The sequence below is a fragment of the Macrobrachium rosenbergii genome, chromosome 9 (assembly GCF_040412425.1).
Source record: "Macrobrachium rosenbergii isolate ZJJX-2024 chromosome 9, ASM4041242v1, whole genome shotgun sequence".
Taxonomy (NCBI): Eukaryota; Metazoa; Arthropoda; class Malacostraca; order Decapoda; family Palaemonidae; genus Macrobrachium; species Macrobrachium rosenbergii.
In genome coordinates, this window is record NC_089749.1 from 41029015 (window position 1) to 41173193 (window position 144179).

At 42.2% G+C, this 144179-nt stretch overlaps 1 long non-coding RNA gene and 1 pseudogene across 1 annotated transcript; one reads left to right on the forward strand and one right to left on the reverse strand.

Moving 5' to 3' along the window:
* Positions 1–31174: 31174 nt before the first annotated feature.
* On the forward strand, positions 31175–38058 carry LOC136841716 (uncharacterized). The gene is made up of 2 exons (XR_010854071.1): positions 31175–31631; positions 37611–38058. It is a non-coding gene; the product is annotated as an uncharacterized lncRNA (long non-coding RNA).
* Positions 35834–118889, reverse strand: LOC136841715 (zinc finger protein 420-like; annotated as a pseudogene).
* Between the last annotated feature and the right edge of the window lie 25290 nt (positions 118890–144179).

Sequence of the window (144179 nt, forward strand, 5' to 3'; positions counted from 1 at the left end):
GACATGATCTGTGAGAGACCAGAAAAGGCAGTGTTTGTTGGATTGTCTAGTGAGTGAAGTTCATGCATAATTTACATAATATGGAAACTGAATGCGAATATGAATATTGAAAATGTAACAGATTGTCTAACTGAAGGCTTGGCTTGTAAAGCAAGTGGTTGCTTAAATATTTAGGTACTTATTTAGATAAGGATGGTTCTCTGAGCACAGAATTTATGGAAAGATTAAAAAAGGCTCATCAGGCAATGGGAATGCTTAAAAATATTTGGAATAATAGAAAATTTTCTGTGCATACAAAAATCAAAATTTATAAGGTAATGGTTAGGAGTATTTTGATTTATGGGCATGAGCTGTATACAAAGCAGTGACTGGATACAAATTCTGGTATGAAATAATGTCTCTGAAGAATACGCTTAGAAATTAAATTGGAGTGGATAGGATATCAATGAACAGGATTAGATAAGGACGGTGTAGCCGGTCAATGAGTATGTTAGGCTCACAAAGCATGAGCCATGTGTATAGAAGATGTGGAATGCACGAGATACACTGTGGCTACCTGGTAGAAGAGAGGCAGAGGTAGGCCAAAGGAGACGTTAAGGACAATATAGTGGTGAAGGTGAGACAAGGCTGGGAGATCTTGAGAGTTAGCCCAGACAACGTGGTGGCACAGCTCACGCAGGCCCTGTGCATCCTTGTGTTACAAACACAGATTGATTGCATACATATATAACTATTGACATATATGTACCGTATGTGTGTACATGTTACATAGGTATATGATAATTTAATTGCACCCCGCCCCCAAAGATTTATAGATCCGCCACTGCTCACTTGGACCTGAAGTTGAGATAATGATAGGAAATGACATGTTGACAATGATGGAATTTGGAGGTACTAATAGTGGTAAAGAATGGATCTATATACATACTATACTGGATGGTAGTTATGTGGGCTACCTAGATAAAAACTTGTTTGTCATCAGAGTGAATAAGCAGAACCTATACAACTTATGAAATCGACTGACATGCATAATAGAGACTTGTTCCACTTGATATACAAACCGCCAGTCCATTAGGAATTACCAGCGTAAGTTGCTGGTAATACTATTGAACTTTCAAACAAGGTGGTTAGCAGTTAACTACTGTCTGGGAGGCGGAGTCCTGCCTGCAATGACAAACATCAATTGTTTCAGCTGTCATCAGTTGTGGACGATTCGCTGTCTGCCCTGACTTCGTCAAGCTGATTTTCTTCTCGGTGATCTTTTTCTGTTGTTTATCACTTGAATCCTTCTGATAAACCCTCATAGTCTCCTCTTCCTCCAGTGTAAAACGGGATGTTAAGAAGTGTAATAGCTTTCGATCTAATGCGTTGACATAGACTTTGCTCCTGTTGCAGGGGTGGTTCATGTAATTCACCTTGTTTGGAGTAGTTGTTCTGGTCTGCTGAGTGGTCAGTAGTTTGAGGAGGAGGCAGCACCAAAAGAAGCCTGCTAAGTCATCATCTGAGGGTCATACACCCCCTGATGACTCCTTGGTGGGCTGACCCGTCGTGGACGCGCCTCCTCCCGCAAACTTCCCTTCTTTGTTGCCTCTCCTTCGGGTGAGGACTCTTCTGCCACTCACTGCTTTCATCAGGTGGAAGGCCATTGGGAGAGAGGACATCAGACAGCCTCTCAGGGCCTCCCTGCTCCAGTGTAACTTTCCCCAGAGCGAGTAGACTCCTTCCTTGACCTGACTTGTCCTTCAGGCTTCATGGTAGAGACTTCTCGTGGGCAGGTTCCAGACTTTACTCACTCTGGCATCACTGGTTCACCTCTGGCATCCCATCAGCAAGAGGGGCCTGCTTTCCCATCTCTTCTGGCACTCCTGTGATCACCCATGCCACAGCTATCACACCACGTCTACAGTCACCAGACTTGTCACAAATTGTCGGTGACTGTCACTCACGCCAGCACCAGGTAACGGCTGCACTGGTTCTCATCATGTTGTGCCATGCCACCTGGCTTCCCGGTCTCCGACATTCCCTGCAGGCCCTTGGTGACCTCATCTGTGCCTTACACTCACGTTCCTGCCCACTGTTCCTGCTGTTACAACTCCACGCTCACTTCCCTGCCCAGTCCCGGCCCTGGCATACCTGGCTCGGCCCGGCCTGTTCCTGCTCCACCTGCGCTGACCACCCATGTCTCAACTCCTGGCTCCCGCCGCCCGCCCGCCCCGGCCGCCGCTGGAACCAATTGTTGACGCTCATGCCGCCCAGGTTGCCCTCTGCCTGGCTGCTCCCGTATCTTCAGCCGCTCCTCCCGGATGGGTACCTGACTGCCATCCTGAAGAAGTCGCCGAAGAGGTCCCGGTTGTCGCCTGCCTCATTGTCTCCGTCATTGTCGTCATGGCTGTTCGTTACCTCTTCTCCTTCTCCGAGGCTCACCGCTGAGTGAAGCGTTAGCGGCTGTCTCTCCCTAGGAGAAGTCCCACCCTGAATTCCTATGGACCGCCTCCTTCCACAGGAAGGCAGGGATCTCTCGGCAGCTCTTCCCATCAGGCATTAGGAACGGATTCGGCTCCCGTTAGTCATCCGAGCCAAGGGCGCAGACCTCAGTTTGCACCGCTGCCGCGCCAAAGAAGTCCGCTTGCGCTGGCACGGTGTCGACACTCGCTTGAGAGCTGTGCCGAGTACTCGGTCTCATGAGACTCGGGCACCCTGGACGGTACCGGAGACCTCTCCCGTACCTCGACATGGGCACGTGATGAGAAAGAACTCCAGACATGCTGGCGTCTCGAATCTTCCTCTTCTGGCACTTCTACGATGCTGCGTTCCTGGAAGGAACTCTCGCCTCTAGAGTCCAAACACCTGGCAAGACGGGAAGAGGCCCTGGGCCTAGTCTTCTGCGGGAGGTTTCTGGGCCCCTGAAGAAGACTTGGGGCCTGGGTCTGACAGTGCAAGTTCACCCAGCCAGCCATGCCGCTCGACTCAATTCCAGTCCCCAGCCATGCTTCTGCATGGTCAGCCCGCCTTCATGGAGCTGGTATCTCGGCCAGACTCTGCAGAACTGCCTCAGGCTGTCCTCAGGACAATGCTTCACCAAGGCAAAAGCAGCCTCTCAACCTGCTGCCACCGCCTCGGCCAAGGCTGCTCTTGGCCCGCTGCCCCGCTGGTCCTGCCAGCCAGACCCAGTGGAAACATCCTCCTCGCCTGTCCTCAACCCCGGGCTTCCAAACCTAGGAGTAAGTTGGACAGGAGCAACTCTGGTGAGTCATCTCCCTGGAGTTCGACTACAAAGGCTTATGCTCCTGGCTCGGCTCTCGGGTCGACCAGATCGTACGCCCGTAGTGCAGGAAGGAACCCAGGGGTCTGCCGAGGTTCTACCTCCTGCGGTGAGAGTAGATTGGGAGGACTGCGCCCTGGAAGAACTCAAGGGTCCTCTTCCCCAGGACGCTGACACCAGATACAGGAGAACTCTTTGCAGAGGTTATTGGCGCTGATCTGGTCGCACAACAACAGCCCGTGATCAATCCCATGCCTCAAATCCTCTCTGGGGTCCAAATAAGGAACCCAATGTTTATGAGCTGCCGTGGGACCCACGCTGTTGCTGGGCTCTTCAACTGGGCGTATAGTCTTGTGTCTGGACAAGAGGCCTGCTTGTTCGAACTGCCTGGTACAAGCTGCTTCCCCTCTGCCTCGACAGGCGAATCCATGGCGCCCGAAGGGCATTGCTGCCTGAAGCAGACTGACCCAAACCTGGCTCGTTTAGGCCCGGGTCTCTAAGGTGTTAAATCTCCCCATGAGGCATCCCTCTGTTGCTGTGCGCGGTTAAACCCTGGAAGCCACTGCCACGGGTGGCCTCCAGGCAGTTCCGGTTGGACCTACCATTCAGGTATCCAAAGTGGCTGCCTCCTCGGCATCATCGTGTGACGCAGGTAGAATTCCACTTTGAGACTGAAAGCGTCTTGGTGTAGAGCTTATCTCCTACCTTGCCCACCAGACGGCAAACCTGTGGGCACCTGGCCTAAGTGAAGAGATTTCGCTGTTCTTTCTGCTTCACCAGTCCGTGGGACCACAGGTACGACCCCAAGTGAACGATCCGTTATTTCGCCTCTCTCTTCCCTAGAGCTGGTGGAGAGCTGTAGCGGATAAGCATCGGGTCGATGACAGCGCATCGCCTTGTCCAGGTGTGTTTGCAGATCTCGGTCTTTACGTCACCGCAGTCCGCTCAGCTCCCTAATAGTGCAGCAGATTGCTGCAAAAATCGTTCAGATAGTGAAACAAGCAGCGAATTGGCAATAAAGATTCTAAGACTACGCCTCTTAGAAAAGGGCGCTGGCCACCTGAGATCCAAGAGATATGGCTATTTTTCAAAATGGCCGCCATCTATGTTGAGATTCACTGGCTTGGTTATCTATTGATGGAATATGCCAGTTTTTTTTTAAACCTCGACTTTTAGGTTATAAAAATGTTCATACCACATTTTATTGAAAACCCTTACTAAATGAATTGTAACCAAGATGGCGTACAAATGGTTGCCATAAAAGTTTTTTCATCCACAGCGCTTAGCAGACATAGAGACCAACTGTTTTATTTACGGTATATTCATGATCAGACAGTTTAACCCAATATGCCATTTTCAACTGAAATAGTAATATATGGTCACATAATAAAACATTTCTCTGTGTTGTCTAAGACTGTAACTATAAAAATATGTTAGCAGAAACATGACTAAACGCACCAATCTATGTGATATCCTCAACCCAAGCACCTTGAAAAATTCGAGGATAAGAAGGTAGGCATAGCATGACACGTTGATACTTGGGATTATCTACTGAAGAGAGGTGTTATTTATCTAGATTCTCACATTTGTATGCACAGAGCTGTGCAGGGAAGACTCCAGCTTGTGCACTTGCACCTTTCCCGACAGCCCGCTTTGCAATTCACATTTGGTAAGCTGTTGGCAACTCTGGCTAAGGGCGGTTGGTTGGTCCAGAGGACTCCACATGCTTCACCAGACTTTGCCATCCACTCAGCAGGGTTCTGGCTGTGGCTGACACTGGGTGGCCTGCCCCACACACAACTATAGCCTGGTACGCACGCTTGGTGTGTTGGAGAGAGCTCTCTATTGTGGAATGGGCCCCATATGCCTTTGCTTTCTGGCAGCATATCAAGTCTAGCCTCATCCATACAGTGCCAGCAGTGCTGGATCTTTTCATACATAAGTATGACAAACCTCTCCAGGACCTTCAGGTCACTCTCTTCCACTCTGAGAGGGTAGTGACTCAGTTTGAGAACACAGTGGAGGCCTTCTGGAAGATGTTCCATGTCTGCCAGGGCGGTCTTGCCCTTGCCCGAAGGCTGACACTGTATCACAGCCTGTGAATGCATGGAAGAAGAGCATGCCATTCACCTTCTCCTGGCCCAGAGAGTTGCACAGGTCATGCACAGCAATCCAGCGCAGGCTCTGGCCTTGGCCAAATGCCACCCATAGCTTCTCTAGCCCTAGATTGTGAGAGGAGAAAGTACTGGATTGCAACGACAAGAACATCTGTGTCATTTGCTTTAACCGTGATGGTCTTGGCCTCCATGTTCTGGTGGCATATTTGCATGGAGAAAGATGTGGGTGTCAGCTTCTCATGAGACACTTTCAGGTCCCTAAAGATCAGACTTCATGGGAGTGTTGAGGACAGCAGACCCTTTCGTGGCAATGATGCAATATTTATAAAGATGGATCGCAACTAGTTCAAGCAACCTGGAAATAACTCTATTCCAATGTCTAGGTCAAACAGTTGGAGCTTTTACTGTGTTCTTGCCTGTCACCTTTGCGCTTCTTCCTCCTGACCACGCTGGAGCCTGGTCTCAGCTGAGGCTGATGTATTCTCTCACATCAAATACAAGATGTGATGATGTGTACTCATAAGATAGGATTGTATCACAGGCAGAGTTAAAAAGTGCACAGCCCTCAAAAGGTCTTTCCTTTCTTTGGTGGCATGGACTAAAGCTAACCATCTAAGGCAATGAGGCATACTATCTTTAATTTTGTCTCTAGTGTAACATGACTCTCCAGGGACTGAGGTCAGCTGAGACTTCTGAGCATGTGTAACAGCCTACCACCCTACCTAAGGGGCTGGAATGTTTTACTCAAAAGCTGGAAGAATTCCTGCAGATCACATTCACGGTCTGACAGGATATAAATAGCTTTGAGAAAAGCTGGCAATCCTCCTTCTAGAAGTTTCGCTTTGACTGTTCTACAGGAGCAGCTTGCCTGAAGAAGTCAGTTCTGTTCTTCATCGGCTCATAGAAGGAGATCTAATGTCGCACAAGAGTCTGAAACTGAAATGAAAAGGCTCTGCCTAAGGTGCGTCTGTAGAAGTTCGCTTGGTTGAGCTAAAAGTAACGTCTTCAATGGAACATAGATCCGCTCTCTCTCTTCCTGAAAAAGGACTTCCCGGCAATAAAGCTAAATGGACAGCTGGTTGACTCCCTTCCAAGAACAAATTCTCTATGCATGAGGTGTCTTGTTCATGGTGTGTTTCTGTCCGTCATGACTTACTTGAACCTCTGTTTCGTATGCAGACACTGCCGGTGATCTCTGGGCCAGCCAACATCCATCTTCTGGAGTGCTGACGGATCTTCAGTCAGCCCAATGGCTCCGCCATCAGCCTTTATAAAGGCACTGGTCTGCTCGCGAGCTTGGTCGGCGAGCCAGCTGCTGAGAACTGGCGACCGTCTTAGCACAACAAAGTTGCCAGCCTGAACTCCTTGTGCAACTCTGTGTGAACCTTCTAGGTGGGCATGTCCCTGAGGTGAAGATAGCATCACCACAGTCGCGCCACTGTTAGCAGCATCACGCCCATGCACGTCGGCATGATACAAAACAGTCCCGCCAGCTGAATCTGGATCATGAGGGATTATCACAAGTTCATAGACAAATACCATGTGCCAGAAGCGGGAACTGTGGACTCTGCTGTCTTCGGTCACACCACTCTCAAACTCTACGCCTGCTCATTGTTGTTGCTTTCCGCGCCAGCAGTCGCGTGATGCTGTCCTTCAGGAGTTTGTACAACCAGAGGTTGTATCCTGGCATCTGCCGTGTCCTGGTTACACTTGCAGCTGACAGAAGATTTTGCTCCAGATGAAGCAACTCCTACCTTCCACCAGCCCGTGTCCAACCACTGCCATAAAGTTAAGAGCATCAGATTGGCTGCCGCCATCTCAATGCAGACCACCAAACATTACCAGATACTTGTTCGCCATACTGATCAGGCCACTGCCACTGCACCTGCTTTGCTACGGCATAGATTGGCTGATCAGCTTTAGGATTATGGGATTCGGCCAGGGTTCAGAAAATCAGTGACATCCTGCACTTTCTGCATCACGTGTTTGATCGTAGCAACAGAATGAGCTCTGATCACTGAGAGAGGAAGCAATGAAGTTATGGTTATCACTCCCGCTTCTCTTCATTGAAGCGTGATGAGCTGACCACGTCAGATTCACTGCATCTATTTCAGATCATATAGACCGTTCAGCTACCGATACTCCAGTGCAGCTGTGGGCCCCATGATATCTGTGGGTGGCTTTGTATTAGAAAAAGGTGCAGGTTCTCGTTAAGCGAGCTTTGGTGAGATGTTTGTGAATGTGTCTGGCAAATTCAGGCACCACCTCATTTTCTTGTGTAAACTTGAAGGCCATCTTTCCCTGTCCAGGTTCTTGTGGTGTTGAAAGAGGAGATGCTAGTTCCATGGAAGGAGGTAGTGGCAGTAGTTGCAGATGGGTTGTGGTCGATGTTGTCCATCACTGCAGTGGTGAACAACAACCCTTTTCGCAGTACTGTGAGGACTTACACCCTCCCCACATATTATTTCCAACTGTGGCATTCCTAACTGTGCAGAGACCTCCAGTACTCGTGTCATAAGAGATACTGAGGCCATACTGATGTAGCATCAAAACTGTACTTCTCTCTCCTGGTTTTGCATAGACTGAGAGTCCCATGTAGACTGGGAATGGTGTTTCTGTCTGGAGTGTTCAGAGTTGTTGCTCCTCTTTGTATCGGGAGAGGAATGAACCAGCGAGCTGTGCAATGGCCTGGTCTGACTTGATGTCTAAATCGTAACTGTGACTTGATGTCAGCCCCACCAACCATCCCTACAAACTGGAGCAGGAGAGGAGGCACAGAATTTCGCATTACAGCCCTAGAAAATGTACGTTATCAAACCGTGACTGATGATCACATAGACTTTCTGAGAATATTTGCTGCTTTAGCAATGATAATCGCCTCTGAAAGATCAGATTGATTGAGTGCAGTTTTTCCATCCTCTTGGTGCAAGCACACATCTCTGCCAGATTTATGAGCCTCAAGTTCTGGAATTTCTGCTGAAGTTTGTCTTGAGTCTCGTGGAATTACACTCTGGCACTCACACCTAATTGTTCCAGACGTTGTTGGTAGAGGTGGCGCAAATATCTGCCAGCCAAATGCACTGATTCACTTGAATGGCATGTTGAGCCAACAATGTATGTCATCAGTTCTGACAGAACTAGTGGATACACATCTGATTCTGACTCAGTGCACTTTGTCTTTCTCGCCCTGAAATCTTTTCTGTTGTAGAGGGCACAAAGACAGGCATGGTGATACTTAAACTCCTGCACTGACATCCCACCAGTCAACTTAGGAATAGAGCTTCACACGGCATCTCTGCACATTCACGCAATGTCAAGGCCCTTAGGCCAGCCTGTCTGAGATCAGATGCAGGTGCCACTTTCTCTTGCAGAAATGCAAATCTCATTGTCATGACTGGTCTGGCGCAGTTTTGCATGAGACTAGTCTCAGTGTTGCTGGTCTGGTCATTGGATTGTCGCTTGCACGGTCCAGTTTAGTGTTGTTAAACAAATGTGTTTAGCAGTTCACATGGTATTTGCCGCATTTTTCCTGGAGAGTGGCCTCATGCCATCACCTTCATCCAGCCTGCTGGATCCATTAATAGTGCACTGTATTAATTTCTACTGAACATGGAATGTTCCTTGCCAGCATTGTGTACCCATCAGCGCCTAGACATGATGACTTGAGGTGATGTCATGCTCACCCTTTTGTCCTTCTGACAAAGACAACACAAAACTCCAGTTTGTTTTTTCACTGTCAATATTGGATTGGCATCACATTCTGCCAAGTGATTTCTACTTTTTGATTAAGGTCGAGGGGTTATCCTTTTACCACTCCAAACAAAGCACACATTCCTGTATGGGGATTCAACTAGGTTCGGTCTCCTACACCTAGCCCATCATTCATCCAGTGCCATTTGTCCTGCAGATCTGTACAGCACCATCCGGGTAAGTACATGATCCATCATGTACAGCCCCATACCCTTGGCCTCGGCCCCAAGACTGGCACATCCTGTCTATTCAGGTGCGGCTATCTAACTATAGCTGGTCTGGGGCTGTTAGAGCATTTGGGACACTAAACTAAACTATACTACAACTACTAGTCTAAGACTACAGGATTAGTAGTTGATTAGCTGGCACTGAACCCCATGCTGAGTTACACAGCAGTGATGTCACCAGTGTGCCCTGGGTTGTGTGCAGACATACACTCTTTACATTTAGTTAATTTTCCTTCACTGATGAGTTATCCGAAAGAGATGGCCTCATTAGGATCTAAAACCACAGAAACCAAGATCCATGCTTAAAACGATAATTGTTGAACGGGCATTATTTCTCATTATAATTATTGTTTCTACCTTTTCTTGGCAGCCATATAGCCCCCATATTTAAAGGTAAACTGTACTGGGAAGCTACAGAAACATAATATTCACAAGAAATAGTATGGAAGAGCTTTACCATATTGCTAGAAGCAAATACATGCCATTCTAGTGAAAAATTAGCCAAAATTCGTCGATACTGGCCGCCATCTTGAATTTGGCCGCTATTTTAAATTTTGCGTGGCCAGCGCCCTTTTCTGATAGAGGGAACTTAAAGAGCACTTGTGCAAAATTTCATGCTTGTTTCACTATCTGAACGATTCTTATGGAAAATATGCAATTATCTGCTGCACTATAAGGAGTCCCAGACTTTGAAGGATCCTGCAGGAACACTCCAGCCTCTTCTTCCTCTGGAAAGGGTAAGCAGGTCACACCCTTTCAGCCCACTCTCCAGTCTGGTAAAGGGGGCAAGGGGAAGAAGGGGAAATGCTGGGGGCGGTGTTCTCCCCAAAACTGCAGCTGAAGGTGGGGTTCCTGTGAAGCCATTGGGCAACAGCAGCGATAGGGAGCTGAGACCTGGATAGTGGATGGCCTTTGGGAGGGATGTATGTAAGGTACTCTGCCAGAGTATCCTCATCTTACGTTCGATTAAGTGAACTGAGTTTAAACGCAGTCAGAGAAATTGTTTTTGCATCTTCAAGACTTCTCCATGGTTGTGCAATGAGTTTATCATCTTGGGAATAGTAAAGTTCTTCTGGTAGGATTTAGACAAACTCCATAATGGGATTCTGTGTACATTCTGGAGATATTTGTACAACAGGGTAACAATGAGTCTATACAGTATGATTTCCCATTTTGATCTATTTTAAAACTTCCATGCAACATCATAGCAAGACTTATCACTTACACACACACGAACATACCATGACCTCGTTCCCAAGGATTCCTCACTGAGTACATGACAGCCCTCAGCTCCGAACAAAAGAGGACGCTGACTTATGCTGACATACTGTCTATAAAGCAACACATTGCTGACATGTTCTGCTGACATGTGCGATTTGATGGCCTAGATCTGTAACGCGCGCATTACACCTCTGTCGTGCTCACACAGATATAAATACTTTTTTCCAAGTCCATTTAATATATAACATGAATGGAACTATGATTCCATTTTTCTGTATGTCATAACATGACATATATACTACCCTTCGAGTCTTGCCCACCCCTCACCGTCACAACTGTCCATCTCCGTGTTTACGTTCTTGGATCTCTGAAGGACATCACACTAATGCAAGAGGTGCAGGCCATGCTGAGCAAAGGTGCTGTAGAAATCGTGTTGGATCAGTCCCCAGGCTTTTACAGCCGGATCTTTCTCTTAGAGAAAGCCAGGGGGGTGTTGGAGATGGTCATAGACCTCTCTGCCCTGAACTGGTTTGTTTGCCAGATTTGGTTGCTGATGGAGACAGTGATTCATGCTCGCCTCCATCAGGGAAAACAACTTCATGCTTACGGTGGACTTGAAGGATGCGTATTTTCAAATACCCATTCATCCGTCCTCTCGCAAGTACCTTTGCTTTGTCCTCGGGGAGACGGTCTTCCAATTCAGGGCACTTTGTTTTGAGCTCTCAGCTGCTCCCCAGGTGTTCACAAGAGTGTTGACTCTGATGTCAGCTTGGGCCCATTTGCATGGGATACGTCTGTTGAGGTATCAACGATTGGCTGGTCCTGGCGAGCTCCCGCTCACAGTTGCTACAGGACAGGGATCGGCTCCTCGAGTTTTGTCGTGATCTTGGGATGGTAGTAAATCTCAAAGTCGGATCTTAACCCCAAGCAGAAGATAAAGTACCTGGGCATACTGATAGATAAAGTGGCAGCAAAAGTCTTTCCCTCGGACTCTCGTATCAGCAGGTTCAGGAATGTGGCACAGATGTTTCTGTCTCGGCAGGAACAGCCAGCTCGGCAATCAGTCATCAGTCACCTGTCATCAGTCACCTGTTGCTGTTGCAGAGGCTGGTCCCTCATGGGCGTCTTCACCTTCGGTCTCTGCAGCGGAGACTGAAGGAGTTTTGGTCCCAGTCTCGAGACCCCAGTCCTTCCTCATTCCTCTTTCGGAGGAGGTGAGAGAAGACCTAGACTAGTGGATGGACAATAAGAACCTCTTAATAGAAGTATGTCTGCATACTCCCCCTGCAGACATGCTTCTGTTCTCAGATGCATCAACAGGGATGGGGTGCTCACATGGAGGAGTTGCTGACTTCAGGGGTGGGGCACCAAGGCAACAAGCACCTTCACTTCAACATCCTGGAGCTCAAGGCAGCCTTCCTGGCTCTCCAAGAATTCCAGGATCAAGTGATGGGACACTCTGTGGTACTGATGAGCGACAATACCACGGTAGTGGCATACGTCAACAAGCAAGGGGGGTCTAGTGTCCCTCCCACTTCACCAGTTGATAATGCAGGTGCACGAGTGGGCACTGGCTCACTTGGTAGAGCTGTCAGCCAGGTACATTCCAGGCAAGAGGAATGTAGTGGCAGACAAGCTCATCCGCCAGAATCAGGTGATCAGGACGGAGTGGTCCCTTCACCCAGAAGTCACGGAAAGGTTGTTAGACCTCTGGGGCATCCAGTCATCGATCTGTTCACCACCCGGCACAACAGGAAACTTCAGGTCTTCTGCTCAGTTGTGCTGAACCCATGGGCTGCTGCAGAGGGTACATTCCAACATCTGTGGGATAATCTCAATGTCTACACTTTCCTCCATTCTGTCTGATTCACTGGGTGATCAGCCGAGTGATGATCACCCAGAATCTCAGGATGATTCTGGTGGCTTCCAAATGGCCTCAGGCCATTTGGTATCCCGACCTGCTAGCTGTCCTTTCCGAGGCGCCGAGAGAGATCCCCAACTGGCCCAACCTGCTTTGTCAACCAACGTCGAGTGGTATCACCTGGCAGTGCAGTCACTGTGTCTTCACAGCTGGCGGTTATCAACCATCTCGTGCGAGCGAGAGGCTTTTCACATCACGCTGCAACAGAGGTGGCTGGATACCTAAGACGATCCTCCGCAGCGGTATACCAGGGAAAGTGGTCCGTCTTCTGTGGTTGGTGTCGTGGACAGGGTATCTCTCTGGTCGGAGCTGCTGTTCAGCAGGTCGCTGACTTCCTCATTTTTCTTCGCCAAGAGAAGCTTCTCTCCGTTTCAGCAGTAAAAGGCTATCGTACTGCACTCAGCCTAGTGTTGCGGCTGAAAGGGGTAGATATCTCCTCATCCTCCAAGATATCTCTACTGATGAGAAGCTTCGAGAGGTCTTGCCCACCCAGGGACCTCGGGCCCCTTGTGTGGGATATGACTCTCATTCTAAGGAGCCTGACTCATGCACCATACGAGCCTTTACGAGAGTCGTCAGACAGGCATCTGACCCTCAAGACCATCTTCTTGCTTGCCCTGGCATCAGTGAAGAGAGTTGGCAAACTTCACGGACTTTCCTTTGATGTTAAACACTCGAGGGGATGAGGATTGGTTCAGGCTTGATTTTGTCCCAGACTTCATAGCGAAGACTTAGAACCAATCGGTCCCTGACGCTCGGTTTGAGTCCTTCACGATCCCCTCCCTAGAGAACTTTGTTGGTAATGACCCAGACGAAATGCTACTGTGTCCTGTTAGAGTGCTATGGCGCTACCTGAAGAGGACTTGCCATCTCCAGCCTGAGTGTCGATGACTCTTCTTTAGCTCTTCGACCAAAAAAGAAGTGTCCAAGAACACGATTTCTTTCTGGCTTCATGAGATGATAAGGAGAGCGTACTCTGCCGCTGGAGAAGACAACACCGGTACGGTTTGCCCATTAGCTCACGAAGTCCACAGCATTGGTCCATCCTTCACATTCTGGAAGAACCTGTCGGTTCCACAGGTTTTGAAGGCGGGGTTGTGGTCCCAACAGACCACCTTCACTTCCTTCTACCTTTGGGATATTGCCCACAAGTTCTTGGACACTTTTTCCTTGGGTCCTGTGGTGGCTGCTCAAATTGTGTAGCTTACCCGACTCCTCTAACAGGACAGGTTGCATCTCTCCTAAGACGTATGGTTGTGGATGGAAGAATGAATGTGGAGTGACCGGCCTCTCTTCCTTCTCTTCATCTCGGCTCTCTTCCTACAGGCAGGGAGCAGACGTGCCGTTACTTGCTGGATCTGGAGGTCAGTGCAGGTAGCACACAACTCAGGCTTCCGTTCTTTTCCCTTTCAAGATCACAGAAGCAAACTTGCTCCTTCCTCTAGCAAGGGGAGGAAGGAGATCATGACAATAAGACAAACGTAATGCTTGTATTTGCCTTAATGTCACCGACTATCAAGGTTCATCCTAGCCTACTTTGCTTGAACTGACATTTCCTCATTCATGCAAAGGGACCCAGAAGTCTGGCAATTGATCTTGCATTTCTTACAACCCAAGCATTTTGTCAGAGGCAGTTTTCCCTTCCTCGCTCTATCGACCAGGAAGGGAACGCAAGGTGTAGCGAACTCAAGTCAGTTCATAGAAATTCACTCAGATTCCTCCCTCCAACCAGTGAGTCTTCCTAATGTAAAGGACTGACGGTTTGTATATCGTGTTGGAACAAATCACAGTTTTTTAAAAGAAAATTGTACTTTTCCTAACTATACAAACCTAAGGTCCTTTACATTGCATTTCATGCCCACCTCATGCCACCCCTCAATCTGGACACCTGGGTCGAAAGGCAAATTGGAATGTTTACATCCAGGCAGGCTGGACTCCTGCCTCCTGGATGGTAGTTAACTGCTTACCACCTTGTTCGAAAGTTCAACAGCCATTTCCAGCTTCGCTGAAAGTAATTCCTAATGTAAAGGAAATTCCTAATGTAAAGGACCTCAGGTTTGTATAGTTAGGAAAAATATAATTTACTTTAAAAAATTGTGATTTCAAAGACTTGAACTGCACAAGAGGTGGTTACTCAGCTGAGGACAGGACATGGTTAGATAAAGTTAATTATAGTTCAAGCTCCTCCCAAATGGACAAGAAGTTTCACTTCCTTTTAGAGATGACCAAATAAACTTCCCTGGCAGTGAAATATTGGCTCACAGGAGGCTTATGTTGAAAAACAAATTAGATAAAAACTAACAGTTTAAGCAGGAATATATTAAGTTTATTTAGATATGTTTAATTTATGATATACAGAAAAGGCTTCAAACCCAGTAGACAATAAGAACTATTGGTACATACCCCACTTTGGAGTCTTTCATCCCAAAAAACAAAAGATGTGTGTGCAGCAAAAATTCATGGTACTTCACTTTATGACCAATTGATTTCTGGACCTGATATGACAAGTAATATATTGGTAGTTTTACTTAGGTTCTCGTTGGGAAAATTTCCATAAGTGGCTGATATTGCACAAATATTTTATCAGGTGTATGTTCCTGTTTAGGACAGAGACTACCTTCGATTTCTTTGGCGGGAAGACAGGAATACATTTAGCCAACCCATTACTTGGTCGGGCTCTGTCCGCAGACTGTGCCCTTACCAGACAAGTCTGCAGACTCTGCCCGAGATGTTGTCGAAATGGCAGGACTGCAGGACAGGTGGGTTACGGGGTACAGTATTAGGTACTGTAGTCAGTCAGCAGTGAGCTGTCGGGGCAGTGTAGTACGATAACGATGGTGGGCACCTTGACTAAAAAGAAGATACTGTAGTGCTCTATACCATAATTGGTGCATGTATAAAGAAGAAACTAATAAATCTTCAGAAAAATAAATGGAGTACAGAGTGGCTGAAAGACGTAACATATTTGGAAGTTCCATGACACTGTTGCATGAATTACAAGATGAAAGTGTCTGGCAGCGTCGTCGTTCCATATCCCAAGTCAAAACACTGAGCATAGTTTGTGCCGTTTTTAACTGCCAACACTGCAACACAGGCAGTTCGTGGTTTTGTCCGCAAATATGTCCGTTTACAGGCAAAGCCTTGTGTCTGCAGGCATTGCTCGACCATGTGGACACGGCATTATAGAATGACTGTTCACTTATTCGGAGCTACATTATCTCCTAGTGTTGCTAGTTGTGCATTGAGACGAACTGCAGTTGACAGTGAAGATGGAGATGATCAGAAAGTAATTGATGGGATCCTTGACCATTTTTATGTTGATGATTGCTTAAAGTCATCAAATGGTGAGGGAAGTTAGGCACAAGGAGCAAGAGAGACTGAAGACTTATATGTCAAGGGTGGATCAATCTTGAAAATTTTGTCAGCAAAAGCAAAATTTTACTTGATAGCCTACCATGTAATTCAGATGATAATGATATCCTTTATGCAGCAAATAATGGATCTACTCTCCCTTCTCATAAATCAGGATTAGAATGGGATCTTAATTGTGACAAGTTTAAGTTGTGGTTTGCTCTTGGCAGTATTCCCCAGACTAAAAAGGCACACTACTGACGTTCATTGCTTCTTTGTATGATCCTTTAGGAATGGCTGCCCTATTTGTTCTTTGGGGAAAATTAATTTTACAGGATGCATGTCGCCAAAGGTTATCCTGGGATGATAGATTACCTGTTGATTCAATGGCTATCATTGTGGTTTGGTAAAACAAATGGTTAACATTATTTAATGTGATACTTGACGTGAATATGTAAGAGGTGCAAAAAAACGAGCAGGTAAAAGAGAACTGCTACTTTATTCAAGATCCAGGCAATTTATATAGCGGCAGACTGGCGCCGTGCCGCGAAAGACAATGAGATCATGAGTGACCTGAGGTCGATAATAATTAACAATAATATACAGCGAGCGAGTACACTTTGCAATATAAAAACAGACAGAACTCAAATATGGATATAATCTTGATGCCTGTGAACGAAGAAATACAAGGTACACAATTGACAACAGGTGAACAAATATATACATAGTTTAAATGATTGAGTTCGTGTGACCTGGCACGTTAGGCGTGACCAATTTTATAGGCAAAAAAATGGGACGCCACCACAGAAAACTTGCTCAGTGGAGACTTAGCGAATGACGCGTTCAGTGGAGACTTTGCAGACGGCTCTGTAGGTGACTTTACAGGGCCTTCTTCAGGAGGTGGTATGTGAGAGGGCATGCGGCGGACACCCGCGGGATGGGTTTCCTATAGATTTCCTCCGGCAGGGCGTTAAGGACTGTGTCAGCCTGCAGCACCTCGTTGGTAAGGTACGCTATCCTGAACTGGCTCTCGACCCTATACAGCCACGTCGTTGGGTTTCCCTGCATGAACGGCGGCAGCTTTATGGACAGGGCGGCCCGTGACTGTGCTGCCGGGCCGGGGAGTGTGCGGGGCGCGGGCATGGGTGTGGAGGAGCGTGAGAGCCTCGGTGCGGGGGTGGGCGCGGGTGAGATGGGAGGAAGGTAGACATCTGAATCCGCGAGGTTTGCGGTTAATTGCACGAGGGAGGGGATGTCCGATTCCATGCTCGCTCTTTGCCCTCTTAATTGGAGTGGGGTACTCGCATCAAAACGCACTCGGAAGCGCGCCGTGTGAGTCCGTTAATGATGCTGGTGATTTTGCCGACGAGAGTCAGCACGCCCAAACGCTGGTTACAGCGCCGTCGTTAGTCCGCTAAGGGCGTGAGTAAGTCCCTGGAGCCAAGACTGAATCGCCGTATGGGTCCGATAATGGCTCCAGGACTACTCCGGGGGTCACCACTGTAAGAGGTGCAAAAAACGAGCGGGTAAAAGAGAACTGCTACTTTATTCAAGATCCAGGCAGTTTATATAGCGGCAGACTGGCGCCGTGCCGCGAAAGACAATGAGATCGTGAGTGACCTGAGGTCGATAATAATTAACAATAATATACAGCGAGCGAGTACACTTTGCAATATAAAAACAGACAGAATTCAAATATGGATATAATCTTGATGCCTGTGAACAAAGAAATACAAGGTACACAATTGACAACAGGTGAACAAATATATACATAGTTTAAATGATTGAATTCGTGTGACCTGGCACGTTAGGCGTGACCAATTGTATAGGCGAAGAAAATGGGACGCCACCACAGAAAACTTGCTCAGTGGAGACTTAGCGAATGACGCGTTCAGTGGAGACTTTGCAGACGGCTCTGTAGGTGACTTTACAAATATCCTTGATTCTGTTGATAATATAGGTGAAGCTGAGCCTCACTTATTTAGTGATGCAAGTTTACAAGGATATGGTGTAGTTGCTTACCTTCATGTTAACACTGGTGAGGTAGTTTCTTGTCATTTTCTATATGGAAAAGCACAAGTTGGCCCCCCTTAAGGCAGGTTCTATTCCCAGATTAGAATTAACTGCTGCTTGCTTGGCTGTTAAAGTGCACATTGCACTGATTGACTCCTTTAAAACTACTTGTTTAGTAGACTTTTGGACAGACAGTACAACTGTATTACGGTACATTAACAATGACAGAGAAAATTACAACACATTTGTGGCAAGCAGGATATCCTTGATGCAGGATTACTCCCACCCCAATCAGTGGAGATATGTTCTCTCAAAGCTTCCCTGCAGATAAGGCCTCTATAGTGCAGCAGTCATCCAGGTGGTTGCAAGGACCAGAGTTCCTGAGGCAGAGTGAATGCTGCTGGCCACTTAATCCAGATGGCTTGCAGATCATTACTGATGAAATGGAAATTAAGGCCACTAAGGTTAAATCAGCAGCATTGACTTATTACTATTGATGGTAACCGAACTGTGAAGTTGATTCTTTATTTTTCAGATTAGTATAAATTTAAGAAGATTGTGGTACATATTATAAAACTCCAAAACCGTGTGATGTACAAACAATGGACCACAATAACTGCAAGTGACTTGAAGAAGGCTAAGTATCTCTAATACAGAATGTCCAAAACAGTACTTACTTTAGTGAAATTAAGGACTTGCTTGACAACGGTAGAGTAAAGGACAATAGTACTTTGTGTAAACTAAAACCGATCACTGGGGTCGATGGTGTACTGCGTGTTGGAGGTAGACTGCAAAATTCTAGTCAAGATTATGACACAAGGCATCCTATAATATTACCAAAGGATCATCACATACTGTTGATAATCAAAGGCCACCGTGAGAAAATGGGACACTTGGGTAGAAATGCAGTTTTGTCAAGTATCAGACTGAAGTATTTGGTAATAAGAGGCAACAGAGCAGTAAAACATGTCTTGAAGGACTGTATAACATGTCGTAAGGTTCAAGGTCAAAAGCTTAACCAATGCATGGGTGATTTACTGAAGGAGAATATTGCTTGGTTATGACCCTCCATTTAGCAATACTGGCCTGGATTGTTTTGGTCCCTGTTTTGGGAAGCTTGGTGGTTCTCAAGTGAAAAAGATATGAGCTACTTTTGATCTGTTTTGCAACTAGAACTGTGCATAGATGACTTTACTTCAACATTTATTAATTTTCTAGCAAGGAGAGGTGCAGTTCAGGTAATTAAGCCCGATAGAGGCACCAATTTTACAGAGCAGCAAGGTAACTTCAAAATTTCCTGAAGTCTCCCCATCACAAAGCCTTTGGCAATGCTCTACCAGTTCGGCAGGTTGACTTGGTCTATAATCCTCCTCATGCCTCCTATTTCGGTGGTGCTTGGGAGCGGCAAATAAGAACTGTAAGGAAGGGTATTGGCTTCAGTTTTAAATCAACAGGTCCTTACAGATGATTGCCTACACATTTTTTTGTGAAATTAAGGCTGCCAGTAATAGCGGACCCTTGACTACGTTTTTCAGTGATGTCACTGACCCATTGACTTTGTCTCCAAATTTATCGCTCACACTGAAAGGAGGGCCATCAGAAATTGGTTCTTTTTCCAGCAATGATTGTTATGTAAGATCGAGATGAGACATGTGCAGTATCCTGCTAATTTGTTTTGGTCTCGTGGGACTCGAGAGTATTTGACTAATTTACATAATAAATACAAATGGACAAAAATGACATTAAACAGAAATTTGTATTTTTCCTAACATACAAACCCACAACATCATGTGATCTGGATATCCTTAGGTGCCCATGCGCAGACGGCTATAAACAGACTCGCCTTGAAACATAGCACCAGCTGTCCAATATTTTGAATACAGTGCCAATTTGGACATCTCCCGTCTCTAAGCGAGATTGTCGGAGATTTCTTAAGTTGAATTTCTTAACATATAGTGTATGTATCGCTTAACTGATTTTGATAAGTAGTGTGGTTGTGTTAAGTAATTCCCAATTTATTCATGTGCTTTGGATATTTTTATTGCATCGAAACTAAGTAACTTTCAGATCGGCGCCATCATTTGCGTTGGCGCCAAGATCCTGCGTGTTTGCGCTAAAATCATGCGTGTTCACGCCAATTTCATGTGCCACTTGCCTGCCAAACCACGATTAATTCATGCTTACCCATTGATCCTAGATCTTGGCTTTGCATATGTGCACTTGTAAGAAAGCTCCGTCCTTCATTTGTGTAAAGTCAAAGGTCAATCCTCACTTGATATTTGCTATTTCCACGTTGCCACTATCGTACCTTGCGGGTATAAAAGCAGGTGGAATCACCACCTCCCTCTCTTCTCTCCTTGGACCATCAGATAACTTGCTTGTTTTATTACGTACTAATATTTCATTGTCGACGGGATAGGGCCATGTTATCTTACTTTTACTAAAACTAGTGATTAATGGCAGGCACGTGCTGATTTGAATTTACGTATCCTTTTTGTTTTTTGTGAATAATTGCACTGTTATTTAATGTTTTGTAATAAATGAAAAATCGTAACAGTCTTTCATAATTGCCTTCAATTAAGCCTTTTGAATTACTGTGTTCTCATAACTATACAACTAAGACGGTATTTTGAACCAGTTTTCCTTTAATACTAAGCAATTACGATATACATATCTATATCAACTCTTCAATAGAGTTCCTCATGGGAACAATCATACATGTGCTAACGTACGTTATCTATTATTGTGAGGCTCGTTAACCTATAGGAGTTCGAGAAATCTCCACACTAGCTACTTAAGGCGTTCCCAGGCCCTTGCACCCTCAATTGTGAATTAGCCGTAGTGGCACTGTGCCATATGTTCGCCAAAGGACAGGAGAGAGATCAGGCAAAGAGGGGTGGAACGAGGAGGGTAATTAAAATCACATGACGTTGTGGGTTCGTAAGTTAGGAAAAATACAAATGTGTTTTTGTTATTTGTTCTCATTTGTTCCCATACGGAAACACATTCACATCATCATGTGATCAGGAGACTCATAGAGAGGCAGGGTACAATCTCTCCAAAAAAATTAGCAAGAAATAATACAAGTAAAAATTTTAAAGAAGAGTACTCACTCTTGCTTATGGACTTCATAGACTTTCATGGACTTCTAAGGGGTGTGACAGAGCTACTGGGCCAGCTCTACATTTCCAGTGGAGCTAGAGGGCCTCACTCTGTTTACACCACATGCTGAAACTAAGCAGTGTGATGAAGCATAGGCCCAACTCTGTCTACCAACGGAGCTAAGAGTCCATATCCGTTACTCCACTTGCTGAGCAGCCACCACCGGACCCAAGGTGGAGGTGAAGGATCTGTGTGTTACATCTTTTAAATACAAAGATGTAAAGGTAGTTTGTCTCTTCCGAACTCCGGCACACAGAATCTGTGCTACGACATAGTTTTTCTTAAAGGCAACTGTAGGACCAATACTTCTGATGTCATGTGCCTTGAAATTTGTCAGGACAGGAGACACATTTCTATCCGAACTGTAGGCTTTGTATATCACCTCTCTCAACCAGAAGGAGATCGTGTTCTTAGACATCATCTTAGTCCGTCCTGTACTAATGAACAGTCTACGTTTGGCTGGTCTGGGGGAGGCTGTATGTTTCAGGTAGGTTTTCACAGCTCGGACTGGACATAGCAACATTTCTACCTGTTCGTTGCCCATAAATTCCTTGAGAGGGAATGGAGAAGCCATCAAACCTTGGATTATGTGACGATGGGTCTTCTGTTTATGCAATGAAGTCCGGAAGAAATTTAAAAGCCAATTCCATCCAACCACGGGTATGAATGACATCATATGAAAGTTCATGAATTTCTCCTACTCTCTTCACTTATGCCAAAGCTAAAAGGAACACTGTTTTTAAAGTAAAGTCCCGATCTGAAACAGTCTTGATAAGTTCGTAAGGGGACTTAGTGGTTCACATCTGAAATTTCCCAAGACGCTGACAGTTCTATGCCTCTTGCTTTAAACACTGCCGATACGGAGAGGTTTTTCTTATGTCTCAGAAAAAAAAAGGAAATCAGCTACATCCTTTATAGTTGTTTTGAGGGGATGTAAATATCTTTTACTGCACCAATCCAGGAATATTTTCCACTTTCCTTGGTAGAGTTTGAGGGAGGATTGTTTAACAGAGCTGGCACTGACTTCTGCAACTTTTCTTGAAAAATCTTTCATTTGAGAGGTTGCTTGATAGTCTCCAGCTGTGAAGTTCAAGGGCGGCTTCTGATCGATGTACTGTACTCGGCTGCTGTGCTCGTTTCAGCAGATTTGGCTCTACGGGCAGACGCCTTGGATTGTCTACAAGTACGTATAGAAGGTCCACGTACCACTCCTCTTGGGGCCACTTTGGAGCTACTAACGTCATCCTCAGGCCTTGGGAAATGAAGCATCCGTTGATTATTCTTCGGATCTGGCTGAATGGAGGGAACATGTACACATCCAGGTTGCCCCACTGATGTTGGAATGCGTCTTGCATTATGGCTTTCTTGTCTGGGACTGAAGAGCAGTACAGAGGTAGCTTGTAATTCTTTGATGTTGCAAACAGATCTGGTAGGGGCCTACCCATAACTTGAACAGTCTGTCCATTACTGATTGTTCCAAGGACCATTCTGTTCCAACGATCTGGTCCAACCTGCTCAGTGTATCTGCCACCATGTTTCTCTCCCCTGGAATGTATCTGGTGGTTAACGACAGTCCCTTGACTTCTTAATATTCGTGCATCTGAACCGCTAGATGATTCAGGACACGAGAAAGCGCTCTGTGCCCCCCGCCCCCGGTTGTTGAAGTATGCAACAACTGAGATGATGTCACTCATAATGACTCTTACCATGCCTTGAAAGTACTCTTGGAAGTGCTGCAGAGCCAACCAAGCTGCGTTCATTTCCAGGACATTGAGGTGTTCCTGACATTCCTTTTTGCTCTATTTCCCCGAAACACGCTTTTCGTTTAGGTGGGCACCCTGTAAAGCCACCTACAGAGCCGTCAGCGAAGTCTCCATCGAACGTGTCATTCGCTAAGTCTCCGCTGAGCAAGTTTTCTATGGTGGCATCCCATTTTCTTCGCCTATACAATTGGCCACGCCTAACGTGCCAGGTCACGCAATTTCAATCATTTAAACTATGTATGTATTTGTTCACCTGTTGTCAATTGTGTATCTTGTATTTCTTCGTTCGCAGGCATCAAGATTATATCCATATTGGAATTCCGTCTGTTTTTATATTGTAAATTGTACTTGCTCGCTGTATATTATTGTTAATTATTATCGACCTCAGGTCACACACCATCTCATTGTCTTTTGCGGCACGGCGCCAGTCTGCCGCTATATAAACTGCCTGGATCTCGAATAAAGCAGCAGTTCTCTTTTACCTGCTGGTTTTTTTGCACCTCTTACAGTGGTGACCCCAGAGTCCTGGAGCCATTAGCGGACCCATACGGCGACTCAGTCTTGGCTCCAGGAACTCACTCACGCCCTTAGCGGACTAACGACAGGGCTGTAACCAGCGTTTGGGCGTGCTGACTCTCGTCGGCAAAATCACCAGCGTCATTTACGGACTCACACGGCGCACTTCCAAGTGCGTTTTGACGAGAGTACCCCACTCCAGTAAGAGGGCAAAGAGCGAGCATGGACGCAGACATCCCCTCCTTCGTGCAATTAACCACGAACCTCACGGATTCAGATGTCTACCTTCCTCCCATCTCACCTGCGCCCACCCCTGCGCCGAGGCTCTCACGCTCCTCCACACCCATGCCCGCGCCCCACCCACTCCCCGGCCCGGCAACACAGTCACAGGCCGCCCTATCCGTAAAGCTGCCGCCATTCACACAGGGGAACCCAACGACGTGGCTGTACAGAGTTGAGAGCCAATTCAGGATAGCGGACCTTACCGACGAAGTGCCGCATGCTGACAGTGTCCTGAACGCCCTGCCAAAGGAAGTATATAGGAAACTTGTCCCGCGAGTGTCCACTGCACGCCCCCTCACATACCACATCCTGAAGAAGGCCCTCCTCGAGACGTGCTCCCTACCAATCGCCGAGTGGGCCGCCCGCACCATCGACCTTGCCGTCAACCCGCGGCAGGATCTGAACACGGTGGAGTCATGGGGCATGATCGAGGACCTGCTCTCACTCCCAGACTTCGACAGCAGGAAATAAGCCTGTCGCGGGAGATCTACCTTCGCCAGCTCCTCCCGGAGGTCCGCACCCAGATTCCTCACCCGTACACCATGCCCCTCGACGTCCTCATCCAAACGGCGCAGCACCTGACGGACTGCGTGAAGGCAATGAAGCGGTTAACAGCGCCCACACCACCAGTGAACTCCATCCAGCAGGAAGAAGGCGCGGAGCAGGAAGTCAACGTCGTCACCAGGAGGCGCCACCGCCCCACAACAAGTGGAGTTCCCCGGGCCTGTGCCACTACCACAAGCGGTTTGGCAAAGATGCCCAGAACTGCCTGCTGCCCTGTTCATTTGCCCGTTCAAAAAAACGGGGGAGGCGGCGGCCAGCAGGACAGACCACCATGGCAGCCAAAAAACCCATGGGCCCAGAATCACTAGGCTTCTACGTCCGTGACACCGTCTCCGGCAGGATGATGCTGGTCGACACGGGGGCCATTAGATCGATCTTCCCAGCATCCAAGGAGGATCTCAAGCAGGAACCGGATCCGGCTGCCTTCCTGACGGCCGCCAACAGATCCCCATCCTCTCCTATGGCGCCAGGCCCCTGTCGATCTCCATCCTTGGCCGGAGTTATTCCTGGGACTTCGTCGTCGCAGACGTAGGGTGCTGACTTCCTTGCGCACTTCGGGCTGGCAGTTGACGTCAGGCGGAAGCGCCTCCTCAACACCGACTCCTGCCGGTCCCTCCCGTTGGCAACGGGACCCAAGGCACCCACCATCTGCTCCGTCGCCCCCCACCATCTGCTCCGCCGCCCCCCACCAGTATGCACAGCTGCTGACGGAGTTTCCGGACATGTTCAGGCCCGAGCTCTGCCAAGTCCCCGGGGCCCCAGCCAAACATGGCATATACCATCATATAATAACTAAGGGGCCCCTACACATGCGAAGTTCCGGAGGCTTCCCCCACGGCGCCTTCAAGAGGCCAAAAATGCATTCACAGAAATGGAGCGAATGGGAATCTGCAAAAAGGCCTCCAGTCCATGGGCCTCCTCCCTCCACATGGTGCAGAAACCGGACGGCTCCTGGAGACCCTGCAGCAACTACAGCATCTTAACATCGCAACGGAGCCCGACCACTAGCCCCTGCCGTACATGCAGGACCTCACGGCCTCCTTTCACGGGGCCAAAATATTCACTAAATTAGACCTTCTAAAATCATATTTTCAGGTACCTGTCGCACCAGAGGATATACCAAAGACCGCCATCATCACGCCTTTCGGGTCCTACGTGTTCGCCTTCTCCACCTTTGGCCTGAGGAATGCTGGGGCGACCTTCCAGCGGCTCATGGACAGCATCCTCGGGGACCTGAAGTTCTACATCTGCTACGTAGATGATATCCTCATATTTTCCAGGTCCCACAGTGAGCACCAGAAACACATCCGGGCAGTCCTGCAGCGCCTGCAGGAGAACGGCCTCGTCATGCGTTTCGACAAGTGCACCTTTGGCGTCCAGAAAGTTGACTTCCTAGGCAACGAGATATTCCCGGCAGGTGTCCGCCCGCTCACATCCAAGGTTGCAGCTGTCACCAGATTCCCTACCCCCACCCCCACAAGGCCGTCCAGGAGTTCCTCGGAATGGTGAACTACTACAGGCGGTTCATCCCCGGGATCGCACACACCACGGCCCCCCTAACGGAAGTTCTCAAAGGCCAACCAAAGTCCCTGTCGTGGGGACCCAGCCAGCAGCAGGCCTTCTCCCTGACGAAGGCTGCCCTCGCCGAGGCAACTGCCTTGGCACACCAGGATCCCAGCGCCCCCCTCCAGCTGACGACGGATGCCAGCAACGTCGCCTGTGGTGCTGTCCTGGAGCAGGTCATCAACGGCGTTCCCCAGCCCATCGCCTTCTTCAGCAAGAAGTTCAACCCCGCAGAGGCCCACTACAGCACCTTCGACAGGGAACTCTGCGCAGTGTACCATGCAGTCCGGCACTTCAGGTTCCTCCTGGAGGGGACACCCTTCACAATCTTCACGGACCACCAGCCGTTGGTTCACGCCTTCACTAAGCAGGGGGACGCATGGTCTTCCAGGCAGCAGCGAAACCTCTCAGCCATCACCGAATTCACCTGCTCTGTCAGGTACCTCCCCGGCAAGAAAAATCCTGTGGCAGATGCCCTCTCCAGAGTCGAGATGAACGCGATGCAGCTCGTGGTAAACTACGAAGACCTCACCAGGGAACAGATCGCGGACCCAGAAACCCCAGCCTACTGCACCGCCGTCACTTAAGTGGAGGGACTTGCCCCTCACCCCCGGGCGCCCAAGTCTCCTCTACGACATCAGTACTGGCCAGCCCTGCCCCTTGGTTCCAGCCTCCCGCCGCCGCCAGGTATTCAACATCATTCACAGCCTCTCACATCCCTCTGGCTGGACAACGGCCAAACTGCTATCAAAGAAGTTCGTCTGGCACAGAGTGCAGAAAGATGCCAAGTCCTGGGAGAAAGAGTGCTTGCAGTGCCAAACCAGCAAGGTGGGACATCACACACAGTCTGGGGTAGGCGAGTTCCCGCAGCCAGAGCGGCGCTTCGGCCACATCCACATCGACGTCGTCGGGCCCCTTCCCCATCAGGCGGGTCCAGATATCTCCTGACGGTGGTAGATCGCTCAACGAGGTGGCCTGAAGCCACACCGATGCCAGAAGCCACCGCCAGCGCCTGTGCCGAGGCCCTGCTTTCCAGTTGGGTCAGCCGCTTCGGTGTCCCGGACCACATCACAACCAAGAGGGGCCCCGCTTTCCTGTCCGAGTTATGGTCCGCCCTGGCTCGGCTGCTGGGGACAACGCATCACACCACCACGGCTTACAACCTGGCGGCCAATGGCCTGGTCGAGCGGTTTCACAGGTCCCTGAAGGCGTCTCTCATGGCCCGCTGCACCGCCGAGGATTGGAAATATCAGCTGCCGTGGGTCCTCCTCGGTTTGAAAACCGCCCCCAGGGCCGACGGTGCCCCGTCCGCAGCTGAGAAAACCTATGGCGAGTCCCTCGTGGTCCCGGGCGAACTTGTGACAGAAGATCGCCACAACCTGTCAGTGCAGAGGCTCCGCGATGTGGTCGGCAAGTTTGCCCCCTGCAAGCGTACATACACCGACAGGTCGGCCACTTTCACACTGCCGGGGCTGACATCCACCACTCACGTCTTCGTCAGGGATGATGCCGTCCACCCGCCACTGACCAGGCCCTACAGGGGCACCTTCTGCGTGCTGGAGCGGAACAACAAGGCGTTCCTGCTTGCACTTTCCGGGAGGAACGATTGGGTTTTGATAGACCGGGTAAAGCCCGCCCTCCTGGAGGAAGACACAGACGTCACCGCAGCGCACCCCCTGCCCGGCCACCCTTCGCCGCAACTGGGTCCCCGCAAGCAGCAGGCATGCAGCCGCCCCAGAAAAAGGCCGCCCTCACCCACAGTCAGGCAACCTCACGCACAGATTGCTCCCCCATTGTCCTCACGCAGCCGTGGCACCCTTCAGCGCCCCAGCAGATACACAGACTGATCAGACGTGTCCCACGTCTTGGGGGGGTGGAGGGGGAGTATTTGTAAAGCCACCTACAGAGCCATCAGCGGAGTCTCCATCAAACGTGTCATTCGCTAAGTCTCCGCTGAGCAAGTTTTCTATGGTGGTGTCCCATTTTCTTCGCCTATACAATTGGTCACGCCTAACGTGCCAGGTCACGCGATTTCAATCATTTAAACTAGGTATGTATTTGTTCACCTGCTGTCAATTGTGTATCTTGTATTTCTTCGTTCTCAGGCATCAAGATTACATCCATATTGGAATTCCGTCTGTTTTTATATTGTAAATTGTACTTGCTCACTGTATATTATTGTTAATTATTATCGACCTCAGGTCACACACCATCTCATTTCTTTCGCGGCACGGCGCCAGTCTGCCGTTATATAAACTGCTTGGATCTCGAATAAAGCAGCAGTTCTCTTTTACCTGCTCGTTTTTTTGCACCTCTTACAACCCCATCCTTTTCAGGATGTCTGAGAATACTAGCATCTCTGGAGCTAACTGGCTTAACTGCATTCCCTGCAAATTATTTTGTGGCTCTCTCCACCACTGCAAATCCTGTCTGTTTCTCTTTGTAACAGCAATCAGGTCTCTTGAACTTCTCAGATTTTTCTCCTTTTCCTATAGATTCCATTGCAAGGAACATTTGAGAGCTCTGCCCCTCAGCACCAGCTTCTCCAAAGAGACTAGATGTCCTATTAGGATTTACCACTTCTTTATTGGTTGGAGTGGATTGGAGAGGAAAATGTTAAAAATTCAGGAACTCGTCTATTCTCTCCCGTAAAGGAAAGGCCTTCAACTTCTGAGTGTTTATCATCATAACCAAGTACCCGATGTTCTGAGTTGGAATTAAGTCTGATTTCTTGTAGGTGATAAGAATTCCCAGAGTCTTGTACATTTCCAAGATTAAGTCCCTGTCTCTCCTGGACTGTTCTGCCGTCAGTGCCAGAATGAGCCAATCGTCCAAGTATCTTTGTAGATGAATTTCTCTCTTATGGGCCCATTCTGAAATCAGTTGAAAGACTCCGATGAAAACTTGCTGAAGAGGTGTTATTAGACATCCGCAACAGAGTTCCGTTAACCATCCTGGGAAGTGAAGCTGGTTTGTCTGGAATATAAAATTTTGCCTGTCTAAGTAAAGGAGGAGGCAACAGTTTTTGAGACCTCGAAGAAGCCAAGGAACCTTCTTTGCTATTAAAACATCCACTTCTTTTATTGCCAACTTCATCATTTTAGTTAATGGGAGCAAATTGGAATGCTTGATTTCTGGAGCAGAATTGGCAACCTGTTCCATCAAAGAGGAGTCGGCAAAATCTTCAGTTTCTTCTCTCTTAGGCTCTGAGTATCTCAATGTCTTTCTTATATGGATAATATGGGTGAATTTTACCCCTTCATCCAGAAAATCCGGTGCCAGTTGACCAAAACCAGATTCTAAGTCTGAAGGAGTCAGACGTCGAACTTGTGGTTCATTCTTGATCTTTCCTACAGACTGGTGACTCAGAGTGTTGGTTCCCACATCTCAGATGGAGAGATGCAGGGGAAACCCAATATCTTCTCTTATTGACTGAAACTCTCGTAGAACGATAAGAGAGGGAGCGAGGCTGAGATTCTGTACATCAAACTTATTTCTAGAAGAAAACAGTGACCTAGACCTCTTCCATGAAACGTGTCTGGTAATCCAGAGGGGCCCAACTCTGAGTTCATCTTCTGTATTCCAACTACCTGAATGATCGTGAAGGGGAATGTCAGACTGAATGGTAGGTGGGGTGCCAACCCAATGCCTGGATCTTTGTGGTACCGGATGATTATCTTCATATCACCCATTCCTGGGGGGGTCACCGTGCCGCGTTACGCTTTCTGAGTGAGAACGGGAGGTGACCAAAGACCTTGTGTGATGGGGAGTGTCCGCTCAGTGCCTGGATCTGCGAGGCACAGGCTGACTTATCTCTCTGTGTTGCTTCTTACCAAGAGAGGTACTGTGCCAAATCACACTTCTAGAACATGACCAGGGGGTGTCTCTAGAAGTGACAGAACAGCGTCTGTGACGGGAGGTAAGGAAGTAATGTGTCGAGTCATGCTTTTGGAACATGATGGGAGATGCTCTTGGACAAAGATGATAACTGGTAATCCTTCCACACAGGAGAAGAATTAGGAAGGCGACGTTTCGAAATTCTTGGTGAAAGATTGGAGGAGGAGTGTGAGTCGGAAGAGGCCGCCCTCCCTTTACTCTGCCGGTATCCACTGGGACCCCGTTTGGGGCTAGACAGGAAACCGCTACATTCCTTGCTCCCGCTCCTGCTATTCTCCATTTTCTTTGCCCCACTAGTCATCTCACTACCCTTCTCTATTCCTTTATTGAAAAATTTAGACAGAGCTAATATCACCTCTTGCTGAATAAATGTCTTCTGACCAGGGGAAGAAATAGACAGATTTCTACCTGGAGTAACAGGCAATGGAGAGGAAGCAAAGATGGCAGGAGATGAGATGCAGGTAATGGAGGGGGTGGGTTTTTCTATGGAAGATGATGTAGGTTTCTTCCTACCCCTTTTTTCAAAAATTTTCCATTGCGAAGTTGTCCATGATTGGCACTCTTGACAAGTTAGTGTTCAAGAACAATCTTGTCCTTTGCACTTGGAACACACAGAATGCAGGTTAACATCGAGCAGGGACAAAAACTTTCCACAAGCCTTCCCTTCTCCTGTAGTTCCCATACATCTATGAGACACTGGTTTAACTGTGACTTTCATGACTGGGAGAAAAACACACTAGAGACACTCGAAAAAACACTATTACTTCCTTCAGTGAGGAATTACAGGGAAAAACAACACTGTTCACCAACACTTTGGAAAATGGGAAAGAGAAGTAAAAAATCGAAAGTTTACAAAGCGAGTAGCAAATGCGTAGAGCATATAAAAGCATGTCTTTAAGCTGTGACAGCTAAGAACAAATTGAGGGTGCGAGGTCCTGGGTATGCCTCAAGTAGCTAGTGCTACACTTCATAGCGAGTTTGTTCATAGCCATCTGCACATGCTCGCCTAAGGATATCCTGATCACATGATGTGGGTTTGTTTCTTTATGGGAACAAACTAGAAAAAATTTAGCAGTTGGTGACATGGTTCTACTGAAGGATGAGATGCAGCCACAAAATAGGTGGCCACTTGTTTTAGTCGTAAATATTCATTCTTCAAATGATGGTCTCATTCAAAGTGCCACATTGAGGTGTGAGGATTGTGAAGTAGTTTCCCCTTTCCCTAAATATGTTAGAGTGTGATGACCACTGAGAAGTTTGAAAAGTTCACAGCTTGATGTATTGTAGCATAAATTATGTACTGTACTTTGTAATAGTGTAATTTATGACTTGTAATTTCATTAGTGTAATATTGTTCAACTTTTGTTTAAAAAACTTCAGTTGTATGTTTGTGAGTGTTCAAACTTTATGTAAGAATGCTCAGTTTACTTTGCCAAAGATATGCATATTGTATAGACTATTAGAACAAATGCCAAGTGAATATTTAATTACTTTATTGTACATTGGAGGTAGGTTTAGGACTGACCCAGAAAATAGTTTGTATTTCTTCTCAATGTATTTGAATCTTCACCCTTAAAGTGAAAATATGTTTTTGCTGTAATTCGGGTAGGTATTTGACTGGTGGTGGTCGTTGCCAGAGGCAGCAAGGGGGAGGGTGTAAATGCTGTATGCATTTTATATTTTATTCATAATTTTGGAGCTTCTTGGCTCAACCGTTACAGCGCAATCTCTCAGGACTAGCTTGTTAGGTAATTGCCAGATCCAAGAAGCTGTAGTTTGATGTGATGACTGTTTATTTGAGGAAAGCCGTCCTCCTTAAAGTTAGTTATTGTGTGGCCTTGGAGCAGTTCACAAGACCTATTGGTCAGACCTCAGCTACAATGGACTTTTGCATTTATTGGGCACGTGGACTAGACAAGAGTTAGTGTGCATCGACTTGGACTGTATAGCTGCGACTTATCTGCGGCCTGGACAATTATTTCTCCCATGCTGTTAAATATTTAGGTGGACCCATACACATTGGTTAGTATCACTGGCTTCATTTGTGTAGCATTATGTGTGATTTAATTAGAGACCCTTGGTAATGCTTGTTTTTAATTTTCGACAAATTTTTTATTTGTTGTTATAGATTAAATGTATTTAGGTGATTGGCAATTGATATTTTGCTGTCATTTAAATGAATGTAACCTTTTAGAGACCTCATTCTTGGAACTCGTGAAAATAAAGTTAAGAAGCCTAACGAGCGTTCTCACTCACACCCATGTGCATGAAGTAGCAGTAACATAATTATTGACTCATGAGTGATCTTAGGGTTGAGATCTCTTGCTTGAAGCATTCACCAATTAACTACTAACCTGTGATCAGTGATTCTGCTGTGCTTTTGCATGATCCTGTTGACTCAGCTGAATGGGGCCCCTCATGGTTGTAGTTTAATAAACTTGTCCCTAAACTAATCTTTTCTGATCATCCTAATACTATTTTTTAATGCATACATCTATCATTAAACCATAACTGTCCTTATTAGTTAGTTTTAATTACTGTGTGACATCTTCAAATTTATCTTGTTTCTCTGACATCTTCATTTCCATTTCCAAAGACAGCTAATCAAACTTCTAATGTTCTACATGGCTGTTAACTGACATATTAGAGCTTGAGTAAAATACCATTCACATTTGTGAGGAATATATTAATGTTGCTACTGTGCAAGTTAAAGTTATGACAGTACTTCAGATGGTTTCATCTGCCCACATGGCATATAATGTTCCGATCAACAGATACTGATCTTTCATGACCACTCACCATTTGTCACATCATCGCCACCTCCAGTGCCATAGTTCACAATGGGCCTCTGTGAACCTCCGCTACTCATGTCTTTCCAAAGCTTCACTTAATTACACACATTATTTACCTAACACCACAATAATTTACTGAACTTACTGTGAAAAATTTGGTATATTTATTGTTGTATGTATTTTTTGTAGGTATACAAACCAACCCCGTAAGTGGATAATATCTTTCATGCATAGCAGAACAGTTGAATGAATGTAGTTACAATGTTAACCATATGGTGATAGTAGTGAGACAGCAGGGGTTCCAACAAATGTCCAGCATGTAAGACACACTTGATCTTTCGACTGTGAATAAACATAGCTGAATTTACATTCCTTTGTTTCTTTATGTTGGCATTTTGTATTATTTTGTTGTCTCTGCTTCTCTGTTTTTCTCTCTCATGGGGAACAAACAAGAGCAACACAGGTGTGAGGGTTTGAGGCATCCTTGTGGCTGTTTTGTGTCTCCTCCATTTGTAGACCTGCATAAGTTTTTTTCTCATTGTCAAAGTAAAATCTGTGTCCATCCTTCTCCATGTAAAGAACGTGCTGATTGGGCTTCTCCTCAGTGGGAAAGGTTTAGCAAGAGGAAAAAAAAAAAGTTTGACTTCTTCACTAAAGAGTTTTACTCCAGAGGAAGTCAGCCGATTCTGTGGAATGAAATCAAATATAAAATTTAGGCCAAAGGACAAGTGCTGGGACCTATGAGATCACTCAGCACTGAAAGGAAAATTGGGAGTAAAAAAGTTTTATAGGTGTAACAATAGCAAAACATTAAAGGTACAATATGAACAATTGTTAGGAGAATGAAAGGGGTTGCAGCTAATGGCCAAAGGGAAGCTGCAAAGGACCTTTAGCAATGCCTACAGTGCACTGACAGCATTAGCCCCCTGTGAGGGCAGATTCTGCAGGATCCTTTCTTATACCATCATCTTTTCCCTCACAATTACCCAAGAGTGCTTCTCACAAGCCAAGAGTTGGATCTTCCCCTCCAAGAAATTAGGGCATTCTTTGTCTGACAGTTTAGCTCAAGAAATTATGCCATTCTTTGTCTGACAGTTTAGCTTCTTCAATTATCTTCTTACAGATTACCTTTAGAAATTTAGCCTAAACTCAATGTCTCGGGTAGCCCATCCTTCTCCACTTATCTTGTTAGTTCTGTGGAGAGGAAGAACAAAGAATTCCCATCCAGCAAATCATCTGTTGCGGTAGTTCCTGTTTATGGTAACACTCCTCCCAAGTCCATGGCTCATCCTGCTACTACAGTTACTTTACTAGAAAGCATGGACAATTGCTTGAAGTTGTCCTTCCTACTGATCTTCCTCTGAACATGCCAACCTCCATAGTGCTTTCCTATATGAGTTTTAATCATTGGAAGGTAAAAGTACTTTGTGATAACAAGGAGACAGTCTTCCTCATCTCCTTCATCACCGTCTTCCTTTCTGCAACATTCTGGCAGACAGAGGAGGAGGAAGAGCAAATCTAAAAGTTCTTTCAGCAAGTCTAAATGGTTATCTCGTTCTAGGGAGTGTAGCCATGATAGAAGATCATCAAGACATCAATTATCATGTAGACATTGCTTTCACACTCACTCCACTGGACATAGAAGAACTCAATCCTCATCTCATGAACACTGCGCTTGGTTTCACGACAGTTCAGGGGAGCATCATCACTGCCCTCCACCTCACTCCTCAAGGAAGTTGCATGGGAGTGAGGGTAGGTACCACAACTACCCAGTGTATGAGAGGTTCCAGTCAAGAGGATATGCAGACTCCCTCAAACCCCTCCATGGGTGAGACAGATAATCAGTCTTATTTGTTGTGTGCTTTCCTACGGCTTTCTCTTGAGAGATCCTGATTCCTTCTACCTCTTGTGCTCGAGTTTCTCCTTGTCCTTAAGTGGGCAGTCAACATTCGATCCCATTCAGCTCCAGTCTTTTTGAATACCAGTTTCAATTGAGATAACAGCTCAAGGAATATCTCCAATTCCACATCTCTTAATTCTCATCCTGCAGAAAGTTTGTCTGGCTCTCCCAGAGAGTACTGAATCCTCAAGAATCCATTTCTTTGTATTCCTTAGGCCCTATGCCTCTGGAAGTTCCTTTCTCTCCAAACTGCTGCTCAGTTAAAAGAACATTTTCAGGTTACTGCATTCATTCATGAACATAGGAAGGGTGATCCCAGCTGCTTGCTCGCCTGTGGTCTATGGAGTTGACTATTGGGCGACCCACCAGCAGTGCATCTATCAGTAAAGCTACCTTGGTCATAGTTGATGCCTGGTGTTTTGGAAACCAACTTGGTTTGTGGACGTGGCAGTTCTCTTGCCTCCCCAGACAGAAGATATACTACGTAATGGAGGATGCAGCATCTATTCCCTTAAATTGGATTCATCAGTTTTCGAATGACTAAAGACCTACCCTCCAAGAAGGATAGCTTTCAATTCATTCCTCAAAAACAAATGTCTCAAATTGCATGGCTATGTCCACCCTCGGACAGCTTCTTGATTGGATTTTTGGCTCAACCTCACTGACAAATTTCTCAGTGACAGTGCAGAAGAAAAGGTTATGTTTAGGAGGCTATTAGTGTCTGGAGGACAGATCTCACTTTTCCAGCTCATCTGTGTTTGAACCAGAGGATCATTATTCTCTGTAGAAGAGACAAGGTTTTTTTTGTTCTTTCTCGGGACATCTCTATTTCTAAGGAGGATGATGAGGCTTCCCAGTCATTTCATCCTTTCTAGCCATTTCAGCCCCATCTAGAAGGGATAAAATGAAGAAGAGAAGCAACTTCTGCTGAAACTGGCAATCCTCCTCCTCCACTGCCATAAGTAGGAGATTCCCTTTCTTGTGCCTGGGCCAAGTGACAGAAACTGTGGGCTCAGCGCTGGGTGGTGTCTGTATTACCAGAGATCTTCCTTCACTTTCAAGTTCAATAAGTGGGGCAATGCAGATGAGTTGACCAAAAAATGTTTTAGTTTCCACTGGAGAGATCAAAGATAACATCAACCTTGAGGTATAAGCCTTCTATAGAGACAAGACATGACCGAGCATACTCTGCCAAAACTGAGCCAGTCACTCCTATTAAGAAAGGATTGGTACTCATTCAACTTGATTATGCAGGAGTCACTAAAAATGCCTTCACCCTGACTGGTCCAGAAACACCCAGATACCTTTTTCTGTTACTTGCATTCTGACTTACATCCACTGGAAATGAAGTGATCAATCAGCTGAGAGATGCTAAACATTTGAATAATGATAAACACCATTTACATTGCCGTGCCATAGAACCTTTAATCATTTAGTGGTGCTAAGTTGAGTCAACTCATTGCATAAGACATTACAAAAGAAAACCTTACAAATGAAATGGTAGGTAGAGTTATCAAGATTGAAAATCATAGTTCTGCCTTAGTTTTATATTTCATCTGGTGTACATTATCAAAAACTATACTGTACTTTATTTACACTTATATACGGTATACTGTAATGTATATTTATGTACAAAGGTCTACTGCCAGCAGAAAATGTTATGGTTATGTTGATTATTACTATTGCAGTACCTGATCAAATTAATCATCTAGCTCTAATCTTAATTAAGACTACGTGATATACAATTTATAATTACCACCTCACTTTGCACAAAGATATGCATGGCACTCACCAAGATAATTGCAAATAATGTACACATCAGTTCTAGAGGTCCTTCATGACTGCAACATTTCTGCATTAAAAATAGAATAAATTAATATTCCTTATGGTGGACAATCATTCTTTCTTAAGGAAATGCAAACAGGATCTTCTCATTATACATAATACAAAACTTTACTGATATGTATCCAAAAGATAAGAAAACCCAACTGTAATAAACAAGAAACCTAACTGACATCTTATTTTCTTTCTTTTCTTATTTTGGCACTGAATTCTTGAAGAAATCACAGAAACTGTCACATTCTACTACGTCCTTAGATGGAATATAGCAATCACTGTCTTTCACAAAGTAATCATGATATATTCAATGTCGACATCATCATTACTAATGATACAAAAAAAATCACTTCCTTTTTAGTACAAGATTTTGTTTGCTTTAAAAGTTCTGGAAACTGAATTTTTGGTGAAATGGACTGACCTACTCAAATATGTATGTATATTATATATCCCCTCATATAGCATATGCCTTGAAAAAATGTAATACTGAACTCTCTCTCCTAAAGGAAGCAAATTAAGAGGAAAGGACCTTTGATAAAAGCCTCTCACAAAAGGAAACGTGTCATACAAAAATACTTTTAAAAATTAAACTGAAAAGTTATTTAACTTTGAATGTTTCAATCCAAAATAAGATGTGATTATTTCATTTCAGTATTAGAGCACAGTAAAGTTTAAGGAACTCTTGAATGAAAATGTAATTCAGGTAACATGAACATAAAATAAAAAAAAATGTGCATCTATGAAAAGTGGGTCCAAAACTATTTTTGACACATAGCCTTAATTACAAAGCATAAGCATTTCCCAAAGGACAAAAAAAAAAAAATCAAAACTTTAAGTTCAAAGCTACTAATGGATAGTATCATACAGACCAACTCATTTACCTCAGACTGCCCAACTCTTCTATGTACACTTTCCTGCTTGCCATTGTTTATACATGGATACATCAGACACTATGAAAATATTAGGAAAAAATCAATTCTCTTAATTTCTACTTGCTGTCATGCTTTGGCCCTAATACACCTTTGCTTATAGTACCATGTTGCAATACTATTAGTTAATTTTTATTAATCTTAAGATTTCATTAAGGATTCTCTATTTTTCATGAAATACTGTAGTATACTTTTCCCTTTTTATAGATATTTTGCATATACAGTTCTATAGTTCTACAAATTAACCCTTGCCCCTATCAATCACCCTTTCAAAAATATTTATAAAGAGCCAGAATTCACAATTAGCACCAGCTCTCATGAACTGCTTACAATATCTGTAATCCTAACTATAGCTGACCCATCACTCAAAATTAAAATGTTTATTTGCCATGCACTCTGTCTAGTTTGTAAATGTAACAATCAATTCTGATATGGGATTAGTCTTTCAACATAATGGCTCTTGCCTTAGTCAGTAAAATGTGAGCAGACCTCTCCTTTGCATTTCTATTGCCCTCTCTAATTAATGATATTTGTGTACTTCCAGGTGGTCTGAAGCCAGTGCTAAAAAATGACTGAGTTTGAAGATGGTATCAACCAGCACTTGGGACTTCTTTTGGTATCAACCAGCACCTGGGACTTCTTTTCCAAAGTGATTAACAGTCAAGTCATGCATGAAGGCGCAATCTTTTCCCATATTTTCCTTGAGAAAAAGAGGTCACAGCACACTTAACTCTCACATTCTCTCTTGCTTAAAATGAACTAATACTGCTGCACTATCAAGGGGATAATGATATCCCTAGAAAATGAGAAAAGTAGTAGATATGGAAGTAGCAAGTAGCAGAATGAACAACATGGCAAAAGGCATAGATGAAGGCATAGACCACATGGAAATTCAGGGAAAAAGTGCACTTTGATAATACACCATGTCCCAGGGCTTAGTAAGAGGGGCACTCAGTAGTAAAGAGGTGCAGACCCCTCTGAAGGGGAAATAATCCCAGGATAACACACTCTCCCAATGCACGGCCAGTTAAAGTCTCTTTGCTTCTAAATGACACTAGGGATTAAAGTAACATCTTTTTCACTCTGCACATGGTGAAAGCCAACAAATGGCCGGGAGCATAGGACTCGCAGACCTAATGTCATGATCAAATTTTAATGAAGTCACACAAAACTCAAGAGAAAATTTTAAAGCAGGAACCAAAGTGACAAACACATGGTAGTTTGCCAAAATAACAAACACATGATAGAAGCCAAAATCAAGGGAATGTTAGATTTAATTTTTGTATATAGTCACAAATAAACTGTAAAATTTCTGGTTATGGTATTTGTTTCACATCTTGAATATTGATATGTTGCAATATTCCAAATTTTTTTCAGAAGTGTCACCAGCTGTCCCAAAAATGTTTTACTCTACATACTATTTTGTACAGCATTTCAGATGGCATGACATGGAAACTTCTGCCACACAACTTCAAAAATATCAACTCCCTCCAGGTACAGTCAGCTACACGGGAGTTGAGACGAATTACCACCGAGGGAGAAATATGGTAACTCTCTGAAGTACTAGCAGTTCCTGGATATGCAGTTTATGAATCCTTGCGCATAGACGTTTTGTAAGGAAGCCGCTGATTGGTAAACTCTTCTCTGATTTCTACATATAGTTATAGCATATTAGTTTTGCTGATTTTATGAGAATAGCTACCAAAATACGTAATTAACATGATTACTGAACATATTCTCTCATTCTGCATGTAAAATGAAAAATCACAGCTCGGTGAATAACATCCTGAAATTTGTTGTAATGAATTTGTAAAGTAATTGTGTGTGTGAAGGGATAAAAGTTCTCATTTCAGTCGTTATAGCATATTCTAAACGTATAAATGACAGGATTTTGGCTGCCATTCCCGTCCTTCGGGCAAAATCAGCTACACGTTTGTGAGTTGGATAGACAGTCTTTGCGAAGGGTTTGCCCGCTATCATGGTGCGGTTATTAGAGGTTGTTATCTAGAAACATAAACGTAACAAGCCAAACTCTAGTGTATCTGATACTACTACTACTACTACTACTACTACTACTACTACTACTACTAGCCGACTTCAAATTGTCATTGGGAAGCATTTCACCAGAGAATACAATTTGTCTGTTTGTTACAAATAAAAAAATTAAAATATATTTTTGAATGAATGCCTAGGAAAAATCATGTCAACCAAAATACTAAAAGGTGATATTTCAAAATATGATGAGTAAGATATTCGAGTGTATGATTATAACCAATGGTAACTGTGTCTGTGATGTTTGTTTCTTCCTTTCTAGAGGAGGGGATATTGTTTAACTAGGGAATTGAGGAGCGGTCTTGTTACTGGGTGTTATGATGTTCAGGTTATTTAGGTGGTATATGATAATGTTATAATTTCAGATAAGTTTTATGTTACTTAGATAACAAATAACTTATCGATGAAATATATGACTTCTGATTAGATAGTTCAATCTCATAGGGAGTGAACTTGTTTTATAACGGAGATGAGCTGGTAAGCACGAGCCAAAGCTGAACCATTTGAATCTAGATCACGGAATGGAAAGACGCAATGAAAACATCGCTTTGCAGGGGATGATCGTTGGAATGAGCGAAAGTGGTGTCCCCCCGACGGAAATTGCAGCAGAGGTTGGATTTTCCAGAGCCACTGTTAATCGCTGGCTCAAGAGGTGGCAGGAGACAAATCAAATAAAAATTTTATTTTGGAAAATTATTTTAGTGATATTCTGATTCAAACTTCATTTGCATATGCGAAAACATTTCATGGGTGTTTTCCATCTTGTGCACTAAAATATTAAAAGTGATATTTCTTGATGGGCTAATATTTCCAGATGTTAGCATCATCCTCAGCATAAATCAGACATTTCCGTATCTAACATGAAATCCTAATGCACAGTAATCACATGACTGTTATTAAAAAAAAGGGGGGGCTTAACGAGAGGAATTTAGGAATTAGTAAGGGATCTTGGTAAAGATCTTGTAATCCAAAATACATACTGTAGAAAGAAAGTTGTAAGCATGTGAAAACGATGTAATATATCAAAACGTTTATCAGCAATAAAAGACAAGAAAAAAGAGAGGGTGCATGAATAAAGGTAACAACTTCATGTGAGAGAACATAACTGTCCCTTTAAGTCTTGATTAAAGAAATAAGATCTAGCACGATTGGAGAGAAGATATAATTTTATTATCAAATCACTCTCTTCTATAAAGAAATACATTTTACTTTTACATCAGATCTCTGCAACCATAATGAAAAGAATGTGATAGTTTACAAAGCAATGGCGAGATAGGTGATTCTACCTTACGTTCTTCCCTCAACGGACACATTTACAGTGTTTTATAATTATGCACTCGAATATTTCATGCTCTATAATCTAAAATAGTTATGATTAGCAGTAACGATTCACCACGAAATAAGTGTCTTGTTAGAAACAAATCAATTTCTCTCGGTAAGCAAAAGCGTTTAATAATCGTTGGAGTCCGTTAGTGGATGATAATCCTCATATTTGTATTATAATGGTAGATCAACTATACTCGGGGTGGTGTTATTACAGTTACGATTTCTATGTAACAACAGATCCTCATCCTGTGACTGGCTTTACTGAAAATGCAATGAAAATCTAATCTTATCATGGAATGGTGTGCAGTAACCGTTTGCAAAGAAGGCCAAGCCAACTCGCAAAAGCATAGTCAACAGGGTCATAAGGATGTGAATGGCAGTCAAAATGCTAATTTATACATTTAGAATATGCTATAACGAGCAAAATGAGAATTTTTATCCCTTCATACACACACACACACACACACACACAAATTACTTTATAAATTCATTACAACGAATTTCAGGATGTTATTCACTGAGCTGTGATTTTTCATTTTACATGCAGAATGAGAGAATACATTCAGTAATCATGTTAATTACGTATTTTGGTAGTTAAATTATATCTCATAAAATCAGTGAAACTAATATGCTATAACTATATGTAGAAATCAGAGAAGACTTTACCAATCAGCGGCTTCCTTACAAAACGTCTATGCGCAAGGATTCATAAGCTGCATATCCAGGAACTGCTAGTACTTCAGAGAGTTACCATATTTCTCCATCAGTGGTAATTTGTCTCAACTCCCGTGAAGCTGACTGTACAATGCAACCCTAAACTGTTTAGAGCACTTTGTTCTTTCTCTAAATTGAATAAAGAACTGAAGTTTAAGAACCCTATTTCATACAGCATCCAATACAGGTATTACTGTTAAGTAGTAATTTTACCATTACTACAATAGTACCTTATAATGGACACTTAGTGCATTCATGATGTCTTACTCATGAATGTATTTTTTTTCAACATGCAAATCATAATGTGATAAAACATCATTAAAACAAATAAGTTTAAACTACTGGCATTTTAACAAGAAAAAACTCAAGCATATTTTTACATGTTTGCATATTTTTTGTAGTCAATACCTCAGCATGGGGTACCACTTACAGTGTATTTTGTGTGGCACACTGCAAGTTGTAATAAAGGCTCTTTGCAGCAGTGCCCCTAGGCCCCAGCTGCATTGCTTCCTACCATTTATTTCTAATCTGTTATGCTTTGTTTTTTAAATTTATCTGTCCAACTTCCTTAATTTTTCTCGTTACACTAATATATGATTAAAAATAATTATAATACTGCAGTACTAAAAAACAGTACATTGAATTATTTCACTGTTATAAAAATTCAATACCAGTTCAGAGACTTCCATTGCAATCTCTCCATCTTAGATAGAGAGAATCAACTGAAATTTGTCAGATGTCATGTCAATAATCAGGTAATTTTTTTTTTTTTTTTTGCACACTTCCCAGTGCTATTTTCCTAATACGCAATGCATCATCCTTATCCTGAGCCTTTCAAACTGGAAATTACTGCTTCAAAATAGTTTTAAAATCTCTTGACTATTACACCCTCAATATTTAAAAAAATATTAAATGCATATTTAAAAACTAAAAAAATATAATAATGCACACTCCAGTATAAAAGAAAATTACATCATGCATACTCAAGTATGCAAAAAATATAACACATCATGCACAGATAATTTACACCACAAAACCCAATTACAACAAAGACCTATCATATCCAGAGGAATGTGAATGAAAATATAAGTCAAGACTAATCAGATGGCAAACAAAAATTAAGTAAATGTAATGTCAGAGTCTAACAAAGAAAACTTTCTCAAAAGTATAATTTTCAAAAAAGGGAATGCATATAAAAGTCAAGTTGTCAAAGGATTACATAAATTATACAAGGGTTGCCTACATACCAAGAGTCCTACAGAAAATCCTTTGGCCTCTTTCTCACCTTGCTGTCCAAAAAAATTTTTTACCACTTAAGAGTAAATAATTCCACTCAGCATAATTCAATCTGAAATTCTCCTATAAAATAGGCTGTAACAATAAAAAAAAAAAACATACAAAAAACATGATTTCCAAAGATTTTTCAAATGCATAGCAAAGTAACCTATGAATGATAAAACTAGACATTCTAAACCCAACAGTGAACATACACAAATAAAAAAAAATTAACAGCAACAGATACAGCTGAAAATTAACAACTAAAACCCAAGAAAAATGTGCATTAATCAACAACTTCAGACAATGACATAAATATTATTACCATTCAATAATAACCCATTGGAAATAAAATAATACATCGGTTCCGATATACAAATGTTCTTTCAGAAATACATCGCCACCATACATGTACACTGCCAAGATAGCTAACTTAAAGAACACTGTTATACTCTATACTTCAAACAAACCCATTTTTTCTTTAAAGTTCTCTTATCATCCACATGATCATTAACTGCATAATAATTTGAAAAATACTTTGTCATGTTGATATCATGAATGGAAAACTATGACATTTAAAGTTCAGTCTTATTTACTCCAGCTACCTGACACCCACTGGGTGTGACTAGTGGTAGCCTGCGTATCCCCAAAAGGAAATTGCAACTGGATATGGGTTGGAACAACAGGAGCCTTCACAGACATTGTAAATGGGGCTACTTGCTGTTGCTGTTGTTGTTGCTGTGGCTGTGATTGTTGCTGCTGCTGCTGCTGTTGTGGCTGAGGCTGTGGTTGCTGCTGTGCAGATTGCTGGTGATGCTGCTGCTGTTGCTGTGGAACTTGCTGTATTTGCTGATGCACTGATGCAACAGGAAGTGTCACTGGTGCAGTAGTAGTCACCATGACCTGTTGTGGTACTTCAGCAAGAGCAGGAGTCTCACAGAAACACCATGACTGCCACTGGCTATTGCCCCCAAAAGTGAGGACATGAGCAGTGTGATTTTGACAGTTGTTAGCGGGTCTTGCAGCTCGTGGTGGTTGACCTGGGCCACTTGACAGCATCAGAGTAGGAACCTGGGCCATTTGTGGGGTTGCTTGTTGCTGAGGGGGCTGCTGCGTGTATTGTGCAATGTGTGTAGCATCTTGTGTGATGAGTGTCCCTGAGGATATAGTTGCAATTTGTTGGTGATGCTGTTGCTGATGTAGTTGTTGCTGCTGCTGCTGCTGCTGTTGTTGTTGTTGCTGCTGCTGTTGTTGTTGTTGTTGTTGTTGTTGTTGTTGTTGCTGTTGCTGATGGTTTTGTACCTGGCTTACATATGACTGCTGTTTCTCATCAAGCTCCTCTCCATGGACTTGAACACTATGACGTTTGAGACTACGAAAGTCTCGAAAAGTAGTATCACACCTCTTACATGAATATGGTTTAACACCCACATGCTTATACATGTGTCTTTTCAAAGAGCTTTTGTCAACAAAGGTTGCATAGCACATTTCACATACAAATGGTTTTTCGCCAGTGTGAGTCATCATATGTCTCTTAAGCATGCTCGGCTGATGGTACTGTTGGTGACAAATTTCACACACATGAGGAGTGGCACCACCATGACTTAGCTTGTGCTTCTTCAAGTCACGAGGACGAACATATTCTGCTAAGCATTCATCACACTTGAATGGGGTTTCTCCTGTATGAGTATACTTGTGCCACTTAAGATTATTTTTACGACTAAAGGAAGCCCCACATATATCACATTCATAAGGTTTAACTCCTGTATGTGCAATCTTATGTCTCTTCAAATCTATAGCCTGACCAAAAGATGCATTGCACAAATCACATTTGTAAGGCTGTTCTCCAGTGTGAGTGATCATGTGACGTGTAAGGTTGTTTTTGACACAAAATGCAGCCTGGCAAATGTTACAGACATATGGTTTTTCTCCAGTGTGAATTCTACAGTGTCGATTCAAACTACTCTTCTGTATGAAAGCAGCTCCACACATAGCACAAACATACGGTTTCATCTGAGTATGAATACGTTCATGGGTTCGAAGATGTGAAATCTGTTTAAAAGCCTGTTTGCAAACATCACACTGATAAGGCTTCTCACCAGTATGAGATCTTTTATGAATACTTAGATGACTACTCTGAACAAACCTCACACCACACTCATTGCACTCATAAGGCTTCTCCCCATTGTGAAGTCTCATGTGTAACCGGTAGCTATTGACGTGTGTGAACTGAGAATTGCATAGTTTACAAGAGAGAGCCTCCTGATGAGCTTTTTGCCTGTGTTTCATTAACTTGTTCATACGAGAAAACACAACGTGGCATTGGTCACATTCAAATTTCTGAAAATTAATAAAAAAAAACACTTTAACCAAACTATAACATGAAGTATAAAATCTACAGGATTGTATATTGAAAATTCATAATTATATATATCAATAAACTGTATTACTTGTAAAAGTTAAAAAAAAAAAAAAAAGACTTTCGAACACCTGTATGGTGTCTTAGTGTTTACGCTAAAATACATAAACACTGAGGAGGAACACCATTCAGGTGTTCGAAAGCCTTTGTTATTAATTTTATAAGTACAGCTGTAACACAATATTATTAATAAAACAGTGTATTTTTAAATATACAACAATTTAATCACAACATAGTTAATTTTTGTTAGCGTAGTCGCTTGTTTCATTCTCAAGGAGTTACCCCCTATGGAGTGCCAGCACTCCATGGTGCCTAGACTAGTATGCCTAGACTAGTATCAAATAAATATCTTTTAGCCTGGTCTTGTAGCCAGGTATTGTTGTGGTAGGCTAAGTTTGGGTTTGTATGATGAAAGATGGTTTGTGTGAATTGATCGTTTTGTTTTTGTTGTGGTGATGTTTTTTTACTCTGTTTGTTTTGTGTTTTTGTTATGAATGTCTGATGTATGTTTTCATATTATTTTTTTCTTTTCTATTTGCAGTTTGCTTAAGTGTGATAGGATAGAGTAATTGGCTTCCCTTCACCTGAACCGAAAGAGGCTTCACCTGGAATAGGGAATTGACATTGGCAACTACCATAGCAGTCTAAACAGTTGGTGTGACTGAACCATTTTCAAGTTCCACAGTGTGAAGTTATCATATGTCAGTTACTTAAGACAGTGACTGTCCTAAATGGGATCGGGGTTAGAGAAAGTGCTTTAATATCTGTAGGCTGATTTTGTTGGAATGAGGTCTCAGATTCTCGTTTGGAAGGAGAGAAGGGCTTTTGTGTAGAAAAAGACTGCATGAGGAAATTCCAAAGTAATTTCTGCCCTCATCTTGGATGTCATAGCTAAAATAAACTCCGTAGTGATCTCCAAATTGTGTGTTGACTTTCGTGATTATCTTGGATTATTCTTGATTATCTTGGATTATTCTGAGATGAAGTGCTGAGAAAGATAGGGAACTATTTTGGGACATACGCCAGAGTTGGAGATTTGTTGATAATATTTTGACTACTGGTAGTATTAAGTTAGGCTAAGTTAACTATAGGAAGATTGTTTTGATAAACTTTAGTGACTGTAAGCAGGAGATAAGTTAGGTTAAGTATTGAAAGATGATAACTGATAAACTGTGGCAAATGTAAATAAAATTAGGATAAGGTTCTGTTTGAAGGTCTTCAGGCCACTGTAATATTAAGGCTAATAAATTAGGATAGGTGAAAAGAGTTTTCTTTAACCTCTGAATCTGTTCCCATCATCCTGCACCAATTGTGTCAAATAAAAAGCCCCTACATAATAATTTGGTGCCCAACGTGGGGCTCTTTGATATTAAAGAGTGGGGTGCATAATTGGAGATGGTAGAGGGAGCAGGTTTAGAAGGGTTGGGTCAGGTGAAGGGGAGCAGGGCTGGACGCGGAGGTTGGATAGGCTGATGTGCATGATGGTCAGCATGCAGGATAAGTTGGAGGAAGCCCAGATAAGGAAAAGTAATTTGGTTGCTAGAATGGAGGCAACAGATAAAAGGTGTGTGAGATGGCGAAGAAAGTGGCTGGGGTGGCTAGGACTGAGCCTGGTGTTGGGAAGGGAAGTGAAAATGCTAAGGCAAAAGGTGCAAAGGAGAAAATCCCTAAGAAAGGGAAGGAGTTGTTAAGTAAGAGTAAGGGAGGACTTGCCTTTGATGAGGGCAGTGTGAATGAGGCATATGAAAGTGATAGGGAAGACAGTAGTCAGAAAAAAAGAGGGAATGAAGAAGAAAACAGAAAAGGGTAGAGGTGTGAGGAACGAGGAATTAAGTTCCCAGATTTTGAGGTATAGTTTGGACTCAGGAGTTGAGGAACAGAAGATTGAAAGTGGTAGTAGTAGCAGTAGCAGTAGTAGTAGTAGTAGTGAAGGTTTGAGTGAGGCAGAAGAGAAAGAGGCCAAAACAATGTTCCTGAGGGAGGTTCCCTGGATTGAGAAATTTAACATCAGGAAGGGAAGAGACGTACAGTCATACCCCAAACTTACAGGAGGTTAGGCTTCAGAACCCCTCACGCAAGGCAAATTTTTGTGTAAATTTGGCACGGTCTCTAAAAATGCTAATAAATGCTTATTTCTAAAGTTTAAACACTGAATATGACCCTAATCATGCTCCCAAATTATTACACTAACTTTTAAGTAAAATTAAAGTTATTGTAATTTCATTTAAAAGTTAGCTTAATACATTACCTTAAAAAAAAGAAATAAATGGTTGACATAAAAATAGAGTTAGAAGAGAATTTCTGTCTCTCTCCCCTTCCAACCGATCTATTTTTAGAAGTCTTCTCAACCTCTTTTTAATAACTTCTTTATTCTGCATCTCTTTCTCTCTGTTCTGAAATGCTTTTTCACGAACAAACAGTGTTTTTTTATTTGGAGATTAATGCAACTCTTAGTTAATTTGTCTCTATGTTTTAGAAAGTATTTGCCACACTAGCACATTTACACTTCGTAGACGGTACAGGTAAAATTAGATCAATTTAAACTATCTACTGTACAGGTAAAGACTCACAAATATAATAAGTTGTTAAAATGTGTGAACACTAACTATGAGAGAGAGAGAGAGAGAGAGAGAGAGAGAGAGAAATTATTTATCAATTATTATGGAAACAGAGAATAACACGAGAGAGAGAGAGAGAGAGAGAGATACTGTTCTTACTTGAAATATCAAGTTAAATCATTTATGGATTATTACAGAGACAGAGAGAATAACATGAGAGAGAGTTATTCTTAAGTTAGATATCAAAAGAAGGAAATTCAGTATTAAACTAACTTTTAAATGAAGTTAAAGTTACTGTAATTTCATTTAAAAGTTAGCTTAATACATTACCCTTAAAAAAAATAAATAAATCGTTGACGTAAAAACATAGGAGTGTGTATACTATTTCTCTCTCTCTCCCCATTCCACCGGTCTATTTTTAGAAGTGTGTCTCAACCTCGTTATTAAAAACTTCTTTATTCTATCTCTTTCTTTTTGTTCTGAAATGCTCTATGTGTGTGTTTTAAAACGGTGCATTTACAGTTTGTAGACGGTACAGGTAAAATTAGATCAATTTAAAATTATCTACTGTAAAGTTAAAGACAAACAAAGAAACAGTAATACGTAGGTTGCACTAACTACAAAAGATAGAGAGAGAGAGAGAGAGAGAGATAACAGTTGTCCTTACTTAAGAGAGTGAATTTTTTTATGAATTATTACAGAGAGACAGAGAGAGAGAGAATTATTAGGAAACCTTTGACCAGCTAATCAGCAACACTCTCTCTTCTTGTCATGTTAAATCGACATGTCTGACAGCTTTGCCTTTGAGCTTCAAACAAAAGATGAGGGAAAGATATTTGTTTAATATACTATCACATACAAATTTTGTAATTACAGTTATGTTATTATTATTATTATTATTATTATTATATTATTTGAAAATTAGTACTCATTATTAGGTAAAAAATTTATTTATACAAAACAAATAAACATATACATGTACCATAAAAATTCTCTCATCTCAGTAAAAGAGAGAGAGAGAGGGAAATTATTAATTTTATTATTTAATGTTATTTAATTTACACATAAAAGCTTGAAACCTTACAAATTACATAAAAAATTTACACCTTATAAATTGCATAAAAAATTAAACATACACACTTGCAGGGTTTATCAGTATTCGCAAATGTTCGTGTGTCTGTGAAAAACTCGGGTACGACAATTAGTTAGGTTCCCATGAAAAGTTCACATGTCTGTGAATTCGCACAACTCAAATCGCGCAAGTTCGGGGTATTACTGCCTATGAGTTTTTCGATGAGTATGAGAAGTACTGTAGGCGAAAGTGTGGGGAGAATGAAAGTGTGTGGATGAAGCAGCTGGGAGAGTTCTTGGATGGGCGTTTGAAGATGTGCTATAGGAGTATGTGTGAGGGTGAACCAGGGTATGAGTCCATGAAGGCTAGAGTGATTAAGCAGGTGAAGAGAATGAAAGGAAGTGTTGTATAAAGAAGGATGATAGGTCTGCGGAGGCCAAGATGAAGGCTGGAGAGGAAGTGGGCTTGTATGCTCATAGGCTGGAAGCATGGCCAGAAGGAAGTATGGAGAGGAAGGAATTGAGGAAAACAAACGCCTCAAGCAGAAGTTCTTGACCACTATCCCTGAGAAGATTAGGGTAATTTTAAATGAGAAGAAAAAAGATTGGAAGCGGTGGTTGGGAAAGAGCTTAAATTGGGAGGATGTTTTAGAGATCCTAGAAGACATGACAGTAGATGAGGATGAACCAAAGGAGAGGTACGCTGGGTCTGAGGTGGTAAATGGAAGGATATACAAGGAAGCTTTGGTGAGTGAGAAGCTAAGTGTGATGCGAGCCTTATTGGAGGAGTGTAGGAAAGACCGGATAGAAAAAGGAAGAAAGAATGTGCAAGTGAATGTGGGGAGTAACAGGAAAAGGAGCTCGAGCAGAAGCCGAGAGAGGTTTAGGAGTGGAAGTGTGGGTAGAGCGAATGGGAATATGAGGGAGAGGCAGATGGGAGTGAGTAGTAGTAGTAAGGGGTGTTTCAGATGTGGAAGGACTGGTCATGTGAAAGCGGACTGCAGATGGGCCAACGGCGAGTGTTTCGGCTGTGGAAAGGGAGGGCATCTGTTGAGGGATTGCCCGCAAGCAAAAGAGTTGAAGTGTTTCAGCTGTGGAAAGACAGAGCATCGAGTGAGAGATTGCCACAGTGGAAGGGGAGTAGGAGTAAATGGAAGTTGTTGTGGAAACTGTGGAATGAATGGGCATTTTGCCAGAATATGTAAGAACCCTCGTAGTAAGTGTGAAGGATGTGGAATGGAGGGTCATGTGAAGGAAGTCTGCCGTACCAAATCCCAACCTCATGGAAACTAAGTGTGAAGGGAGTTTACCGTGGTGAGCCCTCTGGTATGGAAGTGGAAGATGACAGTAAGGAAGTAAATGAAGGATGTTTGGTTAGTGGAAGAGACAGGTGTATGTGTGTACACGGGAGAGCAAATGCAATGATTGTGGGAGTAGATGTCAGTGGAGGACAGTATTGTGGTTTGGTTGACACCGGAGCACAAATATCATTGGTGAACGCACGTGTGATCAGGGGTGTTGAAAGAGTGAACTGGAACATTAAAAGGAGAGTGGTGAATGTGTCAATAAGAGGTATAGCGGGAAGATCAGTTGGATGGGAGGAAGTGAGGCTGAAGGTAAGACTGGAGACTTTGAGGTGGAAGCTTGTTTTGTAGTACTGGGAGATGAGCAGATGCCATGTTGTTTTCTGTTTGGGATAGATTTCTTGAAGAATGGTAGTGGATGTTGGGACAGGAGTTATGTTGAAAGATGAGGTTGTAATAGGGAAAATTCAAAGTGAGGTGGTGAATATGGCCAGGCTTGTGGGAATGACTGATAGGAGTCTGAGTGAGGAGGAGGATGTAGTGGAGTTGGACAAGAGTGAGAATGAATTGTTGAATTGCGTTGACAGCGGAAGTGTGGAGTGAGTTGAGGAGATGATTGCAGTACCTGGAAGAAGATGGCCTTTGTTGTTGAGCAAATGGATGCAGTTTGCTGAGAGATTTGTGCTGTGTGAAGGAGAGGAGTATTTTTCAAGAGAGAAGATGGGAGAGTTGATGTATGTTCCAGTGTTCTCGATGAGTGGAGCAGTAGGGATGTGCATGTTAGTCCATGAGAAATATGGACATATGGGAAAGTTTAAGCTGATCGAGTGTAAGAAAGAGCGGATGTTTTCCCCGTATTTGAGGAAGATTTGTACAGATGTGGCAGTCACATGCAAAGAATGTCAGAAGGGAAAGTATCAGAGAGTGTATGCTAGCCTGCCTGTTTTGAAGTTGAGTATGAACGAACCGTTTGAGTTAGTGGCGATTGATTGTGTGGCTTTGCCGGTAAATGCAAGAGGAAATGTAGGAGTGATTGTTATGGTAGATCATACGAGTAAATTTGTAAGTTGTGCAGCTGTGAAGAATAAAACTAGTGAGAATGTTGCAAGAGTGGTCAGTATGGTCATTGCCTGCATGTGTGAGAAAGCCGGCAAGAATGTTGAGTGATAATGGGCCAGAGTTTGTTGGTAGACCGTTTGAGCAAATGTTGAAAGAATGGGGTATTGAGCATGTAGTAACAACTCCATACATGCCGAGTGCAAATGGGTTGGTGGAACGAACCATGAAGACTCTGATTGAGATGTTACAAATGTTGACTGATAGAGAGAATGAATGGGATTTGTTGTTAGGAAGAGGGGCAGCAATGTATAAAGGGTCAGTACATACAAGCACTGGCAAACCTCCGAGTGAGTATGTAATGAATTATGAGAGGTATATGAGAGCGAGGTTGGATTTGAATGAAGACGAGCGGGATGTGTGGAGGCAGGCAAATGAAAGGTTTGAGAGTTTCAGAGTGGGTGATAGGGTGTTGAAGGAAGTTGTTGAGAAGGGAAGATTGACAGCGAGTATGGTGCGTGAGAAGTATGAAGGTCCGTATGTAGTGAAAACTGTTTGGTCTAATGGATTGAATTATGTGCTAGAAGACAGGAATGAAGAAGGAAATGTAAGGGTAATACGAGCCCATTATAATCAGCTGAGAAGATGGAGAGGACCACCTAAATTCATAATACAGCATCCCATTAGGAAGCTATTAAGGGAGGTAAGAGAAAAGGAAAGTGAAGAAATAGAAGAAGATATAAATTGGGGAGATAAACAGCTAGTGTTGGTGGAACATAAGAGAAAGCCTAAAAGGAGGTGTAGAAAGAGTAAGGGTACCATTACTGCGTCGTTTGCAGAGAGTAACCGAGATGGGTTGTTTGATTTTGAAGGGTTTGAGAAGCCAGTAGGCATGCAAAGTGAAAATACCCTTGCGGTGTTGTTTGGTGGTAGTGAGAATGAGGATGTAACTGATTTTGAAGGATTTGAGTAGGATGTGGAAGGGGTGAACTTGGTGAGTACAATGAATGTGGACAAGGATACGTAAGAGTTGGGTGAACTGGAAACAACACCAAGTCGTGAGGAAGACAGTGCGTAATAGTGTGTGTGTGAGTTTCCTTTGAGTGAAAGTGTTGAAAGAGTGAGCGTGAGTGAGAGAGAGTTAGCAGTGCTGGAGAATGTAAGTGGAGGAGTTTTGGATAGCTTGAGGCAGAGTGTGGAAGAAATAAATGAGAGTACGGAAGGGATGATAGCAGCCACGTCAGGTGTGAGTCAGGCTGGAGCCAATGTATGTCTCCAGAGCTTGAATAAGCTTGGTGTAAGTAGTCCAAAACCAAGGCTAGGTGAGTCTAGTGTGGTTGGAGTGGAAGTGAGTGAAGAAGAGGTGGTGCATGAGAGGCCATGGACCCAAAGTCAAGGTCCAGTTCAGGAGTATGAATGGGTGGTAAGAAAGGGATTTTGAAGAAAAGGAAACAAGATTTCCTTTATTTTAGTAAGGAGAGTGTGGTAGGCTAAGTTTGCGTTTGTATGAAGAAAGATGATTTGTGGGAATTGATCGTTTCGTTTTTATTGTGGTGATCTTTTTTTTATGTTGACTTTGTGTTTTTGTTATGAATGTCTGATGTATGTTTTCATGTTGTTTTTCTTTTCTATTTGCAGTTTGCTTGAGTGTGATAGGGTAGAGTAATTGGTTTCCCTTCACCTGAACCGAAAGAGGCTTTACCTGGAATAGGGAATTGACATTGGCAACTACCAAAGCAGTCTAACAGTTGGTGAGACTGAACCATTTTCAAGTTTCACAGTGTGAAGTTATTATATGTCAGTTACTTAAGACAGTGACTGTCCTAAATGGGATCGGGGTTAGAGAAAGTGTTTTAATATCTGTAGGCTGATTTTGCTGTGAATGAGATCTCAGATTCTCGTTTGGAAGGAGAGAAGGGCTTTTGTGTAGAAAAAGACTGCATGAGGAAATTCCAAAGTAATTTCTGCCCTCAATTTGTATGTCATAGCTAAAATAAACTCCACAGTGATCCCCAAATTGTGTGTTGACTATCGTGATTATCTTGGATTATTCTGAGATGAAGTGCTAAGAAAGATAGGGAACTATTTTGGGACATAAGCCAGAGTTGGAGATTTGTTGATAATATTTTGACTATTGGTAGTATTAAGTTAGGCTAAGTTAACTAAAGGAAGATTGTTTTGATAAACTTTAGTGGTGAGTAGGAAATAAGTTGGGTTAAGTATTAACACATGATAATTGATAAACTGTGGCAAAAGTAAATAGGAATAGGATAAGGTTCTGGTTGAAGGTCTTCAGGGCACTGCAATATTAAGGTTAATAAATTAGCACAGGTGAAGAGTTTTCTTTAACCTCTGAATCTGTCCCCATCATCCTGCACCAATTGTGTCAAATAAAAAGCCCCTACATTGTGTTTGGTCGTAATGAAAACACTATGACACATGATAAGAGTATAATGGACTCAAAGATAAGAGGGCATTTTCCCTTATCTTCAGCGAAGCTGAACCCAGGTTTTCCTACGTCAAAAAATGTAAGAAGTGAATAATGAGCATCTGCCATCTTGTTTACCACCTGGGCAGGCAAAAGACCAGGCCCATTACCCTCTACTATTAAAAGTAGTGCACACAACGATTTAGTGCTCCTCACAAAATTGCTTTGATTTAAAATTTTTTCATCAGCGAGAATCATGGAAATATCTAAACTTGAAAGTTAAGTGCTTATTTTTAAGCTTCAGTTAAAAATTGTTAGTTTAAACTATGGAACAAGTGTTTATTTTGTGCACGGAAACCAGAAACTCGACTTTGTTTTCCAAGTACATGGTCAGTGCTCTCTCACATTCTCTGTTATTTGCAAAAGGCCAAAAAAATTGAATTTTCTATCATTCTATTTAGAAGTTTTAAGTAAAGAAATGTTCCACAATTTATTATTAATTTAGATGCTCCTTTCAGATAACAATGTCTACAACAGCCTAGGCAGTAGCCTACATGAGATGGTAGCCTAACAAATTCAGTGTGAATAATTTAGACTATAGCAGATGTCTGTAGCCTATAACCTAGGATTACATATCCTAAAGGTGATTTAAATAACTTGGATTAGATAGTAACCTAAATTGAGGTAAGTAATAACCTTTTAAGACATTCTTTTAAGGTCCTAAGCAGCAACATAGTTTACACCCAGGACCCTAGAATTCGATAAACAGGCTACAGAATTTTTCCCTTTATATAGCCTGTATACTTAAGCATGATCTAAAATAATCCAGGACTAGGCAGTATCTTATATTAGGTCAAGTATTCTTATATTAGGTCAATTAATAAACTTTTACAAAACATCCCATTATTGGACTAAATCATTTTCCTAGACCATGTAATCTACGATTAGATGAAAATAGTAACCTGTGCTGGATGAGATGGTAGTCTAGCCTTATGGCTACATACTAGGGGCAATTGTGTTTTACATAACCATACCCTTAATTGTGAATTAAATAATCTGGGTTAGGCAGTATCCTAGATTACACTAAGTGATAGCCTAATTATAAGATTATACATTATAGGGTTACTATTTTATATAATAGACCGAATAACCTAGGATTGGATACAAACAACCTGGGTTAGACAAAAATAGTAGCCTAACTATAAGTTTACATATTAGTGAATTGCTGGTTTTATATAGCCTATACATTTAAGTGTGATCTATAAAATCTGGATTAGGTAATACCCTATACTAGGCTAAGAAAGAACAAAAAAGCCTAGGAGTACATATAAACAGTATTTTAGGATCAATAACACTGGTAAGGTCTTATGTAGCCTACACCTTACAAGTGATATAAACCTACAACAGGCAATAGCCTAACCAGATTAAGGGGATCCAACATCGGTTTCGACTTTTGTCGACAGGTTGTTGATATATAGGGGGTTTGTTAAAGGATATTGTGTTAAACTTCTGGGGAAAAAATTTTTGTTCAGTGACCTTAGGTTTTTTTAAGCATTTACACTCCCAAAAATGGCCATTTTCAAAATGCATCTCCTCCTTTTGCTTTTTGGTTTTAAGGGATGAGATTTGAACCACGTATAAAACACATATGGACCTTAGATGATACAAAAGGGACTTTTGATTTTCAATTATTTTTTGAGATATGAATTTTTTTTTTTTTAGGAAATTTTCCCAGAAAAATTAGGTTTGCCAAAAATCAGAAACTCAAATATTAAAATCCCCGACTTTGTTTTAAAATGTTTCCCCATGTTATATTTAAAATTTCATTTAGATTGGTCAATACTAATGAGAATGCATTTAAAGGTGAAAACTTTATGTTTTGAGAAACGGGATAGGTTGGTAAAGTTTTTGTTACATAAAAAAAAAGTAAAAAGGGATCAAAGACTGTGTTAATTTTAATTCTATGGTTTGAATTTTTATTTTGGGTATTAATTAATGCAAAATGGAAGAATTAATTGATTATGGTATGCCTAAGACACATTCTTATAAATTTTAATGTACTGATGCTGCAGTATTGGTGCAAAATCAATAGTTGCCTACACTTTTTTATTAGTGTCTCGAATCCATCCCTTGCCAAATGGACTGGGAATTACTTTACATTCACAATTAATTAAAGTGATTCAAGTAATTCATCAAGTCTTGCTTCTTTATTATGATAATTTTATTTTCAGGATCGTCTATAAATCAGCCTCCGAGCCACAACTTTCTTTCTTCTAAAATATCTTTGCCCTTTAGTAGTTGAAACGAATAAAAAGGGAGATGGTTGGTCTCTGGTCAGCAGTGATCCCTCAACCTGCGCTGTTTGCTTGACAGCTCTCTCTTCTCTGTTTCTATGGCACTAATTTTTGAATTCCTTCTTCTACTTCTCACCTGGACTTTTCCACTTGGCTTTTGGCATTCTAGATTGAAGCATGAAGTGAACTTGACCTTTCAGGCATTGCTGAAAAACAAAAAACACCAGAAAATACAGAGTTCAGTCAAGGCTGGCATGAGCGTTGAAAAACGTGCCCTTCTGGCTTGAAGTTTTAGTAACTCTCGGCCAGTCATGGGAAGAATAACTAAAAAGGTGCCTGACATTATATTTCATTTAAAGGAAGGCAATTAACACGACTTGGACCAGACTAAATCATTTGAGCTACTGGTGTTTTATGGTAATAGTTATTGTTACATTTGAGGCCATAACTAGGTAAGGCAGGCAGCGTGGACACATTCTTGAACGCTATCTGAAGCCATAGAATTTTTTCAGGTCCCAAGCAGTTTTTGGGCTTTTATGAAAATCCCCTTAAGTGAACTCCCTTTTAGTTGAAGAATATCCTACTGTTAATTTAGAAACAGCATGGTAGATTATAAGGATTAATTTTTGTATGACTTATATCCTATAGGTTTAAATAAAGAAAAATCGGCTTAGAATAACTGTAAGCGAGAATCCTCTAAGAAATCTATGCTTAGATTAATGTAGATTATACTAGAAGGATTAACCTAAGCCATATAAAACAGTAGCGTAGGTTAGTTAAAAAAGTTAGTTCATAAAAGATTAGTCTGAATGTCATGACAATTTAGAATTAAAATTTCACATAGCCACTGTGTTAGGAACAATCGTTTGCCGATTGTTCCCTTAGTGGGTTGTTGTCTCCTTTGTTTTTGTTTGTTTTAATTGCTGGTGAGTTGACGTCTGTTGGATGGCGTCAGAATTTCGTTAGTCAGGTTCTGGAGGGCAGAACGACCAGTCGGGTTAAACATGATGGCAGCCCGAATCGGGTCCAGGTAGCAGCGTGTCAGTTGGGGTAGCAGCAGCAGGTATCCGCACTACCTCATCGAGTCAGGTCCTGGCAGCTTTGGAGAGTTTCTTGAGGGCGGATGGTTGCCGTGTTGGCTGTGTCATGAATGAAAAAGCCGTGGTGGAGGAGGACGTCAGTACGTTTCTTGGAGGAGCGCAAATGGTTGCCGTGTCGGCTCTGTCATGGTTGTCGGTACTGAGGAGGTGCGTCAGCAGTGCGCTTGGATGGGATGAGTTGTCGTTTCAACTCTGTTTGGGAGTTGTCCAGCAGTATTCCTGTAAAGGTTGGTTTGGGGCTGTTTGACTCTGTTCTATTGAGTTTGTCTGGTGATGCTATCCAGAGTTATGCTGTTTTGGTGTTATGTTTTAGTGCTGCATGATTATTAATTTTTGCTGCTATATTGTTATGAATAACTGTATTTTGGTAACTGACTCATTTGATTGTTTATGGTTTTGATAATTTATTATATTGATTAGATCATTTATTGTTTTGACTTTATGTAATATAATTATTGTGCTGATCATTTGTCTTTGTGCTGCTAATGTTATGTTTTTTTACTCATTTGTAATGTTTTACTGACCAGTTTATTGTTGCTGCTCCTGTTAAGTGATTAATTCACTTATAATAATGTCCATTTAATTGTTTATTTTAAATTTAACCTTGACTCTCTGTATATTATGTATATAACTCTTTGTAAATAAATTAATTTTAAAGTAACTTTTTGGTTTTGTTCTGCTCCTCCCTCCTTTGTTTGTCACCTCTCGTCAGTCATTTCAGCCCAATTGTTTGTTTTTTAAAGAACCTGTCGATCTCGAGAGGCGAGATCGTAATATTGGCTATCTCATCCTCAATAAACTCTCCGCTGCTCTGCTGCCAGAACCTGACTCGCAAGTACGGATACCTGCTGCTGCTGCTACCCCAACTGACTCGCTGCTACCTTGGACCCCGATTTGTTGCTGCTACGAACCTGACTTGTTGCTGCTACGAACCTGACTGGTCGTTCTGCCCTCCAGAACCTGACTAACGAAGTCTGACACCATCCAACAGACGTCAACTCACCAGCAATTAAAACAAACAAAAAACAAGGAGGCAACAACCCACTAAGGGAACAATCGGCAAATGAATGTTCCTAACACACTGCAAAAGGATTAACAGTTTAAGTAATACAGCCTTATATAGTGTCAAAATTAATCTAAACCTCAAAGGGTTTAAGTTCACTAGATATTTTATAAAAGGTAATACATTTACACAATAGTAATCAAATTAACCTGTAAGATGTAATATGCTAACAATACAGGGTTTTACAAAAGTGTCCCTTATTAAAAACAACTTATACTAATTAGTTTCTAATATACTAATTAGTTTCTGTGATCCATGCGTCTAAATCTCGTGGCAGTTTGAGTGCAGGGCATGGGAGGTTTCTTTTAAGCTCATCGGACTTCTATTGTTTCACGTTGTATTTTGCCTGAAGGCACCATAAGTTATTGCAACACAATATAATTGTTGCCCTAATCATTTTTTCCAATTCGGTGAACCAAGGCCCTCTTAATTCACAGCCATTTAACAACAAGAAAACAACACGCATTTATTCTTAAGCGTGACAAAATTTTCAGCAGCTCAGTTCCTCTCTCCACGTGTTAAGCTGACCTCAGGCACTGGATAAAGATTTCCAACTGTTTTTTTAAGGGAAGCTCAGTCATAGTCACTGACTCATTAGAGTCTGGGTTTACAAACAACATGGAAGAAGTCCTGACTTTATCACCAAGGCTGGGTGCTGGGACCTGTGCAATCAAATCTCCATGAGAATTGTTAAGTTGAAGCAAATCTCATTTTTGGAAGATTTTTTGGGTTTCTCAAAAAATAAAACGGGCCCAGTGATGGTTGCTGTTTGCGGAGTCAATCAATTGCTTACATTGGATTCCTCCTCGGACTGACCAATATCTAGGATTTTCCTGTACAAGCAGGAGCAAGCATCAGCTAAAGGGACAAGGTCTCCTCTGTTCGGATTAGCATCTGACCCCTTGGAACTGTTTTAGACTTCAGTTTCCCCCTGGATATTTAATCCAAATGCGGCTTTCAGAAAATCTTACTTTAAAGGTCTAACCTCTTCAAAACAACCATTACCTGTCAGGCAATGTTTCGGCATATAAGACCCTGCCCCTCATTTGGTTTCTGTCTTTCTGATCAGAAAGAAAATCGTTACTTGTTTTCATCAAGATGAGTAAAAGATCTGTGTGTGGTTCATGCCTTTTTGATGCCTGGGAAGGCGAGGTCTTGTGTGTATGTTGAGTAAACCATAATGAGTATAACATTGGATTCCCTGCGATCAAGCACAGCATTAGCACCAAGGGAAATTTCACTTTGCAGGTGCTATTGCATAATTTATTTGGAAACCCGGTGTGCTTACTATTCTTGTTTTTCAGATTTGGCTGGTTTAGGAAAATCAATCTTTATGTTCGCTAAAACAGGACATGTTTATCTAAAATAAAAGTTTTATTCTCTTATCCTGGTGAACCTGCTCTTGTTTGTATCAATGCCTCCCAAAATTTGACAGGATCAGTAGCAATTGTTTTATTTTTGTGTAGGTGTTCCAACTAATGTGTTGCTCGGGAAGAAGAGGAACAAAGGCTGGCTCTAGTTTCAATTTGTTCAAATGCTGTTACTCCTTTCAGTCCCAGGTCTGAGGGTTGCAGGAACTCCCTTATTCTGTTGATTTCTTGGTCAAGAAGTTGTATAAAACTCCTCTTATATTTTCTATTGTCATTTCCAAGTGAGCTTAAAGTAATTAATCAATATGGCCTGATTGCAATTATTGAAAGGTCGGTTCTGACATGGAGCCTGGTCAGATAAAGCGTTATTCTGTGTTCTACTTTGAGAAATGCTAAAATTTTCTGCAGTGTCTCCTTTCAACCTGGCATCTGTTATTATGGCTTATGAGAGTTTTTGTAAATGGATTCCTTGGTGTTATAAATCCTAATTCTCATTTCACCCAGAAGAGGCAAGGTATGATATCTAATTTACATCAGTTTCTTCAGCAAAGAGAAAATTGACACTAAGTACATTATTCAGAAATTTTTTCATTCTTCATGAGCATATATATGTAATCAGTTCAAGTTAAATTGACATTTCATAAGTTAAGCACCAATGTTGATAATCCTAACATCCATTTAATTTTCTTATAAAATCGTTCCAGGCTTCAGGTGGAACTGGCACTATGACTCAGGCTCATGAGAAAGGAGAAGTATGTGAAGACTTTCCCTCCTCCAAGTTGGAGAGATCCTAAACACAAGCTAATCAACTTTTCATAGATTTTTGAAGCATTCATTAAAACTGTTCAAGCTAATTTTATAACCTGGTTCTGTTGTAATCTCCAAAAGTTTCAATGAGAATATCAGTCCAGAGAATTATTAATCTTGTTGAAAGGATGGAATGGTGCAGGGTCCTCTTTTTGGAATGTGCTGAGAAGGACCTGTTCAGACTCTTTCAATTAAAGATTTCTCCCCACATGAGAGTGTGTTTAAATGTATGAAAAATTAAACAAAAAAAAAATTCTTTTGTCTAAGGATTCATGATAATTAAACTTCTAAATTACTCGAACTACCTATTAACTTCTCTGTAATCTTCAGGTTACCTAATGTTGTAGGGCAAAGAATTTCTTATGATGAAATATTAAATATCACTATGAGATTTTTATGAAATGTCAAGAACAAGGCAGGGCTTGTGTCAGATTGTTAAAATTTTGCAAGATTCAAAAATATAAGAACAAATGCTTCTCTCTTGAGAAGTCTCCGATCGTTTTTCTAAACTTTACTTACCGACAATATTGATATGTTTGTAGGTTATATGATGTTTGTGTTGTAATCTAATTAGCCATTGTTTAAGTTTGAGAGGGGTACTGGATAGTTTTTTCCTGGCTCCGTCGTATTTGAAAAAATTTTCATGGAGAAAGAAACTAACATGCTTTAAGTACCATATATAGTTTTAATACCATTGTGTTATGTATCTTGTTTACTAGTTTCAAAATATATTTATATAAATAGAAGATTTTATTCACGTTCTAAGCTGTTTTGAATTTGAATTTAGTTTTAAGTTTAACGATTCTCTTATATCGCGTTTTTCTACCGTGAGAAAGTATGAATATACAATAAAATCTGTGATCTATATCAGAACTATCAGTACACCCAGATCAAGTATGATTTTCTCTCCATAGTTGTTACTCCTCTCTCTCTCATTTCCAGTAGTAGCATATTCATATGACCAATAATTATTTGTGAAATATCCTAAAGGACTGGTTATATTTATGAAATGTCATCTCCATAGGAAATGACATTGAGATTGAAGAGATCATTTATTAGTTTCCATCCTAATCAGAGCTAGTACTCCTCCCCTTCTTGAAAAATGAGAATTTTGCTCATGGGGTTGATTTGAGAAGATACCTGGTGGGTGTTGGAAGTGGCCTTGAAAATCGTTCCACCAGTTTCAAAACATCAGTATCAGTTTTATGAAATGTCATCTCCAGTGCAGAAAGTGACATTGAGATTAAAGAGGTACAAGAAATATTCAAAAATGAAGAACCACTAGTAGTATAAACTGTGAAATATGAGAATCATTTTCCCATACCCATAATCAAGTATGATACACAGTCTCTCCCGTAGAAAAAGGAGTTCTTTCCTTGAAAGTTCCAAAGAATCAGCATAAGGCCAGCTGAATCTATAACCAAAGCATAATCCAGAGGCGACGTCGTCCAGATTTGAAAAAATTAAGATGGGAAAAAATGGCAGAATATTATTATGCATGTTAATTTTTGACATATATAAATCATGTCATCCCATATGATATATATAAGAAATGGTATATATACCTGATTAACTATATTTTATATATAGTTTCTTTTCCAAATACCCATCAAAAATATTTAATATTTTCTCCTTATAAAATATATGCAATAATTTTTTGAACATTTTGAAATGATCCAAGAAATATAAATAGATATATATTCATAAAAGAACTGACCAGTCTGTGAAATCACGAGAATCATGATACCCATAATCTATGATAGAAAAAGGTTTAACTCTCTCTCCTTCCCATTAAGGTTCTACCTTCCTACCAAGTTAACCCAAATACCAATAATTTTTGTGAAATATCCAAAACATCAGTATCAGTTTTATGAAATGTCATCTCCAGTGCAGAAAGTGACATTGAGATTAAAGAGGAACAAGATATTATATTCATAAAAGAACCACTAGTAGTAGAAACTGTGAAATACGAGAATCATTTTCCCATACCCATAATCAAGTATGATACACAAGAGTCTCCCATAGAAAAAGGATTAACTCTCTCTCCTTCCCGTGAGGTTCTACCTACCAAGTTAACCCAAATACCAATAGTTTTTGTGAAATATCTAAAACATCAGTATCAGTTTTATGAAATGTCATCTCCAGTGCAGAAAGTGACATTGAGATTAAAGAGGAAAAAGATATATTCATAAAAGAACCACCACTAGTAGTAGAAACTGTGAAATACGAGAATCATTTTCCCATACCCATAATCAAGTATGATACACAAGAGTCTCCCATAGAAAAAGGATTAACTCTCTCTCTCCTTTCTCGAGGTTCTACCTACCAAGTTAATCAAATACCAATAATTTTTGCTGAAATATCCAAAACATCAATCAGTTTTATGAAATGTCATCGCCAACAGAAAGTGACAAAATTACAGATTAAAAACAAGATATATTCATAAAAGAACAATGTTATAGCAAACAGAAGTTAGAATCATTTTCCCATACCCATAAGGATATAACTGTATTATATAATGCATATATATATATGCTATCAGAGCATATATAGTTAAATATATATATATATAAATATAGGAGTTAATTCATCCAAGATATTTATAACATTTAAATTATTACATTGATAATCACAAATTAACCTATAAGATGTAATATATTAGGTATAGGTTTATATAGTTTTTAACAAAAGGTCAGTTCTTTTAAAAACAATTTATTAAAAAACAATTAGTTTCCAACAATTGTTCTTTCACTACATATCCATTAAGGACCCTCAGCTCAAGTGCTTTTGGGCAAATATCGGGTTCCTTTTTGCCAGAAAGGCCCATTCACATTCCACCTGCCAAAGATAGTCCTTGCAAAAAACAGGACAGATTTGCTTAGTAGCCAGATATGTGAAAATTTGAATCAGTGTCCTCTACCCATAAGTTTCAAGGATGAAACAGCAGTTTCAGGCTGTCACAATGGGTCTAGGGTTCAGCAAGGGAGAGGAAGGGAGAGATTATATCTTTCCGGTAGAACTCCGGCAGCATATATTTAACCCATACTCAGAGGTTATCATATTTAGGCCAAAAATGTAACATCAGTCCCCAATACCAGAAAGTAAACCCTGCAGAGAAAATGGAGGAATTCCTCTTGGAGGTGATTTCATTTAAAAGAAACGATATTGCTACCAAAATGACTTGTTGAACCCAGAAGGATCAGTTACCATTCAGCTAATCAAGTATGAAACACCAGAGAATTCAATCCCCATGCAACTTTCATTAACTGATCAGGATCCTTCTTCCAAAGGGATACACCTATTCAAATTAACCCAAATGAAATGACTTTTTGACCAGATAAATAAACGACTCACCCAGGACCTCGTTTTCTAGAAAAAGAGAAAGTCTGAATATTGAGGAGATGTGGATGCTCAGTCACGATGGGGCAAAGCTTTTAAAAGGGATCCCATAGAATAAATTAGTCCCATATTCGGGTTCTCATGAAGTTCTATAGGATTCCAAGATTTCTATATTGAGGAGTCATAACTACCCATTATAACAGAAAATTCGCCCAAAACATTTTCACTCAGAAATTTTCCACTAAATACTGTATTTCCATAAGAAATGAATAATTGCAGATAAAAGATTCAAATATATTATAAAAGAACAACCAGTTTTCTTGTGTTTTGAGATCAAAATGAGAAGTTCATTTTAGAGGGGTTTAAGATAATTTCAATTATGATACAACAGTGATACAACATCCCCAGAAAAAAAGGAGTTAACTCTCTCCATTACAAGTTTTAACTATCTGATTAGTTCCAACTACCAAAATTTTGAGTAATATCCAAAACATCTTGTTATCAGTTTTAATGGAAATGTCAATTCCAGTGAACAGTAAATTAAAGAAATTGTCAGATTAAAGAGGAACAAGATATTATCATTGCAATCAAGAAATGGAGAATGGAATTAACAAACTCTGAACATCCCAAACAAGATCCAAGACTAATAATCAAGTATGAGGTCAGAACCCAAGAAAAGGATTAACATTTCTCCCCTTGATGAGGTTCTACCTACCAAGTTAACCTTCAAATACCAATAGTTTTTCTTGAGATTAAATATCTGATTGAGAGGAAGTTTTATGTAAGTTCCATGTGAGAAAGTTTGAATATTGAGGAGATAATGATATATTCATGAAGAGGCCAGAGGCCCTGAAATAACTTTTCCCATTCCCATAATGTATGATACACAAGAGTCTTAAAAGAGAAAAGGATTAACTCTCTCTCCTTCCCGTGAGGTTCTGGATCCAAGTTAACTCAAACACCAATAATTTTTGTGAATTATCCAAAACATCAGTATCAGTTTAAAATGAAATGTCATCCCCAGTGCAGAAAGTGATATTGAGATTAAAAAGGAACAAGATATATTCTAAAAGAACAACCACTAGTAGTAGAAACTTTGAAATACGAGAATCATTTTCCATACCGGAATAATCAAGTATGATATTTCAGTCTCCCGTGAAAATGATTAACTTTCTCTCCTTCTCTCGTAGGTTCTACCTACCAAGTAAAACTAAAATACCAATAATTTTTGTGAAAATATCCAAAACATCAGTATCAGCTTTATGAAATGTCATTATCCAGTGAAGAAAGTGATATTGCAGATTAAAGAGGAACAAGATATGTTCTATTTAGAATTAAAATTTCACATAGCCATTGCAAAAGGACTAACTGTTTAAGTAATGCAGCCAGTCATATCAGTTTATCAGAGCCTGGAACCTAAACCTATAATGGTTTTCCATTTAATCTGATATTTTATAACAGGTATTACATTTTCTGATGGTAACCAAATTAACCTGTAAGATGTAATATATTAACGGGACAGGGTTTTCCACAAAAGGTCAGGCGTTCTTTTTAAAAACAATTTATTCTAATTAGTTTCTAACAACAACTTTGTTCTTTCACTAACAAGGGCCACCAATTACGCAGGACCCTCAGCTAGACAGTATAACGGGGCAAATTCTAAAGTTAATTTTCTTGTCAGTGGGTAATGGCCCATTCCACCTGCCATGAGCATAGTCCTTGCAAAAACAGGACAGATTTGCTTGGTCGCCAGACATGTGCAAAATTTGCAGACATGTTCACTACTAAAGTTTTGCAAGATGAGACAGCTCGTTTCAGGCTGTCACAATGGGTCCTAGGGTTCAGCAAGGGAGAGGAAGGGAGAGATTATATCTTTCTGGTAGAAAAGCAGCATATATTTAACCCATACTCAGCGGATTCAAATTAAATCCAAAACCCTGTTCAACATCAGTCCCCAAATACCTCCCAGGTAAACCCTGCAGAGAAATTGAGGAAATTCCATTCTTGAGGTGATTATCATTTAGATGAAATCGATATTTATCCAAAATGACCTTGTTGAAAACCCAGAAGGATCAGGGACATTTTTGTATCAGCTTACCAGGGGAGAAACTTTCCAGAAGGAATCAATCCCCATGCAATTTACTTCAGAAGTTGTTTCATTGATCCTTCCCTCCAAAGGAATACAGGATCCAATTACCCCAAGTGAAATGACTACATTTTCAGAGGGGTACAGTAACTCACCCAGGAAATGAGGGCTACAGGCAGTCTCAGTTCGGCTGTGGATGCTCAGTCAGAATATGCAAGCTCCCTAAAAGGGATACAGTAAACCCATATTCGCGTTCTCATGAAACCTGACTACCACGTACCCATTGGTTTCTATGTGGAACATAACTTCCCATTATTCACAGAAAATTCGCCCATTCGCAGTATTTTTCACTCAGAAATATTCACTATTTACTGTATTTTCATATAATTTTCATGAATAATTGCACTTTTTGTGATAAAACTGATTAAAATATGTTGGTATAAGCATTTTTATTGGGTTTTTCTTGTGTTTAAACTGTCAAAAGGTGAGCAGTTCTAAGTGTTTTTTTAGAGGGGTTTTAGCATTTTTATGATTTTTAGCTATTCGTGGGGGTTCCGTGAATATCCCCACGAATTGGGGGGTTCACTGTACAAAGTTTGCAACATCTGATCAGTTCCATAAGGAAATTATGAGTAATATCAAAGATGCCCTTGCCACAAAACGGCAGTATATAATGGACATATTGAAAATTGATTTTGAACAAAATTAAAGAAATCAAGTCAGTGATGTACACTCCCATTGTGTAAAAGTCTTGCATCATGCAATCAAAATGGAGAGTGGTAACAAACTCTGACCAAACAAGATCCAAGACTAATTATAAAGCTTCAGGTCAGAACACAACAGGGGCTCCAAATTCTCCCTGGATGATACTAAATTGTGAAGAAAGACGCCTCATGTGTATTGATGGTGATGGTATCTGATTGAGAGAAAACCATGATCAGATAGTACCTAACATGCATTGGAGATTTTTAGAGGCAGGGCAGCATTAGGTACAGAATAGTGCCTGATACCACCTTTGCCAGACATGGAGAAACCTCAAAGGAAACCGTTCTCTTATGTGGGAATACAGCATTAAAAGCTGTTGAAGACGCCCTTTACCAGATCAAAGGTAGGTGGATCTAAAAATCCCATCCTGAATAAACTCAACTTGCTCACCTAAGTACCTCCAGCCTTCTGTCCTTCACCTTTAAAATAATTAACCATGTGAAAAACTTCCAGAATTAAAAAAAGTTAAAAAAACGGGAGTCACTAGCAGAACTAAAACCATTTGTCACAGTCCTACCGGTTTCGAAAAATTCCACCAAGGAGTGGGCAACACTTCAACTCCCTTTTGAAAGGAAAAGGCTCCCCTTGGATGTTGCTAGTCAACAAATTGAGACCCCTATGAGAAGAATCTCAGATGAGACAGCTTCATCAGGATTCCATGCCAGGACTCTTCTCCTTAGTATCTTAACCTCTTCCACCTTGCTAGAAGCCACCACCAAAAGGCTTCCAGAGGACTCAGGACACTTTTTGCTGCTGTGACTAAAGTCTTATGAAAGCCCTATGGGAAACACTCTTGACTTTTTAGACTAGCGCTTAAAAGCACAAATGGAAACATTGGCAGGCTCCAGCAAGTCAATCCCTAATGTAACTGCTTTATTACAGTCTAATCCCTTCTGTAGGGACCTGTTTGAGGATTCTGCGGTAACAAGTCAACAAGCAAGCACAACAAAATTGTACAGTGTACTCTCTTCTGGGAAAAGGAGAATTCAGGAAACAAAAACCTGAAGTTTCCTTTACCCAATTTAAAAATGCTCACTTTGATCTAAAATCATACAAGCCTGCAATCACCTCCAAATCTTTTCCTCATAAACAGGTAGGTAGCCAGAAAGGACAAACCCCTTCAAAAGGACAACAACAGCCACATCAGCAAAGACATCCTTTCCATAAGGTCCAAAAACCATCTCACAAAGGAAAAGGAAAAGCAACGCCTGGAATGCCCATCAAAGGAAAGGTAGAGGAAGAGGGGGATATCAATAGGAATTGTTTGGTCGGGGGTTGACTCAAGGACACCACTAGAATGGAAGTCTTCTCCTTGGGGACACAGCATTGTTCTCAACCGACTGGGGTGGAAATGGTCCCACCCTCCCCTGCCTTTAAAGGGGTTCTGACAAGCATCAAACCCTCTCTAGAAGATTACGTGCAGAAGGCCCTACTAAAAGGTGCCATAGAGAAATATGCGCATATTCACCACCAGGCACGTCTCTTCTGTGTTCCCAAATAAGGATTCCTCCGAACAAAAGAGTGGCCCTCGACCTACCAACATTGAACAAGTACATTGTTTGCCAAAAGTTTCGGATGACTATCGTTGCCCAAGTACGTTTAGTCATTCCAAAAGAAGTTGGACATCTTCTATAGTTCTGAAAGATGCATGCTGGCACGTCCCTATTGCTGCTCCCTTTCGCCCCTTCCTAAGGTCACGCCCAGCAGACATTTTCAGTGGTTGGGACTGTGTTGGGATACTCTTCAGGACCTGTTGTCTCTCCCCATCAAAACTCAGAACAGATTAAGGAAAAACCTCAAAAGGTTCCTAGAGCAGCCCAGTTTCCAGACGGCAATTAGAACACATGATGGGTTACTGCAGTTTGCATCAGTAATAGATCCAACACTCAGATTGCAATTGAAAAACTTGAACAAATTTTGGTCGGTCATGCAGGACAAAAAGCTGCGAGACAGATCTCACCAAAAGAAGACATATCTCACCAAAAGAATGAAAGAGTCAGGGAGATATCAGCCCTTGGACCCAGAAGGGAATCTCTGGCAAAACAGGTCACCCTGACTCCTCCATCTGTAATAGTGACAATACACACAGATGCCTCGTTGACAGGTTGGGGAGGACATTGGGAGGATCGTCAGGTGGCAGGGAGGTGGTCAGCTACTCTGAGGAAGTGTCATATCAATTTCCTGGAACTGATGGCTGTCTTTTTGTCTCTAAAAACTCAAACCTCCAAAGGACAACAAGACTTCAATGTCCTGCATCAAGAGATCGGGATCACGTTCACCTCCTCTCAACATGGTAATGCTAGCCATCCCGGATGGCACAAAAAGAAGTGGCACCTGTCTGCAATTCACCTCACAGGGTCTCTCCATGTAACAAGACTCTCAATCAAGGAAAACGACAGCCTCAACAGAGTGGATGTTGGACAACCACTCTTTTCCAACAATAGCCAACATGCTTCCACAACTGGAAGTGGACCTGTTCACACATACGAGAACCACAAACTTCCAGTTTATGTATCTCGAACTCAGACCAATCAAGCAATAGCAAGAGATGCCTTCCTACAAGACTGGAACAATTGAGGATGATATCATCTTTCGCCACTGTCCCAAATTTCAGAAGGTTTTGAGCAAACTCCTAACCTTCAAAGGAACCGCTTACTTAATACAGCAGGTCAAGATTGGCCACACAGGCATTGGTTCCTATCACTTCAACAATGGGCAAAAAGATCAACTCCACTGTTCTATCCCAGAGAGTAGGAGCTGCTAGTTAGCGTGTAAATGAATCTCTAGATACTCCTATTTATATGTAGGACAAGGTTATTTTTTAGTTATCTGAAGTGTTTTAAGTCTAAATATAACAAATACATCTGGTTGTGAAATTAATTTAGCTATTTTTTCATTAATAGATGACGTTAGACCATTGGGGCATGTTTGTTTTGTGTAAATAAACTAAGATTCTGTTGCTATTTTCACTTTTTTTCAGCATAATAAGCAGTTTTACATATTTTATCTTTTATCAGCGTGAAAACAGCAGTACATGTTTTTTCATGCCCAGTGGTTTGATTAAAATGCTTTTCTCTCTAATTTTATTTACAGTCGAAGTTTCATCCATGTTGCGATGCACGATAATTTAGTCATGATTAGCTTGAACATTGTTTTCTCAGCTTCAACTTGCAGCTTAAATTTAGCAAGTATATTTCCTTGCTCGATCTTTTCTCCATGGCAAAATAAGGGTATAATGAAAAATATACATCATTTAACATCATTTGTAACACAACCACAGTAATTGTTTACTACCATACGATGGTTGAAATACAAGCAAACATCTGTTGTTATTGAGTTGGTTATTAGCAAAACAGCAGTTTCTTGTTTGGTTGTTTATGGTTATACGCATTTGCGCAGAGTATAATGTTACTAACAATACTTTTATCATTCTCTTTTACTTTTTTTTAACTAAAAGATGGATAGAGATGGAGGAAAAAGAAGTTGGTCTGTGCTTAATTTGGTCTCTCTCGCTGCTACTACTGCTGCTGCCTGATTGTGCGCTGCTGCCTGCGCCTGTACGAAATTAAAAATACTTTCTAAAAATAGTATTAGTAATTACTAACCCCATTGCCAAAATCAAATTATCATAAGGCAATTATGAAACAAGCACTACCTGCATATCTACCATGAAAACATTGCTATAGGTAACTGCCACCATAACATCATCTATATGACAATACCAGTCTATATGGAAAGGCGATTAGATTAATCCTGTATCTCATAGAGAGCCAGTTGAGATTTATATAGAAACTCTTAAATCTTCTGATATATTGCTTTGAAGACAAACATCTTACGGTTACAACAATCATGGCACACAAGACAGCATTACTGGAACCCTTGCTTTATGGATTCGGGATTGACTCCAGCATAAAAGTTGTTACTTCCCTTCTGCGGTCTTTTGCTCTACAAAGACCCGCTCCCAAAAGACTTCCAATTACTTGGTCCCTGAACAAGGTACTTAGACTTCTATCTACACCTCAATTCAGCAGACCCAATACAACCGCAATTCACATACTACAAAAGGCAATCTTCCTGACTGCATTAGCATCAGGGCCTATTAGTAAACTGGGCTCTCTTAGACAGGGACGATACATCACACAAACTGCTGATAATCAATTATGGGTAGTCCCCGGTTATCGGCGGGGGTTCTGTTCTGAGGGTGTGATGATAACCGAAAATCGACAATTTTCGCTGCTTTTTTGCCGATTTTCGGGGCTTGTCAGCACCGAAAAGCACGGGTTTTTGGTTATCAGCACATGGGCAGTCGGTTGCTGGCGGGCTCAGTTAACACATCTGAAGCGCATGGGTTAACGACGAAAATTGGCATTCACCAGCCGACACTTATCATGCCGCATAATTAGTATTATTAACACGACCTAATAGAGTAGCGATAACCGAAAATCGCGCCAGCTGAATAATCCTCTAGCGAAAAAAGCTACCAATCGAGCCGTTAGCGGCATTTTGGTTATCATCACACTTCAGAAACGAACCTCGTTAATAATCGGGACTGCCTGCAATTAAATTATTGGCATCGATAAGCAGAAATCAGCATTTTCGGCGCCAAAAATTGCCGATTTTCGTCACAGACAGCCTTTACAAACCGGATTGTTAACAGACAGCTGCGCCAACCAGACCGTTCGAATAGTCCTCGCTTCATAACGAATGAGACTTACTAAGGAAATTATTTTACAAGAAAACTTAATTTAGCAGACAAAACATTATGCCCAGTTCAAGCACTTAAGGTTTACCTAGACTTCACGGCAAACATCCCAGAAGGTCCGATTTTCCTACATCCTAGCATGAATAAACCACTCTCCCTACAAGGGCTAAGAATAATTTTAGTGTCTCTCATTAAAAATGCAAACCCGCACTCCTTTCCTAGGTCACATGATATTAGGAAAGTAAGTATAGTAAACACCCCATCTTCGCGGTCTCACTATTTGCGGACTCACACATTCATGGATTTCTCTGTGGAACGTATCTACCCACTATTTGCGGAAAATTTGCACACTCGCGGTATTTTTCACTGAGAAATATTCACTAATTGCTCTATTTTCATATAATTTTCATGACTAAATACACTTTATGATAACTATTAAAATACAGGCGGTCCCGGTTTCTGACGGGGTTCCGTTCTTGCGCGCCGTCGTAACCGAAAATCGTCGTAAGCCGAACATCGTCGAAAATCGTCAAAATCATAAGAAAACCTTACTTTTTAATGCTCTGGGTGCATTGAAAACGATGTAAACTGCATTATTATTAGTTTTACATCAAAAAAACCTTCAAATTATGATTATTCTGCCATTTGGGGCCATATTTCTTCCGTCCGGATTGGCGTTTATGGCGTCGTAACCCGAACATCGTCGTAAGCCGGAAATAATTTCTGATGAATATATTTGAAAAGCGTCGTAACCTCGGAACGTCGTAAGCCGGAACCGTCGTAAACCGGGGACTGCCTGTACTCAGGTATAAGCATTTTTAGAGGGTTTTTTGTGTTTAAACTATCAAAATAGGCAGTTCTAAGTGTTTTTAGAGGGGTTCTAAGTATTCGCAGATTTTAACTATTCGCTGGGGGGTGTGGTACACATCCCCCTCGAATAAGGGGGGTTTACTGTACATCGTTGGCCTTCTTAAGAAATGTCTCTTTCAAAGATGTCCCTGAAAGTACAGGGTGGGCATTAGAGACAGTGTTCCTAAAACAATACTGCCATGAGCTCGAACAAATTCGTCTACACTGCACATCAGTAAGTGGTATGGTTAGTCCTGACCCCATAGGCTCTGCAGCAGAAAACCAGGGGTCTTCCTAATGGGTGAGTATGATGACTATTGCTGGGGAAGATGCGACAAGACTGCAAGCACACCCAGCATACTTAGGTAAGTCACTACAGATTTCACCCAAAAATGCAAGTTCTTGTTTAGTTTCTCATTTCTTGTTACCAAAAATGCCAAAAGGTGTTTTAGAATAAGGAATAGGGCTTGAAACTTGAGGCTTGACCTCAGACCAGAAATGTTTTATGTTTTTCTTTGGGTTTTTGGGATTAAAATTTTGAGAGCTTAACCCTTTCCTGCCCAATTGACGTCATATTACGCAATAACCCCTACCCCCTTCTTGTCTGACTGACGTAATTGAGCGTAAAATTTACCGACATTTTTCATGCGTGTGGTAGGGTAAATTTTTTATTTTCGGACAGTTGGTGGTTTCCATAGGCTAAAGCATACCTTGGACCGTGTAACTCAGGCATCGTCGCCAGGCAAGCAGTGCCTATACTGCGCATGCGCAATTCCCTGGCATAGTAAATTTCCCACAATGAAATCAGCTGATCCTACCCACGTTTCTCTCTCGTATCTTACATTTTTTTTTAAAATGTAGGATTACATTATTGGAAACACTCTGTTTGGTATCCTCTATTTTCTATAAATTTTTAGTTCCTCTACTGTGCATCGCAAATCCATGGCGTAGTAAAATTCTCACAATGACATCAGCTGATCGCACCCACACAGGCCTGACAGGCCACACTTCTGTCAGAGACCATGCGTGCAGGCTGGGTAAACACGTGTGGCTGTTTACATACAGCGACGTCAATCGAGAACAGTCTCCAACATGCTTTATAAAAGTTTTTACGGTAAAACTAGCGGAAATTTGTTAGTGCATCACATAAGAGATGTCTGGATTTTAGGCAGGGCTCTGAATCTCATTTTTCATTATCATATATATCGATATTTAGAGAATTTTGTTGGCTTTCTCATAAAAAATAATTCATTCACCCAACTGTTATAGCTTTTGAGCTACGAACGATAATGTTGACAACGGTAACATTTTTTTTTTTTGTTTCGAACAGCTTATAACGTCAAAATGAAACTGTTGCTGTTACCAAAGCCATTTTTCTTGACTCTCACTTTATTCCTCAACCTTTCCTCTACATTTTTGTATATTTACAAAGTAATTTCTATGAAAAATCCGAGGTAGGGCTCTTCAAAAAAAATGTCTAGCGATAATTCTCACCCTTATGCCTGGCAGCACGCTGTTTCTTACCCACTTTTCTATCAATTTTTCACCAACTGGACTTATTCGTTTTTCATTTTTTTTATATGTCGATATTTAGAGAATTTTCTTGGCTTTCTCATAAAAAATAATTCATTCGCCTAACTGTTATAGTTTTTGAGCTACGAACAATAATGTTGACAACGGTAACTTTTTTTCGTTTCGATCAATTTATAATGTCAAAATGAAACTGTTGCTGTTACCAAAGCCATTTTTCTTGACTTTCCCTTTATTCTTCAACTTTTCCTCTACTTTTTCGTATATTTACAAAGTAATTTCTATGAAAAATAACCGAGATAGGGCTCTTCAAAAAAAAAATTTTCTTGCGATAATTCTCACCATAGGCCAGCAGAGCGCTCTGTTTCTCACCCTCTTTTCTATCAATTTTTTCACCAACTGGACTTATTCGTTTTCCATTTTTTATATGTCAATATTTAGAGAATTTTATTGGCTTTCTCATAAAAATTATTCATTCATTCCTAACTGTTATAGCTTTTGAGCTCTGAACGATAATGTTGACAACGGTAACATTTTTTTCGTTTCAATCAAATTATAACGTCAAAATGAAACTGTTGCCGTACCAAAGCCATTTTTTCTTGACTTTCACTTTATTCTACAACTTTTCCTCTACATTTTCTTATATTTACAAAGTAATTTCTATGAAAAATAACCGAGATAGGGCTCTTCAAAAAAACTTTTTTCTAGCGATAATTCTCACCATAGGCCGGGCAAACGCTCTGTTTCTCACCCTCTTTTCTATAAATTTTTCACCAACTGAACTTATTCGTTTTTCATTGTTTTATATATCAATATTTAGAGAATTTTGTTGGCTTTCTCATAAAAAAATAATCCATTCGCCTAACTGTTATAGCTTTTGAGCTACCAACGATAATGTTGAAACGGTAACATTTTTTTTTTCAATCAATTTATAACGTCAAAATAAAACTGTTGCCGTTACAAAGCCATTTTTCTTGACTCTCACTTTATTCTACAACTTTTCCTCTACATTTTCGTATATTTACAAAAATAATTTCTAAAAAATAACCGAGATAGGGCTCTTCAAAAAACTTTTTCTAGCGATAATTCTTCACCATACGCTGGCAAATCGCTCTGTTTCTTTTACCTATAAATTTTTTCACCAACTGTTGGCTTTTTCATAAAAATAATTCATTCACCTTCTGTTATAGCTTTGAGCTACGAACGATAATGTTTAACATTTTTTTTTTGTTTAACAGCTTATAACGTCAAAAATGAAACTGTTGCTGTTACCAAAGCCATTTTTCTTGACTCACTTTATTCCTCAACCTTTCCTCTACATTTTTGTATATTTACAAAGTAATTTCTATGAAAAATCCGAGGTAGGGCTCTTCAAAAAAATGTCTAGCGATAATTCTCACCTTATGCCTGGCGGCGAAAATACCCACTTTTCTATCAATTTTCACCAACTGGACTTATTAGTTTTTTCATTTTTTTTATATGTCGATATTTAGAAATTTTCTTGGGTTTCTCATAAAAATAATTCATTCGCCTAACTGTTATAGTTTTTGAGCTACGAACAATAATGTTGACAACGGTAACTTTTTTTTTCTTTTGATCAATTTATAACGTCAAAATGAAACTGTTGCCGTTACCAAAGCCATTTTCTTGACTTTCCTTTATTCTTCAACTTTTCCTCTACTTTTTCGTATATTTACAAAGTAATTTCTATGAAAAATAACCGAGATAGGGCTCTTCAAAAAAAAAAAATTTTCTTGCGATAATTCTCACCATAGGCCGACAGAGCGCTTCACCCTCTTTTCTATCAATTTTTCACCAACTGGACTTATTCGTTTTCCATTTTTATATGTCAATATTTAGGGAATTTTATTGGCTTTCTCATAAAAATTATTCATTCGCTTAACTGTTATAGCTTTTGAGCTACGAACGATAATGTTGACAACGGTAACATTTTTTTCGTTTCAATCAAATTATAACGTCAAATGAAACTGTTGCCGTTACCAAAGCCATTTTTCTTGACTTTCACTTTATTCTACAACTTTTCCTCTACATTTTCTTATATTTACAAAGTAATTTCTATGAAAAATAACCGAGATAGGGCTCTTCAAAAAACTTTTTCTAGCGATAATTCTCACCATAGGCCGGCAAATCGCTCTGTTTCTTACCCACTTTTCTATAAATTTTTCACCAACTGAACTTATTCGTTTTTCATTGTTTTATATATCAATATTTAGAGAATTTTGTTGGCTTTCTCATAAAAAATAATCCATTCGCCTAACTGTTATAGCTTTTGAGCTACTGAACGATAATGTTGACAACGGTAACATTTTTTTCGTTTCAATCAATTTATAACGTCAAAATAAAACTGTTGCCGTTACCAAAGCCATTTTTCTTGACTCTCACTTTATTCTACAACTTTTCCTCTACATTTTCGTATATTTACAAAGTAATTTCTATGAAAAATAACCGAGATAGGGCTCTTCAAAAAAACTTTTTCTAGCGATAATTCTCACCATACGCCGGGCAAATCGCTCTGTTTCTTCCCTTTTTCTATAAATTTTTCACCAACTGGACTTATTTGTTTTTCATTGTTTTATATATCAATATTTAGAGAATTTTGTTGGCTTTCTCATAAAAAATAATCCATTCGCCTAACTGTTATAGCTTTTGAGCTACGAACGATAATGTTGACAACGGTAACATTTTTTTCGTTTCAATCAATTTATAACGTCAAAATGAAACTGTTTTCGTTACCAAAAGCCATTTTTCTTGACTCTCACATTATTCTTCAACTTTTCCTCTACATTTTCGTATATTTACAAAGTAATTTCTATGAAAAATAACCGAGATAGGCTCTTCAAAAATCTTTTTCTAGCGATAATTCTCACCATACACGAGAGCGCTCTGTTTCTTCCCCCTTTTCTATCAATTTTTTTTCACCAGCTGGACTTATTCGTTTTCCATTCTTTTATATGTCGATATTTAGAGAATTTTGTTGGCTTTCTCATAAAAAATAATTCATTCATGACATTCATAGTTTTTGGGTTACGAACGAAAATAAAAAAAATAAAGATTTTTTTTTTTTTTTCAATAACTCACATTTTTTTGTATTTAGAGGGCTGGGACTCTTATTCTGACTATTCCACCATAAAATATAAATATTTAGAAAAAAAGACAGCAAATGAACGTTGTTGGCATAAAATTTATATTTTTGCTGAATTTTCGAAATAATTATTTTTCGCACTGTCGAAAAATCCCAGACACATCGGGCTCATGTGCCCTCAGTGATGTGATAACTATACAGATATGAAAGGGTTAAACCTTTTTGTCTCCTGTCAATTTCTTTGTTTGTACTCTTGAGGATGAAACAAAGTGACTAACTTCAAAAACAGGTTTTGACATAGGAAAACTTCTATTTTTGGTAGTCACTGTTGAGTCCTCAAAACCTCCCACTTCCCTGACAAAAAAAGGCATGGGATTTGGGCAAAAATCATCCTATACATTGACCAGCAGAGAGTAATGGGTTGGTCTTGCCTGCCCCGGTCGTCAACAAGATGGCAGAAGCGCATGCAATAGTAACTCGTTATTTTTTTTTGACATAGAAAAAATGGGTTCAGCTTCGCTAAAGATAAGGGAAAATGCCCTCTTATCTTTGAATCCGTCATACTCTATCAAGTGTCATGGCGTTTTCATTACAACACAATACCCAGGTACAAGACCAGGCTAAAAGATATTTCTTTGACACCAGTCTAGTCACCATGGAGTGCTGGCACTGCATGGGGGGTTAACTCCTTGCAGACTCAACAGTGACTACCAAAAATAGGTTTTTCCTACATCAAAACCTGTTTTTTAAGCATCTGCAGGATTATTCTTTTAAGCTTTAGCAAAACTGAATACAGCACCTGAATTTTTAATGAAGTTTATCCATAAAATCACCACCACCATCCGATTCATCTGCATCCACTTACTTTGTAAAATTTTTTCAATATAAAATGCATTCTTTGAATAATTACAAAATTCTGTGATGCATAATTTCATAAACTTATACTGAATTTATCAAACATAATTCTGCTGTGAAAACAGAAGCGCAGTTTGGTATGAAGATGTATTCCATGTACTGAGTGATATGGCAGTAAATCCAATAACTGATATTATGAAATAGAAGTTAGCAGAGGTCAAAAGGTGGAGATATTCTCATAAGTAAAGATAGGAACCAAGGCACTAAAAAGTTATCAAAGAAAAAATTACCATGCATCAGACATAGGCATGGTAATTATTTTATTACTTTTTCTGAGTCCAGTCCCGTGTCAGCCGGTGAAATTCCATTATAGCACGAATTTCTAGGTATAATATGCTAGATATACCAGAGAAAAAGAGCTTTCAGGAAAGCTGGGGTTACTACCCCAGGTCGAGCGTCTTCTCCAGGAAAGACGTCGGTATAACGAAGGGTGAGTGAAAGATCACTACCACGGAGTCTTACTGAAAGATCTCTCCTATCAAAACCCCGAACAGAGCGGTGAGCCGTTACAGCCCCTACACACCAACACCCGCCAGGACGGCGACACCAGCGCCACCTACCTCATTCCATTTTCTAGCACGTGATTGCTACCTTTTCTTTTGTGTGCTCGTGCCTTTTTTGGATTATTTTCATCTTTCGCCATGTCATCGAGCAGCTTTACCATCTCCAAGTTAAGTACCATCTTATTGTGGGGTTTTGTTCTATTTTTGGCTGTTATGGTCTCGTCTTTTTCATAAATATTGAGATCTTATTATGATGGCCACGGCGTCCTCCGCCAGCCATGTCGACCATGAGGCGACTCCATCAGTTCTTTTCTGTTGGGGTTGTCTCCTTGTCGTTATAGATAGATTTTTTTGCCCCATGGTTCTCCTCCTGGTGGGTTTCCTCATGGCTCCCCTTTGTTTTTTTGAAATTTTGTTTTTTCATTGGCCTGTCGGCCTTTGTTTGGTGATGCCCCATTCCAGGTACCCCAGGTTGGGTTCCTTATTATTTTTAGTCTGTATTAGGCTAATTATTTTATTCTTGGAGATGGTGCTCTCTTTTTATTTTATTTTATTTTTGTTTACCTCCTCAGTGGTAGCGGCAGCCTCAGATCTAACCGCTTCCCGAGGTAGGCTACGCACCCTATTGAGCACATTTTTGTTTCCATTTTTATGTGTGATGGTTATTTAGTGGAGTAGGCTTGTTTTGCTTCCATCCCCTTGCCCTGGGTGTGGAGATCCATCAGGTTGAGGGAGTTTTGGTTGCTGTTTCCTCCAGGGTCGTTTTTTGGTGGGCAGAGTGAGCCCCTTAGTTCTCTTCCTTCATTTGGGGGAATAGAGTTCTTTGGATGTGTTCCTCTAGGCTAATCGCCTTCTTGCCCCCTCTTTCTCGATCCCGGTTGGTTCTCGGCACAAAATTTCTCTCCTGTTTGCTTCCTCCTCCCTTCCGCACTCCTTCCATTTTCCTAGCCTATACTAGGTTAGGTCCCTATTAGGCTTTGCCTAGGGCAGGAGTCGGGCATCGGGCTGGGTCGCTTCCCCCCCTTAGTAGTTCAGGCCACCCTCCCAAGTTTCATTATTCTTGGAGTAGTGTATGTGTGCAGTTGAGCGGGTGATATGTTTCCCCTGTCTCCTGTTCCTTCTTGGTAGCCTACCACTCTCCCCTGCTCCCCCCCCCCCCCCCCTCCAGCCTTGCTCTACTCGTGCGGGTGACGCTAGATGGCGTTTTCTCCGAGTTCAGGGACTCCTCCATTTGGTAGAGGGATTCGCTCCCTCCCATACAGTCCCTAGCATCGCTGTGTTGGTGTTGGTGGTTTGTTTACTGAGCGTGTTCACAACACTCTATCCCACACCTTCTTTCTCCCCGTCCGGGTTACTTGGATAGGGTTATTATACTTGCTCCGGCTTATGTTATGTACATACGAGCATCTTGCCCATCTTGTTTCTCTGGCGGGGAAGTAAGTGAGGAAGGGATTTATATTATATAAAGGGAGGCGGATCCTCCGGTCTCCGGAGCATTTGCCCTTTGTACCATCACTTGTTTAATGTTATTGTTTATGAATTGATATATTTAGATAAGTCTGTTTATCTAACGGAGTACTCTCCTCATTTATATATATATATCGTGAGTCCGGTTCTACACCTGGGGTTCCGCCGTTATTTTTACTGGCAGCCCTTGTGGTGAGTTCTTGTTGTCTCATTCTTTCATTCCCCGGAGTATTCCGGGTCTGGAAGCCTTTTACCTTCCACTCTGTGTATTTTAGAGCTTATTGGCCCAGTTTATGATAAGGAGTTTCTTCTCCGCGGAGTATTCCGGTTGTAGTTGAAATTCCCGGCCTTGCCAGCTTTAGATTGCTTAGGGTGGTAGGTTCATGTACTTTTCACTTACAGACTGTTCGCTGTGAGGAGCCGGGGTGTACCGCTTCCTTCCAACAACCCTACGGTCACGTGAGTGTGCGGACCCACGCTGGTTGTGCGGTCCGGCTCGACGATCTTGTAGTTTGGCACCCTGATGGTTGTGAGGTTTGCTTCGCTTATGCGCAACCATCCAGGATGAGTCGGTAAGTGTGACAGTCTTTCTCCGTTTTACGCTCCTCATATTGTATATTGTTTACGTGGTTCCCGGACTGTTTTTTCGTTCTTGGCTAATTGTTGGTTTTCTTTGCAGGCGGATGAGTCTTCCAAGAAGTCTGCCTTGGAATCCCTCCGGGCCTGGGTGGCTGGGTTTGGCAGGAATGTTCCGTCGGGGAAGCCCTACGTCCTCGACGCCAGGTTGAGGGACCTGCTCTACCCAGGCGCCTGGGGTGGCGGCCGCAGTGCCAGAAGATCTTGCCACCCCATCATCCAGCAGATCCGGGATGCGACCCAGCCACCCCAAGTGGATATCCTCTACGCTGAGGTTTCGGAGGACGTCGCCGCCATGGACTTAGACCTGGAACCCATGAACACCGAACAGGACCAGGTGGTAAGTGGTGAGGTAGGTGAGGTTGTTGGGGCGGGCCCCCTTTTTTGACTCCCCAGCTTCATCTGTTTCTTCCTTTTCAGGTTTTGTGAAGTCTTCCTCCTTGGGTGATAGAGCTCCATCAGCTATCCCCAAGTTGAAGTTGAAGACTTCATGGAAGGCGAAGGGCTATAAGTCCTCGTCCTCCAAGAAGGCATCGCCCTTCCCCGTCGAAGGCTAAGGTCTCAGCACCTGTAGCCTCCGGGAGCAAGTCTGGTTCCTCCGGCAAAGGCGAGTAAGAGGGCTGCAAAACCAAGCCCTCCTCGCCAGCCTGCCTTTGACGCAGAGGCCTTTGCCAACCAGCTTTTTAAAAGGTTCACGGAGGATTTGGACACGAAGTTCAACAAGATCTCCGAAAAGTTTGCCAGTCATGATAATATACTGGCGGGAATGGCTCAACCCACCCCAGCCCAACCCCAGTATGTCATCCCCGACACAGCGGACCTCCGCCGCTTTCGATGTCGGTAACCCTTGGCGTTTTCGCCCTCCGGGCCATCCAACATGATGGCAAACTTACAATTGAAGGTCTTGGCACGAGACGGTTGGAGGAATTGGAATTCTTCCCCGCCGATCTCTTGCCCCCTACCCAGGCTTCGTGAGATTAACGGAGGAAGCATGGATTGCGTTCGATAAGGTTCCTAGGGAGACTGTCATCGTCCCTAGGGACCAAGCTCAATCGGCTCTCCCTGCGCACTCTGGCGGAGTGGCAGGCAGAAAACACAAAGTTGACTCCTTTCAAGGGCAACTTTACCATGTTTGCCCTGGGAGACAACCTTCCCACCCCTGTTTGAACAAAGTCGCTCTGGCTCGGCCCGAGCGTGCTTTGAAGGGTAATCCATTACCGCAGCTGAGGGAAACAGACCCCACTTCCCTGGTATTCCCGGGAAGTGATGAGTTCTGGATGGATGCTCCGTCCACTTTCACTGTCGGGAAGTTGGACCCCTTCTGTGCTTCCTCACAGTTTAGTGAACAGCTCCCCAAGCTGCCGGAATCTTTGCTGAAGGCAGAGTTTGATGCCCGGACTAAGCTAGCCCGGTCCCTGAACTCCGTCTGCCTTCACGGAAGCCACTGCCGTCTCCCTGCGCCGACGAGCCATTTTTCCAGGTCTTGGCTAAGTCCCTGCTGCTGGCTTTCAGTCTGACCTTTTGAGTTCATCATGGCCAGACTGGAATGCAGAAAATTCATTTTTGCTGATGCCACTATCCGTCCACGAGCCTAACAAGCTCATTAAGAGCTCGATCTGGGGACCTAACCTCTTCCCAGAAGAAGAGGTTACGAATGTTATGGCTGAGGCTACAAGGGCCAACCAGAGTCTGCGCTCTCGCTGGGGCATTTCTGCCTATAAGCGCAAGACCCCAGAATCTGGCGGCCCCCAGACGAGAGGAGGCAAACATTTCAGGAGGCATAAGAGGCCCCACCATCAGGCGGTAGTTCAAGCCGCCCCGGTCTCGGCAGTGGCACAGCCTTCCACCTCAAAGGCTCACCCCAACAATATGTGCTGGTCCAACCAGCTCATTCCCTTGCTGCGCCTCGTATGTTGCTTCACCAGCATACAACCCCACCTATGAGGGCCGTGGATACTTTCACGGCCTTAATAGGATCGCAAAGGGGGAAGAGGCAGGGTCCCCTCATAGAGGAAAACCAAACACCACCCCAAGAGGAAAACCTGGACGTGGTAGAGGGAACAAACCCGCTCCCTCCCACTGAGAGAACACAGGTAGGTGGTCGCCTGTATTGGTTCAGGGACCAATGGACCTTCAGCCCTTGGGCACACAGCATTGTGTCCAAAGGACTAGGATGGAGCTGGATCAAGGACCCTCCTCCTCCAACCAGGTTTTACCAGCCACCCTCATCAATCCTACAGGATTACGTGGGCAGAATTGCTCAACAAACAAGCAATAAAGAAAGTAAGGCACCTAAAGTTTCAAGGCAGGTTATTCACTGTTCCCAAAAAGACTCGATCAGCAAAGAGTGATCCTGGATCTGTCGCGTCTAAATCTCTACATAAAATGCGACAAATTTCGCATGCTTACGGTAGCTCAGGTACGGACTCTACTTCCGCGTGGAGCCGTCACCACCTCTATCGATCTTTCAGACGCTTATTATCACGTCCCGATTGCGCGGAACTTCTCTCAGTTCCTCGGTTTCAGACTCGGGAATCAAGCCTACTCCTTCAGGGTCATGCCCTTCGGTCTAAACATTGCGCCCAGGGTATTCACCAAGCTGGCGGACACGGTAGTTCAACAACTCCGGTCCCGAGGGATATCCCTAGCAGCGTATTTGGGCGATTGGATAATTTGGGCACCAACAGTTCTGGAGTGTCAGAAGGCTACATCCATAGTCATCAACTTCCTGGAGTCGTTAGGTTTTCAACTGAACAGAGAGAAGTCCCGCCTGACTCCGAGTCCCGGTTTCAGTGGCTGGGTCTCCAGTGGGATCTGTCCTCTCACACGTTATCTCTCCCGCCTCCCAAGAGGAAAGAGATGCATCTCTCACCAGGAAATTTCTCAAAATCAATCAGCATCCCGCCGATCCCAAGAAAGGGTCCTTGGGTCTCTTCAATTTGCCTCAGTGACGGACCTGCTCTTAAAAGCGAAACTAAAAGACATAAACAGAGTGTGGCGGAGTCGAGCCAATGTCAAGCTCAGAGACAAGGTCTCCTCTATTCCTCGAATCTTAAAGACAAGACTGCGGCCTTGGGCCACAGTCAGAGGCCTGTCCAAGTCAGTTCCGCTTCAATTTCCCCCCCGGCACTAGTTGTTCACACAGACGCTTCCTAAGCGGCTGGGGGATATTCACCAAAACAAAAAGTACAAGGAACGTGGTCCACAATGTTTCAGCAGTTCCATATAAACACCCTGGAAGCTATGGCGGTCTTTCTAACTCTAAAGAAAATCCGCCCCAACCGGATTCATATCAGGCTGGTATTGGACAGCGCAGTGGTAGTTCATTGCATCAACAGGGGCGGCTCCAAATCAGGTCGAGTAAACCAAGTCATGGTTGCTATCTTCTCCCTGGCGAACAAGCACGGCTGGCACCTGTCAGCCACCCACCTAGCGGGGGTACGGAACGTGGTGGCGGATTCCCTGTCCAGGGCTACTCCGTTGGAGACGGAGTGGTCCCTGGACGGGAATCTTTCAAATGGATTTGCCGCCGGGTTCCGGGTCTCCAAGTGGATCTGTTCGCGACGGAGAGCAACTTCAAGCTCCCCTGTTATGTGGCCCCCAACCTGGACCCTCAGGCGTCGCCACAGACGCAATGACAATAGATTGGAACAATTGGGAGAAAATTTATCTGTTCCCTCCAATAAATTTACTGCTGAAAGTATTACACAAACTCAGGACATTCAAAGGTCAACCAGCCCTACTAGCCCCTATTGGCCGAAGAGCAATTGGTTCCCTCTTCTTCAGGAACTGGGATTGCGGAGTCTTCGGATTCCCAAGCCCATACTGACCCAGACAGTACAAACCAAGACTGTGTCAGCTTCCTCAAGAATTCAGAATGCCCTAGTTTTATGGACTTTATAAAATTCGCAGCCCAAAAGGAGCAAACATTGACCCTGTCAACACTCTGTTTTTAGAATCAGATAAAAGAGATTCTACTCTTAGACAGTATGACTCAGCAGTCAAAAATTAGCCTCCTTCCTGAAAGCATCTGAAGCCAAAATCATGACGACTAATTTAGGAGTTTCTTTCTTTAGGTCACTGTTTGAGAAAGGCCTTGCTCCGGCCACTATTACCACAGCCAAGTCAGCCCTGAAGAAAGTATTTCTATACGGTTTTAAAATCGACCTTACAGATTCCTATTTTCATCTATCCCCAGAGCATGCGCTCGTCTGAGACCCGTATCACGCCCACATTCTGTTACGTGGTTTCTCAATGACGTCCTTAAGTTAGCATCAGAGATGGACAACTTTCAATGCTCTTATCAGGATCTGTTAAGGAAGACCTTATTTCTGATTAGCTTGGCTTCAGGTGCTAGAATCTCAGAGCTATCGGCTCTCACTAGAGGTGATAATTTTGTGAACTTCCTCCCGTCCGGAGAGGTCCTCCTTTCCCTGACCCTAGATTCTTAGCCAAAAACGAAGACCCACAAGACAGATGGTCTCCTTGGAAGGTGGTGCCCCTTCCACAAGACCAGTCTTTATGTCCAGTTTATACACTTAAATCTTACCTTTTAAGAACTCCACAGAGTAAGTCGGGTCCTCTTTTATCAGGGAGAAAGGTGGTACTCTTTCACTGAATGCTATAAGACAACAAATTCTGTATTTTATTAAACAGGCCAACCCAGATTCAGTTCCTAAGGTTCATGATATTCGAGCAGTTGCTACTTCCATTAATTACTTTCATAATATGGACTTCTCAGAACTATCTAAATACACGGGTTGGAAATCACCTCTAGTGTTTAAACGCCACTATTTAAAATCGCTCAAGCCCTGAAATTTTCTACAATAGCTGTGGGAAGTGTCATCTCCCCACCTTAACTAATCATATCCTTATCCTCCCCTTTCCCCCCCCCGCCTGCCTCATTTACTTCTCTGCTTATCCTCCTGGTTGATCATGCCTCACTGCCTGGCTCCTCATATTGATGTATCTTGTCTCTGTTGAGTGGAAACTGTAATCTGACATGTTATGATTGTTTTTCTTGTGGGGTACTGGGCAGTTTTTATTTTGCTCCATGTACCCCAGATATATGTATATGTACTGTATATTTTATTTTTCATTTGATTTTGTCTCTTACGTGTTTAGCTTAAGTTTACGTGTGTAGCTTTAAGATTGTATATTCATTTATCCTATGCAAATTTCATATATGTTTCAATATGCTTTAGTAATATTAAGTATTTTTTGGGGGCCTCTTCCCGTCGTGCTGGGGACTTCCCCACTTTTCGTAATATTAAGTCTTTGATGTGCCTTAGGTTTAGTGTTCTTGCTACATGTAAGAGATTCCCTGATTAAAACTATTTTCGTAATTTATGTTTTTTTCTTCAGATTACCTTGTTTCCTCGTAGTTTGCAGCCTTGGCATGATTCTCTATCACTATTTCACCGGCTGACACGGGACTGAACTCAGAAAAGGGATTTTGACAAAGGAAAAATCTATTTCTGAGGAAGGTCCCGTGTCACCCGTGACCCTCCCCTGACACACCTATTGCTCCCCTACTTGCACATGCCAAGTCTGGGGTTAGTGCTAGCATGGAATGAGGTAGGTGGCGCTGGTGTCGCCGAGCTGGCGGGTGTTGGGTGTAGGGGCTGTAACGGCTCACCGCTCTGTTCTGGGGTTTTGATAGGAGAGATCTTTCAGTAAGACTCCGTGGTAGTGATCTTTCACTCACCCTTCCTTATACCGACGTCTTCCTGGAGAAGACGCTCGATCTGGGGGTAGTAACCCCAGCTTTCCTGAAAGCTCTTTTTTTCTCTGGTATATCTAGCATATTATACCTAGAAATTCGTGCTATAATGGAATTTCACCGGGTGACACGGGACCTTCCTCAGAAATAGATTTTTCCTTTGTCAAAATCCCTTTATTACTAAGGGGAGAACTAGTTGAATTCCTCCCTCTCCCCACACATAAAAAAATTAAACACTGTACATACTAAGACGGCCAACTCCAAGCATCAAAGATTGGCTTGACAGTGTGGTACTGAAGTGAATTACTGTATATGGTTTAGCGGTGTAGCAAAACACAAGGACCAAGTACATGCTTACAAAACAGTCTGATTTATTAGTCAGTGACCAAGGTAAAGACATGGATATTAAGGAATATGACATCACCAACATAGCCTATGCCTATACAGTATTCATTCATCTTAGGAATAACTTACCATTTAGTGAGTTTTGGGTATTAAGACTTACATATGTACTGTACATGAAACAATTCTCTTAAATATCACTCATTAAGTACGAAAGAATGTTTAGGTATATATTACAAAATCTTGAAAAGATAAAAATAATAACTTACTTCCACTTTATCATCCAAATGAATCTTTGCATGATACTTGAGATGTGTGTCACGGGAGAATAAAGCAGGACAATGTTCACACTGGAAAATCTTATTAATTTTTCTTGAAGAATATCCCTTTTCTTTTCATTTGAAGCATCAGCCTTTTTTTTCTTTGACCATTTTCTTGTTTTACTTCAACTTCATCCTCATCTTCTGGTAATAGGTCATTGTCAGGATCATCAGGTAAATCTCCTTCAACCTGTAAATTTGAGTCTTAGAGAAAGTGTCTCAAGGTCAAATTTCATCTTTATTCATGGAAAATCATGTTACAAACATAAGATAAACACTGATTACTGCATGTAGTAAATTAATTTCAGTGCTGAAGCCAAGACTCTGGCCATTGAAAACAAGTCCAGCTATCAATCTTTTGCAGTAATAGTACTGGCTGAAAAAGAAGCTGTACATCTGATCAGTGCTGATGAATAATTACAAATTCATGCTGTGGCATATTCAACACAGTGATGAATAGGGCATACCCAGAGATGGAATGGTCATGTAAGTGTATTGTACTACTAGTTAGGTAACACAAGGGCATAGAAAATATGAGGACCAACAAATGCATGAAAGAGGGGAAATGCTGAGTAAAAATGGCTAAAATCTGCTTAACCTGGAAATATTGCAGGCAGAGTGATAGTGGAAAAATGACAAAGGATGAAGTTTACACGTAACACTTTTTTCTATAATGATGTATTTGAGACAAAAGCAGCCATTCAATGCAAGCATGAAATTACTAAAAATATTAGTTGATGAATCATTCATATTGAAAAAATTGAGTAAAAATATAAATACTTAAGATTTATTTTTTAAATACTCACCTCTCCATTATTTAGCATTTAGCTTTTTCATTTAAAGCATCAAGTTTGGCAGATTGAAACAAAAATAAGAACACTTGGTTTTCTATGAATATCAGTTTCTTTTCTACTTCCCCAAGCCCCACCAGGGGAACGATAGGTACAAACACCCGTGAACATTTGAAGCAGTCTACTGTCCATTTTAAATGTGGGGAGGTAGGAGGGCTGTCAGCGAAGGTGTGAGTAAGAGGCAGCCTCTTTCAACTTTGAATTTATTCAAACAACAAACAGACAGGTCAACAGCTCTTCCGAGCGGAAATTTCGTTCCTGACACAAGGCGAACAAACCAGAGGTCAGAGTACAATCAACTGTATTTGTTGAAGGATGGAAAGATGCACATAAATTAATATACAAAACATGAATGAAGTTATGATACATACAGTATGACTTGAATGCTGACATTGTAATGCTTTATGCTAAAGAATGATACATTTAATATAATAATCAAATGATAATATGAAGTCCCCTGTCACTGGCAGGGGTTCCATTCCACATCATTGACTTAACCTGTAAATCGGCAGATAATGTCAGATCCCTGGTTATCGGCATTGATATATATTAAAGGCATATATACAGTTATCATATCACCAAACCTCCTGATCAGAGCCGTTATCAGCGCCAATAAGCAGGATCAGAGCCTAAGTTAATCAGCGCCAACCTCTGGGATTGGGCGCCGATAACTGGAGATCAGTGTCAAAAATCAAGCCATCACTAGACAAGCACCATAAAACCGGATTGAGAAGGCCGCCAATAACCGGGGACTGCCTGTATGTACAAAGGATGCAACTGACATCTGCTGTTGTTGCTATGTGCGCATGTTACAGAGATGCTTGTCGATGTGAGGAGATTTGCTCCAGGTAAGATGGACAGGTGTGTGCCATGAACCCTTAGAACTTAATTGGAGAAGCCTACAGTTGTAGGTTGGTGTCTGGGAGGTGTGCTGGCTTTAGGCGGTTGATGGAGCCCCACGTAGTTCTGCCATCCACTGTCATTTGGTAGGCTTTGTGTCTCCTCTGGATGACATGGTATGGTCCCAAGTAGGCTGGAGATAGGGGGGTTCTGTGTGCGTCTACCCATATGAATGCATATTTTGCATTCTATCGTTCATCAGGGACGTACACTTTTCTGGCCATGTGGTAAGTTGTCTTGGCCGGCGTTATTCGTTTTAATGCTTTGCGGGTGTCAGATAGGGAAGTTGGGCTAGTTGGATATTGAAAGGTATCTGCCAGCAATGTTAATGATTGGCCATACAGGTCTTCTGTTGGAGATGCGTTGAATGCCACATATAGTGACATTCTCAGGCCCAGTATGACCCAACGTAACTCCTTTCTCCAACTCCCGCCTTGACATCTAGCGGTGAGTAATGCTTTCAACAACCAGTGTAGCCTTTCAATGATGCTGTTAGCTTCTGGGTTGTAGGCCATCGTGTGTATTATCTTTGTCCCCAAACTGTCTGTGATGGTGTTCCATAAGGCGGACATGAAGTTTGACCCTGTCGCTCATGGTGATCTGTGGGACTCTGTGTCTGCTGACCCATCTGATGAGAGCTTTCAACAAACTCCACCGCTTCACTGTTGCTGTATCAGTTTGTTGGGCCACCTGGTATTTCTGTTGATGATGGTGAACAGGTATCTATACCCCTTGGAGGGGGGGTCAAGGTCCTACGATGTCAACATGGATGTGGGAGAGTCAGCAGTGTGTTGTGTAGAACTCTCCTATTCCACTTTCTACGTGCCTTGTTATTTTTGACATCTGCCATGGAAGGCACTCTCTCATCCAGTTTTTTATGTCCTTTTTCATTCCTCACCAGATATACCTCTCTGCTGAAATTTGGGTGGGTGCCCAGCCTAATGGGTGAGACAGGTTGTGGGCGAGATTGCAAGCCTTTTTTCTGAGGCCTTCTGACAGGTAGGGGTGAGAGCACCTAGTACTTGTTTCGCAGGCAATGGTTGTCTCTCCATTGTAGACTAACAGGTCACTCCACATAAGGGCGGGGTTGTCCTGCTGCAGTCGCTGTAGATCCATGTCATCTCTTTGCGCCTCTGCTATTTCAGGATAGGCTATCCTGAGCTGGCTGGTGTTGGTGCATTTTTTTGAAAGTGAGTCCACCACGGTGTTTGCTGAACCCTAAAATACTGGTGGCACAGGAGTGGTCAGCTACTGCTGATAGGTGACACTGTTATTGTGCTGACCATGCATCTGCTGTCTTTGTGAAGGCGTACACCAAGGGTTGATGGTCCATTTGTATGAAGAACTGCCGTCCTTCTAGCATGTGATGGAAGTGACGGATGGCTTTGTGGACCGCTAGGAGCTCTCTTTCAATTGTGGAGTACTTTTGCTATGCTGACATTAACTTCTTGCTGAAGAACGCCAACGGCTGACGACTATTATCTGTGTACTGCTCTAGTACCGCGCCCATCACTTTGCTACTAGCATCAGTTGTCAAAGTGAGGGACCTATGGGGTAGAGGAAAGATTAATGTGGCTGCAGAGGTTACTGCTTGTTTTACTGAAAGAAATGTATTATCTTGAACTTCAGACCAACTTAATTTTTTAGGTTTTCCTTCTAAACATGAGTAGATTGGACTCATGATTTTAGCAATATATTTGGGATAAATCTATGATAATAGTTTAGTCCCAAAAATTCTTGTACTGCTTTAATTGTTGTTGGTTTTGGGAAGTCCGTAATTGCTTTTACTTTCTCTGGGAGGGGTTTAATGCCATCTGAGCTTATTTGATGTCCCAGGAATTCCACCGTTTTTTTTGCCCATTCGCACTTGTCTTCCTTTGCTATGAGTCCATTTTCTTTAAGTATCTGCAGCACCCTTCTGACATTCTTAAGATATTGCTTGAGGTTGGGGCTAAATATGGGGATGTCGTCGACGTAGACCACACAGAAGGGAAGGTCACCCACCAGTTCGTCCATAAGTCTTTGGAAGGTTGCCCCTGCATTCCGAAGGCCGAAACAGCTGTAGTTGAACTTGTAGGTGCCAAAGGGGGTGATTATTATTATCATCATTATTACTAAAACAGTTTAACCAGACCACTGAGCTGATTATCAGCCCTCATAGGGCTAGCCCGAAGGATTTGGATGAAATGACAGGTCTAGGCTAGAAGCCTAGCACTGGGACCAAATAGGTCATTCAGTATGGTGATGAATGAATGAAAATGAAATTAAAAACTCCACAAAGGCATACGATCTCATACTGGAACACACTCACACAATAAATACCTGTACATTTATACTCATGTTTCCATACATACTCACTAAAAAGGTATGTTAAAATTTAAAATAAATTAAGTAAAATTTTAAAATTTAGTTGTTTTAAAATTCATTAGACGCCCAAGAGTTTTCGTATTTCTATTATTTACTTTTATATTTCATCAATTAAATCACAGCTCCTCATGAACATTAAAATTGGTAATACTGAAAATGTAGAAGATTCTGACAAAATTTCCTTCATTAATATATTTCCAAAATATGATAACCACTGCAGGTTATACTTTGGTCTGGTTAAACTAAGGTATACTTTTTTGGACATTCACACAATACATGTTTGACTGTTATCAGCACTCTGCAATCTGGGAATTCAGGAGGAGGGCCACATGGACTGTTCATTAAGTTTCCATGTGTCATACTAGTATGAGCTATTCGAAGACGTGTCAGAATTAAATTACTTGTGTGTGTGTCTCTCTCTCTCTCTCTGATATGATGAACTCCATTTTCCAACACTGGATTTTATCTGTTTTAATTTATTATTTTCTGGTTCTTCATTCCATATATTTTGCCATTTACTTACAATGATTATTTTTATATATCTTATATAGTCACTAATAGGGATATTTACATTTGCTCTTGTCATATGGACTGCTTCTTTAGCTGCTTTATCAGCCTCTTCATTTTCTTTAGGCCCTACATGGGCAGGCATCCAACATATTTCAATATTTTTTCCATTATTATACAATTTATGGAGTGCAAACTTAATTTGCTGTACAATATTTTTTTAATAATTATAGCTTTGAATGGCTTCTATAGCGCTTCTGGAGTTGCTATAAATCGCAAAATTATTAAATGAAGCTTCTTTAATTATTTTCATGGCTGATGCTATTGCACATAACTCAGTTGTAAATACTGAGGCATTATCTGGTAGAGAGAACTGATACGTTTTGTTTGGGGGCATGTCCCACTCCGTATTGTGACTTAGATACATCAGTGTATACTGCGTAATGTGGACCTTTTCGGATTATATGTTGTACTGTATGTTGTCTATGGTGTTCTGGGGTATATGACTAATTTTTTATATATATTTTAAGTGTGTACAAATTCTCATTTTATTCATCGTCCAAGGAGAAGGTAATTTTACTAATAAAGGTAATTGTATATTTATATTTAGCAACTCAAACAATCTTCTAGCTCTAGTTGGGAAAGGAGGTGGATGATTGTTTATAAACACATCTCTCAATCTAAATAATTTTTCGGTTGGAGAATCATTTGTCTGAATTCTCAAAGCACTCTTCATTGTTACTACCTCTCTATGGAGAGAGAGAGGTAGTTCCCCACATTCAACTTGTAAAGATGACTTAGGTGATGATCTAAAAGCTCCTGAACATATTCTAAGGTATTCATTATGGGTCTAATGTTTTCAGCATTGCATCTCACGCCGAGCTTTATATTTTGCTTCCATAATCAATGATAGACAGCACTGCTGCTTTATACAATATAGTAAGGGTATGTCTATCAGCTCCCCAAGTAGTGTTCAATAGTTTTTTAATTAGGTTTAATGCTCTTTTACATTTTGATTTCATGTTAAGTTATGTGGGATTTCCAGTTCAAGTATTAAACACAATCCCAAAAATTTTGCCGTTTGGCCAATTAGTATGGAATGATTTCTGATCTTTAAATCTATTTCTTCACCTTTTTTCCACTTTTTATTTTTATAGAACACTACTGCTTGAGTCTTTTGTATAGAAAATTCAAAGCCTACATATGAGGCCCCTTCATCTATTTTTATTATAGTTTTATTAATGGTTCGCTCTGCATGTTTTATGCGAGATGCTGAACATATGGTAAAAACATCCATATACAAGTTACTATTAATTCCGATAGGTAGATTATTACTGATATCATTTATTGCTAAAATAAACAGTGCCACTAAGGACGCTTCCCTGTGGAACACCATTTTCAAGTGGAAATGTACTTGACAATGCATCATCAATTCTCACTTGAAAAGTGCAATTTATCAGAAAGTTTTGGATAAACCTGGGTAAGTGTCCACGGATGCCATTTTTATGTAATGTTTTTAATATTGCACATCTCCATGTAGTATCATATACCTTTTCAATGTCAAAAAAGACAGCTATGGTAATTTGTTTTCGTTCAAATCCTCTTCGTATGTGGTCTTCCAAGTCAGACAGAGAATCCAGTGTTGACCTGTTACATTGTGACCCAAAATGAGTGAGAGTCAAAATTTTATTTTCTCGAATGTGCCATGTTAGTCGAGCATTTACCATTTTCTCTAGTAAATTTGCATAAACAACTCGTTAAAGAAAATGATCTGTAATTGTTTACATTACTGGGATTTTTTCCACGTTTGGGGATAGGAATAATTAGAGCTTTACACCATTCATCAGGATATAAATTTTGAAGCCACAAGTGATTATAAAATTGTAATAAGTATGACTCTGCCAGAAGTGCTAAATGGCAGATCATATTTTGACTTAAAAACACTTCGTATAATTAAAAATAACCTTGCTCCATATAAATAAAGTATCTAGAGATTCATTGACGCTAACTAGAAGCAAGAAAAGCGCTCTGGACTGAGTTAAATACAGTGAAATAAACTTACCGCATAATTGATTTCTAAACCAAAACATTGATCGCTATGATCGCAATTTATAATACAAAAGCAATATAAGAATGTAAACAATATTATTGGATACAGTGCATTAAAGCATACATTTTAAAAGATCCATGGGAAAGATGCATATTCGTTATGTTGCTGTTTGTATAATCCAATTTACGTGAATATAGAGTACAGTATAATGTAGGGTAAGCTACTGTATATGTATACAATATACATATACGAGGCAGCGAGGGAGCAAGACAGGACCTGCCAAGGACATGACTATTCAGGAGCAGGGGCATTGACCCTTCTTCTAATGTGGGGGAATTACCTGAAACCAACCAAAACCCCAAGGAGGGCAATGTCGATAAAATATTCCATGAAACTTCAGCTAACTGATGTATCGAGCCCTTTAAACCCTTAATATCTGACTCAATTCTATCAAACCTCACGTCCTGAATCAACTGGGAAGCCCTAGTAGGAGTAATAGAACAAAGAGAACAAGAGGTCCTAGCAATGTTACTAGAAGAGGAAGGAGACAAATCATGCACTCCCTTAGCAATAGCCTTAGCAGACTTAACCTCTTGCTTCTTTTGCTGCCTTTTCAAACAATCAGCCTCTCTTTTATCAATTTTATCATAAATTCATTTGAACAACATTCACATACTTCACAATGGTCATTCACATTACACTCTTTTCCCTGACATTTCACACATATGTCATGAGGATCAGTGAAACTAGAATAAAGCCTAATATGGCAACCTCTTACCTTACAGGTCCTTATTCTATCATTACCATACATATCCACAAGAAAATTCAAGTAAATTTACAAATTCATCAACAGAAAACCGAGCACAGATAACTCTCTAACAATCTCCTACCAAAACCGGTGACAGAAGTAGACTGACCAGCTACAGGTGCCTGTACCTATCGTTCCCCTCGTGGGGGTTGGGGGAAGTAGATGTACAGAAATGAAGTTTTCATAATAAAACCAATATTGTAATACTTACCTGAACACCTGAATTAGCCCTGGTCACCTACCAGCCCGAACTACATCCCCATAGCTTTTACCCACTGAGTGGGTAATAAATTGTCAGCATAACCAACGCTTACAGGAAAATCTTGTCAAATGAGTTACCTGAAGTACCATTGGCAACACTGCTGCAAGTCCCAGCCAAGTGAGGCCGAGATCCCCAATTGCATTATCCACTATTCAAATTGAAGTGGGGAGGAGGGTGGGAATCATTCAGGTGTTCAGGTAAGTATTACAATATTAGTTTTATTATGAAAACTTCATATTGCAATACACTCCCTGAACACCTGAATTAGCCCGATTAACAAAATTTAGTGGAGGTGGGATCAATCTAATTCAGCCCGACCTGCCAAGAGGGAAAGCAGGTAACTCATTATTCGCCTACTCTGTATAAATGAATGTATCCTCACCTGGTTATCCCACTCGGCAGATGAGAAAGTCTGTAGAGAGAGTACCCCCAACGTCAGTCTCATGTCTAGGTACTGTCTGAGTCGAGCTACCTCTCATGTGGTATTCAAACCTCCTCATGGATAGAGAGTAGCAAAATAAAAAACCAACCTACCATGTGGCTAATCACAGCCTCCCATGATTAGTGGAGAACGACGAACCTCCCATGTGGCTAATCAAAGCACTCTCATTTATGGAGGGTCTGAGTCGAGCTACCTCTCATGTGGTATTCAAACCTACTCATGGATAGAGAGTAGCAAAAAAATAAAAACCAACCTACCATGTGGCAAATCACAGCCTCCCATGATTAGTGGAGAATGATGAACCTCCCATGTGGCTAATCAAAGCACTCTCATGTATGAAGGGGTACGATGAACCTCCCAGGTGGCTAATCAAAGCACTCTCATGTATGGAGGGGTACAAAGAACCTCCCATGTGGCTATTGTAGCCTCTCATGTATGGAGGAGAAGTTGAGTGTGCAGGATCTTCGAGTTCTTTGCCGTCTTCCGTTCTTAACCTGTCCGTTGCCGATGTCTCGCAGAAGAGGTTGAAGAAACCAAACCTGTCCACTGGATCTGCCTATCTTCACAGTAATAACGTCAAACTTAATATTCTCACTATGAACCCCGACTAATAGAGAATCCAAAATTCCAAATTTCCTCAGACTACATTCATTACCTAGAGTTCCCCCCACCCTTAACATTATTACGTAATTATAAGATCGAGTTGGTCGTCGCAAAGGGACCAAGCGAGAAATTCTTCTTCGAAGAAACCTGAACGTCTTTTAGGTGGAAAGTCGTGAAAACTGACACCGACTTCCAAGTGGCCGCCTCTAAGAACCTCCGCACTAAGAGAGACCCCCTTAGCTAAATGAACGCACCCATGATAGAAGGGTTAGCGGCTACACACGGACTAAGAGAATAACTTTCATGTAAAAAAGGAGAACGATGCATCTCCCAAGTGACTATTCAGAGCCTACCCATTAAGGAGGGAATGAGGCAGTGTGCCGAGCCGATGACCCTCCGCCTGCAGGTTGCGGCAAAGGCTGACGAGCGCAGAAGTATCCCAGTGCCGATGAAACAACCCAGGCTAGCCTACGAGAGCACCTCTTTGGACTCTCATAGGGAAACTATCAAAGACTAGGATGCTTAAGATGTACTAAACTTAAGTTCATGTGATTATACTATCACTGTTGCTTAAGATTCTAAAGCCTAGAAGGAATTTCTCTATCTGGTTAACCTAATAATCACCACACTACGTGAATACTACCTTAGCTAAATGAGCGCACCCTAGATAATAGACTTCGCCGTTAAACGTGGACTAAGTGAATAACCTTCCGAGTCTTCGCACTAAGAGAATACCACCTCAGCTAATTGAACACACCCTAGATAGGAGAATTCGCCACTATACGTGGTGGGGCAAACTGAACGTCTCTTAAGTAAAGGAAGAAAACAAAGACGGACTCGCAAGTAAACTACCTCCAGAATAAAAGACTCTGAACCATTCCTTAGAAAGGAAGATGAAGTGGACATACTCCGAATACTGTGCTGTAATGAAAAAAACTGTTAAATACGAAATATAATGTCACGTCAAATTAAATTGCGTTCAAGGGCATAAACCTCGCACCACACGAGAATCGTGAAGTGTGCCCGCAACTGTGTTTGTGTAGTGAGCGCTTATGAACCAGGAACCAGGAACCCTTTCTCCGAAAGTAACTAATCGCATCCTTGACAGTGGACGGGAAGGATTCCGCGGTGAGACAAGAAGTGTACACAGAAGCGGACGGAGTTTATCAACCTTTGATAAATATTTGCATCGGACATAAAGACATCCCCGCTGATGCCGGAACCGAACACTTGCAGATAAAGAACCTTAAATGAACGAAGCAGAGTTTTAGCCTCGGCCACGACTTCCGGAAGAAGAGAAATACTTATCATTTCCTGCCTTGGAAACCAGCCTAGAAACTTCCCAAGTTCGCCCATTTTTTTATCTGCAGCTAAAGCCAAAGAAAAGAAAAAACACCTAAACACTTAACATATAGAACTTCTGACAATTATCTTAACAAGAGAAACTTCCGAATAAGTCAAAGAAAATCTTACTACTAGAAATTTTCGGGAAGATAGAAAAATGTACTGCAAAGTGCTGAGCGGTAGCCAGCAATAGCCGAAAATGGAAGAATCTTGACTTTCCTAAAGAATAAAAGAAAACCAGCTATTTCGGTTATGGCAGGCCTAAAGATGGAATGACCTTCCTTAAGACACAGACTTCCCCATGTCAAGCTGACCTGGTAAAGCTCATGGGTTGACTTCTCAAGCTGAAAGAAAAGCTGTCTAAACATAGCTTTAGAGTGTCTGGACTGTCCAGCTGTTCGCTTGGCAGTCGCCCGCAACTAGGTTCATCACACGAGTTTGGATGATAATGGTGAAAATGCAGTTGTCTAAAAGATCTTCTGCATGAGGAGGAACATCGGAACTTCCGTAAAGAGCATTAGGAATTCTGGAACCGAGGGCGTTAGAGCCAGCAAGGAGCTAGAGTTACTGACCTCTTGACACTACCGCAATTCCCAATTACCTGATGAATGAGACCGAATGGCGGAAAGTATACACCTCTAAGTTCTAATGATCTTGTTCCCCAGTTCTCCAGAGTTCTCAGATACAACACGGCAGACCCACTATGTGTTGCAAAGCAGACCCACTACTGTGTTGCGCACTAGGACTGAGAAACACCTGAGGGCTTCCATGAACGTCGGGAAGAGGGGAGACTACAGACCTTCCGGATGTCAGATGCGCTTCTTCTGACTATCACAGAAGATCCGACAAGCGAGAATAGTTCCAGATTATTCCTGCATTCTTAATGTGGAAGTCCAAGCAATTCCTGAGACAACATACTGGAAAGAGAGAGAGAGAGAGAGAGAGAGAGAGAGAGAGAGAGAGAGAGAGAGAGAACATTCTCTCCCAAAGGGCTTCTTTAAGTGGTTCCTGTACCGGAACACCTGTTCCTGTTGCACCTTCAATGATGCATACTTGCCGACACTAGAGACATGAGTTAGAAGTAACAAGTTCGTTATACTGGCCACATCCCTTGAACCCAGGGCAGCCACACTGATCATAGCTTGCTGTGACGCTACTGTTACGACGGCTACATGAAATAGACCATGGAGGAGATATCCTCCTCCCTAAAAGACTGTTGCAGAGCGCAAAAGGCGCCCTCAACAGAACCCTCTCCGAATGTCCGGATAGTGAGGCGGAAGCTTCAAAAGAAGCCCCTCCTCTTCTGCCAAAGAACGTTGTACAGTCAGGTGACATGTTAACCTGGTATGCCAGCCTTATTGACACCTACAACCGGCATCTACATAGATGATGGTGTCAGGCAGTGAAACCGGACCGGAGGAAGTATCATCTTGTTTGAGCAACTTGTTACCCCTCTGGTTCTGTCGCATATAGCGACTAACGAACATCGTTCCTTAATGCCTGCCCAACACTGTGGCATATAGTACTCCAACATCGTATTCGGTGAGGGCTCCTCCGAACCTTGGATTGAGGATAAATGAGGTTGAAGTCTACCATCCGCTTATACTCATTCTCATTGGCTGAAGGAGAACTAATATCCGGTACTGGATCCTCTTCTTCAAATGAACAATCCTTGTCGGACTGGTTCGACCGAGCCGGAGGATTGTCGGACTGGTCTAACCGAGCCGGAGGATTGTCGGACTGGTCCAACCGAGCCGGAGCAGGAAAGAGGCAGGCCGATCCCTAGCAAACGCTGAACTTGAAAACCCGGAACTTGCTACACCTGGGTGCGTGAGACGGACACCTGACGTATCAATCGCGAACATACTGGAGGCACCAAAGGAGGCTGCGCCAACCCCGCACCACCCAACAGGGATAATGCAACACCTGGGCGGACCACGCCCACTCCTGAGAGCGAAGAGGCCGCAACACCCCAACCACTCATATCCGGATGTATCAAAACCGCACGAGAATGGGAATCCGGAACTGAAGACCCAGAATCAACCCCGAACCAACATGGATGCCTAGACGGAGGGACAGAGAAAACCTGCTGGAAAGTTGAGAAAGAAGAAGCCGAAGGAGGGAAGAAGGAAGAAGCCACACTCAGAGTAACCACCGGAGCGCCCAACGCCGACGTTGGACAGATGGAGAAGGTCCCAACCGGACCAAACTCAAAGGAGTATCGAAGGGGAAGTTACGAGGTACCAAACCGAAGGTAACACAAGAAGGTAGTTACCAACTATCCTGGAGAATGGAAAGGCTGCGGAAACTATCAGTACTGATACACTGAATGCTGGCACAGGCGAATCGCCGACTGCCGTAGCATCTGCAAGAATCGCGGAGGATACATTACAGTTAGGAACCCGTAAAGAATGAAATAAGGAGTTGCTGACGCCTCCACAAACACCTGAGAAGCAACTAGACCGGATGCCTGAGAAACTACTGGATTTGCAAAAGGTGATAAAGACGACGGATCCGTAAACAGTACCCCTTCCTTTAACCCTGACGAGAGAGAGGGGGCCGCTGAGCTCAAATATACAGGGTTGAAGCAAGACAGCCTTGCTCTGCTGAGTTAAAAGCCAAGAAAACAGGATGCGCAACAAAAAGCCCAAGAGCCCTCCAAAGAGCGGACCGAAAAGAAGATTGAGATGGGCAATGGAAGAAGGCTTAGAAGAAAAAGGGGAAAAACGGGAAAATTCCGTAGCGGCCGAAGAGGCCATAGATTTCAAAGAAAATAGACTGGTTCTGTTCCCCCGCCCCTGATAATCTTGATAGACATTATCAAATCAGAAAATTCTTTAAGACATGATCATGAATATTGGAAAAACTCGATCGCCAGAATTACCACCATCGCAAGACGAAAGATATTTTAAAACCCCCAAAGGGAAAGGAACCTTCGAAGAAGGAGTATTCAAGGAAAACAAAAATTCAGAACCAGACACATCAGAAACCAAATCTGAATGACCCTCCACGGACCTGGAAACCTTTGTTGCACAGAGCACGAAGCAGGAAATAAAACCAACGACTGATCTAAATGAAAGACCTAAACATTAGCGACCCCAACCAAACCTGAACCCAAAGAAGACCACGTTCAACTACTTTTCCTGAATACTTCCTAAATTAGAACTCCTACCCTTCTGAGTGATTCCTAATTCTAAAGCCACCTTAGAACTTACACTTTTCGAGGGAAGGGGGAAATCTGCTGCCAACACTGCCTGCTCCGTGCCGGGGGGGCTGGCAGATCCTACCTTCGAGGTTTGCGGTTCTCCATGACCCCCGGCACCCGTTAGGGCTGGTTCTGGAACAGGCAGGGGGGCTGAAAAAGAACGATTAGTATCTACAGCACTATTACTACTATCCTTATCTCTAGTTTCCATTAATTTAGTCATAAAGCTAGAAAAATAGACTAGACATACTCAGCTAGTAACTTGTCCTCTAACTTTTTGAATAATTCTTCCATCTGATCTACCGACCAAGACTCGCCACCTTATCTGACTGATACTACACCATATCTTCCTACATAAAATACAAACAGAATGTCGATCGTGTTTGAGGGTACTCATCCTATGCTTGCAGGACATGTAGGGCCGATGGGCGTCAGCATCTCCAGCAGAAGAAGGCTCTGTCGTCGAAGATGTAAACAAAGTGGAAGCATCGGCGCTAGCAAACAGCGACGTCCTCTTGTTTGACTTATCCAAACGAGTCCAAAGTACCGATTTCATAGTCAAATTCAGGAGAGACGTTCCAAATCCTATCAATAAAGTATCCATCCAGGAGAAAATGCGTTGAAAACAGTCCAAATCGTGATCTGATGTCCAAATTCTTAAATGGGGGTCGGGCTAAATGGCCAAAAGTTCGCCTGATGTGGGACACACCCACACAGCATGGTGAACAAAAAGCAATTGGGGATCTTGGCCTCACTCGGCTGGGACTTGCAGCAGTGTTGCCAACGGTACTTCAGGTAACTCATTTGACAAGATTTTCCTGTAAGCGTTGATAACGCTGACAGTTTGTTACCCACTTAGTGGGTAAAAGCTATGGGGATGTAGTTTGGGCTGGTAGGTGACCAGGGCTAATTCAGGTGTTCAGGGAGTGTATTGCAATACAGATATTCATAGAAAACCTTGTGTTCTCATTTTTTGTTTCAATCTCTCAAACTCCCGCTGGCGCGGAAGTAAAAGCTATATAATGGAGGTAAGGTTCATTTCAAAAATACGAAGAGCAGAGATGTACTGAAAGCTCAAACTTTGGCACCTACAACAGTATTAGTATGAAAGCAGACCATTAACAAGAAACATAACAATGGATAGTGGTGTTTATGTACAAATAAATATGGAATGCAAGTTACTGTACTACAACAAACCTTTCTTAAATTAACAGGGAAAACACATACCTCATCTTCCTGAACTTCTTCTTTCTTGACAATATCAGGTGGCACTCCATTTGTGATCTGCTCAATAACCTCTCCTTCAACTGGTTCAATTTCTTGGTTTACCATCTGATTAATACCTTCACTGACCATCTGCACAATTCCACCATCATTCATTTGACCAACAGACCCATCAACTATCTGTACCATTGCTCTGTCAACCTGTTCCATGACACTATCAGGCATGGGCACATGATTCATCTCAGCAACAGTAACCTGCTCTAGAGGAGACTGATGACCTCCATTTCCATTACTGGTCTTGTTTTCAAGGCTGGATGGCATCATACTGTTTGTTTAGTACTTGGAATACCAGTCCAAAGGTTTCTGATAAAGCAAGTGTCAACTGCGGGGCACTATGCTCATCTGAAAGAAATTCCAACCAGAGTTGAGTGAATTTAGCTTGACAGACAGTTACCAGTAAAAGTAGTTAATTTGGTCAGCACTGTAAATACCCTAACACCAAAAAAGGAATATCCCACTAATGCAATTTTTCTCTGAACAGGTTAAAAACAGATTTAGCACAAGATCATCACAATGAAAGCTAATGAGTTCAAATATGAATTCTGAGTGGTGAGAGATTAAAGCCCAATGGTTGAGGACAAACAGTATTATGGTGCCAATACTATCCTACACCTTGCATTTCAAAGAGGGGAAACTGCACTCCAAATGGCTGTACAGTAATGAAATAATCTAACCTCTCTCACTTTTACTGTACACCCACAACAGGGTCTGATTCAGTACTGTACAGTTTACCACCCTTCTACCCATGACAGTCTTGTCACCATCAGATATTCCAACATCAAGTTTTCCCTTTAGCCTACATGGTTTGATATAAAATGTGATCTCTTCAATCTTCTGTTTAGCTGCATTACTTGCCTGAATTTTTACATGATCCAAATTTTCATCTAAGGCATGCTCTTTATACAGTACAGTACATATATATGATTCTGAGCCTTACTTGTATATAGAGCCTTACTTGGTCTTAGTCCTGCTACTTCTATTTCTACTATTTTATGACTGACTGCTCTTCTCATCACATGCCCAAACCCCTCACAATCTTTCAGATCTCTATTTTTCAGCCACTGGACACCACATCTACAGTGCTCCCCGACTTTTTCACCAGGATAGGTTCCAGAACCCACTGCAGAAATGCAAAATCTCCTCTAAAAACGCTTACAAATGCTTATACTTAACTGCCAAATACCCTGTACCCCTTAAACTAAAATGCTTATAACTGCCTATTTTAAAAGTTCAATGCCTAATTTAATAGTTCAAACAAAAACATACCATAAATTATCATATTAAAACAATTTAATATCAGTTCAAACAAAAATACACCCCAAACCATCATCCCAAAACACCCTGAATCATCTTAGGTTAGTACCCCTTTTACAACTGTTACCCTTAAATATACACACCCTAAAACACTTATAACATGGATTTACTCATTTTAAAATAATAATATTAATGTAAACATAGCAAAATATCTATAAATGTTTAATACAAACTAAATAAATCTGTCTTACATAAAGTTTGACAACTAATCAAGTTACCCCTGTACTATATACATAGGCACAGCCGTTTTCTCTCTTAGTACTGAAGTCGTCACATTTTACATTGGTACAAACAATTAAAATTATCATTAATTCACTTTTTTTTCATGAAGCAACACTGTTTATTCACTAATTACTGTATTTTTTTCATATGGTGTGCGTGACTAAATACAGATTTTTATGATAAAAATGATTTATAGTGTACTTATACTATACTACTGTGTCCGTCAAGCTCATTCTGGGTTGGGCCCCAGAATGAGCATAACAGGTTTATGATTTCTCTCTCTCTCTCTCTCTCTCTCTTTAAGGGTAAAGTAAGATGTATTTGAAATTATATTACTGTACAGTAAACGCCCCGTGTTTGCGGTCTCACAACTCACGGACTCACCTATTCGCAGATTTCTCTAAACATACAGGCCCCGGTTTACGGTTCCGTTCTTGTCTCACAAAATCGTCTCAAACTCACGTCAAAAATCATAAGAAAACCTTATTTTAATGCTCTGGGTGCATGGAAACGACATAAACTTTATTATTGAGTTTTACATCAAAAAAACCTTCAAATTATGATTATTCTGCCGTTTTGAAAATTTCAGGATCCCATGCGGTATTTTTTCTGATGAATATATTTGAAAAGCTGAAAAACCGTGAGGGGATGCCTGTATTTACGTATTCACTAATTACTGTATTTTTCACATATCTGTATTTTCATATCATTTTCTGAATGCACTTTTAGTGATAAAACTATTAAAATACCCTGGTAGTGCTCGAGTTACAATAGTTCACCTTATGATAATTCGATTTTGCAATGGGGTAAGCAATTACTGTAATACTAATATGGCAATATTTATAAAATATTTTTAAACTTAACGCGGGCACAGGCAGCAGTGTAAAATCAGGCAGCGAGAGAGACCAAATTACAATAGACCAGCTTCTTTTCCTCCAACTCTTTATCCCATCTTCTAGCTAAAAAATTAACCAGAGAATGATAAAAGTATTGTTAGTAATGTTATACTCTAGTGTAAGTGCGTACAGCCATAAACAACTGACCGAGAAACTGTTGTTTTGTTTATCACCGAATCGGATAACAACAGCCCTTTTGCTTGTGTTTCAACCATTGTACGGTAATACACAATTACTGTAGCTTATAGTATAAATGATGTTAAGTAGAATAGGACTGATATATTTTTACATTATGCCCTTATTCAGTATGGATAAAAGATCAGCAAGGAAAAATATTGCTATATTTATGCTGCAAGTTGTAGCTAAAGCTGAGAAAATAATGTTCAAGCTACTGATGACTATAAATTATCGTGCATCAGCAAAATGGATGAAACTCGACCTTAATTAAAATTGAGAGAAAGTGTTTTAATCAAAACTACTGGGCATAAAAGAACACGATTACTGCTATTTTTACGCCAATAAACGATAAATACATAAAGCTAGTATTATGATGAAATCAGATCCCTGTCTGACGACTCGCATAAAGGCTCGTACGGTGCACGAGTCAGGTTCCTTAGAATGAGAGTCACATCCCACACAGGGGGTCTGAGGTCCCTCGGTGGGCAAGGCCTTTCGAAGCTTCTCATTAGTAGGGAAATCTCGAAGGAAGATGAGATGTCTACTCCTTTCAGCCACAAGACTAGGCCGAGTGCAGCGCGGTAGCCTTTTACAGCTAAAACGGAGAGAAGCTTCTCTTGACGAAGGAAGACGAGGAAGTCCACGACCTGCTGAATAGTAGCTCCGACCGGAGAGATACCCCATCAACGACACCAACCACAGAAGACGGACCACTTTCCCTGGTATACCGCTGCGGAGGATCGTCTCAGGTACCCTGCCATCTCTGTTGCTGCGTGACGCGAAAAGCTTCTCGCTCGCAAGAGATGGTGGATAACCTCCAGCCGTGAAGACACAGAGACTGCACTGCCTGGTGGTACCACTCTACGTGGGGTTGACACAGCAGGTTGGGCCAGTGGGGAATCTCTCTCGGCGCCTCGGAGAGGAGAGCTAGCAGGTCGGGATACCAAACGGCCTGCGGCCATTTGGATGCCACCAGAATCATTCTGAGATTCGGAGTGGTCATCACTCGGCGAATCAGACAGAACGGAGGAAAGGCGTAAACGTCAAGGTTATCCCATGGGTGCTGGAACGTGTCCTCCGCAGCGGCCCATGGGTCCGGCATGGCCAAACAGGTAGATGGCTGGATGCCCCCACAGGTCGAATAGCCTTTCCGTCACTTTCGAGTGAAGGGACCATTCAGTTCCTATCACTTGATTCTGGCAGCTGAGCTTGTCTGCCACGACATGCCTCTTGCCTGGAAAGTACCTGGCTGACAGTTCTACCAAGTGAGCCACAGCCCACTCGTGCACCTACATTGTTAACTGGTGAAGCGGGAGGGACACTAGGCCCCCTGCTTGTTGACATATGCCACTACCATGGTATTTTGCTCATCAGTACCACAGAGTGTCCCATCACTCAATCCTGGAACTCTTGGAGAGCCAGGAAGGCTGCCTTGAGTTCCAGGATGTTGATGTGAAGGCGCTTGTCGTCTCAGTGCCACACTCCCAAAGTCAGCAACTCCTCCAGGTGTGCGCCCCATCCCTCGGTCAATGCATCTGAGAACAGCAGCATGTCCGGAGGGGGAGTATGCAGGGATACTCCTATCAAGAGGTTCCTGTCGTCCATTCACCAGCGAAGGTCCTCCCTCACTTCCTCGGAAAGAGGAACGAGGAAGGATTGGGGGTCTCGGGACTGGGACCAATACTCCTTTAGTCTCCACTGTAGAGACTGCAGGTGAAGACGCCCATGAGGTACTAGCTTCTCCAGCGACGACAGGTCACCGATGATGACTTGCCATTGCCGGGCTGGCTGCTCCTGTCGTGACAGGAACAGCTGTGCTGCCTTTCTTAACCTGCTGATGCAAGAGTCCGAGAGTAAGACTTTCGTTGCCACCGAGTCTATCAGCATGCCCAGGTACTTTATCCTCTGCTTGGGGATGAGCTCTGACTTCTCGAGGTTCACCAGGATCCCAAGGTTGCGGCAAAACACGAGGAGCCGATCCCTGTTCTGTAGCTACTGCGAGCGGGAGCTCGCCAGGACCTGCCAGTCGTCGAGATACCTCAGCAGACGTATCCCGTGCGAGTGGGTCCAAGCTGACAAGAGCGAGAAGACTCTTGTGAACACCTGGGGAGCGGTCGAGAGCCCGAAGCAAAGTGCCCTGAATTGGAAGACTGTCTCCCCAAGGACAAAGCGAAGGCACTTGCGAGAGGACAGATGAATGGGTATTTGGAAATACGCATCCTTCAAGTCCACCTTAAGCATGAAGTCGTTCTCCCTGATGGAAGGAAGCATGGATCGCACTGTTTCCATCGTGAATCGAGTCTGGCGAACGAATCGGTTCAATGGAGAGAGGTCTATGACTGGTCTCCATCCCCCTGAGGCTTTCTCTACAAGAAAGATACGGCTGTAAAAGCCTGGAGACTGGTCCGACATGACTTCCACGTCACCCTTACTCAGCATGGCTTGCACTTCTTGCTGTAGTGCGGTGTCCTTCGGAGTTCCTTGGATGTACGTGTGGAGATGTTCTGGAGAGTAGGTGAGGGGAGGCAGAGGCTCGAAGGGTAGTAGATATCCCTCCCGAAGGACATCCACTATCCAGGTCTCGGCTCCGTGTTGCTACCATGTTGCCCAATGGCTCGACAGGCAACCCCCCCAACCTTCGGCAGTTTTTGGAAGGGAACACCGCCCCTAGCGCTTCCCCTTCTTCTTCTTCCCCTTGCCCCCTTTTACCGTATTGGAAAGTGGGCTGAAAGGGGCAGGAAGACCCGCTCTTTCTAGAGGAAGAAGAAGGCTGGGTGTTCCCACGGGACCCCTTCAAAGACTGGGGCTTCTTAGGGCCCGAGGAAGTGCCAGCCTGGCCCGAGGGCCTGGCTGCAGTGGAACGCGAAGACCCAGAGGTCTTGGCCACTGCCTGGTGGACAAGCCAGTCGCTGTCATCAGCCCGGCGCTTGTCCACCGCGGTGTCCACCAACTCCCTAGGGAAGAAAGAGGCGGAACCCAGCAACAGTCCATTCCGCAGGGTCATTGCCAACTCGGGTCCTACAGACCTGGAGAAGCAAGAAAGAACGGCGTATCTCCGCTTCAGGACCAGGTCTGCCCACAGGTTTGCCGTCTGGTGGGCGAGGTAGGAGATGGCCCTACCCCCAGACTGGCACAGTCTCCCAAAGGTGGAGTCCTCCCCAGGCACGATAGCGCCCGAGGAAGCAGCTACCTTCGATACTGTGAAGTACCACAGATCGAGCCAGGAGACTGCCTGGAATGCCACCATGGCGGTGGCTTCCAGGATTGCGGCTTCTGTGCTGAGAGAGGGAGATGCTTTCTGCACTAAGCTGCTGCAACGTAAGACCTGGATCCAGACGTACCAAGTCCGGGTCAACCTATTTAGGCGGCAATGCCCTCTCCGATGGTGCGTAGAAGTGTTTCTGGCGAGGTGGGGGGGGGGAGAAGAAGAAGAAGAAGAAGCTTGTCCGAGCAGTTTGATCTAAGTGAATTGTCTTGCCCAGACACAAGACCATTCACCTGGTCAAGGACCCCTTCGGCAAGTGTGGACCACGGCAGCTCCACCAAAGCCTTGGGTTCCTTCGGGTCCCCAGTAGGATTCGAGGCACGACGGACGATCCACAGTTGAGGCCGTGGTCCCTTCCCCGAGGTCACTGTGCTGACGAATCAGCGCAAAAACCTCAGCAAACGTCCTCTGTATCTCGGGGGGTGTCTGCATCCTGGGGAAGAGGACCCTCAAGTCCCTCCAGAGTGCGGTCCTCCCGATCTACTCTCCCTGCAGGAGGGAGAACCTCGGCACACCCCCATAATCCTTCCTGCACCACGCGGGCATAAGACCTGGTCGAGCCAAGGACTGAGCCAGGTACATACGCCCCCGAGGTAGAACTCTGGGGAGAAAACTTGCCAGAGTTCTTCCTGTCCAACTCGTGCCCCTTAGAAGGAGCCCAGGAGGTAGAGGGGACAGGCGAGGAGGGTCAGGTGCTCCCACTGGCCTTGCTGGCAGAGCCAACAGGGGCAGCGGGGCGGGAGTGGCCACCAACCCGCGATGGTGACGGTAGCCCAGGTTGAGGAGAGTGCTTTCGCCTGGGCGAAGCAGTCTCCTGAGGAGAGCGGAGCGGCTCGAGTGAGTCGAGCCACGTACTCGCCTCCCCTGAGCCAGGCTGGCCGCATGGGTGCGGCTGGTGACTGGAGGAGTCAAGCGCACTGCTGGCTGGTGCGAGTTTGCACTGTCCTCTAGACATGCCCCAGTCTTCTTCGAGGCCATAGCCTCTCGAGAAGACTGAGCAGGGGGCCTCTTCTCTGCTTCTCCAGGAGTTCGGACCTGAGGGACTGAAGCACTTTCCTGTGAACCTGGTTTGGCACTCACAGAGGTACCAGCAGGAAGAGTCGGGGCACCTGCATACCCAAACTCTTTCTCTCGCCCCACACCCAAATCTGTGCGGCGAGAAGTTTCTCCCGTATCAGCCTGGGGTACCCAGGTCTCCTTGGAAACCCGGGTACTCGGAGCGCCTCGCGCACGAGTTTCCGACGTGGACCCGCTGGCCTTAGAAGCAGGTTTCTTCGGCACAGCAGGGGGAGTGCTGACCGTGGTCTGCACGCCCTTGGCTCCCAATGCGACTGACCTGGGGGCCAGAGCAGCGGTTCCCTGATCCGTGGATCGGGAAGAGCCAGCGAGAGATCCCACTGCCTTCCCTGTGGAAGTAGGGAGTCCCTTAGAGGTCTCGGTGCGAGACTTCTTTGGGGGGGAGGGGAGAGACAGGCTTCTTCTTCTTTGGCTGGGAAGCCTCAGAAGGAGAAAAGGAAGAAGAGGTAGCAGACGAAGACGAAGATAATGACGAAGACGAAGATGACGACACCTTCCTCAATCTCTTCTTTTGACTTCTTCTTTGCCATCTTCCTCAGGATTGAAGTCAGGTCCCCAAACCATGCAGGAGCAGCCAAAGAAACAGGAGCAGCCGGGGGAGCCACAGCAGCAGGCGCAACCCAGGCAGCGTAGGCGGTGCTCGGGCCAGCAGTGACCGGGGCAGGAACATCAGCGCGGCAGCCAGGAACATATGGAGGAGGAGTTGGGAATGAAGGCACAGGTGGCACGCGGGCAGCCAGGCCGGGCCAGGCCAGGATCAAAGGCATGGGGAGTGAGTCAGTAGTTAAGCCGGGCTGAGAGACAGGGAAGCGAGGAGCCGGAACCATAGTCATAATTGGGCCAAGGTCAGCAACAGGGGCAGGAACAGTCATATACGGCACCGTTGATGTCACCAAGTAGGAAGGCCCAGGTTGTGAGAGCAGGGCCAGGAACCCAGGAGGCAGCGGTACAGAATGGTGAGAGGCAGGGGCAGCCAAAACCTGGGTGTCCAGGTGTGAAGCCACCGACACAGGCAGCTCGGAGAAAGCAGACATGGTGACAGACGTGGTGGTGGTAGTGGTAGCTGAGTGCGTTGTTACTGGAGCGCCAGACAGATGATATACCAGGCCCTCCAGTGACGGAACACCAGGTAGACCCAAGTGTAACCAGGCCGAGGATAGGTCTGATACCTGGTTATCCACCCTGAAACCTGAGGAAATAGTCGGGTTAAACTAGGAAGTCTCTGCTCGCTCTGGGGGAAAAATTTCCCCCCCAGCTTGAGAAGAGACCCCCGAGAGGATGTCCTGATCAACCGCACCCACACGGCCTTCCACACCCGATGAAATGAATGAGGAAGGGGAGGGGGAGTCCCCACCCGAGGGAGAGGGAGCAAGCAGGGGAAGTTCACAGGGAGGGAGAAACGAACCTGACACATTAGCCACCACTGGAGTCATCTGGAGCGTGTTACCCTCGGACGATTCCTTGGCCAGCTTCCGTTGGTAGCGTCTCCTCCCTTCGAACCTCTTCCATTGCTTGGGAGACCAGGAACAACACTCGCTACAAGGAGCGTCGTGCGAACACACATGTCCCCTGCAAGATGGGCAAAGGGCGTGTGGGTCCGTGTTGACGCTAGACCGAAAGGTATTACATTTCTTGCCTCCTACCCCAGGACACACACGCTGGGGATAGGAGGGTTTAGGTTTATCAACATTCATATTGAAAACAAAAGAGGAATTTTCCCACCAAAAGGTTGAAAAGGGGCAGTCAGGCAGAGAGCGAAGAACAACGTCCACATTCCACGATGGACGAAAGCAGATTGGAATGTTTACATCCAGGCAGGCGGTACTCCCGCCTCCCGAACGGTAGTTAACTGCCTAACCACCTTGTTTGAAGATCAATAGCCGTTTCCAACCTACGCCTGAAAGTAATCCCTAATGTAAAGGACCTCGGGTTTGTATATTGTGTCAGAACAAATGATGATGAGACTGCACAAAACCACTAATGTTAGTCAGAAGCCAGCAGAAAACAAATTGAAGCTTTTTGCCGAGTTGTACCTATCAGTCCCGAAAGTGGGCAGGACTCTGTCACCTACACTAGCGATGGTAGCGCCACCACAGAAATTTGAATTATTAAGACTGCCATGTGGAGAGGTAGTAGCTATGTAATTGCATAGTAAGTCACTTATATAAAACTTGTGACTAATCGGGTTCGGTTCTGGTCTGCCCAGCACAACAGGTCTCTTGCTATCTCGCACAAGGAGAACAAGTGCATTCCTCCTTGATGTTTTGTTAGGCCAAGGCTGTGGTGTTGTCTGCATGCATTGTGATCGTCTTGTTGCAAACTTCTGTTGCAAAATAACTGAGACCCAAGTGAACTGCCTTCAACTCTAGTGGGCTGACGTGAAGCTGTTTCTCCTTCGGGGACCACCTTCCTGAGATTTCTTGGTTCCCGAGGAGCACTCCCCAACCCAGATCTGACACGTTGGAAAAGAAGTCTAAGTCGGGGCTCACTGGAAGAGGAGATTTCCCCTCCATCAATCTTTCTTCGGACTTCCACCAACGCAGATCCTCCTTTACCTCTGCTGTGATAGGAAAGAAGTGAAAATCTTGATGTATTTTCCGATCCCAGCAGGCTCTCAGGTAAAATTGCAATAGCCTCATGTGCAGTCTCCCCAGTCTTACAAACTACTCCAATGAGGCCAGTATGCCTAGAAGACTCATTCACCGAGTTGCTGTGCACGAACGAAGGACAAGAAACTGTTTAAGGAAGGTCAACCTTCCTTAAACAGTCCGCCACTCTCTTGGGGGACGGCACAGCCCGAAAACTCTGAGAGTTTATCAGAATCCCCAAATAGAAAATTCTCTGAGTGGGAGTTAGTTGTGATTTCTGGAGATTCAATAAAAATCCTAAACCTTGAGTCATGCAAATTGTTTTCTGTAAATCCTCCATGCATTGTTTCTTCGTGGGAGAGCGAAGTAGCCAGTTGTCTAAATAGAGTGAGATCTTCACCCCTGCTAGATGAAACCAACCTGCAGGGGAGCGAGTACCTAGTAAAAACTTGTGGGGCAGTCGAAAGGCAGAAACAGAGTACTCTGAACTGATAAACTCGGCCCCTGAAGACAAACCTGAGGTACTTTCTTGAATCCTCATGAATAAGGATATGAAAATGCACGTCCTGCATGTCTAGGGAGATCATCCAATCCCCCTGACAGATGAATGCAAGAACCAACTGAATTTTGTCTTATCTATGAAGGCATTCAAAGCACTTGCATCAAGCACCGGTCTCCACACGTCCCCCCCTGAAGACTTGGGCACTACGAAGAGTCGATTGTAAAACCCCTTCGACTTGGAGTTTCTGACTACCCGTAGTTAGTTCTATGGTCTTCTTGCTGATGAGAGAGGAAACCTCCTCTGAGAGGCCCGATGCCTCTCCAATCCTTTGGAGTAAGCCATCAAGGTGACAGGAGTGTTGGTCAAGGGAGGCCTCTCCCTGAAGGGGATAGAATGTCCCTCCTTGAGTACTTTGACTATCCACTGGTCTGCTCTCTCGAACTCCATCACTCCCAGAAGAGAAGGAGCCTCACACCAACTGGGGCATGGAGGACTGGACTCTCACTTGCAGGCTGAAGGTTTAATTGATGACTCCTTGATGGTTTGGGGTGTGAACCTAACTGATCCTCTGGACCTGGATTGGGATCTCTGCCTGGCCCCCACGAAAGGGCCTTGACTGCAGAGAAGTCCTGGTGGGTACTGCAGTCCAATCTCTCTGTCACTTTGTCGACTGTGTAAGAAGATCCTGGATAGACTTCTTATGCAAACTGGAAACAATCTCACTAACGGCTGTCCGTGGGAAAAGATGATGCTTGTCCAGCAGAGAAAATAAAACCGCTGATTTTTGAGCAGATCTACAGCCTCTGTCAATGAGACCAGAGAAGTTCCCCTGGGAGGAGGCAGCCACTCCCAGGGAAGGAGCTTCTCCAGCAGCATAAGATAGGTAGCAAGACCTAAAAAGACCAGAAGGAGGGACACTAAAGCAAGCCTTCCCCCTGCTCCCTTTTCTCGGAAAGCCAGTTCTCCACTTCAATAAGGGCCTTCTTGGATGAGGACGAGAGAACCAACTTAGAGTCTGGCAGTGTCTGAAGGCTGACTGCTCATCATAAAAGATGGCGCACATTTTGCACGTAAACATACTTGAGGCCAAAATGACTTACGGCCGAAACGACCCTAACTCCTTGCGGCACCATGCAGTAATCTAGCCAAGGGAACCATACCCCACAAACTCTTCCAAATTGTTAACAATGATAATAGAGATGTGGTGGGAAGGTGGGAAGGAAATTTTTGTCCACCCACAAGGACTGGCACAGGCTGTTCCTTAATGATAGAAGGGCAAAATCCTTACTTGTCACCAAGCTAACCAATCAAAAACAACAAATGAACTGCTTACCTTATTCGAAATTGTTCCAACCTCTTTTTAACCTTCAGCTGACTGGAGGTAAACATGGAAGGGCTTGGCCTAGCCCATATTGTATTTGGTTGGTGGTGGCTGACTCTTCAGTAGATAAACAGGTTAATTTCCAGAAACACCCAAAATTATATGGAACACCCTCTACCTAAGTCACTTCCAAACACAATACAGTTAGGCTAATGGGAAAGTAGGAGGTGGTAATGATTTTCTTTGGCAATGAGTTCAACAGATGTTGAAACAGTAAAAGCATTTACGTCCCCAGCTTCCATTTGAGTGGCTGAAAAGGGAAAGAACAGCTGAATTTTGATCATAGCATGGGTATATGAATGCAGATGAATCATGTTTCTGTTCATTATGATAGGCTGGATTTAAAAAAAAAACAGGATTAGGACATGAACTACGTCAACCGAGCATACAAGTGCCTGGGTTTAAAATTCCCAAGACCAGGTAATGGGGCATCTTAGGCACCACTACATGAGAGGTGCTGTGTGATTGGGTTCACATCAAAATCACAATTTTTAAAAGTAAATTGTATTTTTCCTAACGATACAAACCTGAGTTCCTTTGCCTTAGGAATTACTTTCAGTGAAGCTGGAAACAGCCGTTGAACTTTCGAACAAAGTGGTTAGGCAGTTACCTACCATCCGGGAGGTGGGAGTCCAGCCTGCTCAGATGTAAACATTACAATTTGCCTTTCGGCCCAGGTGTCAGATTGAGGGGTGGCATGAGCTGGGCATGAAAATGTAATGTAAAGGACCTCAGGTTTGTATACTAAGGAAAAATACAATTTACTCTAAAAAACCGATTTGTTCCGACACATTATACAACCCATCGGTCCTTTACATTAGGAAGACTCACTGGTTGAAGGAGGAATCTGAGTGAGTTTCTATGAACTGACTGGAGTTCACTACACCTTGGATTGAATTGAATATAGGATTTAGGCCAAAAGCCAAGCACTGGGACCTATGAAGCCATTCGGTGCTGAAACGGAAATTGACAGTAAAAGGTTTGAAAGGAGTAACAAGAGGAAAACCTCGCAGTTGCAATATGAATCAATTGTTAGGAGAGGGTGGAAAGTAAGATGGAAGACAGAGAATATGAAAGGAGGTACCATAAAAGGAATGAAAGAGGTTGCAGATGGGGGCCGAAGGCACACTGCAAAGAACCTTAAGTAAAGGCTACAATACACTGCATGAGGTGCACTGATGGCACTACCCCACTACAGGGTCGGTCGCTACACCTTGGGTTCCCTTCCTGGTCGACAGAGCGAGGAAGGGAAAACCTGCCTCTGACAAAGTGATCGGGTTGTAAGAAAGGCGAGATTAATTGTCCGATTTCTGGGCTTTTTTCTTATGAATGAGGAAGATGTCATTTCATACAAAATAAGCTAGGATGAACCTTAAAAAGTTGGCAACAGTAACGCAAATACTGTACAAGTACTGTATCGGGTTTGTCTTATTGTCATGATCTCCTTCCTCCCCTTGCTAGAGGAAAGAGTGGGTTTGCTTCTATGATCCTGAAAGGAAATAGAATGGAAGCTAGAAGTGTAACCTTACCTGCATTGACCGCCAGATCCAGCATGTAACTGCACATCCACTCTCTACCCGCATGGAGTGGGCCAGGATGAAGACAAGGAAAGACCAGTCTCTCCCATACTCATTCCCACATCCACAACCACATATCTTAGGGGAGATGCAACCCTGTCCTGTTAGAGGAGCCGGGTATGCTAAACAACTTGCTGAGCAGCCATCACAGGTCCCAAGGAAATGGTGCCCAAGGACTTGTGGGCAACATCCCAAAGGTAGAAAGAAGTGAAGGTGGTTTGTTGAGACCACACCCCTGCTTTCAATACCTGAGGAACTGACAGGTTCTTCCGTGAATGCAAGGGTTGGACCAATGCTCCAGACTTTGTGAGCTTTCGGACAGAAGGTACCAGTGTCATCTTCACCAGCACAGAGTACTCTCTCCTAATCATCTCACGAAAACAGAAAGAAATTCGTGTTCTTGGACACCTCTTTCTTGGTCATGCCAGCACTAACGAAGAGTTGTCGACGCTCAGGCCAGAGATGGTGAGTTCTCTTCAGATAGCGCCACAGCACTCTAACAGGACACAGTAGCATCTCGTTTGGGTCATTACAGTACCTACAAAGTCCTCTAGGGAGGGGATCATAAAGGACTTGAACCTAGTGTCAGGGACTGATGGGTTCTGAGTCTTCACTACAAAGTCCAGGGCGAAATCGAGCCTAACTGATCCCCATCCCCTCAAGTGTTTAACATCGAAGGAAAGTCCGCAAAGTTCTCCTACTCTCTTCGTCCCGAGGGTCAGATCCCTGTCTGACGACTCTCGTAAAGGCTCGTATGGTACACGAGTCAGGCTCCTTAGAACGAGAGTCATATCCCACGCAAGGGGCCTGAGGTCCCTGGGTGAGCAAGATCTCTCAAAGCTTCTCATCAGTACATAAAGAAATCTCAAAAGAAGAGGATATATCTACTCACTTCAGCCGAGTGCAGCTCTGTAGCCTTTTACTGGTGAGACGGAGAGAAGCTTCTCTCAGCGAAGAAAGACGAAGTCCACGACCTGCTGAACAATAGCTCTGACTGGAGAGATACCCCATCTACGACACAAACCACATAAGATTGTCCACTTTCCCTGGTATACCACTGCAGAGGACTGCCTGAGGTGTCCAGCCATCTCCATTGCTGCATGACGCAAAAAGCCCCTTGCTCACAGGAGATGCTGGATAACCGCCAGCCATGAAGACACAAGGACTGCACTGCCTGGTGGTACCGCATTACATGGGGTTAACACAGCAGGTTGGGCCAGGGAGGAATCTCTCTCGGTGCCTCGGAAAGAAGAGCTAGCAGGTAGGGATACCAAACAGCCTGGGGCCATTTGGGAGCCACCAGAATCCGTCCTGAGATTCGGGGTAATCATCACTTTGCTGATCACCCTGCGAATCATTGTCTGGAGGAAAGGCTTAGGCAGAGAGGTTATCCCATAGGTGTTGGAACGCGTCCTCCACAGCGGCCCACAAGTCCAGCATGACCGAACAGAAGACCTGAAGGTTCCTGCTGTGCTGGGTGGTGAACAGATCTATGACTGGATGCCCCCACAGATCAAACAACCTCTCCGCGATGTCTGGATGAAGGGACCACTCTGTCCCTATCACCTCATTCTGGCAGCTGAGCTTGTCTGCCACTACATTCCCCTTGCCTGGAATGTACCTGGCTGACAGCTCTACCTAGTGGGCCAGAACCCAATTGTGCACCTGCATTGTCAACTGATGAAGCAGAAGGGACACCAGGCCCCCTTGTTTGTTGATTTATGCCACTGCCGTGGTGTTGTCGCTCATCAACACCACGGAGTGTTCCATCACTCAATAATGAAACTTTTGGAGGTCCAGGAAGCCACCTTGAGTTCCAGGATGTTGATGTGAAGGTAATTGTTGTCTTGGTGCCACACTCCCAAAGTCAGCAACTCCTCAAGGTGTGTGCCCCATCCCTCAGTCAATGCGTCCAAGAACAGAAGTATGTCCAGAGGGGGAGTATGTAGGCATACTCCTATTAAGAGGTTCCTGTCATCCATCCACCAGTCTATAAGTCCTCTCTCACCTCCTCCGAACGAGGGATGAGAAAGGGCTGGGGGTCTCGAGACTGGGACCAATACTCCTTCAGTCGCCACTGCAGGGACTGAAGGTGTAGACGCCTACAAGGGACCAGCTTCTCCAGTGACGACAGGTGACTGATGACTTGCCATTGCTGAGCTGGCTGCTCCTATCGAGACAGGAACAGCTGTGCTGCCTTCCTGAACCTGCTGATATGAGAGTCTAAGGGGAAGACTCTTGCTGCTGCCGTATATATCAGCATGCCCAGGTACTTCATCCTCTGCTTAGGGGTGAGATCTGGCTTTTCGAGATTTACTAAGATCCCTAGATCACAGCAAAACTCAAGGAGCCAACCCAGGTCCTGTAGTGCTCACCAGGAAAACTAATCGTCGAGATACCTCAATAGACATATCCTATGCGAATGGGCCCAAGCTGACACTAGGTAAAATCTCATGTGAACACCTGGGGAGTGGTTGAGAGCCTGAAACAGAGTGCCCTGAATTGGAACACGATCTCTTCGAGGATAAAGCAAGGGCCCCCCAAGAGGAGGTTGTCCTGATCGTCCCTCCCACCGTCGTTCCACGCCAGACAAAGCAAGAGAAGAAGACACAGGGGAGTCCTCTCCCAAAGGAGAGACAGCCAGAAGGGGAAGTTTGCCGGGAGAAAGAAATGATTCCGAAGGGTTAGCCACCAGGGGAGTCATCGGGGGCATATAACCCTCAGACAATGTCTTGGAAGGCTTCCTCCTGTACTATTTCCTCCCCTCAAACTTTGCCCACTGCTCAGCTGACCAGGAGCAACACTCAGCATGTGTAGATACTCGTGAACACACATGCCCCTGAAGAGGAGCAAAGGGCATGCGGGTCCACATCAGCATTAGACCTGAAGCCACTACACTTCTTCCCACCAACCCCAGGACACACATGCTGGGGGAAAGCAGGCTTACAAGGTTTATTTCTTTCATGAGCTTGCATAATGAAAACAAACACATAAAGCAACCAAAGCAAGGAAAAACGAAAAGATTCCACTGGGAAAACAGCTCAACAGCAGTCAGGGCAAGGAGAGAGAAACACGTCTGCATCGCACAACAGCCGAAAGCAAATGGGAATGTTTACATCTGGGCAGGCAGGACTTCCGCCTCCTGGACGGTAATTAACTGCCTAACCACCTTGTTCAAAAGTTCAACGGCCATTTCCAGCTTTGCTGAAAGTAATTCCTAATGTAAAGGACCAATGGTTTTGTATATCATGTTGAAACAATTGGGACTTAGGAAAACTTATTAGCCTTTCCAGGGTAAAACCGGCAGTCCCTAAACTGATGGCAATTGACCAAGTAGGCCTAATGTTATTTTTGGAGGTTTTCATATGTTGTAATCAATATAATATGTCACTTGGAGGTCTGCACCATCAGCTACAACCACTGCTCATCACTTGTATACTGGCTAGGTTAGGATGCATCCTAGTGAAAGAAGCTTCTGACCTACTTTGGAGTAAGCTGTGACCTGAGGAGGAAAACACACATCTCTTCTACACTTCTATTTTCACCGCTCCCTTTGAAATTCACCTGACTCATGAAAGAAGTCTCCCCATTCACTAATTCCCCATCTGACGGTTCTCTGTCTCTCAAGAAACACACACCCATGTCGAATGATAACCTTACTGGGGTCTAAGTAATTATTTAGAAGAACTCTCCATGACATGGAGATGTCATTAATTATAGAAATTTCTTGACTGAACAATATAGCGTTAGTATGCAGAGTAGAGGGTGTATATATTACAGCACAGGTGAAGTACTTTGAGAAATTTACTATGATACTTTATGCAATTTACGCCTACTCTCTTTCATGTTTTTACATTCATCCCCGTGGGGCTGGTACTAGCCTAAACACAGAGTCCCACAGAGTTTTTCTGTAAAATGACCTCGCAGGCCTCATAGAAAAGTACAAAATCAATTTACCACTAGCCAGGGATATTCAACAGCTGACCTAATCTACAGGTAAGAGGGGACCATTCCTAGCTGCTTTGATTCACTGGCATGGTTGAGACTTTCGCCTTTGCAACGTTGTTATTGTTGATATAAATTATAAGTACATCGAGGAATTTATTTCTGGTGATGGAAATTCATTTCTCAGTATAATGTGGTTCACATTCCACAATAAGCTGTAAGTCCCGTTGCTAGGTAACCAACTGGTTCTTAGCCACGTAAAATAAATCTAATCCTTCAGGCCAGCCCTAGGAGAGCTGTTAATCAGCTCAGTGGTCTGGTTAAACTAAGATATACTTAACTTGATTTAGGATATGTAAAAGTATCTGCATTATAAGCAATTTATGTAATAAAGTTTAAACCATTGAATCCTCCAACAATAAAACTTTATAAGCTGCCAGTGAGACTCCAGCCAGCCATTTTTGCATGAAAAACCACTTGGGGGTTTTTCATGCAAAAATGACTAAGCCTAGGCCTAGTAAATGACAGGGCACTAAACCTAAAAATACCAACCTAACGTGACCGATGGGTGTTTACTAGTTACAATGTTGCCCTATTATCTATGGTGGGGGGGGCATGTCTTACCATATAGCCTATGTAGTAATTTGATTAATTTTGTATTTATCATTTACACAGAGTTTACAGGGTTCAACATAGAGAATGAAGAGTTTTCAAAAATGTAGGTTACAATTTCATATCGTATATTGGCAACTTATAAAATAATACCCCTGCAACAACCAAATATGGTAGGCCAAAGTCGGATCTGATAAGCTGCTTGGGGGGATGTACAGTAGCTTAACGTTAGGTGCCCTACAGCCCAGGTCTAGGCTAATCCGTGAATTGAAACACCTGGCCTACTACCACACAGAGCCTACGGAATCATTTACATTAAAAATAATGTAATTATCAATCATCTGATGAAGTCACTACTAATTCAACCAGCGCTCACCTCTCACAATAAATAATCTCCAAAATGCCTACGGTGGCTTTGCTATATACCTCTCATGGTATATAAACTTCCAGTCAACAAGGCCTTATCTACCAGATGTAAACAAAACATAACAATATCAAATCCGGAGTCATGTTTTAAAAAATATTTTCTGGGCTCTTTACCATAATAAGTTATATCATAGCTAACAAAAATTTATTAAATACACTAAACAAAGTCGTCGACTTTTATTACACATGCTACCTCGGGAATGTTAGCATATGATATATAGTTTGGGTGCTGATTTCACCGCAGACGCCTGCCAGATGAAGATTTCTATCTAAATGTATAGTACTTAATATTATTTTCAGCAGGTTGACATTCCATTCGCCCAACTGTTTATATCTTTTGGTAATCATGGTATATTGATGATTGTTGCTTGGACAGTATTTAACCGTTATTTGTATCTGACCACAATTCGGTTATTTTGTATTGATTTGTACACTTGGCAACATCATCCGCAACTCGACTCCATGACTGAGAACGCTCAGCATCTACGCTGGCCAAAATCCAAACAATTTTTGGATGCAGAGGTTTACATTACTATTATCTTTTGGTAAGATATGTTCTTACCATGCCTACAGTGAAATTTTCTGGAAGTTCTATTCAGGAAGTAAAAATAACATTATCTTCTTTTTGTTAGTTATCGCACTACTTCTCCAAACTGATACAAAAGAGCGCTAACTTTAAATTTTCAGAACCAGCGAAATTGATACAGATTTGTTCATTACAAAACATAAAGTAAAGGTGATCCGTGATGGCCAAGTCAACTCTTTTAATATGAATTTCGTGTTTTGTTCACAATTTAAAGGAACTCGCTCGGAAAATAGTTTACCTTTTATTAAGAGTTAAAAATTGCGGCTATTCCGAGACTACAAAAGTCAAGTATTTAGGCAAAAATCTAAAACATTTTCAGTGACTAAGGAAGAATTCCTCTACTTGGGGATATTCAAAACGAAATTTCTATAGTAATAAATGTCAGCCTATGAACTACCAATATGAATATAATTCTAGTATTTTTTTTAATTCTCCAAAGGCAAGAAATTTTTTATTGACTGGGCTTATGGACTGGCGTCAAGCATTGACGTTTTTAAATGCTGGAAGGCGGCCAGCTTGATTTCACTGTTAAATAGCTTATCTCCTATTAAATGGAAAAAGCTTCTGCAATTTCAGAGTCTTTCTGATATTTCACTTAAATGGAAATGATGGCTTTTTTCTAGTTTACAAGACTTTGTTTATAGAGTCTTCAAGGTAAAACCGAGTGAGTTATTAATAGCACTGCAATATATGAAAACTTTCATGAAATTTTCAACGTGAGGTGGAAACGGTCGTCGAACTTGGTAACAAGGTGGTTAACTGTGGTTATTGGGGTTAAATGGCGGAATATCCCTCACTCGCCTGTCTTTTCCTACCTCTTTCTCCTTCGGCCTCAGGGACAAAGTGGGATGGTTGAAAATGTAACTGCGATTAGAGGCTCTGGATTATATGCCTTGCAAAAATACAAATTATGTACTTTCAAGATTTATTTGTTCCTACGAAAATGCAAACCATCACCTTTTATAGATTCATTCCTTAGGTGGCAGGTCATCTTTTCCAACTTACAGGAAGTTACAAACCAACCCAGAACTGCCACGATTGGGCAGCAGGACCCTGTGCATCAGTAGGGGAAAGATCTGAGGACCATCTGCTATCTCCAGAAGGTTGCATAAATCATAAGGCAGCCATATCTTTGGGTCAGAATATGGCTCTACAGACAGCCATCCACCCCATTTATTCTTTACGATTCAGGACGTGAACCCTATTCATATGGAACAAGTCCACAAGAGCCACTGATTTGAAATTCAAGCTTCTAAAGAATATGGTATTCATCTGGAAGAAGCAGCAGAAGGTAACAGGAAATACAGAAAGAAGAGATCATTTATTATAAAACAAAAAATAAATTAATTAATACACAGATCAAAATGCAAATTATTAAAATACAAAGAGAATTGTATTAGGGTAGTAATGCGTTGCATTTCTGCTTGAACTTTCAAAGTTCCAGTTGCACGATGTCCTCTGAGAGGCTGTTCCACAGTCCAACGGTGTAGTATATAAATGACATCTGGAACCGAGAGGTTCACAGCGAAGCCCATTTACTGCATTTTGGTGCTGCTGTTCAGCAAATCTGGTTGCTCTCGGCGGGAAAAGAGTACAGTATATAAAGAACAAATTTTTAATGTGCAAGATCTCTGTTAACATACAACTTATGAAAAACTGACACAAGAGACCAGTGGTGCAACGGGGGGCGGTCCGCCCAAGTCGGCACTGTCCCGGTGGTTGGCATTCTGGTACCTTTGGAGCAGGTCTGGTCTGGCATAATTCTAGATTTTCTAGCATATTTCGTCTGATCGGAACACTAAACAGCGGTTTGTCGACTCTGATTCAGATGTTAAGGCTTAAAATGTGGGTTTAATCATTTTAGTATTTTTTAGCACGGGGACATGGGCGGGGGACTCACAAGAGTCCACCCCGGCGCCACTAACGCTAGTTACGCCGCTGCAAAAGACCATCCGTCGATACCCCAAGTTTTAACTGCTAATGGTCGGAAACAAACCTACCACCACGAATCACTATCTAAAATGAGATAAATCTCTGGCAGAAGCAAACATCCACACTGGAGAAAAATATTCCAGTAAAGGAAGGACAAATGACCTGGAACAGGTTGCATTGATTTTATCACTGTTATTAGACCTTGCATACAATATCTAATTTTCGTACGGCATTTTCTGACATTTTTATTAGATGTTCCTCAAAAGTACGATGTGAGACAAAAGTTACACCAAAATTAGTTTTAGCCTCAGACTCACTCAGCAGATTTCCATCCATCTGAAGGGGAGGATGGGGTGGAAAATTTGTTCAAGATCTGTTAAATAGCAGAGCAGGGGGTTAAACCTTAGTCGCTGAAGCTCAAGACTTGTTGCTTGGCTGAGTGGCCACCCACATCTATGCCCCATCCAGAATTTACTTGGGCTGAGCTGCTGCTTTGCAGGGAGAGTAAGAAGGAAAAATTGAGAGATACCAGTCAATCTAGCATTTAACCCCGACTTTATGCTCTCCAAGTTAAGTGCTTTGCTGCTCAAAAGGAGCTGGGCGGCTACACAACCTGCTGAGCAGGCAGCCACCACAGGTCCCAGAGGAAAGGTGGCTGGAAACTGTTATATTTATGGCAATTATATGTCACCGTCTACGATGTACTTCGTATTACGTATTTACCTGTAATAAGAGAGGAACGGTTGTTTATAACCATTCCATTCTCGTCGTCGAATATCATGGATGTGTGGCGATAGGTAAATACAATCTTCTGCTGTAAGTTTATTAAGCAGAGTGCACCGGACCGTGCAAGAGACAAAAAGAAGAGGTGAACACAAAACATACGAACGTATAAGCAATACAATACAAAACATACGAGCATCAAAGTTAAGCATACAACAAGGAATCATATTCTACTACATAAGGTAGAACTTACAAATCATGGTTAGTGAGGTCCTTCAAACAGGGTTCTATATTATACATGAGAATGACATTGCAGTACTTATACATCCTGTGCAATGCCTACGATCAGGTCACGTTCACCGTACGATATTTTCCATGATAGTTGCATAAGACGACTTGCACTACAGAGTCACATAATGTATATTACATTTACATGACAGAAACCTGTAAGTAAAGCCCCTCAGGTAGGAGGTTCCTGTCAGTTAGCATCCGTGTGAGATCAAGCTTCCTCAAATATGACAGGTGGTTGACGAGATCTGGCAAAACTGCAGTGACTGGGGAAAAGTGCCCAAGTTTTTCGTTTGTTGCTAAGGGATGAGACCCTTAGATCCAACCCTCCCAGTTTATCACAAAGTTACTCCTGTTTTGTAGTAACTATGCCTTTGAGGATGTCCCTTCAAACCAACTTGACCAGCACCATATACCACATGAATGGTTCCAGGCTGATTAAAATATATATATTTATTTTATCGTTATTTAATATCTGTACAATCTTTTGATTACTGCCTTATTTTTCTTAAGTTTGCAATCTATTGTAGTAATTTAATTTAGCAGGATGGATACTCTCACAAATAACCAAAGGGCCTTTCACCAGCATAAAGCATAGAGCTTGGACTAAAAGACAATCCTGCTGCAGACATAGTAGAAGTACTTCCTACACCAGTCCCTCTGGTGCCCACTCATAGTGATGTGGCACACAGTCAGTACAGCCAGTACCAGCTGATGCACCTGGCCTGTGGAAGACCAACACTTGGAGAGGGTGCAGATGAACTGGTATATGCACTGTCTTTTGAACATAATAAACACAACCCAGGGGCAGTGGCAAGCCACAAGATAGGTGGGGAGCAACATGATCACGAGCAAGTGGATCATCCTAGCACCAGCGAGTAGTGATGATGAGACCTGTTGCATGCAACCTCCTAACTTGGCATGCAATGTCCAGGGATCAAGAACGTGCTGAATGAGAGGGTAGTGGTGGCTCAACCAAGCGTGTTTCAGGCAAAAAATGGGTAGGAAAGCAGGAAGCATATTTCTAGTATGAGAGGCAGAGTACTAACTACATACTCAGTAAGATTCATGCCAGGCCTACTTATGATGTCCCAAAAAGTCACCCATGTGAAACCTAACATCATCTCTTCCCTGAGAGGTCTTCTTGGACTTCTCAGGAGGAAAACTGAAAGAGATGATGGTGAGAAGGAGAGGGAATTGCTTCACAATGATATAAAGGAGTAAGGAAAATGCTTGCAACTTCCTTCCTGCCTCTGGCTCAAGTCTTGTTTCTCCCTTAGTATGAGAAATGTTTTTGGCTAAGTTTGTCATTGCTATTATTGAAGGAAAAAATTAAGTATGCCTTAGTTTCTCTCAGACCACTGGAAACTGATTTACTTTGCTCTGTATGGAAGCTGGACTGTAAGGATGCAGATTTATTTTGACATGATCTAAGAACCACCAGCAAGCCACCCACAACAGGACCTACAGCTTATTGTGGAGCTAAAGACATTATATTGACAAATGAATTTCTATCAAAAATAAATTCCTCTAACTCTTCATTTGCCATCAAGCACACAAGGGGGCCAAACACTGAGTGAAGGGGGTTCTCTGCCGAAAAACCTCAGGAAGAGCTGAATTCCTGAGGCAAAGGGCATCTCCAACAATTGGACTAAAAGATGCTGATTTTGCACAAGAGCAAAATGGTTAAGAGAAAACTTTTAATCTACTGTTCCTCTTTGGGGGCTGGGTTAGTCTTCTCAAACAATAGACATCTGCTGGTCATGGTTCACCATTCTGCAGACCAACTCAATGAAGAATCATGGATTTAAACCTCTGGTGGTTTGAAAATTCAAACTCAAAATAATGCACAAATGTACTAACCTGCAGATCCTAGTTAAACAAATTAGAACATCTATCATGAATGTTCTTACCACAGGGAACCAAGAATGAACATCTTGTTCTTCAATGCCTAGGGCCAGCCATCAACCAAGAAGGCAGTGTAACTCAGCTCACAAGTCTTTGGAAGAAGTGTATACTAAACTTTTGCAGAAAGACAGGACAAAATGCAAGCACCACCATAAACACCCACTGCAGGAACAACTGCCTAGATCTGGGTTATAAACAAATGCCATATGAACAATTACAAGCACTCAAAAGTATTGTACAAAAAAGTTAATGGCTTCCCACATAAACCATCATATGCACACAGTACGAGGATCAAACACTGTACAGTAATGAAAGGGTAGTGCTTGGCTTTGTCTGTCCACATGCCCATGATGACAAAGATGAACACCACTGAACACATCAATGTTTGGAAGAGCAGATTGAGGCTCTGTACATGCACGATATGATCACCGGGCACTCTACCAAGAGTTTGGGATGAAATGTCATGGTCCAAAAGACTTACACACTGGAGTGCAGGGTAACAAAAGGAAAATAGAAAACATTAAAACAAATCTTCATCATGTAACTTTCTCAAAACCATTTCTGAAAGTACCAACTTTTTGAAACACATAAGTCAAGGAAGGTCTATAACTATATGTTTCTCAAATGCCAGTTTCTTACCAAAAATTACACTCACATTTAAAATCATACCATTTAAATGTAAATCAGGATGCAGAGGCAAAAGTGTTCTGGATCGACTAATTATCATACTTCGAGTTTCAGAAGGGTTAAGCAAGCAAACCCCAAGCCTGGTCCATTTTTGGATACAGAGCTGAATCTCTGTTCAAGGAGCAGGACAGTCCTAAAGTGTGGAGAAGGAACAGCAGCTAGAATGAGTAGCGTCATTGGCTGTAACTGCAATTAATTGTCTCTCAGATCTTTCAAAGCAAGCATGACTAGTATATAGATAATAAATAGCAGAAGGTCCAATAACACTACTTTCAAAGTCTGGAACACCTGAAATGACATTAAAGGAAGTCACCAGCATCAGCGCCAGGATAGTGTTTCAAGGCGCCATTAGGATGGGATCCGCTGAGCTTGTTTTCTTTGGTGACTTCCCATTTTCTTCAAGCTCAATTAGTCACGCCTAAATACTGCCAGAATGCTCAGTGAATCATTTTTACTTTATGGTATTTATACCTGAATGTCTCCCTTGTGTATCACATGTTTCTTCATTCACAGGCATCAAGACTGTATCTCATATTGTAGCTCTGTATGTTTTGTATTGTAATTTGTACTCGTTCACTGCATATTATTGTTTAATAAGACCTCAGGTCACAGTCAATTCCATTGTTTCTCACGGCCCGGCGTAATCAGTCGTAGCAATATAAATGATACCTGGATCTGCCTAAGAGGGCAGTAACTTTTACCTGCTCGTTTCTTTGACACCTTACAGTGGTGACCTCCCAAATATCCGGGCCAATAAAAACAAACTCATAAGTTCGACTCAGTCTTGGCTCAGGATTTCTCAAAACTTCCTCTTAGCGGCCTAAACAAAGTGCTTGGAGACAGCGTTTGAGCGTATTCTTCTACTCCTCCCGTACCCCACCAGCGTCACCACCTTGTTACCACGTCAATTGTCATGTGCGTATGTCTTAACGTATACCCCACTCCAGTAAGGGGTCATATCGGATACGAGCATGGATTCGCGGATATCCCCTCCTTCATGCAGTTAAACGAACCCCTTATTGTGACTCAGAGTTTACCTACCTCCCATCACAGCTAGTATTCTATCCCCGCGCCGAGGCCCTCCGCAACTCCACACCTTCGCCCTGAAACACGATGGCCGGACAACAATAATCGGACAGCTTGGCCCTCACCTAAAGCTGCCGCCGTTTATCAGGGAACCCATCGATGTGGCTGAAGGCAATGGAATGGAAGACCACATCAGAATCGCGGACCTCACAGACGAAATCCAACAGGCCGACACAGTGCTCAACGCCCTTCCGGAGGATGTTATACAGAAAACTCATCTCGACCCTGGTACCAAACACACAGACCCACATACAGCACCACAAAAGTTCCTCTCGAAACTTGCTCCCTGCCCATCGCCGATACTGTAACTGCCTGCTATCGACCTTTAAAAATCCACGCCACGAAACTCAAATCAATAGAATATTTTAATATGGTCGCAGATCTCCTGTCACTACCAGACTTGGGTGGCACAAAACAAGTGGCAGGAGATAAGCTTCTATGGAAATCTACAAATTCGCCAACTCCTCCCGGATAATGTGTATAGATCGCTCACCCCTACACCATGCCTGTCGAGGACCTCAATAGAGGCGGCACAACACCTCTGAAGGACTCCGTCAAAGGCTTTGTATTGCGGCTAAAACCGGCCACACAGCCGGTCAGCTCCGTCCAGCCTGAAGAGGACGTTAGATTAGCCCGTCAACGCCATCGCCAACAGATTTTTCACCGAACCACAGCAGATGGAGGTCCCGGGCTTCTGTCTGCTACCACAAGTGGTTCGGAAAGGACGCAAGCAAAACTGCCTGCCGCCCTTTCGTTCACCCGTTCAAAAAACGGGGGTGGCGCGACCAGCAGGACAGGCCGCCATGGCAAAAACAAAGAACCCAGGGCCTCAAAAACACAAGGTTTTTACGTCCGCGACACCGTCTCCGGCAGGATGATGCTGGTCGACACAGGAGCCTTTAAATCAGTCTTCCCAGCATCCAGAGAGGACCGCAGTCCAGACACCAGACCCGTGTTTTTTCACTGACGGCCGCCAACGGAACCCCATCCTCTCCTTACGGCACCAAAAAGCTCCTGTCGATCTCCATCCTTTCCCAGAATTACTCCTGGGACTTCATCGTTGCGGACGTGGAACCCCACTCCTGGGGCCGATTTTCTGGCGCACTTCGGCCTGCTAGTCGGCGTGGGGCGCAAAAACCTCCTCGAATATCTGACCGACTCCTGCCGGTCTCTCCCATTAACGGGACCCAGACCCACCATCAGCGCCGTCGCCCCCACCAGTATGCACACCTTGTCGGAGTTCCCTGAGGTATTTTAAGCCCGATCCATCATCCCCTGGGCCCCAGCCAAGACTACGGCATATACCACCATATAGTGACTAAACAGGCCCCGAACAATGCGAAGTTCATCAGGCTTCCCCCAATCAGCGCCTTCAGGAGGCGAAAAAAGCCCATTCGGGAGATGGAACAGATGGGCATCTGCAGAAAGCCTCCAGTCCATGGGCCTCCCCCTCCACATGGTGCAGAAACCGGACGGCTCCTGGAACCCTTCTTGCGACTCAGGCGGCTCAACATTGCAACAGAGCCCGACCACAACCCTCTGCCCAACATGCAAAACCTATCTACTGGCCTCCTTTCACGGGGCCAAAATATTCACTAAATTGGACCTTCTAAATCTTATTTCCAGGTACCTGTTGCAGCCAGAGGACATACCAAAGACAGCCATCAAAACGCCCTTCCGGGTCCTATGATGTTTGTCTTCTCCACCTTTTTACTGAGGCATAATGGACCACCTTCCAGCGGCTCATGGACAGCATCCTGGGGACCTAAAATTTGGCAAAATAAACTTGTCTGGTGACATTCTCATATTTTCCAGGTCTCATGAGCGAACACCAGAGACACATCAAAGCAGTCCTCCAGCGCCTCCAAGAAAAAACGGCCTCGTCGTCCGTTTCGACAAGTGTACCTTCGGCATCCAGAAAATAGAATTCCTGGGTCATAAAGGTGTCTCCGATAACATCCGCCCTCTTACATCGAAAGTGGCAGCCGTACCAAAAATTCCTCACATTTACACCCACCTCCATCAAGGCCGTCCAGGAGTTCCTGTGGGATGGTAATTATCATCCCGAGTCTTGGGGACCCAGCCAGCAAACCCTTTAGGCCTTTTCCCTGACCAGCAGCAGGCCTGCCGCCCTCACTGTTCAACCGCCTTGGCAACCACCAGATCCCAAAGCCCCCTCCAGCTGACGAAGACGCCAGAAGAGTAGCCTCATTGCTGTTCTGGAGCAAATCGTCAACGCGCCCCAGCCCATCGCCTTCTTCAGCAAGAAGTTCAATCCCGCAAAGACCCGCTAAAGCACCTTCGACAGGGAACTCTGCGCGATGTACTAAAGCTAGTTCGGCACTTCAAGTTCCTCCTGGAGGGGACGCCCTTCACAATCTTCACAGACCACCAAAAGCCACTGGTTCACCAATAAACTTAGCTTGCAGGGGGCGTTTTATCTTCAGACAGCAGCGCCACCTCTCAGCCATCTAAACTTACCTGTTCCGTCAGGTACCTCCCCATCAAGAAAAATCCCGTATATATTGACGCCCATCTCAGAGTCGACTGTAATGCTGTGTAGCTTGGTTATGATTACCAGGACCTTGCCAGAGAACAGGCCGCTGACCCAGAAACCCCAGATAACGCACCACCATCACATCCCTCAAGTGGCGGGATGACCCTCGCCCCCGGAATGCCCCAGCCTGCTCTGTCCTCATCAGCACAGGCCAGCCCCGCCCTTTGGTTCCAGCCTCACGCCGCCGCCAGGTATTCGACATAATTCACGGCCTCTTGACCCCTCCGGGAAGGACCACGGCCATTAAGCTTTCAAAAAGTTCGTCTGGCACGGGTGCAAAAGGAAAGCCACGACCTGGGCAAAACAGTGCCTGCAGTGCCAGACCAGTAAAGTCTGGTCGTCACACGCAGTCGGGGGCAACACGAGTTCCCACAGCCAGGGCACCGCTTGGCCAAAAGTTTTGCACATCGACGTCGTCAGGCCCCTTCCCCATCAGGCGGTTCCAGATACCTCCTGACGGTGGTAGACATGTTCGAATCGAGGTGACCAAGCCACACCCATGCAAGAAGCCACTTTAGCGCAGTGCACCGAGGCCCTGCTCTCCAGTTGGGTTAGCCGCCTTATTTCCCGGACCACATCACAACCGACAGGGCCCCAACTTTCCTCCAGCTTATTGTGGTCTGCCCTGGCTCAACTGCTGGGAACCACACACCACACCACTACAGCCCTCTAATTCCAGCGGCCAACGGCCTGGTCGAACAGTTCCACAGGTCCTAGCAAAGTCATCCCTCATGGCCCGCTGCACCGCCGAGGACTGGAAACATCAGCTGCCGTGGGTCCTCCTCGGGTTGAGGACCGCCCCAGAGCCGACGGCACCCCATCCGCAGCTGAACAAACCTAGGGGAACCCCTCGTGGTGCCGGAGAGCTCGTGACGGATGAACGCCACTCCCCATCTGTGCAGAGGCTCCGGCGACGTGGCGGTATGTTCATTTACAGGCGCTCATACATAGACAAATGCAAAAACCTTCATGCCGCCACAGCTGTCATCCGCCACCCACGTAAACTTCGACGCCATTCCGTCCACCACTAACTAATGCCCTAATCAACCAACTTCAATGCTGGAATGGAACAGTCAAGGCGTTCAGCTGGCACATTTGGCAAGGACGACTGGGTTTCCATGACCCTTCCTAAAGCCCGCCTTCCTGTCGGAGAGTCCCGGCAGCGACGCAGCACCCCTTCCGATTAACTGCAATTCAGCACCATATATAATGTACACATTCTAGATTTTTTATGAAGATTTTGACCAGCAGCCTATACAAATTGGGAGGCCCCTCCGTTATCTTCAAATGCGATCATTTCACCGTCCCAGCAGATACTGGGATTAGTCAGGCGCGTCCCTTTTCTTTTTTTTTTTTTGTAAAGTCACCATCGGCGCCAGGATAGTGTTTCGGCGGCGCCATTAGTTAAGTCTCCGCTGAGCTTGTTTTCTTTGGTGACTTCCCATTTTCTTCCCAAGCTCAATTAGTCACGCCTAAAACGTGCCAGGTCACGATTTTAAAAATTTTTACTTTATGGTATTTATACAGTGAATGTCACACATTGTGTATCACATGTTTCTTCATTCACAGGCATCAAGACTGTATCCATATTGTAAAACTGTATGTTTTGTAATCTGTCATTTGTACTCGTTCACTGCATATTATTGTTTATTGTTTCGACCTCAGGTCACAAAATTCCATTGTCTCTCATTAACTGGCGTCAGTCGGCTGGCATTATAGTGATGGTTATAGGATCTGTAATAAAGTTAGCAGTAACCTTTACCTGCTCGTTTTTTTGACACCTTACAACTTTACTAAAACTACTTTAGTGGCCCTCTATTGACCCTTTGCGTTCTACCTATTAAATATTCATTTAAAACAAATAAAAGATCCACCAATTCCCAATAAACTTAGCTTGTAGGCGAGCGTTTTATGATTCACACGGTCAAAGGCTGCAATAAAATCTAAACTGACTATGCGTGCCTTTGCACCCTCATCAAGGGCACACTGCAAGACAGTATATATTGACAAGAATACATCACAAGTACTGTAATGCTGGTAGTGGGTTATGATGTTAAACAAAACCTACAATGATGCATAGTGAGCAGCTTCTCAAAAACCCTAGATAAAACGGGTGGCTATTTCCTGAGGGGCATGAGGATGGGCCTAGTCCCTTGGGTAATGCAGTGATGTTTCCCTTCCTCCGAACAGAAAGAAAACTTGCAAGTTCTGCTAATCTTCTGAAAATAGTAGTAAACTTAGGAGCAATGAAATCAGTAGTCTTTTGAAAAGATGGGAAAGATCCCATTAAGATCTATGCTGCCATAACTGTTGAGGCCCAGGAGTAAAGTTTTGACCTCTCTAGACATGAAGACCTCTGAACACAACTTAGGCTCTGGAAAGCAGAACTGAGGCAACACCAAGGACTCACCTCACTTGAGCCAAAAGTTTTGCCTTCTGTTCAGAGCAATATACAGACGTTCCAAGAGCTCCTACAGTGCAAGTCATGCTTGAATCAACTCCAAAGACCAATAACTTGAGGGTAAAGTTAAGTATACCTTTAGTTTAAAATCCAGACCACTGAGTTGATTAACAGCTCTCCTAGAGAGTCTGGCTACATTCAGGATTAGACTTATTTTACGTGGCTAAAAACCAACTGGTTGCCCAGCAACTGGACCTACAGCTTATTGTGGAACCTAACCATATTATACCGAGCAATGAATTTCTATCACCAGAAATAAATTCCTCTAATTCTTCATTGGCCGGTCGAAGACTCGAACGCAGGCCCAGCAGAGTGCTAGCAGAGAACTATACCAACCCGTCCAACGAGGACTATCTTGAGGGTATACCACCACTTATGGTCATCACCGACGGAGAGCAAGATTAACCTTAACCAAACTACAATTAGATGAACTCATTGACAAACACACTCCTAAACATACAATCACATGACATCTGTGAATACAGGGTCAAGCCGGCTGCCAGATTGGTGTATGGATTCATTTACTTACTGCTCACAACCAGAAATGGAAAAACCTAGAGCAGTAACACCATGATTATCTGTGGCAGTAACTAAACTTAGCCATTCAGTGTGATGAACAATGTAATCACCAACGACAATGAAATGAGCCTTGAAGTCAGCTTCCTGAACTGCTGCCATTTTGGTAAGCAAGTTATATGACCCTTCCTCATCCCCGCCTACCGTAAATGTTAGCTTTTGTTGTCACATATCCTTGGATTATTTTAAATTCTGTGTTGCATATATAACGTACACATTCTAGATTTTGTATGATGATTTTGACCTCAGTTTATACAAATTGGTTCACAAAGTTATACTTTATTACATGATCATTTGACCCACAGTATGCGCATCTGGAATTGCCGAGGCATTTTTTTGCTGTGTACATACTTGCTGCAACTGGTGATCTTTGAAGGCTCATGCATAGTTAAGTCGACATTTTTATCGGTCCAACTTTCATGTTTTGTTCCCAGTTAAAAATTACTGCTGTACCAAAAATCACACTGATGATAAAAAATATTGTTCACCTTTTGCAGTGAAGAAAACGACAACTTTTTTTGCAGCCATATCGAGATGTAGACTAGCTTTGGGAGAGGCTAAAAACCAACTACTGGTAATCTATCACATGGGGGTTACACAGTAAATTTTTTTCTTTGGTAATAAATCTCGACCTTTTACCTACAAAAAATAATGACTGATTAACTGAGTTCTGTACACTGGCATTACAGTAGCGATGGTTATAGGCACAGGAAGGCAGTTAAGGTGACCTCACTGTTAAATATCTGAATTTTTTTGGAGTTGTAAAATGTTTATTATTTCTAATTCTAACTAATGTTTTACTTAAGAGAAACTACGTGGTTTTTCTAGTTTGCAAAGTCATTATTTTTAAGTTCATCACTGAAAAAGAAAATGAGTAGTTGTTAATAGCAATACATATGAGTATTGTAAATGGCTCATTACTCTATAATTTCTGAGAAACCACGATTCATTTCCCATTATGTCACAGAATGAAACCTTAGTCTTGGCATCAGATCAAAAGAACATTTCTCTCTGTTTTATTTCATCCAAAAGTAAATCAGATGGTTATTGTAATGTTTGGAATGAGTTACCTTCATTGTTGGCTTTACTTGCTGAAGTGCACTGAGTGTGTTATCCTGGTCTACATGTGATTCTTCTAGATTATGCTGAATAAGGTTGAAATTAGTCAGTACATGTAGTGTGCCTGGTTGAGTGACTTGCATTTTTATATAAAGCTTTTGCTTTAAGAGGATGGTGTTCTAATGACTTCTCTCCACAGTCTTTCATCTTGTGTTCTCTCTGTCTGAACTGTTAATTAGTTCCAGTCATCATCTGTAAACTTTTTTATTAGCTAATGGACGGACTTCTCCATGGGTCAATATCCTGACACTTCTAAAATCACACATCGTGTCATTTCAGCTCCTGAACTCATCCTCTCTCCAGCTTCATTTGTTATATGAGCCTCTCTTAGCCCTTCCAGCCATACATGTTAGCCTTGGGTGTCACATAACTTCATAATCTTTATTTTCTTAATAACTACCCATATCGTGATGTTCAAAGGAGCACAGGCCTTATGGTCAATTCAAGAATTTTTGTTACCATAGGATACCTTCTTTGATTACCCACCAATCTCTTCCTTGTAGAATAAGTTCTTATACTTGCCTTGGCACTGAAAATCCATAACTCTGGTTTAGTAATTCTGCACGACTTCTTTGACAGTCTGCTACATTCAACCACAGCGTTGCATTCATTCTTATACCTTGCTCACAGCATCGACATTTTCCAAACTTGCTTCCTTTCTGGTCACCTGATCTTTGTTTAACCTACTTTTGATTCTCGGTCCACTCATTTCCTTGCTGCTTTTTCTTTTGATAGCGTACCCCTGTTTGTCCTCATAGGAGTTAATCTTATGGTCCCCCAAGGGGTTCATAGGCTAGACCAGCCAATAGCCTACCAAAAAATTCTTTTATAATTGGTCTTGGCAAAAATAGTGCCTTTAATTTGACACACTGACAGAGTTTAAAAGGACTAAAGGCAGGAGAGCTCTTTCCCATGCCTATGCATTTACCACAGTCTTTCTGTTCTCCCTTCTCACACAGGCGTGGGAACAGTGCGCAGTCAGCCAAGATACCACTACTCTTTGGTCTGCTCAAGCACTCACACACCCCTAATTTCACATTTGTATGCCGAGTTGATGGAATAATGCAGTTATCTGCTGGGGAAAGTTAAGTGCATAGTCTTAAGCCTGTAAAAAGTTTTAGTTAAGGTTTTTCTTCTGTTAAGCACAATTGTTAAATTATGCTAGCCAGTGCATCCTCCAAGGTGGGGATTTTGATTAGGCTACTAGGCTACAAAATGCATTCTGAGAATTAGGAATTTTGATATTGGAAATCATTAGTTAGTGTTTTTTCATTTTATATGTAGATAATTTTAGTTTGTAGAATAAAAAGGATAGTTTACTTTTTGGCCAACTTTTTGGTTATGAAATGATAACCGTGACTTGCAGTACCCTGGCGGCGATTAGTGCTTAACTTACAGCTTAGTTTTAAACTTAAGTTTTCCCTTTTCCTTTATTGATATTTAGAAACCTTTTAAGTGAATTGTGTACTACGGAAATTTCCACAGTAATCTTTTAATATCTGGGGGTTTAATGTTCTGGAGGCATGGAAAATGTTTAGGCAGATCTACTCTTAGGAGTATAACTCTGCTGGATAGTGACGTCACAACTTCTTTTCTAATAAGGAATAAAATGTCTCCTCCCCCGTGGGATGTAGCAAATACTTTCAAGTATTGGTTATTGATATTAAATTAATAGTTTCAGTGATATATTAATTACCATTGTAATAATATAAGCCATAATTCTCATATCATTGCAGTAGTTAATAAGTTGAAGTATAGAACCATCCGACATTGCTTATAAAGGTGATATTTTAATGTCAATTTGCTAGGCAAGTTTCAATTGTAGTAATTCTTCAATTATCCAGATTAATAGTGCCAAGGGCCCGTTGGATAATGGCAAAATCCGGATAACAGTTAGTAAAAAATCATCTAGGGGTGTTTAATGGCAACTGCATAATATTATCATTCCTATTTTACCTTGTCAATACCATATAACTGTAAACACTCAATATGCTTATAAACAACCACCTCACTTTAAACTGAAAACTATGCAAAAGGCAATCATCTATCTTTTTTTCCACATACATAGCTGTAACAAAATATGCTGCATAAATACTTTAAAAAAATGAAAACCCCTCTTTCTGTCTCTCTTATAAATGATACAATTCGGTATTGGGTAGCCTACCTGTGTCTAATACAGCCTACCATGGTTTTGTCATCATTAATGTATTTTCATACAGCAAATTTCTTATCAGTTGTTCCTATGTTGTATTGCCATACATAGGATACAAAACTTATATGTGTGAACTACATTACTGACCTAAGTTAGGTGTTACACTCACAGTAACCATTTGCATAAGTCAAATAGGCTATCACAGATGTATTTAAGATAAAGGTATTGGTAATGAAATTGATATTTTATTAACTGAATCCATTTAGTATATTGTACGGTATTATTATCCTGTTATATCACTATCATAATAAATACAACCAACCAATCGTACACCATTTGCATTTGGTCATTTTTACATTCTCAGGATCAGCTGATTGAGCCTACTAGCGAAAGAATTTGGAGGATAATTTTTTAGTTGTTAGGAAAACGAATGTATTACTGGAGTTATAATTTTCTATGAATAAATGTAAAATACATATAAAAAGGTAAACTAGCATACTTTGTTAATATGAAATCCCACAAAATCGCAAAACAGCTGTTTCCCGATTCGTTTGTTTTAAACACATTTGTTGTTTATGTCAGTTCTTTGGTAAGTAGTTGTTAATTAAAGGAGATGGTTATGAAAATTAGATCCATCCATGAAGAGAGGACTACTTTTATTTTTTTATTTCCATTTACTTAACAAGAAAATGCAATTGCTAAGAAAAGAAGTTATCCTAATGTTATCTGGGGTATGGAAAATACAACTCGCATGATACATGAGACATGTACTGTATAGATGAAATCATGATTAGGGGACAAAATTTTAAGGGTTGCATGACATGAGAGATCGAATGATACACAAGTATATATGGCATAAATAATTTATTTTAATAATTTTGCCCTAACTTGGAAACTATTTGTGTACAAAACCCTGTGTTTACATCTTTAGTACATATGGCATTTCTCAGTGACAACATTTGTTGTTCTCTCTCTCTCTCTCTCTCTCTCTCGTGTATCTCTTCTTTGCTTTTGTTTTTTGCTTTCTTACAGTACAGTAGTGTACATATCCTTTAATAAAATGTGGAAAAATCAAGCATAAAAGCACGAAACAAGCTCTAGCAAGTTCACCAATGTCAGAGAATGAGAATGAGTGTGCACGTACTAACGTACCCTATGCACACAATTGAGTTATAAAAATAAAAAAATGAGAAAATACATTAAAAAAATAAACGAGAATAGTATTATTATAAATAAAATGAGAAGGAATGTGTGTTATAGGCTTCAATGTAATACCTCAGTAATGTTGTTCTCTCTCTCTCTCTCTTCTTCGAGCTTGATGTATTTCATTGCAAGCTACGGTGCAATACTGTACATATCCTTTAATAGAAGATGAATTAGTATCATTAACATAAAAACATTAAACAAAAAAGCGCTAGCAAGTCACAGTACATGTATACCTAGCCCTCTTCACCCATTCAACACTGCATTCCCATCCCCCTCCCATCGAAACTGCTCCCCAGCTCTACCCACCTTCCAAAACAATCCCTTCTCTGAATGAGTTCCTCTAAACAACCTTACTGTCCCTCCTCCCCCATGGCATCCAGCCATCAGGCCCACCCCCCAACCTTGGAAACTTTTTGAGGCCTCCCCCACACCACAAAACCCTTTCTCAGTTTGTTTAAGAATGCAAGCAGTGTTACCAACATTTTCCTGAGGCCGTGCAACATTGCCAACCATCAGAGCATTTTTTTAAAATTTTTTGAAATTTACATGTATCATATATCTTTGGGGCCTTGGTCTCTGGTCTGGGTGTATTGGATAATGTCAAGCTCCAGATAATGGCAATCTGGATAATTGAAGGATTACTTTAAAAACACATCTCACTGAGTATTAACTAGATAATCAGTAACTTAAAATGCAGTACCAATCAATATAGCTTATTTACGTGATACTGTAATTTAGTTTTGTTAGGCTTGTCCTTGTGTTCATTATAAAGCTATGCTAATCTGCAAATGTCAGAAATACTCCTGAAACACAGATTGAGATACAGGCTTGGACATGCTCTTGTTAAAAAAAACTAATATACTTGATAACTATGTGAGAGCCCCGACGCTGTCTCTTCCAAACACGTGTGTGTTCGTCGATCGTCATCATCGGAGTCGACAGGACAAAACAGGAGCGTCTCGTTTTCTTTCTCTACAGGAACGCGATTTCAACCATACAATATTTCCGTCTGTTTCTCCCTAAGCATTGTTGTCTTAATGTATGTACAATCACCACTACTTGCATTGCCATGCAAGCATTCTAATCATGTACTCATAATGTTACAACGAATCTTCTGTATCAAACTGTGTGTATGTTTCTGTTTGTGAAGACGCCAAAGGTCTCTCCATTTCACATTTTATTGTGCTATTGCATTGTATCCATTAATCTGTCTTGAATCTCATGCAAATGGCCATATGTAGAATTTCCTGGCCTTTCCACTGATGTATGTTTCATCACCGTATGTTAATCATGTCTCTTGATATCGCCATCTGTTTGTCTGCCGACAAACACAGATGTCTGAACCTTTTATCTCTGTTTTACCTGTCCGTGTGTAGACGCTACATTACCGCTCGCACGCGTCAATAACATCTTCGAAGATTCTGTACATTTATGTTACGGGCTGCTCTAGAAGCAAGAGCCCGTGCTGGCACAAGGCCAGCTAAATCTAAAACAACTGTACATTTATCTCAGTAAGGAACAACCAATAAACCAGTTAACACCCAACCAGTATGTCGGTCATATCCCAGTCCTTACAACTATTTTAAATACAGTGCCATCCAATATAAGTTATGTATGTGGTATTTTAAAGCAGATTTACTTGCCTAGATCTTGATAACATACCTGTCTTATTATTGCAAGACCTCTAGGTTGTGCATACCAAACATATTGTGTATGTTACTTAATCAGATGTCCAAGTCTCACATTTGTATAACCCATTTTTATGATATTCATGGTTTTTTTCATGGCAGGATAGAGATTTCGCTTATTAGTTTATGTAATTTAAACTTTCATAATAAAATTTATTATTTGGATACTCACCTGCTGTTAAAGTTAGCTTATATCTCTGCTCCGATAGGCGAGTCAGCATTCAAGCGTTATCCATGATATGTGGCCCAAATACGGAAATTCATGCACAAATTCCAGACAATGATTTCCGAGGAAAATTTGTGGTTCTGCAATATGCTTAAGCGATCTCAGGAGCAGCAACATACACTGGGTCTTGGTTTCGCTGTATAGGATATCAAATTCCTCTGCATATTGGCGGCAAGTTTCGATGAGTTGCTGGAGATCTTGCACTGATGGGGAGATAAGAATCATGTCGTCGGCGTAACAGAGGTTGTTTATTGTTGCTTCGCTGATAGTGGATACGATTGAAAGTGAGTTTAGTTTGACATTCCGGGCATCTGTGTATGCATTAAACAGGTATGGAGAGAGGATGCGCCCTTGCCGGAGCCCGTTTAGGGAGCCGAAGGTGTACGACAATACGGTACACCATTTGACACAGAATTGCTGTGTGGAGAACTAACAGCATAAAATGCCAATTAAATTTAGAGGTGTGCCTCGTTTGTGTAGCTTCAGGAAGAGCTTCAAGTAGTTTACTCAGTCAAATGCTTTTCTCACATCTACATAACATAGGAAAACAGGAGAGGCTGATGATAGGTAATAGTTCAGCAATTCTTTCAGGATGTAGTTGCAGGTGTCAGTTGAGTGGTTTGCTTTAAAGCCGAACTGGTTTTCTGTACTGTGTAGAAAGGGGAGAAGTCTCACTAGAAGAACGGACTCAAGAAGTCTCATTAGAAGAACGGACTCAAGAAGTCTCATTAGAAGAACGGACTCAAGAAGTCTCATTAGAAGAACGGACTCAAGTATCTTCGACGCAATTGTCGTAGTTGCAATCGAGCAATAATTGCCAAGGTTAACTGCATCCTTTAGCTTGTTTTTGTTAATGGTATTAAGTGAGCTAAGAGTAGAGAGTCTGGAAGAAACTGGTGAATTATGCAAGCATTGAATAGGGCAGCTAGCAAAATGCAAATTATCGGATGGCAGAATTTGAAAGCTTCAGCATTTAGACCATCGCAGCTGGGCGATTTATTATTGGGTAGGTTGTTTATGGCATTGCTGATGTTACCTGGCGTAATACGATCGGCGAAATGAAACTGAATGTTATCAGTATGGAGGATATCTACATCCCTTTGGGAGTCTTGATCGTTTATGCAATTCAGGATAGTGCTGAAGTGATCGCCCCACATTCTTGCGATAGCCTTGTCACCGACAGCTTCTCCTACTCTCTATGATAGTTTTTTAGTTTTGGGATTTAGGGATTGAATGTTTTTCCAAAGACGAGGGTAATCGCCAGATTCTAATTTTCCAGGCATTGCATCAGCTTTTAGTTGCTATTCATTCAATTGCAGTACTTAACCCTTTGATTACGGCCGAGATGAGACCTCACACTTACCACAATCCGGAGGGTTTTCAGACGGTAGTCACCCGTAGCATGCTACCAGACGCACGAAATCGTAAACAATCATTGTAATAGCGTTTGTATTTGTTGTTTTGCTGCAAATTAACCTGTTTTATTTATATGATAATATTGTGATAGTAGCGATCTGTGATATAGATATTATGCAATTAATGTAACAACACAAATAAATAAAAATAGGATAAGTACTATATATCGGGGTTTAGTGTTGCCAGAGGTATAAGCACTGCACTGATTGAGGATGACAGTCTTTTTTTTTTTTTTTTCTCTAATTCTGTTTGAATCCGTAAAGGACAGCTACATCACAGTTGTGTATTATAGTTAAAAATTATTTGTATATTCGTCAGAAAACTAATCATAAAGAATGTTCATCATTTTTATGGTTCCGCTTACTATTCCACTAGCTGGGCAAAAAAAAAAAGAGAGAGAGAGAGAGAGAGAGAGAGAGAGAGAGAGAGAGAGAGAGACAGAATAAAAATTTTTACCTATGATTTATTCCTTCTAATTGTACATCAATAACATTGGAGAGTAAGTAGACACAATCACAATATTGGTTGCAATATTAACCACATTTCTGGGTAATATTTTTATCAATGATCAAGCACCCAGCTGACAAGGGATACGCAATCTAGAAATTCAGATGAATTCTGCAGTGTTTGAAAAATGGTTTAAAACCCAGCTTCTTCCCAATATAGGGCCATCTGCCATCATAGTGTTGGATAACGCTTCTTATCATTCAGTTCGAATTAATAAACCTCCGACAATGTCTGCCAAAAAGGATGAAGTTAAAGACTGGCTAATAAAAAATTAGTAAAGTTGCAAAGACATTCATGTAAAGAAAATGATTACGTGATTGACAGACTGGCAAGAGATCATGGACATAGTGGTTAGGCTGCCTCCATATCACTGCCAGTATAATGCAACAGAACTGATATGGGCACAGGTGAAATCATACGTGGCAAAGAAGAATCATTTTAAAAATCAGACCTGCTTCCTTTGGTCAAAGAAGCAATTGAATCCATATCTTCTGACAACTGGGCTAATGATGTGAGACATGCCGAAGATATAAAAAAGAGATGACGCTTCAAGAGATGTTTGCATTGATAAATATATAGATTCTTTTGTTATCGATGTAGCATCCTCTGACGAGGATTCTTCATAAGTAATGTCTCCTCATACTTCGATTGTAAATAAATTTATTGCTTTCCCTTGTTGTGTGATATCCTGTTGAACACTGAAATTGAAATAAATTGAAATATAGATCTGTTTTTTCGACAGAAAGTGGCAGAAATATCTTTAAAAATCTACATATAACAGAAATGCCACAGCAGTGATGAGTATCATATGACAGTGCTTTAAAAGCACAGGTAAATCTAATACTGTATAAATGTGTAATATATATATATATATATATATATATATATATATATATATATATATATATATATATATATATATAGATATATATAGATATAGATATAGATAGATATATATATATATATATATATATATATATATATATATATAATTGTGATATAGTTTTGAGCTTTTGAATTGCTTTCTTTCGTGCATGCCGTAATCCGTCTTTACCTCCTTGCTGTATCAAGGTTGAATTTTCACTGTACAGCTATAAAATAGCTCATAATAAACATTCTTTAAATATTGCTACACCCAATATGTATACATATATATATATATATATATATATATATATATATATATATATATATATATATATATATATATATATATATATATATATATATATATATATATATATATATATATATATATATATATATATATATATATATATATATATGGTGTAACAATATTTAAAGAATATTTATTATGAGCTATTTTATAGTGCACAGTGAAAATTCAACCTTGATACAGCAAGGAGGTAAAGACGGATCATCGGCATACACGAAAGAAAACAATTCAAAAGCTCAAAACTATATCACAATTATATGACTTCGATAACAGCAAAGGAACAGTAATAAAAACTATAGTAGATGACGTAACTCAAGAACATTGCTCAGTACAGCATCCAAATAAACAAAACTGAAAATGAAAGCACATCTAGGTTTCCAAATTTCTTGCATCTATCATTTTCATATATTGAATTTTTTTTTTTCTAAAATTTAAGTGGGACAACAAAACTTCATTCAGAACTTTCTATTATAGTACACACGTGCTTGATAACAGGCGCAAACCATGAGAGCTTGAAGTCAGAAGGTTAATGGTCAGTTTAAGAGGGCAAAGTCTCTTCCTAAAACGGTCGTACTATAGTAACCCCCCCGCCGCCTTTCTTGTTTACTTGCTAACCTTGTTTACTCTTATTCAGTTTTCATCCTCTGGACTTTACTACTGAAGGTAATCTATTTCTTGTTTTGTCATTGTCATTTTCAATCTTTAAAGCATTTTAATTTTGTAAGCTCTGTTGTCAGTTTTAATTAGTGTTTTTGTATCATTTTAGCCAGAAAAGATGGGATATGGGTGATCCTGAAGCGCACCTATTAATAAATATATCAATGATGAGCTGACTGTTCTTCCTATCCATTACTCCTACTATATATATGCATATATGTATATATGTATATATATATGTATATATATGTATATGTATATATATATATATATATATATATATGTATATATTTATATATATATATGTGTATATATATATATATATATATATATATATATATATATATATATATATATATATATATATATATCTTTCTATCTATGCATCTATCTCTGTGTCTAACTATCTGTTAATACACACACTAACACACACATATATGTATACATACGTATATATTAACTTTATCACATACACAATTGTTCTGTGCATTAACTAAATTACTAAAAGGACCTCATTCAAACTGGATGGTATCTATAGATACCATGCAGTTTGAATGAGGTCCTTTAGTAATATATATATATATATATATATATATATATATATATATATATATATATATATATATATATATATATATATATATATATATATATATATATATATATATATATATATATATATATATATATATATATATATATATATATATATATACATCACAAAAGGAAGCAGTAGGAAAGGCATCCTCATCATCTACAGTTTATTTTCAATGCCGACGTTTCATGACGAATTCCAAGTCGCATTTTCAAGGCTATAAAATATAATATAATTTGCGAACATCAATAACAAATTAATGCAATGGCAACAGCTCTTTATGTAGTAAAAATATTTAAAAACAAAACACCTCATTCCAAGACAAGTCAATAATGAGTAAAAGGAATTCACTAAAATCTTAAAACAACCTACCTATATGAAAGAAAGAACAAGACTAACATAAATAAGTACAAACAGAGTGAGGAAAACCAGTTGCCCAAACTAGGCTATAAACAATTTCACTGAGGACGATTGAGTATTTAACGACGGCACAGTCTTCCTGATAATTATGGATTCTAGGATGGTTAAGTCGTTGTTGTTCTGCACTCGGCCTAGGATGGAAAAAATCCTTGCTGTCAATATAAGTTTTACATAATTTTGAATGATTTCGTATATTTGATTGCTCAGGATTAGATAACCTGCTACCTGTTCTATGACTTATGCCCCTGTGGGAATCTATGTGGACCTTCAACAGCCTCCTCGTGCATCCCACATATGTATATCCCGTGATCACATCCCGGCAAGTGTACTTGTAAACAACGCTGGACGAAAACAGAGGACTGAGCCGGTCTTTGACTCTGAACAGAGACCCTATTGTAAAGGGATTTTCGGGATGATTTTCAGGTTTAAAGCTGGAAAACTCTTTTTGAATAATGGCTGTGCATTTTCTCCTAAAAGTATCATCATGCACGAAAGGGAAACTTGCATACATCTTTAGTTTCGGCACAGTCGATTCAGGTGTTGCCGGGTCATTTTCTGTAGTAGCAGTTTATTTAGGGATCTGAAAAAGTCGTGATGGAAAACAATTATTATTGAAATATTTCACTAAAAAGGATATCTCATCGTGGAAACTCTTCCAGTTTGACGAGTGGGTGTAAGCCCTATGGAGGAGGGTTAAAATAGAGTTCAGTTTCAAATGAAAGAAACACGAACTATAAAAATTCATTCCCAAACCAGTAAATGTATTTTTCTATACACACCTGTGTAAAAACCTGAGTCACCTCTGGAAATAATAAGATCAAGGAAGGGGAGTTTGTTATTTACCTCCTTCTCCATAGCGAACCTTATGTTTGGATGTTGTCGGATGACGAACTCCAGAAAGGACTCTGCATGACATTCATGACGAAATAGGGAGAACGTGTCGTCAACATATCTTCGATAAAATAGAGGGCGGAACCTAATGGGACATTCTTCTATTATGCGCTCCTCCAGGGAGCACATGAAGATGTTAGCAAAAATTGGACCAAGTGGTGATCCAATGGCCATCCCTTCAGTTTGTTTATACAAACTGAAGGCAAAGGTCGTGTCCAGCACGGCCAGCTCTAAAAGTTGTTTAAAAAATGTTCTACTAAAATTATTAAAAATTGCATCTTCATCAGTAAAAAGTTTGCTTAATATTATCTCAGTATTATTATTATTATTATTATTATTATTATTATTATTATTATTATTATTATTATTATTGGAGAAGCAATTCCACAGTTATGTATATGTACATATATTTAAAGATAAATATACAACTGTGGATTTGCTTCTTCATTTTAAGACTCATGCTACTATGAGTATTTTTTTATTACTATTATTTTTTTTTTTAGAATATGAATCCAATTCATACAGGACAAGCAT